At 41.2% G+C, this 144,179-nt stretch overlaps 1 protein-coding gene and 1 long non-coding RNA gene across 2 annotated transcripts; both read left to right on the forward strand.

Annotated features, from left to right (window-relative positions):
- The first annotated feature begins 12,363 nt into the window (after positions 1 to 12,363).
- LOC136848009 (uncharacterized) lies at positions 12,364 to 65,442 on the forward strand. The gene is made up of 3 exons (XR_010855900.1): positions 12,364 to 12,525; positions 36,275 to 36,401; positions 62,289 to 65,442. It is a non-coding gene; the product is annotated as an uncharacterized lncRNA (long non-coding RNA).
- Positions 65,443 to 130,357: 64,915 nt separating this feature from the next.
- LOC136848005 (putative nuclease HARBI1) lies at positions 130,358 to 132,825 on the forward strand. Its single transcript, XM_067120016.1, has 2 exons — positions 130,358 to 130,954; positions 131,902 to 132,825. The coding sequence occupies exons 1-2, from the start codon at positions 130,661 to 130,663 to the stop codon at positions 132,439 to 132,441; spliced, it is 834 nt and encodes a 277-aa protein (XP_066976117.1). The 5' UTR covers positions 130,358 to 130,660; the 3' UTR covers positions 132,442 to 132,825.
- The last annotated feature ends 11,354 nt before the right edge of the window (positions 132,826 to 144,179 follow it).

Below are 144,179 nucleotides of genomic sequence, written 5' to 3' on the forward strand. Positions count from 1 at the left end.
AAAGTTTGATAGAGTTAACACAATATTTTCAGTCGTTGTAGCTACATTATTTATCGTTTCAATGGAAAATCAGAACTGGCTTCAAAAGGTTTAGAGTTAGGGAAAAAATCGTTAACGAAGCTATACATGCTTCGACAGTTCATCGTCTCTACCTTAACAACTCTTACCTCTTCCTGCACCCCACCCTCCGTCCCTCCACCTCTATTTCCTTCGTCGGTCTCAAGAGCCAAACGCAAGTGTATGATGATATTACGTTATGTAATTTCCCTCTGATACAACGTCTTATACAGTCATAAAAAATCACGTATAAAACCATGGATCACTTTGTAGTTTGTTCGTAAACTTTTTTCTTTGTCAGGTCACTTTGTTTCTTTTGAAATAATCAAGTGAATGCATACTAACAGGTAAGGAAACGTCTCCACCAACAAGGCTTGCATTTGAGACAGAGAATTCATTTATATTTTTAACAGTTTCTGCTACGTAAACAAAAGTGGCGTTGCCATTTAGCGTGTCTAGTGAACGCAGGGGGTAAAAGGAATCATTTCCCTGACTGTACAATACTACTCCTTAACAATAGCATCATGTCATTCTTGTAGGTCATTCTTTAGAAACTGCAGAGAGTGGTGTCGCATGCAAGGCATACAGTCCACTTGTCCATACTATTATTTTTCACCACTAAGGGATTCACTGTCATGTGACTCGACATCAAATGTTTGAATTCAGTTGTCTGCTGAACATCTTATCTGTATCAGAATTCTTCTTATTTCCTGCCTATGACAGAATGGTCTTTTGATTTCCGTCCTTCACCACATATCCTAAAATTAGTGTCAAAATTGTCACTACAAAAACCTACAACTTTTTTAACATGATCATATTAATATTCAAGAATGAAGAGGTGATCAGTCAGCTAAAATTCGGAAGTGTTCACAGGAAATGACTTAAATAGTACATTATATAATAGTGAGGTTCAAGAGAAATAAAAAAAGAGAGACTGATTCTTTATTACTGTTGTTGTTGTTTTAGATTTAGCTGGCCTTGTGCCAGCACGGGCTCTTGCTCCTAGAGCAGCCCGTAACTCTATGTTGATGATGAGTCTGTGGGATGGGTAGGTTAATGAAAACTTTATTATGATACATGAAAGTGATTTTGGTGGGGGTTCTTTATTACTCTCGACAAGTGTTTATAAAACAAAAAGCGGACGGAAAGGTAGCGGGCAACCCAAGGCCCCCCGCTGCATCCATACAGAATTTGTGTTTTCTGACAAGCATAAAAATGCGTACGATATTCGTTACATGGCATATAAAAGGTAGATATACATATCGGCGGAAAGACCGTACAGTGATGCGTAAGATGAGGTACATAAAGAATCTGAAATAAAGACAGGTAATATACAGGACGTGATTAATGTACATCTGAAGGGAGAAACACAAGAAAGGAGAGGTACGATTTGTCGCCCTTACAATATATATATATATATATATATATATATATATATATATATATATATATATATATATATATATATATATATATATAATATATATATATGTAATATATATATACCAAGGACTACTAAAAGGGAGGACATGCAGCGTTCATTTTCTGACTTCGCTAGCGAAGGCCATTGATTTGTTATCAAATAATGTTTAATAATGGTTAAGTGGGTCATAAATGTTGTCACGAATTAAAATTAACACCACTACAGTAATGTTTTAATGTTAAAATAGTTAATAAACCATATCAATTTCAAATAATAAAGAAAAATCCACACTTACCGACAAGAAGTTAGTCTGACAGACGTGCCCTTTTGATTGATGTCTGAAGAAGCACTGCGTTTTTTTTGTTGGTCTTTTTCAAGGTTATGTAGCCCATGAAGTAGGACATTGGTCAAATGTTTGAACAGCTTAAATGATAGTCCAAGATTATAAAATGTTTCCATGATAGACAGAATGTTGATAAGTCTTTGACAACAATATGCTCTATGTTTGGCTTTCTTCACAAAGCACAGCCCTGTTCTAACTAGCTCATGAGTACACATATGAGGGATTCTTAAAGATCTCCTAGAAACCTCTTCAATGGAGTCCTTCATTTCACTAGTCAGCAGAGGTTCATCCTCAGAGAAAGTCAACTCCCCCTCACATTTTGTCTCCAGCCATCCCACCACATAGGCTACAGACCTCTTTTCATGGCTTGATAGAGAAACATCCGATATGCTCTCTTCGATGGACGATGCATCCTCAGCTGTGATTGGGCCTACACAGGTGTAGGCATTGTCAATGGAAGCATCAGATTCAATGGATTCCAAAAACGATGCAGCGAATCGCACTAATCTTTTTTTGAAAGCAGCTGAAACATCACCTGTTTTCATGAAGGCATTGGCCCCTGTTGATTGTCTATAGACTGAAAATTCCCCTTCAATTCTGTCACTTTGAATCTCACGGAGCAAAGCATAATTAAATCCAATTGTGAACAAATGTTTGCATACAGCTATCATTCCCTCTGTGGTTTGCGCAAGAGCTTTTTTGGTGTCATGAGTCAAGCATTGAACACGAGTTGCACCATGCCCTGACTCTGCTTCTTTGAATTGTTCCAAGAAAACCTGGAGATTGGTTGAGTTTTGATCTTGGACACGTCGGCTGGGATCATTTAGTCTAACATCTTGTCCCTTGGCACTAACATTGACAGTTTTCCACCAATCCAAAATGAACTGGATGAAACTGGCTGTTTCACAGGCTTCTTGTAGTCTAAGTGCGGCAAACTACCCTGTCATTGAAGACTTTTAAAACATGCTTTACATTCTGCAGTTGGAGTTTAGATGGACAAACTGCAGAGCATGTTAAGGGTGTTGTTTTCAAAATGTTGTCATTCTGCCTTGTACAGATTTTTCACAGATTTGTCAAGAGACAGCTTTTGAGATTTTTCTGTGATCCAGTTGTTGCGGATACACTTTAGCAGAGGGACAGTGTCAAACAAAAGATACCAGAAGTATGTATCATCCAAAGGATGAATGGCCTGAAAATCACAAGTTCTGTTTAGCAGCTTGCAAAACTGTTGATTTATCTTATGATTGTCAGTAATCAATCCTATAACAATCCCACCTGACTTTTCAACAAGGGCAGCAGCTTCTTTCACAACATCGAATTGGTACTTCGAAGTCAGCTTATGAACAGGCGTGACTGAAACCATAACACTAGGTCCACCATGCAAGCATCTCAGCATCACACATAACATTGACGTTGCCTTTGAATTAGATCTTACTTTGCCACACCATTCAAAACACCACCAGAAAAGCAACAGTTGGACGAATTTTCACTTCATCAACTATCAAAAAGCTTTTTTTTTTTTTTTTTTTGCTGGTCATTTTTAACTTTTGAAGTGTTTTCTTTAAGACTTGATCAGTGTTTACAGAAGACACAACAGACTGCAACTTTCGCTTGCTTGGAAGCACTAGGAAATCTCGCAGTTGTTCATAGTTACAGTCAAGAAATGACTCTATAGCAAAGAAGTAATCAGCTACAGGGAAGGTTTTGTGAGTCAAGAGTTGTAATTGTCGAGTAATAAATTTCAATTTTGTCGCCTTTTTGGTATCATCCAATTCTGAATTTTGAGCTTGGAGAATCAACACCACTTTATTAACATCATCCACCTGAAGATTATAATTGTAGGCTACATGTACAGCTTCAAAGAATTGCGAGTAGCAGCTCAGGCCATTGTTTGGATTTAATGTTTTTCCCAGTGGAACACGTATGCCATTCTTAAAAGCAGATAAAGTTAGTGGAGAGCACGGAGTAGATTCATTGTAAACAATCACTGACAGATGACTCACCTGGAAATCTTTTGACATGAAAATGCACACAAGTTTATTCTCTGATCGAGAAATGATAAGGTTATCATATTTTTTCTGTAACTCTTTGTCTGGTGAGAAATCACAAAAAGAATGGATCATATCTTTCTTCAGAAAATAATTCAGTTGCTCATCGTCTTGCGTGGGTTTGCGGGGTGCTGGCTTTGGTGTTGGTAAACAAGAAGTAGGAACACAGAATAGTCAGGACGCCAGCCTCACATATTTTGGAAAATGGGCCTCTGAAAGATAAACTTTTGTATCTTATATTTTTGTAATCTACAATATTCCAGGAGCATGGGAATGTAAGATACTATTAAAAATCTCATTGCGAAGTCTATGGAATAAAGCAGAGTTCAGATGTAACTCTTCGTGTCAAAGGCGTTCGAGAGAGAAACGCCATTTCTGCAAAACAATAACGTTATATTCTTATAATATAATTTCTGTAGCTTAAATACACAAAATACCCTTCTATTATGCCAACTAAATAAGGATGATTCTATAAAACTAACTTGTAATTCAGTTTTATTACAAAAATACATACAAAAACAAGATTTACTGAAAAAAATGCACGTTTCCGACTAGTATGCCTGAAATAGCTTCCAGGTACTGTACATTGTATCACCTCTTCTGTCGCAGGATATAAAACTGATGCTTTTTGGAATGATAACGACATTATTAGTTAAAAGCTATGCCAGCATTGGATCTTGTAATACCTCAAACTCAGAATTTTACTTTCCATACAAAATAGCGTAATATGAGGGAGAATTTTTTTTTTTTTGCGATTATTTTAATGGAAAACAACATAAACAAAATATGAAATATATACTACCTCTACTAAAAGGCACCCAATAAATGGAATTTCATACAGTATGGCTACTGGCACTGGCACAAAACTTAACTTTGTTATCTCCAGTTTCATTTCAAAAATAAATACAAGAACCAGATTTACAAAAAAAAAAACTATTTTTGACTAGTATGTCTGAATAGCTTCCAGGTACATTGTATCACCTCTTTTATCACAGGATATAAAACTGCTAAAGCTCTTTAGAATGATAACTACAGTATTCGTTAATATCTATGGTAACATAGGCTCTTGTAATACCTCAAACTCAGAATTTTACTTTTCATATAAAATAACGTAAAATGACTCTCCCAAAGAGGGAGAATTCTTCTGTTATTATTATAAGGAAGACAACATAAGCAAAATGTGAAATATATAGTATTACCTCAACTGAAAGCCACTCAGAATTGGAATTTCACACAGTATGACTACTGACATTGACACTGAATTTAACTTTGTTATCAAGGTAAATTAAAATGACTTTACCACACTTGCATCTTGAGTCTTTCTTCTATTAGATTTATTCATTGTTAAATAAAAAGGAAAAGCAATACCATCATCTCAGATCAATGAATCTTCATCTTCAGATGAATCTTAGGCTTCAGCACGTAAGCATTTATCGGCTTTACCTAGACATGAACACCCTATATAGCAGGGCACCTGTGCTTTTGCGTACAGACAGTTACGTAAGCACTGAGAATTTGCACTTGCATGAAGCTGATTTTGCAGATGTTGGCTTTGCTGGTTTGGTCATCATTATGGGTTGCAGTATGCCATTGACAACTCTTCTGCCATACTGGGTGACAGGAGGAAGGGACAGTTTGCACATGTGGGCTCGCTTGTAGATAATAAGCTGATACAATGCACGAAGTAAATGCTGGTGAAAAGCATCTTCAGTTGGAGGAAAATTTCGCAGATCGGTTCGACTTGATGCAAAAATATGTTCTCTCAGTACATTCAAGTCTTCAAATGTGTCTGTGACGTAAAGACTGACCATAAACGCTCTTGCTTCATTAACGATGCCATCTGTTACATCTAGTTCGTCACTGTCACCGTATCGTGATAGCTCAGTATACTGGTCCATTTTCTATAGAGTTATCTTGGCTGCCTTCCTTTTACCACGACGGTAAATATAACTCACACTATCACTTCCAGAGATCACATACGCAAATATCAGTATGCTTGTAAGGGTATGTGTTTCCGTCAGGTATTTATGTGACAATAGCTCTGCTAGTTCATGCACTGAAATATTTGTCCATCTTATGGATCCAAATCTCTGTTACTGACTGTAAGTGGCAATAATGATACATGGACAAGACAATGATGTCTGTGTCTGTAGCTTGGAGTATAACACGCGATTGTTGATAAAGTCTAGTTGCATACGCAAGATGAGCTATTAAACGAGTATCAGCCTCTTCATGTTCTTCACTTCTGAGATCTGCAATTTCACTAACACTTTCTTCGCTAACCCTTACAGTCTTATCATTACCGGAAAATGTCCCACCCAAAACAAGAAAAATGTTATTTGGTATTAGGATATCTTTTTTGGCACAAATTGTTCGTGATATGAGATCCAGAAGACTAGCCTTGTTGTCAGAACTTTTCATAAGTTTCCAGTTGGGAATGCAAACATTTTCTGCTGGTACAAACTGAGGTGTACTTGTGTTTTCCCGAACGATTCTTTCATGAGCCTTAATGCTTTTTTCACTTGAAAAGTCATAACGATCACCAACAAAATGTATTTCACTGACTCCTTTTGGCTTCATATCCTTGATCTTTGTAACATATCGTTCAACCAGATTACCAAAGGTCTTAGCACCAAGGGTTTGGAACCTCTGTATGAAGGCCATGGCGTCAATAACATAAACAGCCGGTAGCTCAGAAGAAGGTAACATATCTTTTTGGGGGACTCCATTACTCGCAGCTACAAGATATGCAATAAAATCACACTTTATGCCGTTGGTCATGGAAAAGCCGCTTGGAAACATGAGGTCAGGTTGAAACAGTGAACTAGGATAAGGTGTCCATTCATGCGCAAATGCGTCTTTTCGAGCTGTTTCATCACTCTTTTTTTCTATGAAGCATAAAGTCCTTGTTACTGCTGAATCTTCTCGGTAAACTTTCAGAATTGTTTGTTTTTTGCTCTGATCAGTTTTCTTCGGTTGCTTAAAACATTGGATCTTTGGAGAAATAATCTTTGTAGATCCCGTTTCTTGAGCCTTTTTCATTGCTGCTATGCCTTTTGCCTTTGCAAAGATGATATCACTTGAAGGATTTTTCTCTTCAGTAGCAATATTCACCAGATCGCTGTTGTTCACAGAAGTAAATGGATTAATCATCTCAGTTGAAACTGTACGCTTCACCTTTTCAATCAAATCAGCATCCTCCTGGACTTGTTTATTTGAACTTCTGTGATGGCTTCCAGATGTTCCCTCTACATGGGCCATGCTTTTCACTGCCTCCGAAACTTTGGTTAATATTGGCAAAGCCTTGCTGTATTTGTCACAAGCTGATTGGTTCTGTGAGATGCCTTTAAACAAAAAGGACTTTCCCTCTCTATTATAAGTCTGTTCCAGGGCTAGATCAGTCCATGTTCCGCAGAAAGCCCATTCTGATTGACAAACAGTAAATAGTCCCTCAGAACACTTCTGGAAGACTTCTGGATGAGTGACTTCTAGCATCTGCATGTCATATAGATATGCTGGCAAGCAGTTAGAATATTTACAATGTTTGGAAGAGATAACATATGGAAGCTTGGACTGCACCTCTGCCAAGTGAGCACTCCACGCACCTGACCTCTCAGCTGTAATATATCTATCTGCTATATACACCATCTCTATAAACATAAACCAGAATTTTGATGTTGGGCCAAGAGTTTCTTCCAATCCTAACCACAGGGGATGAAGAAGGCGGAGAGCCTGTTTAACCTGATTAATTTTAGTTAGTGTATGTTCTTTGACTGAGGATTCCAAAGCTTGTGTATGTTCTTTGACTGAGGATTCCAAAGCTTGAGACAGCTCATCAACGTATATTTCAAGCTCCAGTAGAGCATCTGATTGACTGACAGAGTCCAACCACTGCTGGAATGCATTCCATTTGAGTTGCATCATAGCCTCACATACAAGTGAGCAGTAACGGAGCATTTTGTAGTAGTCTTTTCCACTGACAATCTTATTTGCTGTGCCTGGCAAGCAAATTTCACACTAAACAAGGATGTCCTCCATACCACTTCCTCGCATGAAAAAGCCAATTGATGAGAGAAAATTTACAATGATGTGAAATCCTCCCATGCATACAATAAGATGCCTATGATTTTCTGGATATTTAGTCACAAATCCTTTAACAATGTCATATATAGCCTGATCGCCTTGGCCAAGTTTTTCAGTTACCTTAATAAAGTAATCTAATGATGCTTGCACAACATCCGGTTTCGTTGGAGATTCTGGAAAGGTTGGGACATAGACAATTACAGTTTTGGGTTTTGGGTCACAGATCATTTCAAAGAATTTATTCCAAGACTAGGATTTTATTCCCTCTTGTTCTGCAGGAATCCTAGTCAGTGACCAAACAAAATTGTCATAATCTAATAAGATGTCTTTGAGCTCTGCTTCAGACCCGTAACTGACTAGTGGTACGTTTGGTGATAAAACTCTAGCTGGTCTCCTGTCCTTTAATGACAAGTGACTTTCTGAGACTGAGAAGTGTAGGGCAGTTGGATCAACTGTTTTCTTTCTTCTTTTAACAGGGATTTCACATGCTGGGTTTTCATCTCTGTCTTGATACTAGTACAATATATATGTGTCGCAGCATGAAGTGTTCTTCTATCGCGTGTGTCCTCTGAAAAATCTAGGTTATCAAATGCACATTGTAAGAAATTACCTTGGTTTAGATTGGTTGGGATGAATATTTTGTCAATTTCAATTTTGTCATTCACGAGGTTAGCCATCGATGTTATGTATCGCTGTGCGTCATCATAGCTTATACTGTGCCCAAACCCATTAAGAGTACTTAGTAAATCTTTGCTTCTTATTTGCCTTAAAAATATGAAGGGCCAGTCCATTTGTTTGGGCATAGGTACTCTAGATACACAAAAATCAGAAGCTATATTCAAAACCTTTTCATGATCTTTTAATGGAAGAGGTACTCTTTCTGTTTCATCTGATAAAGTAAACTCAGTTTTTGTCACCATCCATGCAATAAAATTGTACAATATATTTGGGATGAAATTGTCTACATGTTTGTAAGATACTTGTATTGTTTCCCCATGAATATCAAAACATTTTGAGCTCTGCTCTTTAGTTTTGGTCTTTATTTCCATCTGGAGCCGTTTTGCTACCATATATGTTTGCTTTGGAGGTTCTTTACTCATCATTTCTTCATCGCTGCAATCTGACTCTGTTTGTAACTGTGATTCATCTAATTCGTTGTGTAACTTTGCTATCAAGCTGCACATTTCACTGTCTGTGATGTGGGATGAACATACGATGCTGGTGTGTTTTCTTTTGGGAATGATTTGTATTTCAGTACCATAAAACTTAGTTTGTCTTTAAGTCTACCAGATATGTAACAATGTGCATTTGGAGTTCCTTAGTCAGTTAAAATATTACAGTATTTTTTCTTTAGAATTTGTGTCACAGAAAATACTGACTGATGTTCCAGAAGGGGATCTGAAATCTCACCACAAAGCTGTTCAAAAGCCAAGTCATATGGACTAGTATGTGTTGAAGAGATTTCCTCTACTTTTCTACTATTTAGAAAGCGTGTCATACAGAATCTGTGATACCTAAAATCTTTTGCAATCATGTCAACTGTGGAATCTCCATGCCCTTCTTTCTTTACTAAAACAGATTCATCACCCAATTCTCTCGCTTTTTTGTGTATAGAATGCTGCATATCAAAGGAACTTACTAAGACAAGCGCATGCTTACCTTTAGGGTCACGCCTCTTTCCACAAATAAAGCAACAAGTTTTAGCATCTAAAGTTATTGGTAAAGTGGAGCGACTCGTTACTCAACCAGACTTATTCAGTGAAAAACTGCTGCTGGGTTCTCTGCTTCTTCGTTCCTGGCTGCCTGTAAGAGCTTTAATCTTATTTCTGTCAGTATATACATTTTTATATTCTTTGTGACATTTAGGACCATTCCAGAGAAATCCTCTTCATCATCAAGGTATTGAGATAATCTATGGTAAACATCATCTTGCCTGGTAAGCAGAGCAGACCTAAAACTTGATATCCTCTCGCTGTTAGTTTTCTGAGAGGTTTTGTAGAAGCTCTCTGGCATTTTCAGACATTTTTAAATGTGAAGGTAATACTACTAGTTTGACTTGTTTCAGCTTTCCAAAGAGGATCCATTCTAACTGCTGTCAGTTCCAATTTTGACGCTTAATCTGGAATAAACAGGCTTTTTATTATAATTTTCTCCCATGGAGATCTACTATTTATGATTTTATCTTCTTATTAATCTGAAGTATATGAACAAATAAGAATCTTCTGTTGAGGAAAAAAACTGAGTTTCAAGCTATTTGAAATTTTATAGTCTTACTCAAAATCGCCTTTTAGATAGAAAATTTTGAACTAAACTTATTTTGCAAATTATATATCAATTTGCAATGATGGGCGAAAATTGAGATGATCTGACCATTCAAAATGAGATTTTTAGTAAATCAATAATTTTTTTTAGAAAATTGTGGTTTTTGCATTAAACGCTTTCAATAAGCAGCTTGCAATGAAATTTTGAAAAGTATCTTACTTTCTGATATACCTTAGGCATCCCTCTTACCAACTAAGACACTACAAAAAGTTTATATGATGGGTCCAACAAACCATGTTTTGCATGATAGCCCCAAGTGGCTCCCTGACTAGAATATGCTTGGCAGGTAGCTTGACGTGTGGGAGTTTGAAGGCCAATGTCTTTCACAGATGAAAAACTTAGCTGAATCAATCACAGAATCCTGGCGAGGGGGGAGCACATTCAACCACTTTTGTTTATCCGACTCATCTTTAGGCAGTTTGAAAACACGGCATTAGTTATCCTCATCGTAGTTGCCATTACAATTCACAATACCACACTTATTATGCATAATGACTGACAAATCTCTATAATTACTGAAAATATGGGAAGCCAAAATAGTTCGTAAATGAGGCACTTGAAAAAAAAACTAACTACATTGTATTCAAAAAACACTACGGAGTTGGCAAAAAATAAAACATAAGGTAAACTCAGGCTAAGTTTCATTACAACAGTGAATAATGCAATGAATAAGATAAACTCAGGCTAAGTTTCATTACAACAGTGAATAACGCAATGAACAGAGAGCGCGAAACGACGACAACCTTTTTACCTCGTGTATCACAAACAAGAAAAGTATACCTTAGTTTTACCAGACCACTTAGCTGATTAACAGCTCTCCTAGGGCTGGCCCGAAGGATTAGACTTATTTTACGTGGCTAAGAACCAATTGGTTACTTAGCAACAGGACCTACAGCTACAAACAACTGACATACAAGGCTACATTTCCATTTGAAAGTACTGGTCACTGGCGTCGGCGAGTGGCCTTATATATATATGTGTGTATGTATGTATGTATGTATGTATGTATGTATGTATGTATGTATGTATATTGAACTAACATGCACAACTATTGTGTGTCAAAGTGACCGTGGTTTACGAGACAAGACATGCATCTCTGTATAAGTGGATTCGATCATTTTTAAGCGCTAAAAAAAAAAGGTATCATTATGTATACAACTTCACTTCAGCTTTACAGATACTTGTTTTAGGTTTCTCTCTCTCTCTCTCTCTCTCTCTCTCTCTCTCTCTCTCTCTCTCTCTCTCTCTCTCTCTCTCTCTGAACAAACTTACGAACCGGCCAGACACAAGGACTTAAAATTGCATTATCCCGGCTACTACAGGACTCGTGTTAAGCCAACATACGTAGACGAGATAATGATGAAAGGGAGGTGAAGATTGCTTGGACATGTCCTTCGCACAACTTCGAGTAGAACTGTATATGGTAGTGTCAGCCGGGTTCCTGGGAAAACTAGAAGATTTGGGAGACTGCGGGGTGGTTGCATTGGAGATTTGTTAAAGCATAGGCAAGACATTAGTGGCAGACATTCATAGCTTTTACGGCATGGTAAGACATCCTGATGATTATCATTCTTATTACCAGGTGTAGTAACTACGTATATTTATTTATATTTATATATTTTTTATATAAGGTATTCATATCTAAATGTTATTTGGCTTTATAAACCACATATCCGTTTTTTTTTTTTGGCCTTTCTACACATAGACATTCTACTCTGAAGTGCTTAGTTGTAAAAGATGCCTGATCTTCCCTTTTGTTATTTCCACGAGAATGTGTTCATTTCAGATAAGAATGATAACCGTGGTATTTTTGAAGGGTTAAAGTTAATGAGGATTCTTTTATCCATTAGTTCCGGTTTTTAAATTCCATATTGAAAGGTTCATTTTCAGTCAGAAACTGCTGTTTATGTTTATCCTACCATCCAACGAAATGTTTGTAAATGTCAACTACACCGCTGGTTATGTTCTTGTGCATCTTAATCTCAACAGTATTCCACGCAGGTACACAAAGTCTTCACTTTCTGCCTCTAAAGGCGAACGAAGAAGAAGAAGAAGAAGAAGAAGCGCCAAGGAAATCCCTGGAAAATGTTGTGTGGCATAGAATCTGACCAATAGCGTCTCGCCACACCAAAATAACGTTTCGGCAGCCCACCAGCCGCCAGCTTATGCACCGAAACTGCACGACACTGTTTCGATTAGCTGCAGTACGTTCTTGCACGGCTCTGTCGCTAAAGGTCAAGATTAATCAGGTACGTAATGTCACAAAGGACATGATGATGTGTGTATTCAAGGTATAGAGTACGGTACGTATATTACGGCACTGGAGGCCTACTGTAGTAGGTAGTGGCGAAATACGTTCGATTGGTGACGTTTATGAACGGGCTGAGCTATTCATTCATTCATCGTGACGAGTAATTTTAGCCGGTAAATAGTTACACGTGGAATTCATTTAAAAATACCAACCTAACGTACCCTGGGCACGTTTACTGGTTACAGTTTTGCCTTATTAACTATGGTGGGGGGGGGGCTCGCCGTGGAATGCTGGCTTAGAGCTCCCTCGTCGTGTAGTCTTCAAAGGTCCATTACAGTTGAGTTACAGCTGGCCGAAAAAATATTACTTTAAATTCTTGTAATGCAAGTAAAATAACATAGGAAAACATCAATTGCCACATTTTTAACAAGAAGGATGCACACTAACGTAACCTCTGCTCGGAGGTTGTCCCGCAGTTCTGCAAACTACCCCAGGGGCAAGTGTAGTGACCCTAAAGTGATGGTTTCTCCCTGTGGGGTTTCTCCTAGCACTTCAGACAGGGCCTACAATGCTTTAACCAAACATTTGTGATGTGTAGCTTATGGAATTGGTCAGAATCACCAAAAAAACGGCATCATTCAGATTAAGCTAAGTTCATGGAATGTGTTCAAACTAATATCACACACTAGGGTAAGGACCTGGGACCCTAGATTAAGTATAGCCTAGGTGGTGAGGTCATTTGTTAACAAAATGAACACCATAAACATTCAAAATACACATTGTAACAAAGGAAAGCATTTTTAGCCCACAAGGTGCTAGGCGGGCTGCCGTTAAGGATGACGGCAGCATTATGCATTTGCAACTCCAGTAATAGAACCAGTGGGCCTATTTTGTTGCTCATTTTGTTTAAGTTATCACCTGAAGTTATACATGGTTAAAATTGCCTTCTGTCACAGATTAATAGTAAAAATAAAATAGATGCTTTTAAAAATTTTAAAAATTTTGAAAAAAAAAAATATTTTCAAAAGCTTTTTATTTTTGGAATGCATAGTACAGTATTTTATGAGACAATTCCAAATTTTTTCATGCCAGAGTTGCTCTTTATCTGTTGAAGAAATACCTAAAAAATATAAAAAAAATATACCACAATTACTAATTAGTTGAATGGGTGTACTGTATAAGTGTGTGTATTTTAACCATCAAATACATGCTAACCTAAACACCAATATTACTCAATGAATAAAAATTGTTTTAAAATCAAGTGAACTATCATATATTCATCATCACGCTTCTTCTTAGGGCACCTTTTCACCCTAAAATAGTGGTCCAACTCAAGCCAAAACTTTTCATGAATACCTACGTTATATCCTGGGCACCAGTGTTTTGACTTTTAGGGCACACAGCACACAATCTTAGCTTTGTCCCTTCCAGTCTTGCAAATCATGTGTTCCGCATCCATGTGATGAGGAACCAGGTGAGGAATCCGACAGGTATGGTAGGCGACTACTGGAATGTGACAAAGGTGATGCTGGGGTTATTGGGTCGGGATGAATTTGCTCCTCTTGGCAAAGGACTCCTACTGTCATGTGTATAAATTTGTATCTTTCAATTGGTTTATTAGTGTTTTTTTTATATAGAATATTTGTATTTAGCACTTCAATATCAGAGGTTCATAATTATTTTTTCTAGTACCCCCTTGTAGGTCTTTGAGCAGCAAAATGATTATTTTCAGCATGTGAAAATGTTGAGTATATATACTGGCTTCTTACAAGGAGGTTTTCATTTGAAGCCACAAGTAAGAAGCTGTCCTTTTCTTATACCATGTCACCAGCCTTCAGTTTTTCATTTTTCAATATGTCAGGCAAGAACGTTGATGTTATCCTTATGGTTCTGGTAAGGGGAGAATTGTGAACTAATAAATCATTAGCAGGAGGTACTTTTGTATAAAAATCCTGTTACAAGATGGTGACCTTTATTCAGTAGATTACTCTTCTCCATAATACTCATTACCACTGCGTGTGCAAGACTTTTTTTTGGACCCGCTAACATAAAAATCCCTCCCTGAATATAGGTGATAAACATACCCAGTCCCAGCTTCACACAACTCAAATTTTTTTATACCATACCTGGAATGCCTTTTTATCTGGCATATAATAAATTGAATGTGCACACACCTGTAGTGCATACTTACCATACTCATCTAAAGGTATGGTTTGCTCTGGTTTACAATAATGCTTGAATGGTCTTATACAAGTCCAAGCATCAGACGGGCGATGGGGGGGGAAAAGGGAATTCTAGTTCCTCTAGAAGTGTTCCAAAAATGTTTCAAATCACATTTTGTAGAGGAATAAGCCCCATCAGCAAGGACAAACCCAAAAAACGTTTTCATCTTGTTTCGAGTGAAAGGTTTCCATCTAGAATATCGTGATTGTGGCTGTGATGCAATCCACTCTGCCCTCTCAGAAAGGACTTGGTCCGCATATCTACTGGTTTCAGTGACTAATTTGTCGATAATGTCATTATTCATAAGTAAGAAAACATATGCTAGGGGATGTGCATTTTTATTATGAATGTTTTTTGGTCGTATGTTTCTGTAAAAAGCTAAATTTCGTCCCTGAACAAGGGTATTCAGGTGCATACACCCAACCCCATAAACTTCCTGCATCAATCTGCACTCCGTTATCGCTGTTGCTTCTGCTGCCATCATCACTATGGTCACTCATCATAATTACCTATCTTGAAATTACTATTTGATGATAATGAATCCGCATCATCATCACAAGAAGCCATTATCTTAAAAATTAACACTGAAGGAAGGTTTACAATCTTGCTGTTATTATACCTACGTTCAAGAGAATCTGGCATCTTTTATATTCAACAGTGAGCCGAATGGTTGGCGAGACTGTTGATGTCACGCAAGCAGAACTAAGGCTTATGCAACATATAATGCGTTGATTCTAAGGATGCACAGCACCTCATGGTTTTAAGTCCAAAATGTAATAATGGTTTTAAGGAAAATTTCACCCAAAAATTAATAAAAAAAATCCATTTTTATATAAGTAACTTACTAAGTAATCACTTAGCTAATGATGATTATACTCACACTGCATCCTAAATTCAAAATTTGCGGTAACACGCCAGTTGCAAAGGGCGGGGGGGACAGGTCCTGCCCACAGCAACGGGGGTGTAGGAGCGACTAAATGCCAGTGGCATCGTTCTCTTTTATGCCGTGTTGCCGACAGCACGTCGCGCTCTGCAATCCTTCCTAATTCACCAGTTCATGCTTGCTTGCCAAATTCAGGAAGTAACCTCTTTTGTTCCTCAAACTGTTTTATTTTTTTATTTATCCTTTTGCATTAGATTATTTCTTCTGTACTGTAATTATGCCGGATTCTAGCACTTCCAGTTGTCGTTACCGTAGCGAGGGCTGTAAGACTAGACTTACTAACATTTGTTATAACATTTGTTATGATGCACATTCCATGTGCACTAAGTGTAGAAACAGGAGTGTTCGAGGGAGAACACATGTTCAGAGTGTAAGGACCGGAATGACTGTAAATGGAAGGTGCTCGAACCCCATCTGAATAGACTAGAGAAAAATAGGATTAGAAAGGCGGCTGCTCGAGCTGAAAGTAGGGCCTCTGCAGGTAAGGATTCTTCCCCTAAACCTATGACTTTTCTTCTACTCATGGACATACTCTCTCTTTTATTATCAGTCCTCCCTTTATTCCTCCACATACTCCCGTGCCTAGCTCCCGTGCTTCTGACCCCTATGTCTTAGCCAGTCTGGAGTCCAAATTCAACAAGAAGATTAATTTGGTAGTGAGTTCAGTGTTGGAGATAGGGACGTCCCTACGTGTGCTTATGAAAAAAGTGTTCTGTGACAAAGTTAGTGTTAGTGTTGAGTGAAGTGTCTGTGGAGGGGGTGGCTTCCCGTCCCATCGGTGCTCCTAGACAAAGGCCGTTATCCCATTCCCCTGTACCTGGGAGAAGACAAACCAGAGGTCCAAGGGAGGCTGGGGTGGTTTGCCCACGGGTTGCTGCCCCCTCACTTGAGCCTGTTGCTAGATCCCAGGCTTTGACCGACTGCCGCTGGAAAGGCATATCAGTGGATGTGCACTGCTTGTCTTCTAGCTCGGACTCAGATTCTGACCACGGGCATCGTAGACACTTCCTGGATTCATCCTGCCTGTTGAAAAGACACATGGACAACTTGGCTCATGCTTCCCCATTGCCGATCAAGCGTCACATGGACACCCCGCTTCCATCTTGCGGTTACGATGTAGGTAATTCAGTTTTCGCCTCAGTTCAATTTCCTGCATACCCATGGGATTCTCCTATTTCGATCTCTCCGAAAGATGCCAAACGTTTGAAACATCGGTCTAAGTGTCGCCGCCCAAGGCCCCATCTCGCCTCGAAGCACCTGTGCCTGAGAGCCCTATTCCAGCTTCTGTTCCCGTGCACCCAGCTCTTGCTCCTGTACACCCAGCTCTTGCTCCCGTGCGCCTAGCACCTGCTCCCATGCACCCAGCTGTTGACTCCAAGCTCCTGGCACCACCATCCAGACACCCGATTCCTTCTCATCAACCGTCTAATTGCGACTGCCAAGTTCCCACCTTGGAACCAACCGACCCCTCATCTGATCAAGAGGAAATATCTGTAGTATGTTACCTGGGAAGCTCCTCTCTGGGAGTTGCTGCCTCCTCCCAAGGGGATTTCTCCAGCCTCATCAACTCTTCCCGATGGTCGGCCTCGCTTCGGCTAAAATCTTCTCTTCTTCAGAATCAGATCATTTTGTTAAGAACCTCTTCAAGGTTTTTGAATTTATTAGTTTTTTGGATTGGATGATAGGAGCACCTCCAAAGAAGATAAAAAGATTTTAAGGGCTCGGATGAACTCTTCGCTGCAGATCTTTTCAGTGTTCTTTTGTGTGCTGACAAAGCTATCAGGGATGGCTCTTCAGAACTCACGACTCTTTACATCTTCGGAGTTCTTAAGAAGAGAGAACTGTGGTGCTCCTTCACCACCAGAGGAGTCACGTCACGTCTTCACAGAGGTCTGCCTTGTTGTTCTCGCCATTGGATTCTTCCCACCTCTTCCCCAGTCGATCCTGGAAGAGATAGTTTCTCACCTTCAGAGGAAATCCACCCAAGATCTTGCACAATCGTCTAAATGCCCCAAGAGCCAGTCTTCCTCGTCGTTCATCCCCAAGATGGTCTCTGTTACAACAGCATCCCTTTCATGGGAGCAAGCCCAAATCACAAGTGAGGCCTCGCTCCATTCTACGTTTCCACTCAAGACCTTTTAAGAAGAACTCCAAGCTGCCTTCCAAGAAGTGAACTCGAAGTCCTTCATGCCCCAGTAGGAGCCAAACTTCTCTTTTTTTTTTTTTTTTTTTTTTTTTTTGTGGGGAGAAGTGGGAGCACAGGGAAGCAGAACAAAGGATTGTCAAGGTGTTAAAGGAGAGGCTATTGCATCCCGTTCTCAAAGAACTCTCCTTTAGTGTCCTCTCCCATCATCTTCACGGCCTACTCAAGAGACTCAGAGAAACATTTGGCCCTTTCGAATTAGGTATCCTCTCCTTTTAAAGAGAGCTATCGAAGAAGTCGAGAACATTCACTCCCAGGGCTTTATAATTGTCTGTTTGTAGTTCCTAAGGCGCCAGGGGATTGCAGACCAATCCTGGACATAAGCGCCCTCAATCTCTGCGTCAGGAAGACGGAAGTTCAAGATGGAGACGAACCTGTCAGTCATGGCCTCCACTCACCCGGGCGATTGGATTATCACCCTAGATATGCAAGATGCTTACTTTCATATCCCCGTCCATCCAGTTTCCAGGAAGTATCTCAGGTTCATCTTTCAGTTTCGGTCCCTCAAGTTTTCCCCCGAGTTCTTGCCCCTCTCACCAAATGGCTTAATCTAGTCGGCGTAAACATCAGCCTTTCCCTGGACGACTGGCTTCTCCGTTCCCCTTCAAGGAGAAGTACACGAAGGACCTTCAGACAACTCTGCAACTTTCTCAAGAACTAGGAATTCTTTTAAATCTCATGAAATCCCAGTTAGCCCCTGCACAGGAGGTTCTTTATTTTGGGGATGATTCTCAACTCTTGGACTTTTCAGGTTCTTCCATCCCTCAAGAGAATCGTGAAACTGCCTCAAGACCATTCACTGTTTCCTCACCCCATCGTCATGTTCAGTCTGTCAGTGGATGACCCTTTTAGGGACTCTGTCATCTGTCAAGACTTTCGGCAAGGTGGGCAGATTGCACACGAGAGCTCTCCAATTCTACCACAAAGCCAACTGGGACAAGAAACTCAACCGGACTCTGTTGTTTTTCCAATCACTCAGGAGATAAAATTGGACCTTCAGTGGTGGTTGGCCAAAGGAAGACACTTAGGGGAAATCTCTCCATCCTCTAAGCCCCAACCCAGACTTCTGATCAAACGCTTCAGATCAAGGCTGGGGACCCCTTGTAGGGAGTCAAAAAGTTAGCGGGACGTGGTCCCCGGAGGAAATCAATCTTCACATCAACGTAAAAGAACTGAAGGCCCTTCATCTAGGTCTTCATCATTTTGCAACTTCAATTCGCAACAAGACAGTGGTCGCTCATGTGGACACCACAACCGCTCTGTCATATATCAAGAAACAAGGAGGCACTCGTTCTTTTTCCTCTGTCAGACTGCAAAGGACCTCCTTCTGTGGGCGCACCAGAATCAAGTGACGCTAGTCCCCTCATTTCATTCAGGGAAAATTAAACGTCTTGGCGGATGAGTCGAGCCGTCTGAAACAGATCCTCCCTACCGAGTGGACCCTGGATCACAGGATCTGTGTCGACCTTTGGAGATTGTTGGGCAAACCGTCCATAGACCTGTTTGCTACTTCAAGAAGCAATCACATCTCATGATCAATCATATCTTCACCCATGACGGGGGTTTGTGGAGGAGAGATAGGGTCGGAAGACTCACAAAGGCTGTTGATCGTTGCTGAAGATCTATTTTCCACCGGAGGCACTGGGGAGGCAGAGGAATTTGGGGGTTCATCGGTCCTCTCCGATAGGTCTACAGGTGATGTGGGTTTTTCATCTGAGGGAGAGAGGGCAGTTCCCTCATGGGAGGGTATGTCCATCTCGACTTCACGTCACACCCTCACTTCTCTCGTGTTGTTGGGAGGCGAGGAAATAATAGATGCCTCATTCAAAGGAGTCTGGTGGCTTGCTGTGTGATTGTCTAATGGTTCCTGCACTCCATTTATCGCATCCCAGATCCGTGGAAGATTGTTATTTGCTTCCACAGTTTTGAGACTGTCGAATGATTCCTTTAATCCTTTGATCACGTCCCAGATCTGTGAAAATTTGTCTTGTACTTCCTCTATTTTTTCTGAGGTTTTGTCAGTTTTTTCTGAGAGGGATTTTGCTTTTAGGAAGGCATTTTCTGCCATATGGTACACTGCAGATAGGCTTAGATCAGCAGGCCCCTTTGGAGGTAGATTGTAAGGGTCACCGGTGTAGATTTCCATCGAGCAGGTCCCCAGCCACTTTCTTGAGAGAGGACAAGCTTTTGTGGGTCGCTCCTGGAGCGTGGTATTTGGTATCAGGTCTTTGCATTTTGTATATGCAGTGCTGATTTCCTCTTCGGAGAAGGCTGCACTGACCGATTGTGTAGTAGACTCAACATTGGAATGGTTCGATTGGTGTCGTATAAAGACAATTGTTTGCGAGCACAGAACTTATTTGTGGGGCTCAGGTATTGTCAGGTGCCAGGGTCACTGGCATGGCAGTTGGAGGTTGGTCAGATGACATTTTTGTGGTAAAGGGAGGGCCAAGCACTAACACATGCACAGCACTCTATTATCCATTTCCCAGGGCCAGTAGGCTTCGAGAAGTTGAAACTTGAAACTTTCAAAGGCACTGATTGGGGCAGAATGTAGATTAATACATCTGCAATTACACAACACTAACCAGCTTACGCGCAGGGGATTACGAGAGTATTAACACATTGCCTTCAATGAGAAGTATAATCACCAAGAGTGAAAAACCCTTCTTTTTTGGTAAAAAATGCAAGAGAGACCTCCAACATGTCTGCCCCAGACACATCAAAACTTTATGTTAATCCCACCCTTAATCATCTTCACTTTGTCCCCGAGGTAAAAGGAAAAATTTAGTGCTTTCAGTCAAGTGATCAGGTTGTACCCTTGCCCCCTCAGTCTTACCTGAATTAACTATCAAGCTTCAGTGGCCAGATCAGCTTGTGCCAAACGTTAAATAGTACAGTTAAGGCTTTTATCTGTCAGAAAATGCAATTTTATTATAAGCTGTGATTTTGCTCATACATGAAATAAAAATTTTAATTTTTAAAATGAACCTTACCTCTCCCTTACAGTATACAGTGGACCCCCGCCTATTCGCAGCTCTGGATTTGAGGCTTCACTGATTTGCAAATTATTGTATAAGTAACTTACCTGATAATTACATAGCTATAAGATTTCCTACCACGGCAGCCTAAAAATTCAAAATTAGCGGTACTTGATTCAACTAGCTACAGTAGTGTGGGTGGTTAAACCTGCCCGCTTTCAGGATAAGAAAAGGATTGACGTGGCATAGGGCTTCAGTCATTTTTCTGCCGGCATTCGACCAACATCGTTCTTTACAGCAGCCTGCTGTCGTTGTTTGGTGATGTACTCAGAATTTGCTGTAACTCGTGGTTTATTGCTTTGCTACCGATTGATTCTGGCTTTAGTGTTTACTTCTTGTTGTTTCTTTAGTTACTTAGTTAACTTTTACTTAGCATTATATCAGACTCTAGTTCTTCCAGTGTTTGCTTTTGTAGCGAGGGATGTAAAACTAGGATAGTTAAGTCGTCAGTCGACTCTCATACTAAATGTATCAGGTGTATGGGATAGGATAATAACATTGAGAATACTTGTGATAAATGTCAAGAACGGGATGAGAAAAAGTGGAAAACTTCAAGTCTTATTTGGTTAGGCTTGAGAGGGAGAAAAAGAGTAAGGTGGCCGCTAGAGCTGAAATTAGGACCAATCTTGAATCTGCTAGGCTAGTAGAGGATAGTACTGTCCCTTCATCACCATTTCTTGCTGTTTCTTCAATTCTTAGTCCTCTGACTCCTTTACCACACGCTCCTATTCCGGGCTCACATGCTCCTGAACCTGATACATTGCCAGTCTCGAATCAAGGTTCGATCAGATGATTCATTTAGTGTTATGTGCAGTGTCTTGAGTTAGGTGCCTCAGTGAAAGTGCTGTCTGCAAAAGTGTCAGCTCATGTGAAAAGCGAGTGTTTTACCAGTGGAGGGGGTGGCTACTCGTCCCGTTGGCGCTCCTAGACGAAGGTCCTGTGTCCCACTCCCCTGAACCTGGGAGAAGACATACCGGAGGTCGAAGGGAGGCCAGCGGGGTTTGCCCACAGGTTGTCGCGCGCGTCCCCCTCAGGTGTTGACATTATCCCAGTGGAAAGGTGTTAAAGTGCGTGCTCGTCACCTTTCCTCCGACTCAGAAGACTCCAGCCCCATAAGAGGCGCAGGTGGTGCTATCTTGCCTCCTCTTGCCCTCTCAAGAGTCACTCCAATGGTGCTAACCGCTCTCCTCCTCCAGCTAAGAGGCACAGAGAGACCAGTCTCAGCCCCAACCCGCCTCCAGCCGTTGAGCCTCCTGCCTCCTCTTTGGCTTGGCCCCAAGTGTTGGTCTTGGACAGCCCAGAGTCATTTACCTCATATATGGAGCACCTGTCCTTGGCACCCCAAGCTCCCGAAAGACCCTCCTAAGCGACAGTCGTCTCCATCCAGACACCTCTCTGCCTCTGAGAACCTGTCACCTCGAAGTGCTTGGCTTCCACCCAAAAGTGTCAGTCAACCTGATCCTGTGGCGCCATCTCCAGTGCACCCATTGCCAACTAGTGCACACCTGCCTGCACCTCTGCCTCCTCAAGCTCACTCATTGGCTCAGGAGGATCCGTCGTTGGAACCAATTAAGCACCAGCTCGGTGCTATTATGAGTTTCATTCAGAAAGCCCCCACTGCTCTTTTACTTTTTTAAATAAAAGATGGGATAAAGAGTTGGAGGAAAAGAAGTTGGTCTATTGTAATTTGGTCTCTCTCGCTGCCTGATTGTATGCTGCTGCCTGCACCTCCGCGCCGAAATTTAAAAATATTTTCTACATTGTTGTATCGGGTATTAATTGCTTACCCCATCGGAAAATCAAATTATCGTAAGGCGAATTATAGTAACTCAAGCACTACCTGGGTACCTTAGTATTTTAATAGTTTTATCACAAAAAGTGCATTTAGTTGTGAAAATACAGTACAGGCAGTCCCCGGTTTACGACAGATCCGGCTCACAATGTTCCAAGGTTACGACGCTCTTCAAATATATTCATCAGAAATTATTTCCCGGTTTACAACGCATCGTATGCTGATCCTACGAACGAAATATGGCTCCAAAACAGCAGAATAATAAAAATTTGGAGTTTTTTTTTTTATGAAAAACTCAAAGATGCAATTTACATCGTTTTCAATACACCTAAAACATTAAAAGTAAGGTTTTCTTAGGATCTTTTACGATTTTTGACGATTTTTCAGTTTATGATGATTTTCAGTTTACGACTTAGCGTAAAAACGGAACCCCTGTCGTAAACCGGGGACTGCCTGTAATTAGTGAATATTTCTTAGTGAAAAATACCACGAATGGACGAATTTTCTGTGAATAATGCGTATATTTGTTCCATAGAGAAATCCCCAAATAGGTGAGTCCTTGAATCATGATAACGCAAATATGGGGGTTTACTGTAGTAAGGTGCCGAATTTTTGGGGGAGCTGGGGGGGCACAGTGTACCTGGAGCACCCACCACTCTCAGGGGATGGGTGGTTGTTTATTGTCAGTGTAGGTGACAAAGTTGTTTTGTTGTTTTTATTTTTTGTTACTGCGCCCAGGGCAAGGGCATTTAATGATGGTTTGCCAGCCAACAGAATACTTCTTAAAGCTCTCACCTAAGTAGAGGCAACCCTCGGCTATACTGTTGCGCCACTACAAGTTGAGATGGGCACCAACGAGAGGCAGTATTCTCCTGCAATGGCTCTCTTAGCTGATAAGGAAACAAGAAGCATTGTTTCCCAATGCTAGCAACTTTGTCCATTTCAAATTCATTACATAATTTAATGTTTTGGAATGGAACATGTCCATGTAGCCCACCTCCTGTCTGTGTGGGAATCGTCTGTGTAATTACTTGGTAAGGTACTTATATCAAAATGGCACTTTTATGGTAAAGTTTTACATATATTTACCAAGTAATTACAAAATCAGAGCCCGCCCTCCTCCCCTCTGATAGACATAAGGGCATAAGCAGAATGAGGATGTCTGCTGAGTCATTCCTAGTACAGTATTCCCATTATTGGGCAGGACTGGTCACCTACACTAAATAATTGGAGCGCTACCGCGAATTTCAAATTTAAGCTACCACACAAGTGGAAAGTATATGTAAGTAATTACTTGGTAAGTACATGTAAAACTTTATTTTATTATAAAAATGCCATTTTTCATATCATAACTAAATGCATTTTTATGATAAAACTATTAACCCCTTGTGGACAGGTAACATACATACAGTATATGTTTACATATAACTTTGTGGTGAAGTCCGGCTAACGATATATATATGTTCAAGATTCCGCGCCATTCATTTTGAATGAATTTAGCAGGAAAATTATTTTTATCACTTCTGTGGGCCATAATTGGCTGTTGGCAACTCACATGGCCAGTCTCTAGTAGCTTAGTAGAGGATAGAGAGATCAGTCTGACATGAGATGTCATAGGAGAATGTACTGCTGCTCCTGAACCCAGGACATCTCGTAAATATTTTACAATAAATAATCATGCTCAGAATTTGCTACTGATTTTAGTTCTTAGAAGATTAAAATATATATATGTGTGTGTGTGTGTGTGTGTGTGTGTGTGTGTGTGTGTGTGTGTGTGTGTGTGTGTGTGTGTGTGTGTGTGTGTGTTCACTTTCAACTTCCTAAGGAAGGTACAGAAATTTTTTAGAATTCTTACCTTACACCATGTGCAAATGCATATCTCCCTCTTGCCATTGATTTTTTTTTTTTTAATTGGCCATCCTTAAATTTAGCCTGGTCGAGGTGAGTGCTTAATATATACAGTATTTAGCCCAGACTGTGAGGGTTATAGTAGTCAGTTATAAGCATTTTTAGAGAGGGTCTTTGGTGTTTGAACTATTAAAATAGGGCAGTTATAAGTGTTTTTAGACAGGTGTCAAGTATTCGCCGATTTTAGCGATTCGCAGGGGCTTGTGGTACCTCTCCCCTGCGAATCCCTGGAGCCCACTGTATAGCTTTTATTTCCCGTGCCAGCGGTAGTTTGACAGATTAAAACAAAAAACAAGAACACTCAGTTTTGTATAAGTAACTTACCAAGTAATTAATTACATTGCTGTAGTTTCTGACTCGCGGTGCAGCTTAAATTCAAAATTCGCAGTAGCACTTCAATCGTTGAATGTAGATGACTATACTCGGTTTTTTCCATCTGTCCACCCGCCTTTTGTGCTCGCTCATGGTAACACTGCGTCCCGGGCTTTAAATAGTTACGCTATGTGTAATTTTTAGGTAATTAAAAGGATATCTGGGTGTACATTTGCAACTGAAAAGTGTTTTAATAATTTACTGTATGTGAATTACGCTGTTAATATTCGAAATAGGATATTGTCATTATTCTTGAATGTAAGCTGCCTTTTTGGGGTGGCAAATGAAACAGCCAGACGCAGTGGCGGGAAAATTGCTTCTCTCGCTGTTCACTACGGCAACAATAATGTATTGATTTTATGTAGGAAATTATTATTATTATTATTATTATTATTATTATTATTATTATTATTATTATTACATTCAACAATAATAACAATATCCTATTTCGAATATTAACGGTGTAATTCGCATACAGTAAATTAAAACACTTTTCAGTTGCAAAATGTACACCCAAGTATCCTTTTTTTACCTAAAACTTACACATAGCGTAACTGTTTAAAGCCCGAGATGCAGTGTTACCATGCGTGAGCACCACAGGCGGGTGGACAGATGGAAAAAAACCGAGTATAGTCCCACTCACTAACAAGAATACCAGGAACGACCAAGCAGAAAAAACCTCATTCTGTTTCTGCCGTGCCTGATGGAAGCATTGGGTGTTTGCAGCAGCTCTGTTCATTATTTGCCAGTTGTATAATTGGATTTCACAGAAGTATTATCTCGGATTTCGAGTAGCTTTGAGGATCAGTTTCTTATTGTTTTGTTATTGAGATCTGATTCAAGTTCGTCATTTTTTCACTACTGTAGCAATTATATAGTATATATTAACCCTTAAACGCCGAGCCTCTATTTACAAAAGTGTCTGTCGATGCCGGGGCGTTCGGGAGTTAGCAAGCGGAAAAAAGTTTTTTCAAAAATCACAGCACGCTTTAGTTTTTAGAATTAAGAGTTCATTTTGGCTCCTTTTTTGTCATAGCCTGAAGTTTAGTATGCAACCATCAGAAATGAAAAAAAAAATCATATATCAATATTGAAATATATGACCGCGAAAAAAAATTTCATATATAATTGCATACAAATCGCGCTCTGAGCAAAACGGTTAAAGCTAACGAGTTTTTTTTTCTTTGTATTGTACACTAATTGCAATGATTTTGGTATATAACAAACTGTAAAACAATCAAAGCAACACAGAGAAAATATTATCACAAAATGATGCATGAATTCATAACGCGCGGACGTAAAAAAAGTTTTTTCAAAAATTCATCATAAATCGAAATATTGTGCTAGAGACTTCCCGTTTGTTGCAAAATGAAGGTAATTGATTGAATAATACTAGACTGTAGGTGTTTTAGCTTACAGTTGCAGTTTTCGACCATTTCGGTAGAGTTAAAGTTGACAGAAGGTCGAATTTTTCTATTTATCGTGATTTATATGAAAATATTTCAAAACTGATAAAAGCTACAACCATGAGTTATTTTTTGTTGTATTCTACATGAAATTGCGCACATTTTCATATATAAAACTTTATGCAACGACTAATATAAAACGGTGCAAACATTACGACAGTGACGAAAGAATTTCTGAGATGTTCGGCCGAGTTACCGTGTGGACGTAAGGAAAAAGTTTTTTTCAAAAATTCATCATAAATCGAAATATTGTGCTAGAGACTTCCAATTTGTTGCAAAATGAAGGTAAATGATTGAATATTACTAAAATGTAAGAGTTTTAGCTTACAATTGAGTTTTTTTACCATTTCGGTCGAGTTAAAGTGGACTGAAGGTTGAAATTTTGGCACATCGTGATTTATATGAAAATATTTCAAAACTGATAAAAGCTACAATCATGCATTATTTTCTGTTGTATTTTACATGAAATTGCACACATTTTCATATATAAAACTTCTTTATGTAACGACTAATATAAAACGGTGCAAACATTACGACAAAGTGACGAAAGAATTTCCGAGATGTTCAGCTGAGTTACCGCGCATGGACGTAAGGGAAAAGTTTTTTCAAAAATTCACCAAAAATTGAAATATTGTGCTAGAGACTTACAATTTGTTGCAAAATGAAGGTACATGATTGAATATTACTAGAATGTAAGAGTTTTAGCTTACAATTGCGTTTTTCGACCAATTCGTTCGAGTCTAAGTTGACCGAAGGTTGAAATTTTGGCACTTATTGTATTCTGCAACAGAGTTTACCAGTTTCGAGCCTCATGCTTCGGCCTTTTGACAGCTCCGCAAGTGTTCACTTGAGTCCTTGCTCCGCTCACCAAATTGGAGAGTCGGTAGAGTTCTCGACTAGCACTCTGCTAAGCCCAAGTTCGAGTCTCCGGCCGGCCAATGAAGAATTAGAGGAATTTATTTCTGGTAATAGAAATTCATTTCTCGGTATAATGTGGTTCGTATTCCACAATAAGCAGTAGGTCCCATTGCCAAGTAACCAATTGGTGCTTACCCACGTAAAATAAGCCTAATCCTTCGGGCCAGCCCTAGGAGAGCTGTTAACCAGCTCAGTGGTCTAGTTAAACTAAGGTATACTTAACTTTTCACCAAATGGCTTCATCTTATGGGAGTCGACATCTCTCTCTTTCTAGACGGTTGGCTTCTTCAATCACCTTCAAAGAAGAGGTGCATGAAGGACCTTCAGAAAATCCTTCACTTAGCACAGGACTTAGACCTACCGATCAACACCCAGAGGTCCCAACTGATGCCAACGCACAGGATTCTGTATTTAAGGATGACGATAGACTCGAAATTTTCAGGTTTTTCCGTCCCCCAAAAGAATGGTCATGTTTGAAGAAGGTGAACAATTTCTTCTCCCGTCAAACCTGCTCGGCCAATCAATGGATGCCCCTTCTTGGCACTCTAGCCTTTATGGGACAGTTTGTTTCCCAGGGAAGACTCCATATGAGAGTTCTAAAGTTCTACCTAAGGGCCATCTGGAACAGGAGAGCTCATCCAGACACGTTTGTCTTCCTTATCTCTCAGGAAATCAAGGAAGATCTCCTATGGTGGAGTTCAGAAAACAGACTGTCAGAGGGGAAGTAAGCCCCAACCTAGACTTCTATTTAGACACGTCAGAGCTGGGCCATGGGCTGTTTTAGGCAACAAAGAAGTGTCAGAAATATGGTCTGAGGAACAGAAACTCTGGCATATCAGCCTCAAGGAGCTGACAGCAATTCATTTAGGTCTGCAGCACTTTGCATCAGAAGTCTACAACAAGACAGTGACCATGCGTTCAGACAATACCACGGCCCTGTCATTTATAAAGAAGCAAGGGGGGGACTCGCATGTTCTCCCTCAGCGAGGCAGACTGCAATCAGACCAGGTTAGTAACCCGGTTCATCCAAGGCAAGCTCAGCGTCCTTGCAGACGAGTTGAGGCATCGCAATCAGGCACTCCCCACAGAGTGGACTCTTCATCCACAGGTGTGCACGGTTGTGTGGAAACTGTGGGGGAGACCACTCTTGGATCTTTTCACAACCTCCAAGAATCATCGTCTTCCCTTATTTTGTTCCCGAGTCCCAGACCCTCTAGATTGGGCAACGGACGCCATGCTGCAGGGCTGGTCAAACAAGGCTCTATATGTTATCCCGCCATTCTGCATAGTAAGGAAAGTCCTCAACAAGTTTTGCGACCACAGACTTCCCAAGGCTGTTACCACATAGCATGTATGGCACTGTGAACAATAAATTATAAAAAAAACTTGTAAAAAATGTCGGTATAGCTAATTCTCAATTGGTGCAAGTGAGTTATCGATTCTTTGGGACTGTTTTATATGTAAATAAACATATTTAAGCATTATTGCCAAAGAGAATGTGTAAATTGGTTCATCGCTTGTACAGCACTGTCAATGACAAAGTGTAAGATAATTGTAAACAAAAAAAAATATCAAAAAACATGTACAAAAATACTTGTGTCACTCAGTAAGATATCCCATTCTCTGTAGCGCTGGCATTAGAGAATGTTAAAGGGATAACTTGCTCAACATGTCCTGATTGTCTCAAGATTCTTGAAGGTCCAAAATCTTTTTGTTTTGCTGTTTTCTAAAAACTTACTTTTTTCAAAACTAAATGCTTATTTCTCCAGGAAAACTGAACCAAATTCAATTAAAATTCTGCAGAATGTAGTATAACTACAGTATAATTATTTTTGTGTTAGTAAAATCATTTTTGAGAGTACAGTAAACCCCCCGTATTCGCATTCTCACGATTCGCTGACTCACGTTTTCGCGGATTTCTCTGTGGAACATAACTACCCATTATTCGCGGAAAATTCACCCATTCGCGGTATTTTTCACTGAGAAATATTCATTAATTACTGTATTTTCATATAATTTTCATGACTAAATGCACTTTTTGTGATAAAACTATTAAATTATCAGTGTATAAGCATTTTTAGAGGGTTTTCTTGTATTTAAACTATCAAAATAGACATATCTAAGTGTTTTTAGAGGGGTTTTAATTATTAGCCGATTTTAGCTATTTGCTGGGGGGGTGCGGTATGCATCCCCCGCAAATAGGGGGGGTTTACTGTAACCTTTTTTTCCCCTATTTTTGAAAAATGACGTCATGCTTTTTTCAGCTGCAAAAAAAAATTAACTTATAGGTCGAATTTCTAAATTTCCCCATGAGGGAATTTTAATTAAAGGTCGAATTTCTAAATTTCCCCATAAGGGAATTTTAATTAACTTAAAGGTTGAATTTCTAAATTTCCCCATAAGGAAATTTTCAGTATTAGTTGTAGAATAAGTGGTAAAGTTTTGAAGCAAATCCCTTCCATCATAAGGTAGAAAGTCATTTACTTTATAATGGTCCCTTACGGCATCATCGCTCCCCTTTGTGGAAGGTAAGCCACTGGACATGTGAGCAGTGGCTACAACTTTTAAATTTAAAAAACTGATCCTTGGATAAGATATTGAAGTCACTCAGTGGCATGGTAATCTTGTTTTTATATACTGTAAGTAACTTACCAAGTAATTACATAGCTATTAGTTTCATTTATTCGCAGTAGCTTAAATTCAAATTTCACAGTAGCGACACCGATGTTCTGTGTAGGTGACTAGTCTTGCCCCCTAATGAGATAGTTAGGAACGACTTAGCAGAGAATCCTCAGTCTTATTTTGTGACGTCTGGTGTTAACATCAGGTGTCGGCAGCAGCTTTTCTTTTTTCACCGGTTATTTAATCAGACTTTGGTGTTCAAGCCGAAAGTCGAGTAGCTTCAACTGAAAACTTCAGGATGAGTTTTTTCCTTGTTTTGTTGTCACTAAATGGAGTCTGGTATATCAGTTTTTTGCTTTGACAGTGAAAATTGCAGTTAATTGTTTAACCACTTTGCAGAGTGGCGTACTACAGTAAACCCCCCGTATTTGCAGGGGATGCGTACCGCACCCCCCGCGAATAGCTAAAATCCGCGAATACTTAAAAACCCTCTAAAAACACTTAGAACTGCCTATTTTGATAGTTTAAACACAAGATAAACCCTCTAAAAATGCTTATACCTGATTATTTTAATAGTTTTATCACAAAATGTGCATTTAGTCATGAAAATATGAAAATACATTAATTAGTGAATATTTCTCAGTGAAAAATACCGCGAAAGGGTGAATTTTCCGCAAATAAGGGGTAGATACGTTCCACAGAGAAATCCACGAATACGTGAGTCCGCAAATATGCAGGGTTTACTGTACTGTATAATGTAAATGTTGGTTCGTTGTCGAACTGATATTTACGTTTGCCAATGAACTGATTTTTTCGATGCTACAGTAGTGAAATTACATCTTTGGTTTTACTCACCTGTACGACAAGTAATGTAACAATGTAAAGTGTTACTGAGTACTGTAACGTGGTAAAGTAAACATTGCATTCGCTACGACGTGTAATGTAGTAATGTAGTGTTGCAGAGTAATATGATAAAGTAAACTTTGCATTCACTTCCATATTTATCAAGTAGCGTAATAATACGTAACTCATTGCTTTCGCTACAGGACCAATAATGATATACTATATCTTCATAAGTCTCAAATAATGTTTGTTAGGAGTTGAAATTTGTCTGTATGATAGTACTCTGAGTACTTCAAGAATGAATTAAAATTGTCTTATTACACTTTCCTTTGGAGAGAACTGAAAAAATGTAAGGGCAGAACGTAGTAGGAGAGAATTGTGCTAATTTTGGTTGCGCTGGGGTTTCGAAGGAATTGACGTTCTTGACAGCCGAGGATCAGCTCCAAACGCCCAGGGGCACTCACCAGCCCCCGATTTCTTAGCTTATGAGCTACCAGCTCGTTTGACGCCCAATTGCCTGGTGCCATTTACACCTGGGAGCACCCAGCGCCCTGCAACCGTCCAGTGGATCCAAGCGGCCAGTGGATTTGAGTGGCCCAGGGATCCAAGTGTAGTCTGGCACCTACCCCCCATCCATTTTTCTCTCCTACTACTAGCCCTCTAACTTTTTTTGTATCGCTTCCATGCCTGGCTCCTCGCGCTCCTTCCCATGCCATTGCCAGTCTTGTGTCTGGGGTAACAGAAGTTAACCTTGGAATAGTGAAATGTTGTGCAGTGGAGGAGGTGTCTACTCGTCCCCGATGCTCCTAGACGGAAAGTCCCTGTCAGAAACTCTCCTTAAACCTGGGAGGAGGCATACTAGAAGTCCCAGGGAGGTCTGGGGTTACACACGGGTAGTAGCCCCTCAGTTGAGCCTGTTGCGGTCCCAGGTATCGACAGACAGCCACTGGAAAGGCATTTTACTGGATGTGTAGTGGCGGATGTGGCTGTCCGGCCCTGTCAGATCTCCTAAACCTAGTCCCTGTCAGACTCCCCTAAACATGGGAGGAGGCACACTGTCAGTCCATGGGGGTCCGAAGGGTTTTTGCCCATGGTAGTTGCTCCTCAGTCGATCCTGCTGTCCGCAGGTCTCGACGGATAGCCATTGGAAATAGTCCATAGGGATGTGCATTCTTTGTCCTCTAGTGATATGGATCCCAGTGTGAACAGTTACGGATCCAAATATATGCAAGAGGCATCAACGTTGTTGTTCCAGGATCCTAGTGTGGACAGACATGGATCCCTGTGTAGACAGGGGTGGTGGTGATGTTTTTGGTCATATCTTGGGTTTCAAAGTGGCATATCTTCCAGTTGTGGAGCGCCAGTATTGGCGCCAAATGCTCTTTCAATCTGAGTGCCTAGCAGTGTCAGAGTGGACAGAGTCCATGCACCCATTGTCCAAAGGATCCACTGAGATCAAAGCATACAGAGGGATCTGATGACTCCAAGCATCCATTAGGATCTGTTTGGTCCAAGTGACCAGTGGGATTTGATGGATCCAAGTGTCCAGCAGGATCTGATGGATCCTATTGTACATTGGGATCAAGCACCCAGTGGGATCTGATGGATCCAAGTGCCAAGTGGGATCTAATGGATCCAAGTCAAGTGGGATCTGATGGATCCAAGTCAAGTGGATCTGATGGATCCAAGTGTCCAGTGGGATCTGATGGATCCAAGTATCCAGTGGGATCTGATGGATCCAAGTGTCCAGTGGAATCTGATGGATCCAAGCATACAGTGGTATCCAAGGGATCCAAGCATGTAGTGGGATCCAGGAATCCAGCGCCAACCTGCTCTGTCCGGCTGGTTCCTCTTTGGTTCAGCGCCTGAATTTTAAGAACACACTGTTGCCCTGTGTTGTGCACCATTTCCCATTGAGCAGGGACCAAGTCCGCCTCCGGACAAGACTTCTGGGTCAGAGCTGTTGAGTTGCTGAGGAGCTCCTGTTTGGGCTATTTCCCCGTCATCCAAGCATCTGTCAAGGTTGGAAAATTGTCTTTCATTTAGAAGGAGCAAGACAAGTGTCATTGTCTTCCCTCACTCTAGTGCCTTTTTGGATCTAGACTTCCCTGTCAAGATTGTTGGAAGTCCTAATTTTCTGGACTGACATCAGGAACACTGGCCAGAGTCCCCTGTTGACTTTCAGCATCTCAGGTTTTTGAGTTTTCCGTCTGCCAAAAGCTCGTCTGCCAAGAATCTGTTTTCAGACGGCCCGAGAGTTTTACCCTCTTTTTCCCCATCGTGCCCAGGACATTAGTAGTGAGTCTACTCTAGTTCTGGCGCCTATGGGATGCTGGTCAGATTGGACAGACCTAAATGCATCCTCGGATTTTACTTCAGTCCCAAGGTTTTGGGCAAAGACTGAACAACATAAGCTTCTTGGCTCTTCACTCCGCAGAAGATCTACATGTTGACAGTTGCTGTTATATGCTTCCTGTCAAGTTAAAACTATCTTCTTCTTCTCATAGTCGTCTTGCAGTTTTCGTTCATGGTTGAACAACCTTTCCTGTAAGGTGCCAATTCTTGTTTTCCTGGACCTTACCTGAGCTCCTGGCATCACTTCCTAGTGCCTGGCACATTCATTGAGTGCCCAAACCTGTACAGTTCTGCACTTCTTTGTTATTGTATGACGGTATCGTTGAGTCCACGCTAAGTTTGATCAAGTTCAGTTTTTGTTGAATCTGCAAGGATTTCAACATTTTCTCCTGACTGACATAAAGTCTGCAGAGTTGGCAGCTTGTTTGTACGATTGTCTGTGGTTCTACATGTCCTTCTACTAGTTTGCTTTTAGCTGCGAGTGCATGATCACCAATGCGTAACATGCCCACAGCGGATAGAGGATGAACCAGATAGCCTCTTCCTTTAATCTTCAAGGCTGTTGAGTGGACTGGAGATGCAGGAAGCACCCTTCCATATCCTTGCCAGATGTCAGCCTCCTGACAGCACTAGTTTTCTTTGGAGCCCTTGTTCTTATAGTCATCTGAACTTAGTCTTTTGGAAAGGTAGTTCCTTCATCCGTGAGCCTAGTCCTGGATTTCTTTTCAATGCTTCAGTTATGGGTTGGGAAGTCTTCTTAAGGAACCAGGGCTTTTTCCGGGTGTGATCCCCGGAAGGACGGATTCTTCAGGTCCTTCTCATAGAGCTGGAAGTTTCTTCAGATAACTCCAGTGCTTTTTAACCTTATTGCACTCCTAGGTGGTGGTAAACATTCAGGCTAAACCACAGTTCTAATGTTTTATGTAAGCAAGGCTCTACCCCTTGTCTCCCCACTTCTATAGGAAGAGACCTGTTTCTGTGGACAGATCAATCAGGTCTTCTAGTCTCTTGATCGGTTCATAGAACTAAGCCCTATCAGATGTACTGAGACGTCAGAAGGAGACCATCAATCCCCAGGTTGCTGGGATCTGTGGAATCTATGGGACAGACCTGTCTTGGACCTGTTTGCTCCTTCAAGGGATCTTCATTTTCCTATTTTTGTGGTCCATACCATCCCTATAGCATGTGCAACAGACCCCATGGTGTAGACAGATCCGCTGGACTACCTCTCTTCACGCCCTTCATCACAGTCAAGAAGGAGCGACACAATATTCGTGCTAACTCCAAGTTACGTTGTCCACTTAGCCCCATTCTAGCTCGTATCATGGTCCCTGAACGCTCTCAGTTGTGGGTGGACTCTACAGGATCCTCCCCCACTGTGTGTTCTCGGACAACCTCACTTCAAGAGATCATCCAAGGTAGTCAGATCTTTCCACAACAGACTCTAGGCTGTCTGGAGGATTATCATTGAAGATATTTTTTAGACGTATTGCAGAGACCATTGCAAGACATGGAAGTCAATCTTCTCTCGCCATCTTCTGGTAGCAACTTTCTATTTCTAATTCATTACATGACTTGATGTTTTAGAGTAGAATATGTCCATGTATCCCACCTCCTGTCAATGTGGGATTCAGCTGTGTAATTACTTGGTAAGTTACTTATATAAAAATGACATTTTTATAATAAAATAGTTTTATATATACAGGCAGTCCCCAGTTAACAGCGGCCTCGGTTAACGGTGATTCTGTTTTACAGCGCTTGTCTAGCGATGAAAATTGGCAATTTTTGGCGCCGGAAATCACCAATTTCTGCTTATCGGCGCCGATACATGCCTAACAGAGGTGTTGATAACCGAAAATCGCCGCCGATAGGTCCCGAAAATTGCTGGAAAGACCGAAAATTGCCGGTTTTCAGTTAGCAGCAATTTTCAGTTACCACACCCTCAGAACAGAACCCCCCGCCGATAACCGGGGACTGCCTGTACTTCCCAAGTAATTACATAATAATTGGAGCCCTTCCTCCTCCCCTCTGATGGACATAAGCGTAAACAGACTGAGGATTCTCTGCTGCTAAGTCGTTCCTAACTATCTCGTTAGGGGGCGTGACTAGTCACCTACACAGAACATCGGTGTCGCTACCACGAAATCAGAGCTCATGAATTTAAGCTACTGCGAATAAATGAAACCAATAGTACTTGGTAAGTATATATAAAACTTTTTATTATAAAATTGTCATATTTGCTTTGATTTATAACCCAGGAGGAAATTGAATACGATTGTTGCAGAGCATTAACTCTTTTTTCTGCAGGGGATATTGTCCTGAATTGATAGGTAGCCTTTTATGGTCTAGTACTTCCTTTCAAACCTAGTTGTGGTTTTTGAGAAGCTTGTTAGTTATCTATCATTGACACGGTAACCCTACCCCTCCTTCTGCCGAAGGGGGTGTCCTTTCATGATGAGGATCTCATACCTGAGTGACAATCCTGTTAAGGTGGCGTTCATAGCCTATGGATTGAATTCACTGGTTAAAATATTTATTTTGTACAAAATATTTTGTTACTAAGTACTGTAGTCTTTAAAGAGTTGGCTGATTTCAACTTTGCCCACCTCCTTTTTCAAATGTGGGAATCAGCTGCATAATGGAGAGGTGAGGTTCATTTAAAAAATATACTTGAATCTAAAGATTTATTTTCTAAATGCCTCATCATTGTATAAATTGCCCTCCCTACCTCAAAGTGAACAGAAGTAAGCTGACCGGCTACGAGTGTTTGTATCTATTGGTCCCCTGGTGGGGGTTGGGGGAAGATGGATAGAAGACGGATATTCAAAGAAAACCAAGTGTTCTCTTTTTTTGTTTTAATCTAAAAGGTACAGTATATAGTGGAGAGGTTAGTATTTAAAAAGTAAGTCTTAAATTAGGTATTTATATTTTTTATACTTTTGTCCTTCATGAGCACTTGTTAAATGTAAAAGCATATTTTCAGTATTTTTCGTGAATATGTACAGTATTGGTATTAATAAACATAGTTCGATAATTAATAAAGCTGCTTCATTACTTCCAGATTCGTGATGGGTGGGACTAGTTTAAGGTCCATTTTCCTGGTCCTAGCTGTAGTAGGAGGTAGCTTTGGAGTAACTATAATGAGCATAGATTTTGGATCAGAGTGGATGAAGATTGCTGTAGTTGCTGTAAGTAGTATAAATTTTTGCAGACTGTCATTTTCTGTCCATAGATGCTAAGGACTTTAAATTCCTCAAGATTGGATAATTTATTAGGTTTTGGTTTAATTTTTATCTTTGATTATTGATAGCATAGCCGCTGTTTGTCCTCAAAGGAGTTACTCGCATGGTCAACCCAGGGCTCCGTAAGACAGACCAAGCAATCTCAAAAAATTCTCTTGTAGTTGGTGTTAGCCAGGATAATGCATGTTGGCACAATGATAGAATATAAGGGCTCTATCTCTTTGTTTACAACTACTACCTAGGTTCATTTCTTATCCTTTACACACTGATGTGGCAACAATGCATCATACATCAGCTATTTTCCTAATTACTTTCTGGTCTTCGTGGGAAGAAAAAGTTCCGTGTTTCATTTGCCTAATTTTGTTCACAAGATCATATTTCAGTCAAGATGGATGAACTAAATTCAGAAGCAAGTGCATAGGTTTAATTCCCAGTGGAATGTTTTGGATTTCAAAATTTTTAACTTGCAGCTTTATTTTGTTAAAGTTGGGAGCTGGTGTGTCTCCACAAGGCAGAAGTTGGGTTTGGTTTGCTAGTCTTTGATACTCTGCCATTTGTTCATGACACTTACCTGCCAGATATATATATAGCTGTATTTCTCCGAAATCCGACAGAATTTCAAAACTCGCGGAACACGCAGTGTGGCCAGGTGATTAGTACTCATTCCCGCCGCTGGGAGGCGGGAATCGGGAACCATTCCCATTTTCTATTCAGATTTTCTCTGTCGCCGGTACTGTTAACATCTGTTACAGTACCTCCGCCTCTGGATTTCGTTGCTTATTCCCACTTAAGTATTCTCTTGACTTTTGGTTTTGATTCTTGGACTGTGGATTGGCACACGCTTTTTCTGGACTGTTGTGGATTTTGCTTATGACCTCTCTTTAAATATGTCTGGTTCTAGTTCTGCTAGTTTCCGTGCATGTTGCATGAGTGATTGTAAGGTGAGGCTACCGAAGCTTTGGTAGACCCTCACTGGTTTGTTTGAGGTGTAGGGGGCATGTTTGTCTTATAGATGATCGATGTAAGGAGTGTGAACCTTTATCGGATGCGAGCTGGAAGTCTTATGATTCGTATGTTCGCAAGTTGGAGCGTGACAGGGTTAGGAGGTCTTCCTCCAGGAGTGTGTGCAAGAGTCAGGTTATTTCCTCTCCTGATAATCCCTAATGTAGTTGATTTTGCACCTGTCCCTGTGGTTTTGCCTTCGGGCCCTGATGTTGTGTCTGTGGAGGGTTCTGCCTGGCGCAGATCATGAGTTCTATCCGTGCGCTCGAGAACAAAGTGACATCTCTCCAAAGTGCTGTGAAGTGTAGTGCTCCCCGGTGTTGTGGAGGGGGCGTCAGATCGGCCCCATAATGCTTCTAGGCCTGGACCGCTGTCAGACTCCCAGGACTCAGGAGAAGGCATGTCGAAAGCCGCAAGAAGGTTACGGGGCTTCCCACCGATCTGACGTCCCTTCGGCAGGTCCTGTTGTCGCTTCCCAGGCTGCCAGAGATCGTATAGCGCCGCATTCTCAGGACTGCTTCGCCGTCCTCTGAGGCGTCCTCCCTCGCAAAGGGTGGAATTCTGAAGAGGACTCTCGCCCCTCTCAAGAGCGCTGTGTTCAAGAGGACGCTTCTCGTCAGTCTTCTTCGTCGCTTAGTTATTTTGAAGCTTTTCCACCGCAGAAGAGGACTAGGATTTCGTCTGATGAGGATGTTTGAGCGCCCCAGTCGCTCTAAGGAGAGAACCTTTCTTGCTCCTGTGAGGAAGAAGAAGGCGATCCCCTCGCCCATCGTCTTCCCATAGGATTGTCTCTCCTCCCAGACATGATTCTTCTCCATCTAAGAAGGTTTTGTTGGAGATGCATTTTGGCAGTTGTCTTCTCTTATTGCAGAGAAGGACTCTGCTCCTCGTCGTCGCAAGGACTTGACTTTGCCTGTCAAAAGATCAAGCGAAGTCTCCTTCTCCTGCTCCGCTTTCGTCGTCTCCTTCGCCTGTGTCGTCGCCCTGTTAGCTCTCTTGTTCCTCGCCGTGACGCTCGTCAACATGACGCCGCGAGCTTCTTCCCGAGGGACGCCGGTAGCCGCTCTTCAGGGCGCTTCTGTGCAGGACGCCGACAGGACGCTCTTCCGGTTCTTGGGCGTGACGCCAGTGTCGACGCTCTTCAGGATGCTCTCCAGGACGCTCCTCAGGACGTCCCTTCGGTTGCTCTTCAGGACGTTACGGAGCATTCTCTTTCGTCTGAGAAAAGAAGATCTCTTCTTCGTATCGGACCTCAAGGCCTTCGTTCCCCTAAAGTGTTGGGTGACTCGGTTTGCTTCTCCGGCTGTGGCGGGAGAGGTTTCTGGCGGTCGGATCCTGCTGACGTCGAGCCCTCGTCTGCTTCCTCTTCTTCCGATTATCAAGTTTTGACCGGCTTGCTTAAAGACTTGTTCGGGGACAAGTTTAAACCAGCTCTCTCTCTCCTTCTTCTCAGTTAGCTTCTTCCAAAGCTAGGAGAGCTTCCTGGTTTTTTGAAGATGACTTCTTCTGTTTGGCGACCAAGAGGGCTTTCAAGAAAGTCAACGTGTGGATGGAGGAACGAAGTCCCATGGCAAGACCTCTTTCGCTGTGCCTCCGTCTCAAGCTTTCTGGCAAGGCTGGTATGTGGTATGAGACGGGAGAAGATCTCAGCCCTAGAGTTCCTTCCTCTTCTCAAGGGGATTTCACCAGTCTTGTGGATTCCAGAAGGTCACATCTGCCTACTGCTAAGGTTTCTTGGACCTTGTCAGAGACAGACCATCATCTCAAAGGTCTCTTCCGCACCATGGAGGTGTTTAATTTTTTTGGACTGGTGCTTGGGAGCCTTAGATCTTAAGCTTCAAGCTCGGATTCAATTACCCTGGGGAGCTCTCTAGCGTCCTTAACTGTATGGACAAGGCAGTTAGGGATGGATCTGAAGAACTGGCGTCTCACTTTTGGTGCGGGCCTCTTAAAGAAGAGGGCCTTGTTTTTTGACTTCACAGCTAAGTCTGTCTCTCCTTCGCAAAGGGCAGAGTTATTGTTCGCCCCTTTGTCTAACCATCTGTTCCCCCAGTCTTTGATTCGGGACATTTCCGCAAGTCTTAAGGAGAAGGCCACGCCAAGATCTGTTGGCTCATTCTTCTAGACGTCCTCCAGCTCCTTCTTCTTCTTCTGCTTCAGTTTTGTCCTCCAGGAAGAAGAAGCCCTTTCATGGAGGAACTTCTTCCTCTAGATCGTCTCCGCGAGGAAGAGGTTTCACCAGAGGAGCGGCCCCTCTAAACCTAGGGAAAAAAAAGTGACTCCTTTCACCTCCAGACACCTGTAGGAGCCAGGCTTCTTTATTTTGCGGGAGCCTGGAGAAAAGGGGCAGACGCATGGTCTCTAACTGTTATAGAGAAGGGTTACAAGATCCCCTTTCTCATGTTTCCACCCCTTTGCACATCGCCCAGGGATCTGTCGCCGTCTTACCACCGAGAGAAGCAACAGATTCTTTTGGACCTCCTGGAGCAGTTGTTAGAGAAGAGAGCCGTGGAACAAGTTCTGAAGTTGGATTCTCCGGGGTTCTACAACAGGCTTTTCTTAGTCCCAAACAGTCGGGAGAGTGGAGACCGGTCTTTGATGTAAGCGTCTTGAATCACTTTATTTCAAGGAAAGATTCAAGATGGAAACGCCCCAGTCGGTTCTAGGGGCTTTAAGACCAGGGGACTGGATGGTCTCTCTGGACTTACAGGATGCGTACTTCCATGTTCCCATTCATCCTCAATCAAGGAAGTACCTGAGATTTGTGCTGGGGGACGAGTCTTCCAGTTCAGAGCTCTCTGCTTTGGTTTGTGCACCGCTCCCATGATCTTCACGGTGATCATGAAAAACGTTGCGAGGTGGCTTCACCTGGCGGGTGTTAGGTGTGTCGTTCTACCTAGACGATTGGCTCATCCGAGCCTCTTCTCGGAAGAAGTGTCTGGAGGACCTGCCTTTGACGCTGAATTTGTGAAGTCCCTGGGACTTCTTGTGAACCAAGAAAAGTCCCATCTGATCCCGGCGCAGTCCATCGTCTATCTGGGGATTCAGATGGATTCAGTGGCTTTTCAGAGCCTTTCCATCCCGAGAACGGCAACTGCTTTGCTTAAGAAAAGTTTCGTCCTTTCTAGGGAAAGAAACATGCTCGGTGAGGGAATGGATGAGTTTGCTGGGGACCATTTCCTCGCTGGAGAAGTTTGTTTCCCTGGGGAGGCTCCATCTCAGACCACTCCAGTTTTTCTTGGCGGAGAACTGGAGGGAAAAGGAGAATCTGGAAGAGATTTTGACGATATCTCCTTTTATCAAGGATCATCTGAAGTGGTGGTTCGACCCCTTAAAGCTTGCAGAAGGGGTTTCTCTGAGTCTTCAGAGCCCCGACCTAGTGTTGTTTTTCTGACGCGTCCAGGGAAGGATGGGGAGCAACACTAGGGGGAGGAAGTGTCAGGCACCTGGAGAGGGGAACAGGTGTCCTGGCACATAAATCTCAAGGAATTGGGTGCTATCTTTCTGGCTCTTCAATTCTTGAAGCCCAAGTTGCAGGCAGAATTGTCCAAGTCAATTCGGACAATACCACAGCTCTAGCATACCTCAAAAAACAGGGGGTACTCGATCTCGTTCCTGTTCTTCCTAGCGAGGGAGATCCTGCTCTGGACTCATGCTCAAGGGTCACTATTCTCACGAGGTTCATTGCGGGAGTGGAGAATATCCGAGCAGACCTTCTCAGTCGGCAAAATCAGCTGCTACCGACCAGTGGACTCTTCACAAGGAGGTATGTTTAGAGTTGTGGAGAATATGGGGACGTCCTCTAGTGGACCTCTTTGCCACGTCCAGGAAACGGCAAGACTCCCCTTTATTGCTCTCCTGTCCTAGACCCAGGAGCGTTAGCCATAGACGCCCTCCTCTGGGACTGGAAAGGTCTCGACCTTTACGCTTTCCCTCCCTTCAAGATCCTGGGAGAAGTGACAAGGAAGTTTGCAACGTCAGAAGGAGCAAGGATGACTTTATAGCCCCCTTCTGGCCAGCAGCGGATTGGTTCCCAGAGACCCTGTCCTTCCTGGTGGACTTTCCAAGAACGCTTCCATTGAGGGTGGACCTTCTCAAGCAGCCGCATTTCAGAAAGGTTCCACAAAAACCTCTCCGCTCTGAGTCTGACTGCGTTCAGACTATCTCAAAGTTGGCCAGAGCAAGAGGCTTTTAGAGAGCTGTGGCAAAGGCCATCGCCAATGCCAGGAGACCTTCTTCGAATGCGGTCTACCAGTACAAGTGGTCTGTTTTTAGGAGATGGTGCAGGAGTAAAGGAGTTTCCTCGACCACGACCTCTGTACCACAAATAGCTGACTTCCTTTTTATCTTAGGCATAAGAATAAACTGGCAGTCTCGACTATTAAGGGTTATAGAAGTATGTTATCGGCAGTTTTTAGGCACAGAGGCCTGAACTTGTGCGACAACAAAGGATCTTCACGATCTACTGAGATCCTTGAGACTGTCAAAATTCCTCAACTCAGGACACCTTCTTGGAATCTGGATGTTGTCCTGAAGTTTCTTATGTCTAGTACTTTTGAACCTCTGTCTTGGCTTCCCTCAAGAACGTGGCGAGAAAGCTGTCTTCCTAACGGCTCTGGCGACAGCTAAGAGGATTAGTGAAGTGCAAGCAATTAGCAAAACATATTGGCTTTAGGGGTCCTAATGCTGTATGCTCCCTAAATCCTTTGTTCTTAGCTAAGAACGAAAATCCTTCAAACCCTTGGCCCAAATCTTTTTGAGATCAAAGGTTTGACGGAGATGCTTGGGCAAGAGTCAGAAAGAGTCCTGTGTCCAGTCAGGGCTCTCAAGTTCTACTAGCCAAGACCAAGAAACTAGAGGCTCATCGGACAATCTGTGGTGTTCGGTGAAGAGACCTGATCTTCCCATGTCCAAGAATGCCTTAGCATTCTTTTTAAGAATACTATTCGAGAGGCTCATTCCTCCTGCCTAGAAGGTGACATGAGACTTCTGAAAGTAAAAGCTCATGAAGTTAGAGCTATCGCGACTTCGGTGGCTTTCAAAAAGAATATGTCTCTGAATGATATTCTTGGTGCTACCTTCTGGAGAAGTAATTCAGTGTTCGCCCGCATTACTTGCGGGATGTGAAGATCGACATTTGAAGACTGCTCTTCGCTGGGACCGTACATTTTCGCAGACACAATGTTGGGAGAAGAAGGCAATACTCATCCTATCCTTTAGGGGTTAGGTTGTATTTTTAATCTTGTTGTTTATTTTTGGTTGTTGGGTGGCCATTGAGATGGACGTCCCAATTTTTAGCCTATGCTAGGTTTATTACCTTAGATAGGGCGGTCAGGTGGTTGGTCGTTGCTCCTTCTCCCTCTCTGTATGGTCGCATGATCTAGTCCTATTGTGGTCACGCCCCCGTGGACAGGTCATCTGGATCTCTCCAGCTTTATAGGTCCCTACCTTGCTGGAGACTCTGGATAAGCAGAAGCAGGCTTGGGTGACAGATAACCTCGAAGTCAGCTATGCTAACAGGTAAGGAACCAAGGCGTCAATCGCCTACATTTATTTGTTTCCTAAATCCTATTCTGTCTCTTCCCACCTCCTACGGTGGGATTCAGCTATATATATATCTGGCAGGTAAGTGTCATGAACAAAATGATATTTTAATAATAAAATAAGGTTTGTTCATACTTACCTGGCAGATATATATACTTTAGTGCCCTCCCGCCTCCCCTCTTGAGACAGTGGCACTAGAAAATCTGAATAGAAAATGGGAATGGTTCCCGATTCCCGCCTCCCAGCGGCAGGGAATGAGTACTAACCACCTGGCCACACTGCGTGTGACCGCATGAGTTTTGAAATTCTGTCGGATTTCGGAGAAATACAGCTATATATATATCTGCCAGGTAAGTATGAACAAACCTTATTTTATTATTAAAATATCATTTTTCTCTCTTTTCTTGGCTGACAACCTATATTTAATTATGTGGCAGTAATAATATTAGACATTTTTGTTCTTGAAAATCATTAGTTTTTGATTATTTTTTAACTTTAGTAGGTATGTTGGGCTACTTGCACTATTGAATGGTAGTAGCTTAACTTCTACGTTTCGTTAGTTAGGCAGGAGCCGTGATAAGGTTCCCAACCATTAGTTCGACTTCCAAACCTAGGCGTTTAGTAAAAGCCAGTTTGTCATTTGTAATATTTGATTATCGAACTAAGTGGTTATTGTGATAAAGTTCCCCATTTCTCCTTAATATCAGGGAACTTCAATAAAGTTATACAAATTTTCATTTTGCAGATATACTTTTGTCAGATGTTGCTCTCTCTGGACATGGCTGCTCGGCAATTTGGGACCCCTATGAGAAAAATCTCAGATGGGACAGCCTTGGCTGAATTTCATGCTAGGCTCCACCTATACTACTTTGCTGGAAGTTTCATGAGAAAGCTTCAGAATCTTCTAGAATAATGGGGAGCACTCTATGATTTTCTGGAGTGTCGCATGAAGGCTACCAAAGGAAACATTGGTGTAGACTCAGTCAGTTGTTTAATCAATCTCTCATCTTTTGCTTATTCTAAATCCTTGTCTGCAGCCTATTCCTCTTTCTCCATCAAAATGCACTTGTTTGTTCTTTGCATGCTTTTTCTTCAGCTATCGGCAAATCTCTGACTTCTGCCTTTATTGACGTTTTTCTTTTGAAATCTGCCATGGTTACAGTACCTTCTGTTGTTTCCAAGCTAGATATTATTCCAGCTACATAGCTTTCAAAGGATGTGTCATATGGGAATACTCTCAAGTTTGTTGGCTTGTTTTCAGACAAGGCAGGAGAGTTGTTGTAACTCTTCTCCCTGCCTCCCAAAATTTCTCATTTTCTTTTGGTGCCTCATTTTCTTTCACTTAGCTGACTCATGTGGACTCGGCTGAGTTGCTTCAGACTGTCTCCCTTTCATCGAGGTGTGGATGAGATGTATTACTCAGCAGCTGTCACCTCCTGTTGCCCTCTGGCAGAAGAAGAGTTTGAATCGGAGAATCTTGGTTTGATCGGCGTTTGCTGGAGTGTTGCACTCCACTATCCTCATTTAATTGAACAAAGAGGCCACATAGAGAATAGGTCTCGCTTGTCTTCAAGTATTTCAGCGCCCTTTAAGTATTTGGAGAAGAGAAAAGCTTTCTCCTTCAATTAGAGCGCATTTCACAACTTTTTCTCATTTAGGCGCACAAAGCTTGTCTTCTGGTATTTTATGAAGTTGCATGGAATCTGCCTCTTTAATACAGGGTAGAAGGTTCCGTTTCTTTTCTCTTTCCTGTGAAGAGACAAACTCGAGACTGACAAGTGCTTTGGACATGCTGAAATTTTGTCTCATTTTAAATTGTTGAAGTTTTTTAGCTTGTATTGAACTTGTATTCAGAGTATTGCCTCTGCTCTGCATCAGCTTGGAGAGGCTGAGGTCCCAGCTTAGTGTGTTTTTGGCTCCAGCCTAGGGAGTTTGTGAAGCCAGCTTTAAGGGTTTTTGGCACCAGCGGGGAGTTTAACGAGGAAGAGTTAGTTTTTAACTCGTTTCTGATGCTAACAGGCTAATGTTCTCATGCTTATACTAACTCGGTTTGGAAGAAGTGAGAACATTTGTGCTTCTATCTGCTTACGCTGCACAGATTAAGGCGATAAGGGAGACATATTAGTACAAGTCTTGTTATATATGTAACTTTCGGGGATAAGTTCAGCCCTCAGGTTCTGGTAGATGGCCAGTTGCAAGCTTCCTGGCATTCTTGGAGAGACTTATGAGCAGAACCTTACATGGTGGAGGCAGTGAAGGAGAGTTATGATTCCTTTTTGGTTACCCTCCACTGGTTTAACCTCTTATAGCTGCTCCTTTGCCATCTCCACCAGAAGTCTCTCACTCTTTAGCAGGAGGTTGTAAAATAGAGGGAATGAAATGGACCAGGTGGTAATTCACTGGGATTTTACCTCTGACTTTCCTAGCTCCATAAGCAACTGGAGATTGGTTGTTATTCTTGGACACATTGAGACTGAATAACTTGAAGTGTCCATCCCCATACTTCTTTGGTTTTTCCAGCATGGTTTTAGTTACTTTCCAAAGGAACGACCAGTCATGCAAGTTCCTTCGAGGTGTATTTACAGAGGAGGTATTGCTGTTCAAGGCACTTTTTTGGGTTCGTGTACAGCACCTCTAAATACTTACAGGGAATTTGTTCCCATAGGTGGATAGTGTCAGTTTTTAGGAGCAAGAAATCTTTTCTACTGAATCGTTGGTTAAGTTGGCCAACTCTGTCAGCAGTATTCCAGAGGTCAGGGACCTGTTGCTTCACCTGGCTCAGGCTCTGTGCATTATGATTTTCAGTCAGCTTCCCTAAATCCTCCTCATTCTTATCTAGTGGTGTGGGGATGATACTTGCAATTTGCAGGCCTGTGTCAGAAGACGCAGTAGGCACTTGCTTCTTGAAGAATTTTATCCCTGAAGGAAGTTTCTTAAGTGGTAAGGGCTTTCTTTGTTAGGAAACATGGCCTCACTGGGGGTTTTATCAGAATAATCAGGCTCAATTGCAGTATAGTCTCAGCGTAAGATTACGGCTTTTAGCTACAGTTCATTAAATTTATAAGTAATCAAGGACCATCATTGTCGCCAGGTTCTGTAAGAGGGACTTTGTAACCATGGGTTGACCATTTTATTCTTAAACCTACATCCAGGTGTTGTTTTTTCCTCTGTCATGCAACATGAAACAAAAATTTTAACTAGTGTTGTTACACTTTCATACAACATTAGAATGGTCAACACTACACCTGGTAAAACTTGGTAGATGTCAAGGGAGTGGAAAGACCGTTGAAGATGCCTAGCAGGTTTATCCCTGGTCAGAAACAAAGTCATTGTGGAAAGTTTGCTGCTTTGAATGAAATAAACAACATGGTGTTGGTTTGTTAATTCATTCTGCGGAAGGACGGTGTTTTTGGTGATTGGGGATTAAGGAAAAAAAAAGTTACCTACAGAGTGGCTGGGGATTCAGGAAAAAAAAAGTTACCTACAGAGTGGCCATTACATACACAAGTCCCCCTCGTTTTGGGACCACCTTGACGTGGTGAGGGGGCTCTTGAACCCGAGGAATCTGTTCCCAGGTTTAAGGCCAAGAGTCCCATATGCCATTGTATATTTGTTTGGATTAATCTTTGTGGAAATTTCCACTTTTCCTAAATTTATTGGACCTGATAAACAGGAAAAGATATCATAGTTGGGAATGGGTTTATATCCGAAGCTAAATAGTGAGAACTGTGGTGGGATCATCAATTGCCCGATAATGTTCGGACCTGATAGTTATCAGATTGATAGCTCAAAGGCAGAACTATTCTTTAGGGCTACACCACGGATTCCAGGGGCGTCTGGTTCTGGAGATAGAACTCTCGGCATTCTATCCGGTTTGCCCATAATACGATTAGGGTGGGGATGATTGTATTCTTGTAATACTCTCGGTCCTAGCAAGCAGGTTTGGCTTACACTCAGGCCACTCTAATCGTATTGTGCCATCCCCTGTGGGGTAGGGTAGGGGGCAGACATTTGGGAGTCGGCTCTCACTTGTGCCATTAGTGAAAGAAAAAACCCCATGAAAGGCTAATGATATCTTTTCAAAGTTTTCAGGATTATTATTTTTTTTCTTTCAGTTCGATCTTTATGAATAGTAACGATAAAGAATCGAGTACCCTTGGGCCCTCTGATGATACTGTTTTGGCACAGATGACGACTGCACCCAACTTGGAGATTGAAAATTCCCCAATTGTTGATGACCCCTGTGAGAAAAAGGATGTCCCTGTAGAAGGAGGACCTGGCATTGTTACAATGGAACCATTCTCCTTTGAGCCAGATGTTTCTGTGCCTGTGTCCGTATCAAAAAAAGAACCAAAAATAGTTCAAACTTTTCAACTGTGGGCCCTTTGGAGCCTAAAAGAATAAATAAAAGAAAATATAGACCAGACTCAACCTTGGTTCACTTTGATTCCCTTTTTGGAGAATCAAACTGGTCAAGGTTTTTGAATTTACAAGCCGACTAAGACGTATCCTTACTAAAATTATAAAATCACTTGTTGAACCGATGCCCGTCAAAATAGATGAGCATAAGACAAATTAAAAAAGGGAATGGCTGGTTGAAACAACAACCAGAATCCAATCAGAAAATTATCAAAATATTAAAACAGAGAACTTAAATATAAGCGTCACAAGGCGTGATACCATGAACAGTGTACAAAGCACAGTGATATTACCAAATCTAGAAGAAGAAATACAAAACAAATCAATGTTTCTAGATTCATTGCAGAAAGGTACAGCAATGTTGAAAACTGTGAACTGTATGAGGTCCCAAGCAGGAAAGACAAAAATAAATCTATCAAAGGGATTAAACAGGGGACTAAGACCTTATGTTCCCAAACTGTTGCAAATATGGCCATACAGCCATCAAATGCAGAAATTTTCCCAGATGTGCCTATTGCAGTTTACAAGAACATAAAACACTCTGGGACTGTGGCCAACCAAAATGCATAAATTGTGGCCTAGAACATCATGCCCGATCTAAAACATGCATTCTATATTTACAATACCGAACTTAAATTACTACAAGAACGAACTGGAATGTGGATTAGGGAAGCAAAGTCAGAACTAAAAGTGAGAGGATTGAATGACCCAGCTAAGAAATTTAGGTATGCAGATACTTCAAAATCAAACAATACCCAAACTGAAGTGAATGGCAATAAAAATCAAGAAATATCACAAAAAAAAATACATGATCAAAAGAGCTCTTCAATGGAGATTTCATACAACAATGACAATATCACAGTTGACAATAGATTTACCTCCTTACCAGAAATAGATACGAATATTGACATAAAGATGAAGAAGAATTAAAATCACAAGAATGTAGCAAAATGTATAACACAACTCGGAAGAGGCAACTAGATAAGACCCCACCTAATTCCACCAAACAAAGCTGTAAAAAGATAAATAACCCACCAATCTCACCAAAAGCTAAAGTTCAGAAACAGAACACTAAACCAAACATTCCACTGTCTCCCATTGTAACAATAATACCTCTGGGAGCAGAATCACAAAATTCAGGTGAAATGGAAAACCAGTACACAGATAAGTACGATGAAAGCAAAGAAATTCACCCATCACCAATTATAGGCACCACAAGAAAAACCAAGGAGGAACAACAAACTAATGAACATGAAGACACATGTAGTTGTAGTAAATGCTTTGTAGCAATGTGCCACAAAAATAAAATTATAACTAAAGAAAGCCTAACCAACACCATAAGAAATTTCGTGAGGTATAGGAATAAGGAAAAAACAAATATCAAATTTCATGAAGAAGGTTGCATGTGTATTGAACATTTAGAATATTACAAAGAAAAACATATCAGTGTTGTAGATAATGTTCTAAAAAAAATCAAAATGGGAAAAATTAAATCAAGATAGTAAAAATGTAACAGTCAACGAAAGTCAAACCAAAATAACAACGAAAAATGAATCAAGACCTACAAAAATACAAATTAACTTATAACCAATAAAAAAATCAACTTAAATAATTTATAACCAGTAAAAAAATCAACTTAAATAATTTAGAAGTAATTTGACCACTCTCATATTACACCATTCAATCGTTATATAATTCAGTGGAACATAAATGGATTATTAATGAGAGTGCACTTAGGAGAAGTCCAATGACTTATCAGTGAATACAAACTAATGATTATATGTATACAACACATTGGGAAATTGGTTATAAATGTAGGTAAATATCTACTAGCCACATCATCAGAGGAAAATGAAAATAATTTAGGAATAGCAGTATATGTCCATAATAAAATGATGTACGACAAAGTAGATATAGATTACACTGAATTACAAATTTCAGCAATAACAGTGAAAATAGAAAATAATTTGTTTGATATTAACTTATACAACCAGCCTAATAAAAAGTACGATTTAAACATATTGCAGAAAATAATAAGAGATTGTAAGAATCCCATATTAATTGTAGGAGGTTTCAATGCACCTAACCCAATATGGGACTATAACAGCATTACACCGGATAAAGATAGAGAAAAAATAGAAAACTTGATGAACACTAATAATCTCTGTTGTCTGAATGACAACGAAGTAAGTATGTACTGCTCAAAAACCCATGGAACATTTTCCTCAATAGATGTCACCCTTTGTTCAACAAATAAAGTTGACAAACTAGACTGGAATACTAGTGATGACTCCTATTCAAGTAATCATTTTCCCATAATAATATCCTTATTAAATAATAAACCAAAACCCTACTCTCCACATTATAACATGCAAAAAGAAGATTGGGACATTTTTAAATTGCACACCAGAAATATACCACCATATGATTATTTGAGAAATCCCAATGAGACAAATGAATTCTTTGTATCTTTCATTAAAAAGGCAGCAGACAAAGCTATTCCTCATTCAAAACCTTATAATAAAAAACATAAAGTTCCCTGGTGGTCAGATGATCTATGTGAATTAGTACGAGAAAAACACTATTTTAGCAAGAAGGTTAGACTCTCTAAACAGAAGATTCAATAAAATAAATAAACCATTCTTGGAAGAAAATATATTAAAAATGAAATTTGTACCATTAGAAATAGATGCATTAAAACTTTTATATAATAAAATATCAGCTAAATTCAGAAAGTAAGTCATAAAAGGTAAAATAATATCTTGGAGGTCCTATGTATCAGAAATAACAAGTGAAACATCCTTTCAAAAAGTATGGGGAAAATTCCGAAAAATAAACAGAATATTAAGGATTATGATTGGAGGATTTAACTTCAGATTAAGCAGTTTGTTAAGGGATGTATGGAGTATTACTAGAGGAAAACAATTATTCTTAAAATAACTTCAAATAACTGGCAAGAAATATAATTTTTGTTGTGTAAGGCAGACCAGCTGGAGGTCAGTGTAAAGGCCCCATGGAGAAAAGTAAACATGGAATTAATTTTAAAATAGAAAAACAAGAGCTGTAAAATTTGGTACATAGATCAGTGAAAGTGCTCTTTCCAAAGATGACAGTATGGAAAACCTTTCTCATCCCTAGTGACTCTGAGATCCAGGAAGGGGAGCGAGTTTTGGGTCTCCTTTTCAACTATTGGGTGTTTAAATATTCTAAAAGTGTCAGCTTGGTAGTCATGTCTTAAGAGAGTGAAAGTATCATTGATATAGCAGTCCTTAACGTTCGCAAATTGAGTCTACATGCAAGATTCCCTTACTTCAGTAATACAGTCCACCCTCGTTAAGCTGGACCTCATTAATCCTTTTCCTTTTTATTTACCAAAGGTGAATTAAAAAACTTTTATTTATATTTTTATTTTATATATACTGTTCTGTATTTATACTGTACTGAACTGAAATGCTTTTAGCTTGCAACCAGTTTCTTGCGCACGATACGTACCATCGTTAAGAAATGCTATTTTCTGGAATGGTAGGAAGTATCGTGAGCCAATCACAGAGCATTAACAGTTTTACCTATCTGCTGCCCGACTGGTAGCTACAGTACGATGCTTTGTATGTTTTTTAGGGAAGAAAAGACATGACAAAGGTAAACTTTACAAAGACAAAAGCTGAGTCACTGAACAATACTTGTGTATACGTGGCAGATGGCATCGAGAGAGTGAGAGAATTGCCAGTTCCCTCTATGCAGCGTAATTCTATCCTCGAGAGATTAAAGAGAAGAATTTTGTTTTAAAGGTGTATATATTATATATATATTATATATATATATATATATATATATATATATATATATATATATATATATATATATATATATATATATATATATATATATATATATATATATATATATATATATATATATATATATATATATATATATATATATATATATATATACATATAATGTTGCTGAAGAATCTGTGAACCAACAATTTTGCACTCAAAGTAATAAGAAGGAATTCATTCTATTCTTCGTGTAACCAGTAAAATACATACACTATTAAAAACAACGTTTTTTGTATTCAAAACACGCCGCACTTGTGTCATTGTCAGCTTCCCTGAGCAAAAGTTCTTTCTCAGACAGAATACAGCTAAAACCTGAGTAGCTGACTGTTTGACATGGAGATCTGCTAACCATTGACAGCCCTCTACTTCTGTTCTATTTATAGACATATGTCGTGAAGGCACTAAGTTTGAACGTTGCCATGATCATGATCATTTGACTGCTTATGGCAAAAATTACTCAACAGTTCAACAATAATTTTAACTTTAATATAGTGGTATGAAAAATCCCACAACAGTCTGTTGTGGTGATGCGTCATCACTTGCGAATCCTATTCCCGGACCATCCTCAGATTTATGACTGCAAACTGATGACGACATTAGTAACAAAAAACAACCCTCTCAAAGATCGATATGATGAGATGTATTTTGTAGTCTTGCTTATCGTTAAAATAAAGAAGTTGAATTACAATCATTTTGATCATGTATATTTTTGCGTTTTATGGGATATTTTTGTTGAAAACAAAATGTTTTAGTGAAGTTATGGTCTTAATTGCCCCCACTATTTTATTACTGATGATCTTAATCATCTCGCATTTGTTTAACAGTATATTAATATAGAAAATAATAAACTATAATAAAAAAATGACTAAAATAAAATATGAAAAAGTGGAAAAAAATCTTACTCTTCATTTTAGACTCCATTTAACTTAACAATTATGCATTTATATCTCAGCCTAGGCATGTACATATGTGGCTGAATTCTATAATTTTCATGTTTTATTCTTCATTTTTCATCTTTTACCATGAGCTTTAATTCAAATGTTTCTACATTGGTTTATTATCCATACTCTGTAAAAATAATGAAATACAGTATATTTATAGTATACATATACGTAAATATCGCCAGTTAAACCAGATCATCGGCTAAGAAAGACACCCCAGCCGCCTATAAGTCTGTTTTAACGAGGGTTCACTGTAGATTCAGGAAAAAATGTATTAGTCTATTTAAAGAGAATTATCTGCCCTTAATCTAAAACTAATTCCGATAAAACCCCAAACTATTGGATCCCTATTCCATTCTAAGGACAAGATTAACCTCCTCTTCACATCTAATGTAATCTATATACTTGTCCCAGATGTAATCTGGCCACATGCATCGGATGTAACCAAGAGGCTGCTGAAGATCTGACTATCAAATCCTGATCAGTCAAACATAAGGAATCACAGCAACACATGTAAAACACATATAGACGCTAAAGACTTTAGTATCCTGGGGGGAGCATGAAGTACAGCCCCTCGAGTAGGATGCCTTGACGAGGTGAGGGGCTAAGGGACCCTGGCCTTTGGGCCCAGGTCCTGAAGAATCATCCCACGCAGTTTTGGTGTAAATGGTGTGGACATTTCCAATTACTCAAATTTTACTGCTTAGGTGTGTGTGAGAAGGGATCACAATTTGGAAGGGGTTCTTTTCAAAGCTAATTGTGGGAGTTGTGGTGGTTGAGTCCCCACCTGATGTGGTTTTGGACCTGAGAGACATTGATGGGATTTTCCCATTGCTGTCTTGAGGGCGGAACCATCTCCAGGATCAGCCCAATGGAATCAGGGGCTGGTTTTGGGGATGGGGCTCCTGGCTTTTGTCCGAAGCCCCCAATGTGTTTGGATTGGGGTACTTGGGGACAGAACACCCAGCAGGTGGATTGGCTTATACCTGGGCCACTGTAAGCATATGGGTGCTATCGTGAAAGGGTAGGGTATGGGGTGGACTACTGGGAGTCAACTCTCACTTGTGCCATTAGTGGAGAATGGAAATACCTGACTGATCCACGATATAACAAATTAGGTTTGGGTGGGTGGGTGAGCTGGTTAGTGTGTGGTGGTCTGGTGTGTGCATGCCTGGCACCTTGGGGTTCTCTCACGGGCTTTGACGGTGTGTTGGGGTGGGAAGGCTACCTGGTTTTCCCTTTCTGATGCGCTGTTGGGGTCTGTGTGGGGGGGCTCTTGGGTGCCGGATGTTCACTTTTTAGGCTTCTGCATGTGAACTGGCTATAATTTATGGATTTGGCAACTAGTTTCCCTTCCCCTGGATCTGACAACTCACCGGCACTAGCAACGACTGGCATGGAAAAGGATATTGGTATTGACTTACAGATTCCACCTCAGAAAGAGGAAACCAAGGTTGATGCAGCCTCTCCACAGGGAATTCCACAAAAGAAAGAATCAAAGAGTGAAGAAAGTTACCGTAGAAAATTGACAATTCTGCATGCTTATGAAATACCCCTTGAGTGCCATTATGAGTCTATTTTTGTATCATTTTAAACAGTGTGAAAACTTTAGAGATACGTATGAACTACAATGAAGCTGATGAAAAATGGGAAGCCTGGATCTCTTTTGAGAAACACGAAGATGTCTTTAGTGCCACATGTAACATTGAAAGTATTCTTCTTCGTAATTGTAATATAAAGGGAGCACTTGGTAACAGATTCCCTAGAAATTTAGATTTCTATATAGGTAACTTACCATATAATTACATAGCTGTTAGTTTATGCTTTACGTGGCAGCTCAAAATTTAAAAACTGCGGTAGTGCTCTTTTGTTCTGGGTGTAGGTACCTTGCTCCATTGGGGAAGAATAGGTGCAACAGAGCTAAAGAGCTCAATTCATTTCTGCTGGTCAATGACTAAACATTGGTTGTTGAGCAGCTCTTTGATTTATTTTTCACCAGATGGTTTTGATCATCTCTTCATTTGGTGAAGTAATCTTTGTTTGTGGTAGCACACTAATCTTAATTAGCTTAATTAATATTCCGGTCTTTTTCAACTGACTCTCCCTATTTTGACTTTGTTTTTTATTTATGTCAGATTCTAGGACTTTGTTTTTTATTTATGTCAGATTCTAGCTTGTCTAGTGTTAGGTACTGCAGTAAAGGCTGCAGGATCAGACTCATGTCGGCTAAATATGACAGCACACCGTTTTTGTTCTTGTAGAGAGCAAGTTTGATCACCAGACCCTTAATTGTGACAAATGTAAAGACTGGGATAAAGAACAAAGTGGAAGATTTCGAATTCTCATTTGGAAAAACTTTGTGACAGACTGAGGAAGGCAACTGCTATGGCTGAAGCTAGGGCTTCCACAAGTCAGGATAATTCTCCTAAAGTAGATGTTGCTGATTTATCTGTCCCTTTAACACCTGTGACTGCCTTTTCTCCTATCTCCAGTCCTCCGACTTTTCCAGTTACTCCGTTCCCTGGCTCCCATTCTTCAGACCCCAGTGCCATTGCCAGCCTAGAAGCATGTGTAGATCAGAAGTTTGATCTGTTGGTTAATACTGTTTCCCAGATTGGGAATCTGGGTAGAGTCCTGATGGACAGATTTAACAGTGTTGTTGTTGCTGCAAGTGCAGTGTCAAGTATAGTGTTAGTAGAGTGGGTGGCTGCGCATCCCACCAACACTCCTAGACCAAGGTCCCTGCTAAACTCCCCTTGCTCAGCTGGGAGGAAGCAAACTGGCATTCCAAGGGAGGTGAGTGGGGTTTGCCCACGGGTAGTCGCTTCCCCAGCCAAGCCTGTTGTTTGTAAGTCCCTGGACTTGGTGGACCGCCATTGGAAAGGCATCCGCTTGGATGCGCATACTTTGTCGTCAGGTGACCCAGACTCTCGGCTGGGGCCAAAAAGCGAGCTGGCGTATTCTAGTATATCGAGACTGTTGAAAAGGCCTGGCTCCCCATTGGAAGTTGACTCGCCTCCTGTCTGTAAGCGAGCTATGGAGAGGGCTCACAGTCCGCTCCCTTCTTGCAGTTTTTGGGAGTCTCCTAGTCAAGCTCCTCATGTTCCTTCAGTGTCCACTGAAGCGCCTAAAGTCCAAGAGCCCAGGTTCTAACCCACAGTGTATGACAGTCCTGCCTATGAGCGTCCAGTGTATGAGCTTTCAGTTTCCGAGCGTCCAATGTCCGAGTGCCCATCGTAAGAATGCCCAATGTCCGAGCATCCAGTGCGTGATCGCCCATTGTCTGAGCGCCCAGTGTATGGGCTCCCAGTGTCTGAGCACCCATTACATGAGCATCCAGTGTCCAAACTCCAAGTGTCCAGTGTCCATGAAACACTTCGCATCTGTTAAGTGTCCAATCGCTCAATATGTGAGCATTCAGTCTCCGAGCGTCCCATTTCTGTGAGTGCTTCCATTGAAGTGTGTCCACATGCTGAAAAAGCGTTCAGTGCCCCAGGTAGGGCAGGTAGGGCAGCCAGTGCCCAGTATGACAGGTGCGATTTCTCGTGTTGTTGAGGACCCGTCTTTGGCACCTATTCAATGTTGATTGGACAACATTTTGAGCCTCCTTCAGAAGCCAGCTTCGATGTCACAGGACCTTCCGGACCCTCCTTTGTTGTCTATTTCCTCGGAGGAGGAGCCCTCGGATGAGGAACAACCGACAACGCATTATTCTGATCTTTAGAGATTCTTTTGTAGTATGTTACCCATCTTTCTTCTCCAGTGAAACCGTCTTCTCCGGGATCTGCTTTCATGATGTGTCAGTAGCTGGGACTCCCAGGCTGCCTCAGATGATGCTTTCCTCTTGCTCTAGGAAATCTTTGGCCCACATCAACAACTGGTTGTCAGAGAAGAGAGATGTGGGCACTGCTTTGCCCACATCTCTCTTCTCTGACAACCAGTTGTACACCCCCTTCTCGGCTAATACGACAGAAGTATTTGTCATACTCCGCTGGGGAAGTTCCTTCCTTTGAAGTTTCTGCCTCTTCTCAAGTGATCATCCCTCCTGTTCATGCCGTTAGATAAGACGTAGTCTGTTTCCTCAAGCAACCCTGGAACAATTGATGGCCAAACTTCGAAAGAAGTCAACTCAAGACCTCGTGCAGTCCACCAAGAGGACTAAAGTTCCAGCACAAGCACCTTCGACTTCTACTGCTGTTAGGACAGCCTCCCCTCTGTCTCAGCAGCCCTTTTGAGGAAGCAGGGCTGCTTTCCAGTCCCGATGACTGACCAGTCTCCGGTCAGTACAATCTTCCAAGAAAACTTTATTAAACCTGCCCTTGGGAGGTGAGAACCCTGTCCTCCATGTTGAAGGCCAGGAGCTTAGAACCATGGATTCTAGAAGTGTTGGAAGAGGGCTATGCGATCCCTTTCAGGAGAAACCTCCCTTCAGCGACCTCACCTATCAACTTGACAGCCTACTTGATAGGCTCAGAGAGATTTTCGGCCCTGTTTCGAGAAGTGTCAACCCTCCTCGAGAAGCAAGCTGTGGAGGTGGTCGAAGATCTAAGCACAGAGGGGTTCTACAACCGCCACTGCATCGTTCCCAAGTCATTGGGTGGATGGAGACCTGTCCTGGACATCAGTGCTCTGAACTACTTTCGAACTACAAAGTTCAGAATGGAAACACACCAATCAGTTCTGTCAGCAGTCCATTAGGAGACTGAATGGTGACGATTGATCACGCAGAATGCAAACTTCCATGTTCCAGTACACCCAGACTCCAGGGAGTATCTGAGGTTTGTATTCCAGGACGGTCTTCCAGTTTCAGGCACCGTGCTTTGGCCTCTCCACAGCTCCTCAAGTTTTTACCGATGTTTCGCCCCTCTAGCAAAGTGGCTCCATCTAATTGGAATAAATGTGTCTGTATTTAGATGACCCATTTCTATGCTCCCTCTCGAGATCCCAGTGCACGGAGGACCTTCAGAAGACTCTTCAACTTGCCCAGGATTTGGGGCTTATAATCCTTTTCAAAAAATTCCAACTAGCTTCAACTCTATCTGTTCTTTATTTGCAGATGAAGATCGATTCTCTGAACTTTCAGGCTTTTCCGTCCCAGCAAAGAATCCAGAAGTGCCTCAGGAAAGTCCGAGACTTCATCTCTCACCTGTCTTGCTCGGCCAAAGAGTGGATGAACCTCCTGGGGATGCTGTCTTCCATCAAGAAGTTTGTACCATTGGGGAGATTACACACCAGAGTGTTGCAGTTCTTCCTCAGGCCCAGCTGGCACAGGAAGAACTTCCTGGACTTGTGTGTCTTCCCATCACTCCGGAAATCAAGGACCTTTGGTGGTGGCTGGTAGAGGGCAGATTCTCAACAGGAAAGTCACTGTTTCCACTGGGCCCCAACCTAACGTTGTATTCAAAAATGCCTTAACCTTTTCAAGGACTGTAATTTCCAAATCACACTTGGGAGTTCAGGGAAATATCATTCCTTTGTGTAAAGTTAAAGCCCATGAATTAAGGGGCGTTGCCATCGTGCTGGCCTTCAAACGTAATCTCTCGCTCTCCATGATCTTGCAGTCCACGTATTGGAGATGCAAGTCAGTTTTCGCTTTGTTTTACCTTCGCGATATTGAAACAGTGTACGAAAAATGCAGTACATTAGGCCCATTCTTCGCAGCTGGCATGGTATTGGGGGACGAAGGATAGGAGGAATGCCTTTGATTTCCTCTGTCCCCTCTCCTTGAGTAGGGAATGTTATGTTTTCTTGGGAAGTCTGAGGGCATTGTGTGTTGTGAGTACCCACTAGTCATTGGTTTTTATGGTTTGGGTAGATCAATTTTTATTGTGGTGTAGGTTAAAATTTATCTGGTCATATTTTGTTGTACTGCACCCAGGGCAAGGGTACAAATATATATGTATATATGTTTTTATTGGATTGTAAGCTTTGGCAACCTGCAGTGTACTCCTATGTTGCAAAGCCCCACTAATTAACTGACCCCTTGGCTCTACCACCACGCCACTACAGGTTGAGAGGAGTTCCGACCAGAGGCAGTATCTCCCTGCTGTCAGCTTCCTCACCAGTTCAGGTTACAACAAGCATTACATGATGCTAGCTAATTTTCTATTTAATTTCATCTCCATCTCTCAGTGTTTTTGAGTAGTATATGTCCATGCATCCCACCTCCCTTCAGTGTGGGATTGAGCCATGTAATTGTTTGGTAAGTTGCTAATATAAAAGAAAAATTTTTATAATATAAAGTTTTATATATACTCACCAAATAATTACATGATCAGAGCCCTCCCTCATGGACACAGAGCATAAACGAATTGAGCTCTTTAGCTCTGTTTTGCTTATTCTTCCCCGAAAGTGGGCGGGGCAAGCTACCTACTGTACACCCAAAACAAGAGCACGCTATCGTGATTTTTAAATTTTGAGCTTCCACGTAAAGTAGAAACTGACAGCTATGTAATTATTTGGAAAGTATATACAGGCAGTCCCCGGTTATCAGCGATCCGGTTTTATGGCACTTGTCTAGCAATGAAAATCTGTAATTTTCTGCACCGAAAATTGCAGATTTCCGCTTATCAGTGCGGATAATTGGGTATTGGCACCGATACATAACTAACAGTGGCACCGATAACTGAAAATCACAGACTTTCAGTGCTTTTTGACCATTAGCCTTCGAAAATCACTGATTTTCGATTATCAGCAATTTTCAGCTATGATCATACCGTCAGAACGGAACCCCCGCCGATAACGGGGGACTGCCTGTATAAAACATTTTTTTATAAAAATGTCGTGTTTATCGCCCAGCTGACTGGAATGAAAATAAGTCTCCGACTCTTGAAAATAATCAGCAGGGAGTACCTAAACTCCCCTAATGGCTTATAGCAACTGCAAAAGAGGAGAGTTGTAATTATTTGAAATTCAGTAATAAATATTTGCAAAAGACAGTAGGCACTATAGGAAATTGTAACATTTGTAGATTTGGTAAAGAAATCTGTTCTTATTCATGCAAAATCCAAGATACAATCATTTAAGCTTTGCAATTTAAAAGTACAGTAGATGACAGTGAAATGTTGGTAGATATCAAACCCCATATTAATTTTAGTTATGGAAGAGGGGTGATCTTCAGCATGAATTTACAGGCAGTCCTTCCTTATCCTCAGCATGGTTAACGATGATCCGGTTTTCGCGACTTGTCTAGCAAAGCCATTAACTGGATTTTCGGAGCTGATCTCCAGTTAGCGGGACCAATCTCTGGTTAGCGCCGCCGATCTCAGCTTAATGGTTGCACTGATCTCTGGTTAGCAGCTTGAAATCTGGTTAACGGCGCCCGTTAAGCTGGTTATTAGTGCTATTATCGCCAATTTTCAGTTAGTGGCGCTTGCCCATGAATGGAACCCCTCCGTTAACCAGGGACTGCCTGTATATGACTTCAAAAAGAGGAGATATTAGATGTGTTTCCAAAACAGGATTGGCAGGTATGTAAAATTCCAAAACTACTATGATAATTATCACTTTATAGGATGATAATTTTCCTCTCATTTGTGTATAGAAAAGGAAAGGGTGCTGGTATGCCTATACAAACAAAAACCATTGCAGTGCTTCAACTGTTTCAGATACAGTCATCCTTCTCGAGTCTGTAAAAATGACAAGTTGTATGACAACTGTTCTGCACCAGCACATGGCAAGTGCACATTAGGCACTCAGTGCATTACTTGTAAGTCCAGTGATAGAAAATGCCCATGTTTTCAAATGGAAACAGCTACTCTTCTAAAATCAGATGCAGAGCATATAAGTGTTGGTTAAAAGAATTACACTAAGGCCTTGAAATCAAATATCAGCAAGCAAGATAAACAAAAAATGCCAGGTAGGCCAGTGAATGCAAACATAAGTTTAGATGTACATGCTCATCCTCCAATTCAGGAATCAGTGCCTCCAATTTTGGATATTATATTCCCCTTCCTTCTGCACCTTCTTCTAAGATGAGCAGCCCTCAGCTGTCATCTCGGGTGCTGTCTCTGCCCAATTTAGGAGAGGAACTGCATGGAGCATGTTAATGCTGTCATAACGGGAAGGGAAAATACTAATACACCTTCCCACTTTCCAATAGGACAAGAGGAAGACCACCTTCCTTTTTCCCTCCAGTTACAAGACCTGCTGAAATACCTAGCATTAGGTATGAAATATTGCCTATAAACAAAGTTGATGGATAAAAATTGCCTAATGAGATAATTCACTAAAAAACCACTGTGATATACACCACAATCCTCACCAATCAGATAAGCTACATAATGTTATAAAGAGTGTAAAACCAAAAATATCTCGACTATCATTAAAAAAATCATCAGGAAGTAAAATGAAAAATTCAGAATTGAGGGCTTCTTTCAGAGTCCTCTAGAAAATAACCAGCATTGTCTCCTCCATCTTGCACAGAACTGTCAAGGTCTGAGGGCTAAGTATGAAGAGCTTAAGATACACATTCATGAATTCTCTCCAGTTTATATTTGTTTACAGGAAGCTATGTTGGATATTAATACTCCTTGTCCAAGAGAATACACTGCATACCGAACTGCTTATAATCCTCAAGTAGGAAGTCATGGTGGTAGTTTGGCTTATATTCGCCATGACATTCCTCAGATATCTTTAAGTCTGCAAACTCCCCTTCAACAGTGCAGTGGAAGTAGAATTAATTAGAAAATATACTGTTTGTTCTCTCTACTTACCTCCCAATGATGATGTCTGCTATAATGATGTAGTAGGGGTGATTAATCAACTTCCTCAACCATTTCTTCTTGTAGGAGACATGTAGACATCCATTGTGGGGTGATGTTTTAGCTAATAGAAAAAGAAATCCCCAGCATCACTTCTTGAAAACGAAGATATAGGGATTCTTAATACAGGTGAGCCTACTCACTTTCATATACAAACAGGCACTTTGTCACGTATTGACCTGTCCATAGCTAGGTCTAACTGCCTTATTGACTTTCACTGGAGAACATTGATGACTGGCATACTAGTGACTGTGCAATAGTAGTCCACCAAAGCATAGATCTCCTCACTGGTGCTTGGATACCCTCCTTCCCACATCAATTTTGAACTTGAATAAAGGAATTAACAAAGATAGGAGTGTTGGCACGCACCTGTGTCAGCATTGCCAACCGTTTGTTATGGTAGCTCAAGTGACAAGATTTTACTTGCAGCATTGGTAATGCTGGCTGTTAAAATTTCCCACTAGTGGGATTGGTAATTGAGAGCTGTTCGGGCTAGTGGGCTTAAGGGCGAATTCAGGTGTTTAGGTAAGTATTACAATATTAGTTTTATTATGAAAACTTCATTTTCATATATACTTAGCAAGCAATTACAGAATCAGAGCCCTCCCTCATCCCCTGTAATGGACATAAGGTCACAAACAGAATGACGCTACCACCTTCGTCATTCTAACGTTACCTGTTAAGTGGGCAGGGTCTATCACCTACTGTACACTATCAAAGTGCTACCACAATTTTTAAATAAAAGGCTGCTGCACGAGGTTAAAACTATGGCTATGTAATTACTTGGTAAGTATATAAGGAACTTAATTTTATTATGAAAATATGTTATTAAACATTTGCACTTCAACTTATCCTCAAACTCATATTATGACATTTTTGGCAAGATTATCCAGGCAAGCTTGCCTTCCATCTGAATAGTGATTCAGGCAGCAGTATGGTTACTGATGTGAAACAAACCATGTTTTTACGATGAAAAAGTTTTTCTTGCAAACGCGTATATCATCTTTTCCCATGAGAGACTGAGTTGAGTGCACGGATGTCTCAGACAGAGCTAATGTGTGAGGAGGATGGCTTTTCTCTTTGGAATCCATGCTTGTGAACCTGAAGATATTGGCTTAAAAAAATGAAGCATTGATATGGTTGACAGGTTTATGTGCCAAATCTGTATTATGTTATAAATCATGACATGTCTATTTTGTTTTCTATGAACTTCGTTATAAAGTAAGTGAAGCTATTGATTGATATGGTAGCATTTGGTGCCTATTTTATGTGATCATTTTTACAGGGGTTTGCTATTAAATGTGCTTGTGATTTTCTCTTCAGCCAGGAGTACCAATGGAAATTGCACTAAATAAGGAATCCAAAAGAAAGACTCCAATTGCTGTTTCATTTCGTGATGGTGAACGTACCTTTGGTGAAGATGCTTTGACAAGTGGTATACTATGTATCCTCCTGGTAGTTTCATATACCTTTTAGATCTTTTTAGGCAAAAAGATTGATAATCCCATTGTTGAACTTTATAAGAAGAGGTTTCCATATTTTAACATTGAAGCTGATCCGGACAGAAGAACTGTAGTCTTCAGATATGATGAGTAAGTGGTTCCGTCTGTTTATGAGAATGGTTTGTTAACAATATATGAGATATTGTTGCGTTTAATAAATAATTGTAAATATTAAGTATCCAATTTGTAGCTGTACCAAATTTTCCAAGTCCTTGATTATGTAAAATAAGGTTTAATGTAAAATGCTTAAATTAATTGCTTTGAGGTTTACAGTAGCAAGGTGGGACTTTGAGTCCTTGTTTTTATGAGAACCAGGTAACCTTATGAAAGTCATGTTATCTGACAGAAAGCTACCATAGGTCTTAAAAAATTCTCAGGTCATACTTTTATGCAATCTAGCATTTATTATTTGAGATGAATCTTAGCATCTGTTAAGGTTAGCTTACATCATTGCACCATTAGATGCTGTTGGCATTCAAAATAAAATAATGTTTGGGAGACCCAGATGGGTTTTCAGTACTCACCTGTTTTCTACCAGATGGCAGTGGAATTTTAAAAATCTTTTCAGAATTCTTCCTGCCATGTCCTTAAGTGTACAGTGTGAATTGGATGTACAAGTATCATCCGACTTACAACCTGCTCGACATAACGACCATTTGTACTTACAACCGTACTTCTGGCAGTGGGGCTGGGCGGGCTGATGCATAAGAGAACACGCCGTATGACAATTGACCACTGAGTTACTTGGCAACGTGCCATTGTGGCGGAATTCGAAACCACAAAAACAACACACAACACTCACCTGATCCTCGGTTGCTGGGAGATGGATTAAGGGTCCACGGTCGCCAACACAGCGCACAAAACCACACAACAAAACTGAAAGCAGACTCTCAACAGAAAAGGAAGAGACACATGCACCAACAACTACGGCATGTGACAGAAAAACACACGACTCACGAAACATACAATAACGGTATCCAAAAACTCAGATGAAGTGAACTGACCACTTTCACGGTTGAACCTCAACTCAGTACTGAACCACCGACAGACAGACAGACAGCGCCGTAAACAAACTCCAACTAACGACCCTTATCCCTCCTCCAACAACCGAAACACTCACTAACGACAATTACACTCTCTCTCTCTCTCTCTCTCTCTCTCTCTCTCTCTCTCTCTCTCTCTCTCTCTCTCACACAAAACGTTGGGAAATGCTAAATAAAAATTCATTCATCCCTCTATAATTCGCCCCTTTTAGCATTTCCCAACCAACACTTTTCACACTGCATTCAAATTGCTTCTTACGCAACACCCACGGATGCTCACTAGCAGGTCCTTTAGAACGCGTTGGCGGGCACGCAGTCATTCTCTCAGACTCGCTCTCTCTTCCAGCAACATTCAGATTTACATTTTTCTCCTCCATTCTCTCTCAGATTCACACTATCTTCTTCACTATTACCACTCTCAATTTCATCCACAATCTCATCTATACCCTCTAACTCGTTCCCAAATACCTCCCCAATTCTTCAACTAACCCATCCCATTCGCTCATTGACCTTGCCAATTCTTTGCAACGATTCATTCATGCTTTCAATCACTCGTATATTACTGTTCGCTCTCTTACTCTTATATTTTCGCTCACCTCCAACCGTTCACTCACCCCCACACATTCAGTCAACTCAGTTATATCAAACCCGCATATGCTATACGTTCTATTCATACCATCCCATTCATCCGTATTACACGCTTTATGACTCATTTTCACTTTGGCACTCACACTCCTATCACACAACTTACGATCATTCCGTTCACTCACGTTCTTCCCTTTCTTACGTTTCCTACCATACTCTATCAAAACAAATTGCTGATCCTCCATACACAAGCTCTCATGCATACTTGGTTCACCCACATTCGATTTCAATCATTTATACACCCCATTCTCTCTCACATATTTCGGTACATCCTTCCATCTACGCAATTGGTTATGGTGCGCTCATAAATATCTCACGCTACCATCTACACATACTTCCCCTACAACATAACTAAGCCCACTGGGACCAACTTCCAACACTTCATACGGACCCTCGAATTTTCACGCACTTTATTTACATTCAACCGCCCTTTCTCGATTACTTCTTTCAACACTTTCTCGCCCACCTTGTAACTTTCAAACCTCTCATGTGCCTTCTTCCATACCTCCCTATCATTCTCAGATAGACCCAATCTCAGTCTCACTATCTTTTCAAAACTTAACACATATTTACACGGAGACATACCAATACCCTTATGCACTGTGGCGTTGTATACCCACAACGCTCGCCCAACATTTACATCCCAATCATTATCACATTCACTCATCATACGTAATATCTCCGTCAACGTTCTCACCGTTCGTTCCGCCAATCCATTCGCACTGGGCATATACGGCGAGAGTACACATGCTCTATGCCCCAATCACGCAACATTTGCTCAAACTCCCATCCAACAAATTCAGGCCCATTGTCACTCAACATTCGTGTTGGCTTGCACACACACATTGGCAATATCACTTGACCCACCATTCTCGCTACAGTCTCACTCTTTTTGTTCCGAATCGCTATTGCATATGCAAACTTACTCAAATGATCTACCATTACAACCATTCCCACATGTCCTCTAGCAGTCACAGGCAACGACACACAATCAATCACAACCATCTCAAATAACTCTTTCATCTGCAGTCATAACACAGGTGGATTCGCATGCACACTTTGATACTTACCCTTCTGACAGTCCGCACACGTAATCGCTACATCCGCACAAATTTTATTCAATCCAGGCACATACAATCTCTTTCTCTCATACATTCCCATAATTTATTTTTCCCCAGATGCCCAAACCTATCATGCACTAATAAACACATACCCACGGCTGCATCTTCCGAAAACACTGGTACATACACTTCCCCATCCCACATTCCTTCCTGATGCAAAAATAAACTATACCTTTACATACAACAAATCTCTTAGCACTTTGGCTTATAGACTTCTAACTCAGACGGCCAACTTCCTCCTCTTACACCCTCTAACACACACTCTCTTAACATACTTATTCTCATGCACTGATTTTGCATCTGCTTAATTTCCTCTTCACTCAACAAATCATTTACACTCCTTGCAATGTCTACCATACCTACAAAACTAGTTTTAGACACATCCTCCTTTAACCTTCGTTATTTCCTGCCACCCTTTCGTAAAATTCCCCTCCCGACATCCACACTTATATCATGCATTCTCATAAAATCAATCCCTAATAAAAAACATGTTGGCATATCATTCTCATCCATGACTACAAAATTATGTATTATTTCAAATCCCCCTAACTGAATTTTTAATTGTACCTCCTCCCATACTAACACACTCCCTTGTCCCAAACCATGTATCCTTACACTCGTTGATTTTCTTTTTACATCCCAGTCGCACCTTTCCAATTCACTCACTACTGTACTACTCACTAACGACACTTGTGCTCCCGTATCTACCAAACTACAATATTCACTCTGATTCACCACTACACTCGTTACTAATTTACCTTTCGCTTCATGCATACATGCTCTCACGGCTATATTCACCTGCTTAGCTTCCTCACAACCATCCTCATCGCATTCATCTTCAACGATATCCTCAACCCTACCCCTTATTCCCTCATTTTCCTCACAATCACCTTTCTTAACCAGCCAGCTACAATTATCCTTTCCACATTGAACATTTAAAATTACATTCGTACCATTTTCATTCACCCTTCCTTTATACTCCACCGGCCTATTCCATCCAAAGAACAATCGTACTGTAATTTTAAATATTTCAGCCACTACCAACAACACTTTCACTAACTTTTCCTCCTCATCTAATTCCCTTCCTTCCTCGCGCACTCCTCCTACCGGCATTTCATTCATCACCTTTTCACGTAACTCATTCATGCTTGCAGGTACTCCGTCAATCAACCCATTTGTTTCCAAATTACTCAACCCCCCAAACAGACATTCCCACACTTGATTCTCCCCTACATACTGTTGTTTTACCACAAATCCTACAGGTACTTGGTCCGGGTCCCAGTCGCTCCTAACCCTATCATCTCGTTCAGTCCACATACGCGACATAGCATCTGCAACAACATTCTGTCTACCTTGTACATACTCTACCTTAAAACTAAACTCATTCAAATCCTCTATTGTTCTCTTAATTCTAGCATTCACACTCTCCTTTTTTAACCATATGTACTAGCGGTCGATGGTCTGTCCGTATTACAAAATCTACCCCATACAAAAATACTTTCAAAGCTTTCACACAAAACCTTATAGCAGCCAATTCCTTTTCAATCACCGAATATTTCAACTCTGCCCTTCCAAACGCCTTGCTCACATACGCATAATTACTCTCAATTGTTCTTCCCATTCGCCTTCTGCATTTGTACCAGGCATCCTCCCATACTATATTTACTTGCATCTGTATACAGTTCTAGTTTACTCGCATTCTCACTATAGTCCGGGAAAGCCAGCGTCACGTCTCTTGCAGCCTCCTCTTTCAATCTCTCCCGAACATTCGATCATTCGCTCATCCCATTTCAATCTTGCACAATTTCTCTTCCCGTCCATTCAGTCAGTGGTTTCCCGATCCCCGAACAATCTCTTATAAACTTCCTTCCAAACTCAATTAAACCTAGAAATCCTTTCAACTCATGCACGGTCCGGGATGTGGAAATTCCCTTACCTTGTTCACGAACTTATCACTCTTCCTTACACCTCTTCCACTCACCATATGCCCTAGAATTCCACCTCCCCAGCCAACCAAGCACACTTTCCAAGTTTTACTTTTATTCCTACTTCTTCCAACCTTTCTAACACTCGTTCAAGCAGTTCCATATTCTCTTCTACAGTCTCACTGGCAATCAAAATGTCATCTATAAAAACAGTTACCTTCTTGCGATCAAACCCAGCCAGAACCACATTCATTGCCCTTTGGAAGGCAGCAATATTGCATTAGCCAGTCGAAACTTAATCTTGAACTGGTAGTGGCAGGAACCACTAGAAAAGGCCGTAATATGCCTGCTCCCCTCCTCCAGAGGCATCTGGTAATAGCCCCTTACCAGATCTAATTTTGTAAACACTTTCATTCCATTCATCTTGTACACACAATCAGACACCACATTCATCGGAATCGCTCTTTCACAGTTACTTCATTCACCTTCCGATAATCCACGACATTCGCAAACTTCCATCTGGCTTACGTATCGGTACAATGGGGCTATTCCAGGCGCTCGATACTCCTTTCAATCACTCCCACCCTCTCAAGCTCCTCACACTGCTCCTCTATCTCACGATTGATAGACGGAGAAAAATGTCGGGATGCTGATATATGGGGTGTCGTCTTCCAGAACTATTTTAAATTCTGGAAGCTTGATCCCCAAAATCCTCGTCTCCACGACTCAACGTGCCCTGCCTATCCCACAACATTCTCTTCAATCGTTCTCTTTTGTTATCACTTACATTTTCATCTACCTTTACTCTTTCTTTCAACTCCTCATACATCCAATCATTAACTCCTTTCAAATCACCTGTCATCACCTGCCGTACCTTCACGTCACTCTCATCATCCACATTCACCAATGCACGTAATATTCCCATAATCTCCCTCACATAGAGAGGATTTCGCTTCTTCCTGACACTCGGCAATGACGTGATATATGCCCCTCGGATCTCCCATGTTCAAAATCCCATCATATACACACACATTTGCCCTGACTAATTTATTTACGTCTATTCCCTCAACTACATACTCACAACTATCATTGTTGGCTATCCCGAGGCTATCCGGCCATGCCACTTTCACACTCACAACTTCTCCAATCTCATGTGGCACTTTTACCCTCTCTGTCGCAATTACAGGCACACACTTCCACAAATTTTGCTCAACCCTACCATCCTTCCCCAAATACAAATCCCCAAGCACATCCCCTTTCATACGTAATTCAATTACATTCATACTAAGACGGACCACCATCCCGCATTTTTTCAAAAACTCACATCCCAATAAAATATCATATTTATCATTCGTACTCTCAATCACACAAAAATCACTTTCTTCCATCATTACACCCCCAATTTCTAACCGTTCACACACTCTTCCAACCACTGCTATCCCTAAATTTCCAATCCGTCTTACTTCCCCCTGACAATTCCTAATTTCACACGTATTCCTCAATTTCTCACATCCATTCTTAAATATGACATTCATACTACACCCGGTATCTACTAACGCAATCAATCTTACTCCCTTACAACACACTTGCACGCTCATGCACTCATCAGTCTTTCCAGCAAAGCCTCTCTCATGCAACAACCCCTTACGTACATGCATCACACGCACCGCTTGCATCCTAGAGGATTCACCCATTTGAACCCCTTCACACTCAGTTTCCGAATTCGCTGTCACAGTCACCCTATTTCGTCTACATACACTTGATACATGCCCTTCCATTCCACATTCGACACACTCGCTCTCAGTTCTGAACACATTCTCGCATAATGCCCATTCTTACCACAGTTGCCACATATTACATTCACTGGGTACCCTACAACCATTAGCAACATGACCCACCTGTCCGCACCTGTAGCATTTAACCCCCCTATCTTTCGTACACTCATTTACCAAATGTCCCGATTGCCCACACCCTTCCTTTCCACATCTAAAACACTTCGCTCGACTTCCACTCACCAGCCTTCCCCTTTGTACACTACTATCCATAACCCGTCCAACCCGTTGTTCCCTTACAAACCCACCATTCATCCTCACTGGCACCTCCACATTACTTGCTCTTACACTCCTATCTATTACACTATCTGCCATTCTCATTGGGCCCCTCAACACTGCATCCCTAAAGCTTCCAAACTCTGGCACTCTCTCATCTACCCCAGCCCTTACACTCACACTTCTGCTCTCTTTTATAACCCTGTCAAGCTCATAATCTTCTACAATTTCCAAAATTTCTCCCCAAGTCAACCTTTCACTCGTCCATCTTTTTCTTCTCCTTCGCTTCAAGTTCACAAATTCTCTCACTCCATCTGGCACTGTCTCTAACAACTTTCAGTACTAACTCCTTACATTCATCTATCCCATCATCCCCAAACTTCTTCCTCGCCAATGTCTCAGCCTACAAGCATACAGTGACAAGGTTTCCCCAGCTCTCATTCTTGCCTCATCAAATCCATTCTTCCTCTTATACTTAACACTAAACTTTCATACGCCTCGCTTGCTCAACTAGTCTAGCTTTCACCTTGTCATACTCAACATCTCCCCACACTCATAATAACCCTATACATATCAAGCAAAAACCCAGTCAAATATTCTCCTAATTCTCGTGCCCACACTCTCTTACTCTCCAGTACTTATCCTGACAAAACCTTTCTTACTCCCTTTAGAAATCATGCACATCCCTACTTCCATACTCATTATACCTTTCACACCGGTACCTCCCTCACATACATAGCCTTTCTCACTTCTTTCTCACTTTCACTCACTGTTCGCTACTTTCACTCTGTCCTTTCATACCCTCTTCTGAATACAAAGAGTCCACTTCAGGACACATTCATCTTACTCATTACACTCTTCTTCCCCTTCTTTTTATCCACTTTTATCCAGTTACCTCCCATCCACCTCACTATCACTACTATCTTTACCTCTCCCTTCTTTCCTGCCTTTCCCAGTTCCTTACCCTTCTTACCAGTTTCCTTTCCTTTTCCCTTCTTCCTTTTTTCTTCCCCTGACTTATCCTTACTTTCCTCTGTTCCTTCCCTTGCTTTTCATTCCCCTTTTCCTTACCTGCCTTTCATTCTCTCGTTTCTTACTTCCTATTCCCACATCACTTTCATCACTCACGCTTCCACTCACTTCTTCCTCCTTTTCTTTCTCTCTTGCCCCTTCACACGTTCCAGAGAACCTGCCTCCAACAGCCCCTTCTCCAAAAACACCCTTGAACATACCTTTCACCATTTCTTCCACACCTTTCATCATTCCCTCCAACTTTTTATCCACCCTCTCTTCCATTTCTCTCTTCTGACTCTTTCATCCCCTTTCATTTTCCTCTTTTCGCTCCTTTTACCAATGATCCCATCTCTTCCAACTGAAGCCTCAATTTCTCATTCTCACTCTTTAACCATGCATTCTCCTCTCTCAACCTCACCAGTTCCTCTTCCATCCTTTCCTCCAGTCACACTACCCGCCACCAATCTTAATTGCAACTGCAACACCAGTTGCCCCACGTTGGGCGCCAAATATAATGTGATTTGGAATTAAACCACAAAAACAACACATAACACAGATACATAGAACACACACATTACTCACCTGATCTCGGTTACTGGGAGATGGATTAAGGGTCCACGGTCTCAACACAGCACACAAAACCACACAACAAACTGAAAGCAGACTCTCAACAGAAAAGGAAGAGACGCATGCACCGACAACAACGGCATGTGACAGAAAAAACACACGACTCTAAACATACAATAACGGTATCCAAAAACTCAGATGAAGTGAACTGACCACTTTCACGGTTGAACCTCAACTCAATACTGAACCACCGACAGACAGCGCCGTAAACAAACCCAACTAACGACCCATATCCCTCCTCCAACAACGAAACACTCACTAACGACAATTACTCTCTCTCTCTCTCTCTCTCTCTCTCTCTCTCTCTCTCTCTCTCTCTCTCTCTCTCTCTCTCTCTCTCTCTCTCTCTCTCTCTCTCTCTCAAATGGGAAATGCTAAATAAAAATTCATTCATCCCTCTATACCATCTCAGGAGAGCTCTCTTATCACTCAGGCAGCATCAGTTTGAGTTACCCTGCCCTATCAGCAACATCATACAGTATTAACTGTACTGACTGAATCGCAAACCAATTTACATTAAAATTGACTTCCGACAAGCATGCAAGAACCTAACCCTGTTGTAACTCTGTGCCTACCTGTACATAATATACGTTATATAAATTATTAAAATATAAAATATATCAGTAGAAGTACATTATGGTAAAAATACAGAAATAATGATTGTACATTACATTACGGTACTGAGTAGGTACATTATATAGCAAAGGTTCGATATTATGCCCTACCCAGTATGTCAGCCACTTTCTGATGTTGGACTTACATCCATTTTGACTTACAACTGGTTGGTTGGAACCAAGCTGCGTCGTAAGTAGGATGGTGCTTGTAATATTTTTTTCTGGCTGACTTTCCCCTGTGCAATATTGTGCTGGTTTATTGTTTTTGCTTGATGTCATCTACAGCAAGCATAGATAGAAGTTAGACTTTGTAGGATTGAATTTTGTGTAAACAATGTATTTGGTTCTACTTGATGGTTGCGCAGCGTGTTAGCTGTAGGGTAATAAGTTTAATTTTTCTTCTCATTGTGAAGAATGTAAGGAGTAGTCTGATGAGAGGTTAAATGATTTAGTGAAGTATCAGAAGGTGCAAGAGGCCGATAGATTATGAGGACAATTTGTTAGGTCCAGCCATAAGACTACTCAGTCTTTTCCTGCTCCTAATGTTGCTTCTCCTCCTACTTCTCCATTGCTTGATAGGTTTGATCCCTCTCTCACTCCCTCTGCTCTGCCTTTGTATGCTTCCTATGTAGATTAGCAGAAAAGGATGGGTAAAATTTAGGAGATATTAGTTTACTTCTTTCACCAGTTAGACATATGACTGAGTATATATTACAGTAAACCCCCACGTATTCGGGGGTTTTTCTGTGGAACATATCTAGCCATTATTCATGGAAAATTCACCCATTCTTGGTATTTTTCACTGAGAAATATTCACTAATTATTATATTTTCATATAATTTTCATGAATAAATGCACTTTTCGTGATAAAACTATTAAAATACTCGGGTATAAGCATTTTTACAGGGTTTTTCTTGTGTTTAAACTATCAAAATGGGCAGTTCTAAGTGTTTTTAGAGGGGTTTTAAGTACTTGCGGATTTTAGCTATTCGCGGAGTGTTTGGTACGCCTCCCCCATGAATACGGGGGGTTCACTGTATATTCAAATATTGCAGTTCTCCACATTGTAATCAGCTGTTTACAATTCCCCCCAGAAGAGAGGTGTGAGAGCCTTTATCTGTCTGTAGCCTGCCCTTTGGATTGCCCTGTGTCAATAGATCATCTCCATTGCCAGGAACCAAGGCGTCTTGGGGTGGTCTGTGCTCTTTGCCGCCTCTCTCTCAACTGTCTTCTGTTTCAAATTCGACATCTACTGCAAAGTATTTATTAGGTAGAGTTAAGTGCCTGTGTCAACCGTCTCACGTGTTATCCTCTTCTGGCAAGAGTGACAGTGGTGTGTGTGGCCCAGTAGAGTTATCTTGGGACTATTGACATAGTATTTCAGTTACAATACTTCAGTAGCCTATGACCTGTGCCTTATTGTTTAATCAATTTCTTGCCCTGTATCCTGCTAGAACGAAAGTAAGAAGTTAAACCTGTTTGATTTCATCAAGGCATATTTTAAGGTGATCTCAAAGTATCACCTAAAGCTGTTTTTTGAATGCCCTGCTTGGGTTTCCAGTTTTATGGAGCTGCTTAGAGCTACATATTATGACACAAATACGATGTCAAAGTTCCAACCTTCATCCATTCTGGATGAAAAATTTTCAAGTTATTTGCCCCAAGGAAACAAAGAGCTTTCCAATCAATAAGGTTCTTTAGCCTAACAGTGAGACAGGAGTACTTCTGAAGTTTGTGTATCGTACATCAGAAAAAAAAACAATTGTATATTTGTCCTGAAGGAGTAGCTGGTCCAGCCTAGCTAGCCAGGCTATCTAAACCTGTACTACTGGTATGGGATCCTTGGCTTCCAGGGGCAGTGAAGTTACAGAGCCTGTGGGTTCTGTCATCCAGACTTAGAAAGAAGTCTGTCTTTTAGGAAAGTTTTGGCACAAACATGGGTAACCCTTGCCACATTTTTCCTGGGTGAGTACTCTCACCACGACCAGTGGGTGTATTGTCAGCTTAGTTTGACAGCCGTTCACCACCTTGTTCATCTATCAGAAGCCTTGCCTCTGCTAGACGGGGCAAGGGTGCCAGGCACCATTTCCCCCTTTTCCTCTTTTTCTTCAGAGGTGTCTGAGAGATAGAGCTGGATAAAGCATCTGGCTAGGAAAAGAAACTTCCACTCTTTCTCTTGAGCTTTTTCATAGGGAAGTATGTACTTATATCAGTCTTAAAACAATCCCATGGGGTTTTTCAATGGGCCTCCTCCTACAGGAGGGATGTCTTAGATTTGTCAGCACCTGGAATGGTCCTGAGGGTTCGGCACACCATGATTCAGATACCAAGGTGCAGGGGCTGATGTTTCTAGAGGCCATCAACCTTGGTTGCTAGCTGGATGGCCTTTGGGAAGCACCTGGGTACTATCTGCGGTTTTTTCTATGCCATTGAGAGAGCTTAGGCTCTAGCTTAGTTGTCTTGGTCATGACTTCCTAGTGGTGCTTTGAGCCAAATAATTTCACCTGAATCTGTACAGGGAGTTTGCTTAGAACCAATCCAGCATAGTGACTTTCTACCTGTGCCTCTGACTTCGGAGGAGACCTCTGTATGTATCTTGGTCAGTACCAAACCAATATCACGAGTAAGCTTGAGTCTAGGGAAACTTCCCCGTAGCGAGGCAGTGCCGTCAGTTCACCTCATGTGGTGCAATGTAGGCATTACTTAAGGTTCTTTGCAGTGTCCCTTTGGCCCCTAGCTGCAACTGCTTTCATTCCTTTTACTCTACTTCCGTTCATATTCTCTTTCTTCCACCCTCTCCTAACAATTGATTCATAGTGCAACTGCGAGGTTTTCCTTCTGTTACACCTTTCAGACCTTTTCACTGTCAATTTCTGTTTCAGTGCAGATTGGCCTTAGTTGCCCCAGTGCTTGGCATGTATGCCTAAAATCTATAAATCAATCAGTCTAACAGACTGAATAAGATTTATCTGGTTCTAAAGAAAACCCAGATTTAGATTCGAGCATCACATTGTCAAGTGACTGGACAGTAACCGATAAGCAGAGTCCCTTTACTTTTTGTACACCCAGCGGTGTGAAATTTATTGTTCAGGATAAGGGAAACCAAGTGGAGTTATTGTTTAAAGTTCTTTTTAGAAGTTTTTAATGACGAAGTCTTGGAGCACATTGTCACAGAAACGAACATGCTTGTATAGAAAGTTTGCCCAAAATTTACAAATGTAAATTAAATGAAATCATTCATTGCCCCAACTAGCTCTGTGTTTCAGGGAATGACATAAAAGAATAATTTTTTCCTTTTATGTTTCACGCTTGTAATCTTTAGGATATAAAAATGCAAAATAAATTCTTTCATCCTTTCTTATTGTACATTATATTTAATATCCTAATATGTCAATGTAAAAAAAAAAAACAAAAAGCATGTAAATTAGCATGGACCAAATGATATCTGTGAGAGTGAGGAAATGTGATGATATGGGAGCGGCGACGTCTCCCATAAGTGACACGTGAAAGGTTAAAATAAAACAAATTTTTTTTTAAAAAATGCTACAGTGCGTCACCAACTTCCAGCGGACTCGATCTTAAGGCACTTTTTTAGTGCCGTTAACAGCGTTTTACAGCCTTGGTGTTGCCTCAAGTTACAGCTCCATAAGGACCGTTGATGGTGTTTCGGCATTTACAACGCTGTAACTTGATGCAACATCAAGTTACAGTGCCATAAGCACCGTTGATGGCGTATCGGTGCTTACAGCGCTGTAACTTGATGCAGCATCAAGTTTCAGCGCTGAACATCAAGTTACGGCACCATAAGCACCGATAACGTTTATTCTGTCTGGGACAGAACAGTACAGTGGATCCCCACTAGATCGCGGATCAGCAATCGGGCCTTCGGTTAATTGTGGGTTTTGCTGTGGAACTTATCTCCAAATATATTGGGGAAAATTCACTACTTTGTGGATTTTCTCATAGAGCAATATTCACTAATGTGTATTTTCATTAAATTTTTGTGACTACATTTTCCATGATAAAAAAAAATTACTAATTTTCAAATATTAATATTAATAATGTAAACACAACAAAATATCAGTAAAATGCTAAATTAAAATCCTGCAAAATCACTAAACAGCTTACCAATGTCTCTCTCTCTCTCTCTCTCTCTCTCTCTCTCTCTCTCTCTCTCTCTCTCTCTCTCTCTCTCTCTCTCTCTCTCTCTCTCTCCATATCCTTCAATGAAAAAAAGCAAAATATCAATAAAATGTTACTTCACTTTCAGAATCCAATCCATTTATGCTGTATTATTGTATTGATATACTGTCATCTAATAAACATATTAGACATTTTGTAGGCAGTCCCTGGTTTACGATGGGGTTCCGTTCTTACACGCGTGTAAGCTGAAAATCGACATAGACCGAAAAATCGTCAAAAATCCTAAGGAAACCTTAATTTTAATGCTCTGGGTGTATTGAAACGATGTAAACTGCATTTTTATTGAGTTTTTATTATGCTGTTTTGGAGCCATATTTCTTCCGTCGGGTGCCGTCATACGTAACCCTGGAACGTATTGGCGCCGCGTCGTAACCCTGGAAGGTGTTGTAAACCGGGAAATAATTTCTGATATGAAAATATGTGAAAAGCGTCGTAACCTTGGAACGTCGTAAGCCAGACTTGTCGTAAAACGGGGACTGCCCTTATACATATCAGTCTCTCTCTCTCTCTCTCTCTCTCTCTCTCTCTCTCTCTCTCTCTCTCTCTCTCTCTCTCTCTTGCCTAGAAGGAACTGCTGTAAACATATCAGTCTCTCTCTCTCTCTCTCTCTCTCTCTCTCTCTCTCTCTCTCTCTCTCTCTCTCTCTCTCTTGCCTAGAAGGAACTGCCTGTAAACATCAGTCTCTCTCTCTCTCTCTCTCTCTCTCTCTCTCTCTCTCTCTCTCTCTCTCTCTCTCTCTCTCTCTCTCTCTCTCTTTTGCCTAGAAGGGTTTGAAGTAGCCATTCACACAGCAGGGTATCAACTTTTTTGATGCTGATTAGCTGGAAGGGTTGTAAGTAGCCAGTCACATAGCTTGTAGCTCGAATGCTTTGTGTATGTACTGTCTAGTATATGAGTTGTATTTTTGTTCTCTCTCTCTCTCTCTCAGTGAAATATGAATTAATATACAGGCAGTCCCTGGTTATCGACGGGGTTCCATTTCTGAGGGTGTGATGATAACCAAAAATCGGCGAATTTGGCAAAAAGCGCTGATTTTCGGTTATCGGCGCCAATACCCAATGCTGAAAGTTGCTGATTTTCGTCGCTAGACAAGCCCCATAAAACCGGATCGCTGTTAACCAAGCCCCGCCGTTAACCAGGGACTGCCTGTATCATAAACTTTTATGTGGAAAATCAAAAATAATTCCATTAATACATTCATTTCTTTTAACAAGAAGAAAATTATTTTCCTAATTGCTTTCTGTAGCAGGCTCAGTCGTGAGAACGAAAACATTAAAAATTTTTGGACGATCAGTTTTTATACATATTACAATGATAACAGATCAATATAATAATACAGGACAGGTGTGTATTGTTATGGTTAACTGTGCTAAATAATAAAGGGACTCGACTGTTTTATCACTTGCAACAGAACTTCAACCGCGCCCAAACAACAAGAGAAAAAGCAAATATGTCACTGGGAAACAGGATTAAAATCCAGGACCTTAATACATATATTTACAGTTGCAGTTAAATTAATAATTGTAGGATTCTTCATGTAGAGCAGGGCTCCTGATTGGACACAGCGGAAATATGCAGCATAAAGACTGAACCCCTCTCTGCAAGTGAGAGAAAACGATACACAGTCACTCGAGCGTCAGATATGTACAACCTAATGAATTAATTTTCTATAGGGCTGAAGGCTTAAGGAAGAATTTTAATTCATGAATAACTGCTTAAGGAATTCAACACAAAGGCATAAGTCACTAAAATTGCCAGATGCAGGAAATAACAAGACAAGGGAACTTCAGCAAGAGAATCGAGAGAATTACAGAAAAATAGGCTGGTGGAACCCCGCTGTCAAACACGTACCTGCTTGGCTTATAATAGGCCTCGTAGCATGAAGCAAGGTTGACTTCCAGTTGTAGCGGAATCCTCCTACTGCAGCAGGAATGGAGTAACGTGCCTGGGTACACAAGTGGTTCGCTGCACCAAATTGGGAAGAGCACCTTGTGGCTCTTGACATGCGAGTGCACTCAGGTCTCTGGGAACGTCTCTGACCCATCTCTCATCACAAGGCCAGCATTGGCCTCATCTGGTTACTGTAAACTGGTTTTGGACCAGCTTTTTCCAGTCTGTGCCAGTACTATCTGAAACAGTGAACCAGCCAGAAAAACAGATTGAAGACACAGGAAGAAATCACAAAGGCAGGAATTTTATGGGAGTGCCTGGGGAGGTGACAGACAGTAGGTACATCGAGGGGAATTTCCTGTGTAGCCGAGTGGAGAACAACTACTCTCGCACTCCATAGTAAAGGGGGGCCAGTTAAGGGGCTGTTTCAAATTATTAAGATGAGGCGGCACAAATAAGCATTATGGTATACTGTAAATGGATTCTGTATGTGAAATAACATTTTATTGATATTTTGCTGTGTTTACATTATTATTAATATTTGAAATTAGTAAATAATTCTGTAACGTATATACACAAGAGAATATTTTACCACTGTTCATTGTATTTATAATTTGGTATTTTTTTCAGTGCATATTAAAATATATTTAAGTACAGTATTTAACTTTACTTGTGAATTCCCAATGTTTCTCCTATCTGTCTAATTGTGAATTCCCAGTTTCCCTATCCGTCTACTTGTGTATTCCCAGTGTTTCCCGTCTGTAAAAAGAAAATGGGACAACTTCAATACTGTATGAGGGAAAGTGGCATTGTGCCTGAATATAGGGGAACTTGATTAGGTTTTCACGTAGCTGTAAACTATATATTTTAAGGGTAATAACCGTAATAATGTAAGATGACTTTGAAATATGAAAGTGTTGTAGGTGATAGTTTGAGGTATTTTGGGGTTTGAACTATTAAAATAGGTAGTTCTAAGTATTTTTAGAGGGGTCTTTGGTGTTTGAACTATTAAAATAGTCAGTTATATGCATTTTTTGGGGGTGGATACCAGCTTAATGCAGGTTTTCACTTTATGGTCCCTAACCACTGTGATTACAGGGGACATACTGTTTGCTCTTTATGCAGGGAAAGATCCTCTTGTGTTGAGTCCTTTAAACTCTATCGCTGTGTCTACCAACTATGAGAGAATTCTTTGAGACTTGTTGGTCAGTCTTATGGGGCCTGGTTGAACCATAAGAGTAACTCCTTTGAGCTCTCACAGCCGCTACCAGAAACATGTTTTCCCCGTCCTCAAAATTTTTTTTTTTTTTTTTATATCCAGTACAGTGCCCCTACATTTTCATCCTTTCTTGCAGTCATTGTTTGCAATCCATTTTTCACTACTAAGTCTTTGTCTTAAACCTAGTACCTGTATTTACATAATAGTTACATAGTATTGTCCAGGTTAGCCTGCTCTCTGCTGGTTGGTTAATCATGTTTTCCTCAATCTTATTACTTCCCAAACTATCATTCTTAGTTGTTATTGTACCACGTGCTGAATCAATTATATCACTAGTATCAGTTTCAGCCTTATGTCTAGCTAGCAGTAGGAAGAATGAGTAAAAGTATTTATTGCATGTAAGTGTTCCAGTATGAGAGCATGTGCCTCACCGTGCAGTTTTTAATTTCATTTTTTCTTTTCTTTCATCATCGTACTGAACGACCATTGGGTCCTAGCGCTTGCCTTCAGGCCTAGACCTGCTATTTAATCTAATCCTTCAGGCGAGCCCTATGAGAGCTGCAGAAAGTCAGCTCAGTGGTCTGGTTGGGCTGCTTTAATGCAATAATAATAAAAACAGTTACAAAATTTATCAACTAACTATTGGAGTAATCTTTGTAAATCTGTGAAACTCATCAATTTCTACACTCGAGTTCTGACAGTGCCTCATCCAACTCTTTCCTTACATTAATCCCATGTATGTCATAAATTACTTCATCTGATCTAGTTCTCTGTCCATTTCATCCATTCCTTCCAATTGCACTCCTTTGCTCAAACAATTTCCCATTTCCTACCTTTTCCTTTCTTAGTCTCAACTGTCTCTACTAAAACTGTTCCCCCTTCTAGCAGAATTTTTTCTTGTTCTCTCATCATCTTTTATCCTCTTTGTAAGCATTCAATCACCAGGTGCATCCTCAAATGCTCAAGAGGTTCACGCCTTCTTTGTAACTAGCTACAATCTCCACGTTCAGCTTCTAACAAATAACTTTATCTATTCAACCACACTTATCACATAAGGACCTTCATACTTCCCCTGAACTTATTTGAAATCTCCTTTATCTATAACCTCCTTTAATACCTCTTTAACTTCAGAACTCATACTGTTCATGTGCCCTTCAAACACCCCTGTTATCTTCAGTCACCTGCATTGAGTGGTTTAACACATCACTCAAAATTCATAACACTCACTGGGGACATTCCTATACTTTGTGAACACTTGCATTATATACCCACAGTGTTTTTTTACAACATACATAACTCATTGTCCAAATTTCTCCTTTAGCCAAACCATTTGTGCTTACTATATAGGTGTTTAATACACTTGTTCAGCATCCCAATTATTCAACATACCTCAAATGTTTATCAAGTAAACTCTGGGCCATTATCACTCAAAACAGCTTTCTCAGCTTGCTTACACACACAGGGAATGTGCTATCTTACCATATTCACAACAATTCTCCCTTTATCCATAATAGGTGCTGCATACGCCAAACTTGCACAAATGATCCATTGTCTTCTACTCACCAGCAACAGTCAGCAGTCTATTACAACCTTTTCAAAATCTTCATTCATTTTCAGTCACAAAATAGGCAGACTGTTGTATGTAGTTTCCACATCAGTACAGTTTTGCACCAATTAAGGAATAAATATACACACTTTCGTATATTTTATCAACTTGGACTTCTCCAAATGAGCATACCTATTATGTACATAATCTTGCGAATACCTGTCATTCCAATAACTGAAAAATTTGGTACATGTATGTTCTCATCCATTCCTTTTTAACATATTAAACTCTCTCATGAAAGTTGAGTAGCATTATACTCCACTACTCACAGGAATCCTAAATTGAACACTCATATGTAGTTTTCCTATTACCAGGCAAACCATTTGCATATCCTCAGAGTCCCCAAGTGTCAACCATTGTGTCCCAATCATCTGTACACCCATTTTCCTACAAACTGCACCAAATTCACGCATTCATTTTGCTTATGTGAAATTTGCTGTTATCTCTCTGAACAACATGCTTTTACTTCAACCAAAATGTTATTTAGTCCAACAAAAATCTACTCCAATACGGAAACAATAAGAACAAAACACCAGATGGTTAATTGTCAAAGTGTAAAAAAGAAAGAGAACATCCAGGATAATCTGGGATAACCTGTCACAGACTGAAACGACATGTTTAATGTGAAGAATTATGGAAAGAGTGACCATACAATTTTCCAAACACGTATAAACCTGAATTTTAATCTCTTTGCTTATACTTTTTTTTTAATAAGCAGCATCGAGCTTAAACAGACCAAGACTAAGGTTCAAAACACTACTATTGTTTGACTTGATTAAACAAGATTCAGTGACATTCCTTTTAACTTGAGTCGATGCACAAAACTATGGACTTGCTCTCATGTGTGTACAAATAATGCATTCGATATCTGGCCAGTTCTCACGGGATATTGCTTCTGTTTGATTAGTTGTTCAGGTGATTTTCCAGTTTGTCTGGTATTCTATATAACAACTTTTGCAGGAATTTTGTATATGCAACCAGAAACATCATGAGGTGAAAATCTTATTACAAAACCCTAGCATTAAAATTACGGACAACACTTTTATGAATATCCAAAACCAAAAACTGTCATCTTATGGTAACTTTAGAATGTTTTTCTATTAGGTTTGGGTGTACTACCAGTTAAATGTTTTCCTGTCACTTTTTCATGCTGCATCCACAAAAGTCCTGGGGTATCATAAGTTTTGAGGCAGTATCATAAACAGTATTTGTTTCAGCATCAGTAAACTCTGACTGCAAATGTAGGGGAGCCCTTAAAACATAATAGAAAAACAGATAATGTAACATGTCAATGATGGTTTGAATAAAAACGAGCCAATGTTAGTAGATTTTCAGAAGATGGAATAGGTGACATTTCTATCAGATGGAAGGACAGTGTCAACAGAAAATTCAAAGTGTCTTCTTCTTCTACAGTAAATATGATAGATGGGATGAAGTTATTCAGCTTAAACAGAAATTCCTGAAGATTTTTGCAAACTGGCAAATAATGAAATACCCACACAATTAAACCACATCACTTCTTGTGGCATAATTTTTGGTAACAATTTTTTCTCAAAAGATTCCTTGAAATATTTCTAAGGAGAAGAGATTAGGGATTATCAATAGTCATTCCAAAATGTGGGACACAGAACTCACCTTTAAAACAAAATTTACAGTGTTTGAAATGGTCAAGGGAATATAAAAATATTTTGATTGAAAACAAATCATCTAAAGGTACATTTGTGAATAAATACACTACATCAAAACTAACCATATTAAAATTAAAATTCACATGCAAATTTTTCAACTTTTTTATGAAGTCTATATTTTTTTATTGTGTTTGAAATTTTTACATGTAAAGGTTTAAGCATTTTCACAAGCCATTTATATAAAGTATACAAAACTGGTATTCCTTGACCATTTCAAAACATTGACCATATAAGATTTAAGTATAAAATATTGTAAATTATGTTTTAATAGAGAGTTTTATAGTTAAACATTTGGTATGGCTTGGGTAATCCTTCATCGTCTTGCAGGAAACTCCTTCCCTATTTTGACTCCTAATAACCCTTTCTCAGCATGCATACTCCTGTGAACAGCATTACTAAAACTTCACACTCCCCACACAGCATTGCCAACCACCCTCCCATCTTGTTTTAGCCTTCACCACCACCGCTGAGAACTCATTCCCCAGCCCCACAAAAAAACCCTTTTCAGCCCTGTTTATGCCTGTAAACAGTGTTACTAATACAGGCAGTCCCTGGTTATCGGGCAGGGTTCCATTCTGAGGATGTGATGGTAACCAAAAATCTGTGATTTTGGCTAGTAAAATGTCGCTGATTTTCGGTTTCGGTGCCTCTGTTAGGTATGTATCGAGCCAATACCCATTATCGACACCACTAAGCGGAAGTCTGCAATTTTTGGCGCCAAAAAGTGAAAGTTAATTTTTGGCGCCAAAATTGCTGATTTTCATCGCAAGACAAGCCCCAGAAACCTGATGATCGTCGTTAACCGGTACTGCCTGTACTTTAGGACCACAGTACTGTATTACCAACCATTGAGCGCAATTTTAAAACTTTTATGAATTGTGTATATACAGTATACTGTATCTCTTGGGGTCTGAGTGGCAATTACATGCAGGTATGTTGAGTTGTGGATATTCAAGGGATTCTCTACAGTGCAAATCTAATAGTCTGCCATCAAAAGGACCGACTGGTGCTGTACTAGCAAAAGAAAAAGCCAGACCAGCAAGTAGTCTGTAAAATATCTGGTTAAAACTAGAGTCAGCCTTCATTATCACAGACTATAGCAGTAACTTTTTATATGTACTCACTGAATAATATGTAAGCCATATTGTTTTATAAAAATTTATTGAAAGATTTTTAACAAAAGTATTAACCATTAACTAGTCTGGTTAGGTAATTGCTTTCCCAGCATCAGATTACCTATTTTACATTCTCTGTATCACTATACTGTACCATATGAGAAATCTCATAATCTTTTACCATTATTCAGTGCTCAGTAGCAATGCAGTCAACCTAGCTTTGTCTATATAGAATCCTGTGTCTATTTTAATACTTTTTAGATTTAGTCAATCAGTATAGTTTTACTGTTTCTCCTTATTTTTACAGTCATTCTCTAGATAAGGGCCCTGATGATGAGAAAATTCATGTATTCCCAAAGCTCGTCTGTGCTCTTATATTCTAAGAAATGATGATGTCTGCAATTTTACCATCTTCTGGCTATCCTGTTCTGCCTTATATATATATATATATATATATATATATATATATATATATATATATATATATATATATATATATATATATATATATATATACACACACACACACACATACTGTGTATATGTATTATATATATATATATATATATATATATATATATATATATATATATATATATATATATGCCTTATATTAAAATATGTAACTTTTGTGTGACATTTGCTGACACTTTGTCAGATGTTTCTCAAAAGTAAGATGAGTCAAAAGTTACTTAAGTTAGTTAAAGCTTCAAATTCATTCTGCAGAGTGCATCCACTTGAAGGGGAGTGATGGGGTGGAAAATTGGTACAAGATCTACTATCAATATTGTTTTCATTTTTAGTGGAGGTCAACCCCATACCCCACCAACTAAACCATTGATTAATCCATTCCATGTTACATTTGAGACTAAGAACAACTCCATTTCTTGTAAGTGGAGACTTTAATACACCCACAAGTGTTGCATCTCCGCATACTGGTTGGTTTTCAGAGCCAACATCCATATCATTTGTATACACTAAAAATAACAGTAGACCAAGAACACTAACATGTGGAACCCAAACACAAGAGGTGCTTGGGTACTAAAAATTTCATCAAGAAACAATTGATGTTTGGATGTTGATATCATCTTATTTATTTAACAATGCTGTATACAGTCCTTTTTTCATTTGGAAGTTGATTTATCGCTATTTTTTTCAATTTATTCAGTTAGTGAACGTTTATGGCCATAAACATTAGGCTGTAAGTAGGGGAAAGTCTGTAATTGTGTCATTTTGTCTATTCATACTTTAAGTTTTGATGTTCTGATACAACCAATAAGGCTAATTTTGTTTGTTACTGTATTTTTAGGAAAACTACATATTCAGTTGAGGAGTTGGTAGCAGGCTTGTCATATAAGAGAAACAGAGAAGAACACACACTGATCAGCATTTAAAGATTGTGTCCTGAACTGTTCCTCCATTTTCAATCACTGAAAAGAAGGTCATATTAACTGCGACTGAAATTAGCTGGTCAAGGTTTGTAGTAGATTATTACATCAGAATTGTTATAAACCTCACTACTACTACTTCTTTCGACCTTATTAGTCCCACTGTATAGCAGGGTCGGCCGCTCAAGTCAGCTTTATCTATTTCTATTCCTTGCATCTTCTTTCCCCAGTCCCACCTCACCACATCCATCCATCTGATCCATTGATGCCCTGCCCTCCTCCTCCCCATCATTGACATGTTCTTAGTTATCTTGATTGGTCTCCACCTTCTCTCTTCTTGTCCACATGCATTCTTCTTATGTCTTGACTTCTCCTCTCCCTTTCAGTGCAAAGTGGGAGGAGTTCCAGCAATCCATCTCACCATCCTTCTCTTGGCTCTTTCCAACAGTCCTCCACTTTCCTCATAAGTACCTGGTTTCTACCCCTTATAATAGTACACAGGCCTGATAACTGTCTTATAAATCTTAATTTTGAGCCCCTTAATGCATTTTTCGTAAAAACAACTCCAGTTACTTCTCTCCATTTTCCACTATTTTTCACTCTCTTAAAGTCACTGCTTTCTCAGCCCTTCCTCTCTGTTATTATTGATCCTAAATTAGTTAAGCCTCATTGTTCTTATTCTTCATGTCCTTCTTACTACTATATTTCTCCCAAAGGTAATAGGTAATGATAAATTTTCAATCACTTTTCTGATATTGATAGTAGTTTTGCTTAGAACACTAAAAGCATAGATATTCATGAATGTTTCAAGGGTTCTTAGAAGGAGCAGGTGCGTCACATCCACTTCTTCCAGATTTCTAGTGACAGAGTTTTTATTTTACCAAAAATCATCCTTGATATATATCTGTCACACATTTGCAGTGGTTTGCCAGTATTGTTGTACTTCATTGGCTTGGTGGTGGAGGTATTTCTTTGGAAGGAGAATTTGTATGTTATTTTGTTGTATATATATTTGATTATTAATACAATTGGGAGGGGAAATATATTCAGGATTTTCTTTGTTCAGTTGCACTCTTCCCTGATCAGTTATTTCAATCAGATTTTAATTTAGAGTTTTACTGATATTATTGGATACATTAAAAAGTCTCAGTATCATAGACTTATAGTATTATATTTAATGGTTGTTGTGATTGTGTATACTATTTTATTATTATTATGAACTGGTAAATATACTCTTCTTCACTGAATTTAGATTATAGATTGTAAAAATGGCAAAAGTGTAAGTCACAAATGTCAGTAAATTTTCAGTCTTAGTTATATGAATTTGAAATAATACAAGACAAAAATTGTGAAAAATGTACAGTGTAGCAATATTCATCAGCATTTTGCAACAAAAATGGTTACTATTGCTGAACCTAATTTGATTCTAATCGTTACTGACCTCAAAACCCATCGTTACAGCCTCATAACCAACCATACAGGGAAATGTATTTAAAGAAACACATATTACCATGTAGCCTGACATAATAGTAGGCCATCAGGGTGCAGGTCGGTCTGCCACAAGTGGCACTTAACATTCATAAAGCAACGACTGCTGTTGCATATAAAGAGACATGCATTTTATATAATTTTATAGTTTTATACCCTGCAAAACTAGCTCTATTTTTAGGTCGGCTATTACTGAAGAAGAGACTTTTAGTAATACTACAAAGATGATGGTATTTCTAGTGACTGCAGCCAGGTACTTGGTGAAATGGATGTTGCCTGACTTGAGGAGTTGAAAATACAGTTGCTCATGTTCTAAAAATGAAACAGGATGTCTGAATAGTCTCATTTCAATACCAAAAAGAAAGTTATGAAAAAAAAATTTCAGACCAAAGGAAGTTATAAAATGTTTTTATTGGAATAGAGTTAGAAAATAAAATGTACATGTGATGATCTTTATAGGGTTATGGAGATGTTATTAAACAATAATTTCATTAAGTATATGAATGTGGAAAGGTAGAATGTTTCTTTGTGCAGAATTTTTATCTATTAAAGGTGATAAGAAATATGGAAAGTGCAGGCTGGTATTTTAATGTGGTGAAATTTGTTGCATAAAAGTCCCAGCCTGTGGTTAAGTCCTACATTACCTGTGTAGGAACACTGTTTTGTAATACCTTATTGTCCTAGTCAGAGATGTTTAACCATGCCCTCGAATTACAAAACGGTAGGGTTGTAGGTTGGTCAAGGCACCAGCCGCTCCATTGAGATACTACCAGTAGAGAGATCAAAGTCCCATGTAAGGCTGGCCTGTATAGTATGTTGTTAGGGCCTCTGATCATGGAATTTTCTTATGCCTGCACCTGTTAGAATAGTCTGGCATATTCATTACACATCATTTACTGTTGACACACACTTGACATTACTTAACATTGTGCACTGCTAACCCTTTCTATATGTAACTTACTAAGTAATTACATTGTTTACAGTTTCACGACCGGCAGCTTAAAAATTTTGAAATTTCTGCGGTAGCCCTAGTATTGGTGTAGGTGACTAGTCCCGCTTACTTTCAGGGAACAGTGAGGAACAACTTCATGAAGGCCCAGTTGTTTCTGCTGGTTCTTGGCTGATGTTCAGTTGAGCGGTCAACAGATTTTGGTTTCAATGTTTTCCATCTGAGATTCTTCTTTTGGTGATACTGGTAGCCTACGGCTTTGTATTTACATTAGATTCTCTTAACGAGACCATTTTTCTCAGTTTAGGACTTTTTCCTCGACTTGCGTTATTGAAGACTCCTGTTGTTGACTTTTTAGATTTAGTATGTCTGACTCTGTGAAACTGGCCTATGCTATTGCACAAAGGCTGCAATACAAGCGGAAATATGACTCTCACTGTCTATAAGATGTAGGGGACAAGAGTGTTCAATTGATCAAACCTGTAATGAATGTTCAAAATGGAATGCTAAAAATGGAAGTTTTTGGGTCTCATTTAGCAAAACTGGACAGGGATAGAAAACGCGTAAGGCGAGCTGCTAGGCAAGAATAAGATGGTAGATAGTTCTGCAAAGTTCTGGTGATGATAATATTTTTATCTATGCCTGCTCCCACTTTGTCACCTGTTCCCAGTCCTTCGATTATTCAACCTGCTCCTTAACCCAGCTCCCTCGCTCCCGAGCCCAACCCCCTTGCCAGCCTCGAGTTGAAGATTGTATGTAATTTTGATGCCAATTTTGGGTTAATAGTGGATACAGTGACCCAATTAGGGACTTCAGTGCGAGTCCTTATGGACAAAGTGGAGAGGAAAAGTGTTAATGAAGTGTCAGTGGAGAGGCAGCTGCTGGAGTCCATGCCGATGCTCCTAGGCAAAGGTCACTGGTGTACTCCCACACATGGGAGCGCCATACCGAGGCTGAAGGAGGTCAGTGGGGTCTGCCCACGGGCAGTCACCCCCTCAGTTGACCTGTTGCAACTTCCCAGGTCGCGACAAAGGATCGCCGTTGGAAAGGCATCCAGATGGAAGAGAGTAGGCTGTCCTCGAGTTCCGAGGCTTCAAGCCCCAAGAAAAGGCGCCAGTGGCGCTTTAGTGATGAATCGCAGCCTCTGAAAAGGCCCATGGCAGATACGGTTGGCTCCCCTCCAGTGCCTTACAAGAGATTTAGAGAGCCCCTGCAGCAGCCTTTGTGTAGTTTCTGGGATTCCCCAGAATGCTTTTCTCCAGAACTCCCTGTGCAGGAACCCAGGCGTTCATCTGCACCAAGACACTCCTCATCTTCTCGCAAGCGCCCAGTAGCACCTAAGCTCCTAAGAGCAGCCAACCTTCCAGTAATACCTGGACGATCGGTAGCATCCACCAGTGCCCAATCCTCTAGTTATGCCCAAGCACCCTTCAGTATCCGAGTGCCCTACAACGCCCAAGACTTCAGTGCACAGACAAACTCTGCCTTCCATGGAACGCTCTGCACATTCTCCAACGCATCTGGGCACCAGATGCCAAGTGCCTTACAACTCATCTACACCCGCTGCTGATATGACGGACGCTTTGCTAGCACCAATTCAGTGTCAACTGGCTGATATCTTAAGTTTGCTTAAGAGAGAGCCTCCTTCTCCGGCCCAGGCCTCTCAGGGGTTGGATTTATCCCCTGTTTCGTAGGAAGAAGAAGGTGATATGGATCAGGGCTCCCCTGTGACAGCCTATGCAGCTTTATTGACATACTTGCTTCAGAACTTTCTGAGATTCTTCTCACCTGCTGCCCCAGTGTCCCCAGCTTTGACTTTTTCATCAATGATAAGCCTGCTGACTCCTCCAGGCTGCTGAAGATGGTGCCATCTTCCGCTAGGAAGGCTCTCAATGAGCTAGACAGACAGTTGGGCTCTTGAGAAGAGAGAGCAGAGGAAGTCCACTCACTTATCTTCCTCATCTCATGCATTGAGAGGTATTCTTCAGATGACACTGGAGAAGCTCCTCACTGGGAGTGGCTGCCTCCTCCCAGGGGACTCTCAGACTTATAGACTGGGTGTCTTGAGATCAGCCATCGCTGTCACTAAGGTGATGATCTCCCACAGAACCTGACCACTTTCTGAAGAACCTTAGAATTTTTGAAGTGATAAGCTTCTGGATTGGTCAGTGGGTGCATTAGCCCATAAGGTTAAGAATTGCTTTTCGCTTCCTGAGGACATCACGCAAATTGGCTGAATGTCCTGTTGTGCAAGGATAGGGGCATCAGGGATGCTCTCATGCGATGGAGTACTGAAGAAGAAGAGCTCTGGTGTCTGCTCACCATGAAGCGCCTCACGGCTCTCAGAAGTCTTCCCTTTTATACTCTCCTCTCGATCGCCAGCATCTCTTCCCCTCAAGCTACAGTCAGCTACATTTCTTCAGAGCTTCAGAAGAAAAGCACACAGGACCTTTTAGCTTGTTCATCTAGGACGCCCAGGGATTCTTCATCTACTTGTACCAGAACCATTCCTCCACTTAAGGCACTGCCTCCTTTGGGGTAGCAGAACCAGAACTCAGTCAAGGTCTAGGACGAACCTGCATTTTTAAACATCTGACTTACCTGGTAGTTATATATATAGCTTAAGTCCTGACGCGCGTAGGCAGAATTTCAAAACTGTGGCAATCGATGGGTAGTCAGGTGTACCACCAGTGCACCCTCTACCCAGGTACCTTGAACCATTCCAGCTGTTCCTCAGATCTTCCCTGGAGAAAGAAATGGCGTCAGTGACAATAAGGCAAATACAACATTGGGTTTGTCTCAAAGTCATTACTCTTTCCTCCTTGCAAGAGAAAAGGAGTGGGGTTGCTTCTATAACCTGAAAGGGAATAAGAGCGGAAGCTCACCATGGATCAGCATGTAACTACCTGCCTCGTCGCCGGTCAGCTTGTAGCGGCGTCCGGCTCCCTGCCGTGGGAAGAAGGCTTAGGATAGGGAGAAGGAAAAGAGGCCAGTCACTCAGCAAACATCTCCCAATCCTTACTAGTACAGCATAGGCGAGATGCAGCCTGTCCGTTAGGGGAGCTGGATAAACTTCACACAACTTGTTGAGCAACCACCACAGGACCCAAGAAAAAGTGTCAGGACTTGTGTGCAACATCCCGGAGGTAGAAAGGAAGTGAAAGGTAGTCTGCTTCGGGACCACACACCTGTACCTTCGAGTACCTGTGGTACCAACATATTCTTCGAATGCGCGGATGACCAATGCTGGACCTCGTGAGCTCTCGGACAGAAAGCGTGCAGTGTCGTCTTCTCCTGCAGCAAATGCGCTCTCCTTATTGTCTCATGGCTTAAAAAGAGATGGTGTTCTTGGACACTTCTTTCTTGCGAGTGAAGCGGTCTTTAACGAAGAAGTCGTCTGTACCTCAGGCGGAGGTGCGAGTCTTCTTCAGATAAGCCATAGCGCCTAACAGGACACAGTAGCATCTCGTCTGGATCGTATCTCACAGTCCTCTAGGGAGGATAGTGAAGGACTTCGAACACGTGCGTCAGGGACGAAGGATTCTGAGTCTTAAGCTCTGAAATCCGGATGAAATCGGCGTAACTGATCCCCATCGCAGGTGTTTTACATCAAAGGAAGTCCATGAAGTTAGTACGCTCTCTTCGCGGCGCTAGGGCAAGCAAGAAGCGGTCTTGAGGGTCAGATCCCTGTCAATGACTCTCTTAAAGGCTCGTAGGGTGCACGAGTCAGGCTCACTTAGAGCGAGGAGTCACATCACGCGGGGGCCTGAGATCCTGGGTGGGCAAGACGTTCAGCTTCTCATGAGTAGAAATCTCGAAGAGGAAGAGTGTCTACTCGCTGGCCATAAGACTAGGCAGTCTTGTGGTAACCTTTACTGCTGAAATGGAGAGAAGCTTCTCTCGGCGAGAAGGCGAAGTCCGCGACCTGCTGAACAGTAGCTCTGACAGATGCCCGCCGGCGACACCAACCACAGAAGGCGGACCACTTTCCCTGGTATACACTGGGAGGATCTTCTGAGGTATCCTCTGCATCTCTGTTGCTCTTGTAGCACGTGAAACCTCGCTCTGCGAGATGGTGGATAACCTCAACCGTGAAGACACGGGAATGCTGCCGGAGTGGAACGCTGTGCGCGTGAGGTTGACGCGAAGGTTGGGCGGGAATCTCTGCCGGTGCCTCAGAGAGAGAGCTAGCAGGTCGTACCGAATTGGCCTGTGGCCATTTGGGTGCCACCAGGGTCATTCTGAGATTGGGGTGATCATCACTCGGCTGATTACCCGGCGAATCAGGCTGGGATGGAGAAGGCGTGCGTGTCGAGTTGTCCCACGGATGTTGAAGAGCGTCCTCCACTTGGCGGCCCATGGGTCGGCCGCGACCGAACAGAAGACCTGAAGTTTTCTGTTGTGCGGGTGGCGACAGATCTATCACTGGGCGCCCCCACAGGTCGTTTCAGCCTTTCATGCTTCCTGATGGAGGGACCATTCGGTCCCTACCACCTGGCACCTCTGGCGGCTGAGCTTGTCGCCACTACATTCACCGCACCCAGAATGTATCTGGCTGACGGCTCTACCCGATGGCTTCTGCCCACTCGTGCACCTGCATTGCCAACTGATGAAGCTGATGGGACACCAGTCCCCCTGCTGTTGACATATGCCACTAGTGGTATTAATCGGCTCATCAACTTTGCAGTGTCCCATCACTAAATCCTGGAACTCTGGAGAGCCAGGAAGGCCGCCTTGAGCTCAGGATATTGATGTGAAGGTGCATGAATCTCGGTGCCACACTGAAGTCACGCCAACTCCTCAGGTGTGCGCCCCATCGATCGTGCGTCCAAAAACGAAGCATGTCGGGTATGCAGGGATACTCTATTAAGAGGTTCCATATTAGATCCAACCACCAGTGAGGTCCTTTCTCACTTCCTCGGAAGAGGAATGAGGAAGGACTGAAGTCGGACAGGACCAGACTCCTTTAGTCTCCACTGGAGAGACGCAGAGTGAAAACTGTACGTGGTCTAACACTCTAATGACGACAGGTGACCGATGACGACTTGCCATTGCGAAGCTTTGTTGCTCCTGTCGAGACAGGAACAACTGTGCTGCCTCCTTGGTTGCTGATACCGAGAGAGTCGAGGAAAGATTTTTGCTGCCACCCGTGTCTATCAGCATGCACAGGTATTTAGATCCTCTGGCAGGGGTGAGATCTGACTTCTCCAGATTTACCCGCGATCCTGAATCCGGCAAACCGAGAGGCGATCCCTGTCCTGTAACGCTTCTGCGGCGAGCTCGCCAGGATGCTCCCGGTCGTCGAGATACCTCAGAAAGGCGTATCCCGTGCGAGTGGGCCCAAGCGCTGACCACGAGAGAACCTCTCAGTGAACACCTGAGGCCGATCCGAGAGCCGAAGCAAAAGTGCCCTGAGATGAAACCGACTCCCGGGCGGCGGTACTATGGCGAGGGCGGATGGATGGAGTATGACTGAAAATGCGCATCCTTCAAGTCCACCGTCGCAGATGCTGTCTCCTAATGGGATATGCGCCACGTCGAATGCCATTTCCGCCGTGGATCAGATCGGGTTCGTGATTGCGACGACCGCCATCCACAATTGCCACCTTCTGAAGATCAATGTAAATGCAAGATTACTAGTCGTTGTTTTTACGAAAACATTCTTGTTCGGCGTTGCCATACTCTTATGCAGTCGTCGCTAAGCAGCTGAAATAATTTTAATGGGGGTGGGTAGCAGAGGCAGGGACCTCAGAAGAAGTGGGATATCCCTCCGGGACATCACCTGCCAGTTCCTCGGCTCCGTAAGCTGCCACGTTGCCCAATGGCTCGACAGGCACCCCCACCTTTGGCTTCTGGGGAAACGCCACTTCGCGCGTTCCTTCTTCTTCTTACCCTTGCCCCCTCTACCCAGTTGGAAGGGGGGCTGAAATGGCGACAGGGAGTAACCCACTCGAGAAGAAGAAGGCTGGTGTTTTCCTCAAGGACCCCTTCGAAGACTGGGACTTCTTGGGGGCCGAGGAAGGGGCCAACCTGGCCGAGCCTGGCTGCAGTGGAGCGAGAAGACCCAGAGGTCTTAACACCACTGCCTGGTGGACGGCGGTCGTTCTCATCGGCACGGCGTTTGTCTCTGTGGCATCCCATAACTCTCTAGGGAAAGAGAGAGGAGGAACCCAACAGCGGTCCATTCATGAAGCGTTACCCGACTCGGGACCTACAGACTTGGCAAAGCGAGAAAACGATCTCTTTGCTTTAACACCAAGTTTGCCAGGTTTGCAGTCTGGTGGGCAAGGTGAAAACTCAGCCTACCTCCAGACTGGCACAGTCTCCCAAAAGCAGAGTCCTCCCCAGGTACGATAGCGCCTGAGGAAGCGGCTACCTTCGATACTGTGAAGGACCACAGATCGAGCCAGGAGACTGCCTGAAAGGCCGCCATGGCGGTGGCTTCCAGGGTTGCAGCTTCTTGCTGGGAGAGAGAAACATTCTCTGCCGACAATTGCTGCAACGAAAGACCCGGATCAGGCCGAGAGTCAGGTCGGGTCAATAGCCTGTTTAGTCAACAACGCTCCTTCTATTGGAGAGTAAAGCGCTGGCGAGGTAGAGGAGGAAGAAGCTTCTCCGGCTCGTCGAAGGGAACTGTCTTGCCCAGACACAAGACGTTCACCTGATCGGTACCCTCGGCTGGCGTGGACCGACAATACCAGCCTTAGGTTCCTTCTTAGGAACAGAAGGATTCGGCGCGGCGGACAATCCACAGACAAGCGTGTGGTCAGCCTTCCCGAGGTCATTGTGCCCGGCGAATCAGCGCGATAACCTCGAAAAAGTCCTCTGTATTTCGGGGTGTCGCATCCTGGGGCAGAAGGACCTTCAAAGTCCTTCCAGGGTCGCGGTCCTCCCGAGCTACTCTCCCCACGCAGGAGGAGAACCTCGGCAAGACCCCTGAGGATCTTCCTGAACTACGGACATAGGACCTGGTCGAGCCAAGGACCGAGCCAGGAACGCTACCCCCATGCAGTTGAACTCTGAGAGGGCTCCCAGAGTTCCTCTCTCGACGCTCACGCCCTTTGGAGGGCCGAGGAGGCGGAGGACAGGGGGAAGATGGGCGCTCCCACTGCCCTTACTGGCAGAACCAGTGGGCAGCAGGCGGCGATCCTGTAGCGGTGATGGCGGGCCCTCGGAGTGGGAAAACGTTCATCAGGTGGCTTGATGCTCCCGAGGAAAGCGGAAGCGGCTGTGGCGTCGAGCAGCGCGTGCGCCTCCCCTGAGCCAGTCTGGCGGCGTGGGGCGCGACGCCTGGGACTGAGGAGTCGGCGTCGCGGCTGGCTGGTAGCGGCTTTGCGCTTCTTTGGCTCCTCTAGGCAGCGCCTGGGCTTCTTGAGGCCTCTCCGGAAAAGGCTTGAGCAGGACTTCTTCCTGTTTCTCCATGCACTCGGCCTCGGGGCTGAAGCATTATCCCGGGAACCTGACCTGGCACTGGAAGGAGTGCCAGCAGGAAAGAAAAGGCGGAGCACCTGCATGCCCCAGCTCTTTCTCTCGTCCCACGCCCTGGTCCGTACGGCGAGAAGTGTCCACCGTAACGGAGCTGGGGTATCCTGAATATCGCCGGAGCCGGTGCTGAACAGCTGCGACGAGAGTCGGCCGCGCATTGATCTGCTGGCCTTAGAAGCAGGAGGTTTCTTGGCGCAGCGGGAGGAAGTGCCACGACCTTGGTCTGCACACCGCGGTTCCCGCTGCAGCTACGGGGCCGGAGCAGCGGTTCCCTGATCCGAAGATCGGGAAAAATTGCTTGAGAGAACCCACTGCCTTCTGTGTGTGGAAGAGGGTCGAACCCTTGAAAATCTCGTCTTGAGGGTTTCTTAGGGGAGAACGAACTCCTCTTCTTCGGCCCTTGAAGCCTTGGAAGAGGAAGAGGAAGAAGCGGCGAGCGGCGGCGGCGGCGATGAAACGGCGAAAGTGTTGAACACCTTTCTAAACCTCTTCTTCTTCTTTCTTCTTCTTCACCATCTGCTTCAGGAAAGCAGTCAGATCACCAATCAGCGAAGGCAGCGGACTCAGGAACAGCAAGGGAACAGGAACAGCCGGGAAGGGGCCCAAGCAAGCAGAAGGTGCAACTTGGTGAAGGCAGCGGCGGAGCTCGGACCAGCAATTGCCTGGGCAGCGAGAGCCGCGTGTCGGCCAGGAACCGAAGTGGGCGGGGCCAGGGATGCAAGCGCCGCCCCTCCCGCATGCAGATCTGGTACGGGCCGCGCCAAGGTCGCTGGAAAGGGAACTGAGGCGAGCGAAGGGCCGGGCTGGAGAGACAGGCGAGGAACCGTATCAAGGCCGAGCCATGTTCGGCAAAGGGGGCAGCAACAATTTTATCACGAGATGCGATGGCGTCACCATGTAGGAGGGAGCCAGTCTTGTGAGAATGGTGCCAGAAAGCCAGGTGGCGGGGAACAGCGTGCTGGCCATGGATCGGCGATACCTGGGTGTCCAGATCTTGAAGCAACTCGTCGACATCTGGACAAACCGCGGTGACCAGTCGTGGTAGTGAAAGCTTATTGCTGTGCCGTGTGGTCGTGACTGGAGAGGGCCATGGGAGCCAAGCCTTCAGAGCCCGAGCCAGGTAGGCCAGTGCAGCCAAGGGTGACGGTATCATCGTCTGGCTATAGGAGCCGGTACCTGAAGCAAAAGTCGGGTTAATAGAAGAAAGCCTCCACCCAAAGCTCCGAAGGAAAACTCCCCTCGGAGCGAGAAGAGACTTCGAGATGAAGCAGCGGTCCAACTCTCCCCGTGCCCTTCCACAAGCGAAGCGTGAAGAGGAAGGGGAGAATCCTCACCGGGAGAGGGGAGCAAGAAAGGAAGTTAAGCTGGGAGGTAAGCGAACCAAAACATACCGACCTGCGAGTGCGTCGAGCGTATTTCCACACCGGACGACTCCTTGCCAGTAGGCTTCTGACGGTAAGATCTCCTCCCTTGAACTTGCCCCTTGCTCGGGAGGACCACAAGCAACACTCATTACAAGTAAGTCGCGTGAACACACACTTTACCAAGATGTGCAGAGCGTGTGGGTCCACATCGACTCTAGATCTAAAGAATTACACTTTCCTCCACCCAGGACATACACGCGTAGGATGGGAGAGACTAGGCCTCGTTATCCATAATACAAAAAAGAAAAAAGAGAAAATTCCACCAAGAATGATGAAGTGAAAAAAAATGCAGTCGAGCAGAGAAGCGAAGAACGAAATCCCGTCTTCTGACGGCGAACAAATTGGGAGATATTTACATCCGGGCAGGCGGTGCTCCGCCTCCCGGACAGTAACACTACCTAGCTTTCACCTTGTTGAAGTTCAACGGCGTTTCCAGCCTAAGCTGAAAGTATCTCCTAATGTAAGGACCGAGGTTTGTATATTATTATTCGAACAAAGTACAGATTGATAAAATATTATACTCTGACTTTCTGTTTTTAAATCATTAAACTATTACTAATATTGCACGTGTGAAACCCGCGCAAAAGTATCTAATTGTGTGTGTGTGTTCAGTATAAATGAATATATTTTTATGTTTCAAAATCATGTTCATTCATCAAAGCACTGAATGACCTCACTGGTCCCAGTGCTTGGCCTTTGGCCTAAACCTCATACTCCATTTCATTCCACAGGATAGGTTAGAATGCAGCAGATCTGAAAAGGACTGCGAGATGGGAATGGTTAGCCTATGAACCTCTCTGTTTAGAGATTGCCTTTGCAAGCATCACTGGAATCACTGAGTGCTTTGTCCTGTGCTTTTCAATTCAGTGCCATTATTGGGCTACACAAAGCATAAATTTCAATGACTATTCTTGCGATTCTGACAAGGATATATTTTATCTTAATGCAACACCCACTCTCAAGAGTGGCCGGGTTAGCGCCTGTCCCTGAATAAATGGTGCAGTAAGCAGATACAGGAATCATGGCTTTTACTTAAGGGGGTCAAAGCCCCTCCTGGCCAGGTAAGGGCATGGTATCTGAGCTTAGGTTGGGTCAAGGTAGGTCAGATTAGGTTGCATTCATTCTGAAATTCCAACTATGACTATAGGGTAGCCTTTCCAGCTATATATTGGATCTGAATTTCAAAACATAAAAGACAGATAGCCTAAATTATAGTCTGATTTTTATATTAAGGATATAAATGTGACTTAGGTTACGAGCATAAAGCATAAGGTATATTAATAGTAAAATTATGATCCTAGTCAGTGCGATCTGGCCTAGGCTACCTTCAACTGTGGTAAGCTTTGCACAAAACCCCTAAAAACCCTGGACCTCCCCAGGTAACACCTGACGTCCAAAACAGATTGACTAAACTAACATGCTGTTCCAACACATCGTTTTGGGCACAGGCAGACCTGACCAAAATAACCTTAACCTAACCTTTCCAAGACTGTCGTACTCTGAACTAGCCAGAAATTACCTTCCAAACCTGACTTAGGGCACTGTGCCCTGACCTGAGGAGAGAGAGAGAGAGAGAGAGAGAGAGAGAGAGAGAGCGGACTAGGCTACCCATCTGTAGCACTGGATTCAAATTACCAATGCCCACCCCTACTTTTGCCTAACCTAACCTAGGGCACCAGTCTCCTCCCACCTTTAGGGTCCTCCCTACCCATTATTATGCATTCAATATCCCCATAGGAGGGTACCGGGAATTAGTGGCCTACCTTAACCATATTTAATGAAGTTTGATGAATAATTATGGTGTAAAATTGTAAAAAATAAGAAAAACATATAAAATCGTTTCTATAAGATATAATTAAATATTTAGCTGTAAAATAATATATAGAAAATATGCAGGGTCATATCTACACCGTCAAGAGCCACTCACCGTTGCCTATTTAACCTCCTCCCACGCCGTTATATCACTTATTAATCCTCTTTTCGAAGTACAAATAAGTATATTTCAAGTATAATCAAGTACATTATAAGCTTAAATAAGCTTTTATCAGCTTATTTACGGAGAAATAAGTCGAAATAAGACACCGTCTTCTCCTTATTTCGCAGAGGAATGTAAACTAACCGACGTCTGAGTCTTCGGGTTTCGCGCCTTAAAGAAGACATGGCGGCGTTTGGTTTTTTTCGAGTATTGTTTCTCGAGTATTTCACGTAAAATTCAACATTATTTCGGCATATTTAAATACTAAAATATCATTTTAACATTTTAAAAAATTATTCTAATATTTTAAAATAATATTTTGATATATAATGTACTATTTTGATCGATTCTGTCTCAAAATAAAGCGGAATTAAAGACATTTTTTGAGATACAATACACGATTACTCCTGCCAAAGTTTTCAACATTTTACGGAACATTCGAGCTCAATTTTACATTTTTCGGAATATTTTATATAGAAAAACATTATATTATGTTATTTTAACATTTTATTAATATATAAAATATTATGTTAATCGATTTCATACGGAAACGAAGCAAAATCATCCGGTCTCTTTTGAGCCAAAATACGACACATTCAAATGCGCTCGTTCAGCATCTTGTCTTCAGAACATTTGACATAAATATGACCTTATTTTTGACATTGCGACATTACATTTTACAAAATCAGCATTATTTTATATATATATATAATAATATATTATATATATACTCATTATATATATATATATATATATATATATATATAATAATATATATAAAAATAATTACTGTATACTCATGATTTGCACTCTGGTCTTTCGAAGAGTGGTCGATTGTGGTTCCCTATAAAGTGGACATTTACTAACACTTGTGTGGTCGACACGAGGGGAACACAGGGTGTTCTTGGTCGGGGTTGAGGCTCCCTTTCCATATAATAATAATTATAATTACGAGTATGATGTGATAATGTAAGGTTTAAAGAGGTGTTTAGGATGGGTGACATCAAGGTATAATTAATTAATATTAATGAAAAGTTTGGTTACCGGAGTTGGTTAAATGACTCAGGTTGTATATATATACATATATATAATATATATACATATATATATATATATATATATATGGCTTTATATATATATAGAAGGATATATAACAGACACAGCTTTACAGAGACAGAAAGGAATAAGAGACACAAAGAAAGGAGGAATAAGGAGGAGGAGGAGGAGGAGGAGCCGTTGCAAAGGAAGATCCAGCCTCTTAATATTACTACTACAACTTCACCCTCGCTTTGTTTACGTTTCTTCTTCTCCCTCAATTGAGGACGTTGACGTTTCTTCTCCTTATTTGAGGCCAAACGTCTTATTTCCGCCTCGTTTTCGTCGCAACGACGCCGGAAATGCGTCGCAGTGACGCATTTTGACCATCTATAATTATCCCTTGACCTCTTTGAAACAAAAGACGTCGGTTTTGCGTCGCGGGACGGAAATAAATAAGGGGTTTTCAGACGTAAGTGACGGCGCTCGTGGTCTCGACCTCGTGATGTACGAGGAAGCCTCCCTGAGGGGATCGATGTAGAGGGGTTATTTAACCCCAATTTAGGTTTTTAGGGGAACTAGACAGATATCATCAAGGGGGCAGATACCCTCTTATATAACTGAAATTGCCTAATTCCATCATACGTGGTCTTGACCTGTTGATGTACAAGCCTCCCTCATGGGATCTGGTTGTAGGTGCCTGATTTAACTTCAATTTAGGTGTTTTGGGGAACTAGATAGATATCATGGCATTAGAAGGGCGAATGAATTGACATGAAATGTTCAATTAAAACCTAATCCATTGCTGGTCCAATGTTATTACACAAGAGGCATCCCAGATTAATGAATACCATAATAAAGAATTAGAGTTGCTGGTCGCCTTGAAGGAGAAAACGCATACAGTTTGGGATGATTCAGCGGCCACTATAGTAGGGGAGACGTCCCAGGGTTGTACATAAATCAAGACAACAATGGTTAGGGAGGCAACCCCTAGTAATTGTATGGTAGGTAGGACCCTATAAGGCGGAATGCTCTTGCTTTTGGCTTGTTTCCTAGAGGATGAGGCTAGGCTACCCATATAGAAAAAGGCGCTAGGTTTCCTATGGATAACGTACACAGTTAGGCATAACCTTATATTGATTGTTACTGGAAAGGTTTTAATGTCCCAGCCTAGGCTAAGCTTGATAAAGACGTTCCTCATTTATAATGATGGCATTTTTGTTATCTAGGGAGTATTATCACGAATTTTCTGCAGACTGGAGAGGTCCTCAGAAAGTGGAAGTACTCAGGATCGCAAGATTAGGAATTGTGCCTCTTTGGTCTACCTTCATTGGGAACGTCTAGGCAATTTTATTTTTCTGTAAGTATTTAAAAGATTATTTGCATAGGCTAGGCTTATGAGTAGGCTAGTTCATGTGTGGTATAAAGTTTAGGCTAGCCTAAGGTTGTGGAAGAGTTAATTGTCATTTTATCTGCTTGGTAGTTTTGGATTGAAAAAGGAAATCATTTGTTTTGAGGATACACTTCAGTCCATGTTTCTGATGTGGGTGTTACTCAGAAAAAGAATTTTCGGCCACTCAATAGGAATATCGGTCTCTTTATGCTAGGCAGGTGTATGGTTTGTTTCTGCCCTCATATTTTTGAACAAGGTGCGTTTTTGTAGTACCTCTCTCTCTCTCTCTCTGCAGGTTGATAGCACCTCCCGGGTTGTTAACATTCCTGCAGCCTCTGTTTAATGGGGTTTTCAGTTTTTGAATGGAAGGGAAGAGGAAAATGGTATTATTTGAGCAGCCCTGGTAAAATGCCTTCTTTCATTTTTTTACCAAACTTGACAAATGTTTCTCTTTCAGCATACACTTACTGCCCATAGTTCAGACCTCTTTGTTGACCACAATGCTCTATGCAGCATCCCATTATAGGAAGCATACAGTTAGGTATGGTTGGACTGTTCATTTGTCCTTAAGATGGCCTGAAATAGAAGGACAGTTAACAGGTTTAAAGGAGACCTTAGTTATGTTTATTTTACTTCAACATCTGCAACGTTTGAAGGACTTATGGATATACAGTGTATTTGCTTTAGTCTGTAGGATCATTTAATTGATTTTTGAGGAAAACATTAATTGTATACTAATGTAAGCTTGATACACTTCCTGTATATTTATAATGATCAGTTTCTTTATCTTGCAGATAATTTGTGACGCACCAAATGCAGACTTGGTCAGAGGTCCTCAGAAAGTGAAGTTGAAGTACTTGATAATCAAGAAGGAATTGTGTCTCTTGGTCTTGTTGGGAACGTGTTAGGACTGCTGTCTGTTTTATTTTTTCTGTAAGTATTTAAAAGATTATTTGTTTTATGAGTACTGTCGTTCAAATGGTTTAAAGTTTAACTCTTGAGGTTAGGAACAGAAAAACAATGCTTCTTGCATCAGAAATTAAAAAAATCATTAAAGGATATAAGTATGTTATGTCAAAAGAGTCAGGCAGATTCAGAATACCATAGTTGTTTTTCCACAAATAAACCAAACCTGGTCTTTATGTCAAAGATATTTTTCATTCGAAAGCTGGGAACGCATCAGACTTTTTTAAACAAGGAGCTGTTGCTCTGATTGTCCATGTGTCATTATTTCACTTTGCTTTTGCCTGTCCCAAGTGTAGACGTGCCCAACTGACCGTTTGACTTAAACCATAGTTTTGTTTTTGTTTTTACTTGTGCCAAAAGGACCAGTTTGTTTTATACTGATTGCAGTGTGTTTGAGTGGGGATTTGGTATTATACAAACCCACGATTTGTGATAACCTTGTAAAAACACGTCGTTCCCTGCCTGTGTCTGGGGTTTGACACAAAGGGCATAGCTGGAGCTTATACAGAGTTATAGCCAAGTGGTAATGCTTCTCTCCAGCGGCCCTTTTCGTAATACTGGAGGCGCCCCTGTACTTCGGGATTAGTTTGGGACGCTTTTTTCACTTCCCCTACATCCATCGGGACGTAAGATTAGTCCCTTCTTGGGCTTCCGCCCTCCGTGTATAAGGGCATCACTAATTTCTTCCTTCTTTTGTTGAGTGTTTGTCTCCGCCTGCGCTTAGAGATTTGCAAGGCTGAGTGGGAGGTTACATAGGCGGCGTCGTCGATAAGTTCCGCTTCCACGGCGCCCTTGGTGGCCTCCCCTCTGTCCTTTTTCTCTTCCCGTAAGGTTCTTCCTTCTCTCTCCTTCGCCCTCTTTGCTCGCTCGTCGGGTGAAGACACGGGGAGGGGGGGGAGCGAGCAACCTCGTCTAGAGTAACTCCTAACGCTGCGTAGGGCTGTTCCCCTTGTAGCGGGAGGAGCCTCCCTCTACTAATCATATTTGTTTTTTCTTTCAGGTTGACAGTGAGCATTGCAGAGACAGCAGTAGTTGGCTGGATATCATATATCAAGAATATGTCTTGCATGAAGCAGTCCCGACTTTCATTCAGTGTTGCTTCGGGATCGACCACAATACCTGATTAGATGACATATTACCACGTCGGGATCGCTCTGACTCTGTTCCCGCTGATGTAGTTCGATCGCTGTCATTGCTGGTTTTCATGTATGCTGTTGCAATGCTTCCTGCGTATCTGTGGTCTATCTGCTCCTGCTGTTCCCTGTGTTTTGCTCGTGTCAACTCTACGACAGTCTGTGGGCTGCTCTCCTGGTCTCCTGCCGCAGCCGCCCTGATCGCTCCTGTCGATGCTGGTGACTTTCAATGACACTCTGTCTGTTGCATTAGCTCCTGCCTTCCGAACAGCTAACGTAGCTCCTGCATCGAATGTCCTGATCGTGCCCGCTTCTTCTCCTAGTGGTCGTGCCCGGGGCCACTTCCGTTGTGTTCCTGCCTGCTGCCATCCTGTAGAAGCGTGGGCGTGAAGGGAAGGAAGTCGCCTTGTGGAAGTGACGTTCCTGGCCGTGCTGCATAGCTCCTGCTCTCCGAACCTTTGCCGTAGCTCCTGCATCGGCTGTCCTGATCATTCCTGCTGCTCCTGGCGGTCGTGCCCGGTCCGCTTCCGTGCGTTCCTGCCAGCTGCCCCAGAGGTTACGATGTCCGCCATCCTGTAGAAGATGTCGGCGTGAAGATTTAGGAAGTGGTCCTGTTGAGGTGATTTTCCTGGCCGTTGCAGTAGCTCCTGCCCTCCGATCTGCTGCTGTAGCTCCTGCATCGGCTGTCCTGATCATGCTTCTCCTGCAAGTCCGTTGTGTTCCTGCCGGACTACCCTGGAGGTTACGATGTTTCGTGTCGACCATCCTGTAGAAGATGTGGGAGTGGAGATGAAGGAAGCTGTCCTGTGGAAGTAGCCGCCGTCTTCTTCATCTTATCTTCGATTTCGTCTTCTGCTGCGTCTTCCCTTCCTCTCCCGAGGTCCTGGAGGTCCCGAGAATCGGCAGACCTTCATCGGCCGAAGGAAGGATGCTGCTTCTTCCCTTGATGCCCTTGGACATTTAGGGACTGCCTCCTTCCGAGGAGGCAGTGGGTCTCGTTGGCTCTTCCCGACCTTCGGGTTAGGGAACCGATTCGCATAGCCGTGGGTTTTGTGTTTTTGAAAATGCGGGCGCGCAGACCTCAGTTTGCATTCCCGTTCCCGAGTCTTAGAGGTTCCGCCTCTAAGATGGGGCTGCTTTGGCGCTCGTTCGCGAGCAATGCCGAGTGCTCGAGATTCTATGGAATATCGAGTATCCCGATCTGGTCTGGAGAGATTTTCCTGGGCCCAGTTCGGGAGCAGTGCGAGAGAAAGGGCCGAGGCACCCAGGTGTCTCGGTTCCTCTTCCTGCCAGCACCGCAAGCGCGCTCCCAGTGTTTGCCAGTGCTCGGTCGGGTTCCCAGCCTGGTGTCTCGAACCTCTCGGTTCGAACACCAGAAGAAGCAAGGAAGAGATTCACTTTGGGAGTCCTGCGGGACTTCCAAGGACTGACACTCTTCCGAAGACAAGTTGGCCGATTCGCATTTTCCTGTGGGATCTTGCGTTTTGGGGTCATGGCAGAGAGCACGGCCTCTCGAGGCCATTCCCTCGTTGCCAGTCTTGAAGTCTGCATCTAAGACTGGTTCTGTGCTTGGCTCTTTTAATCTATTTGGTAACAAAGCAGCCGCTCCCGATTTTCGGAAGTCTCGTGGGTAGCTCGAATTCTATGAATCATGAGCGCTCTCCTTACGAGAGGCATAGGACGAGAGAAAGTGTCGAGACACCCAGGTGTCTGGTTGCCGAGACACCCAGGTGTCTGGTTGCCGGGACGCCCAGGTAGACACCCAGGTGTCTGGTTGCCGAGACACCCAGGTGTCTGGTTGCCGGGACGCCCAGGTAGACACCCAGGTGTCTGGTTGCCGGGACGCCCTTGTGTCTGGTTGCCGGGACACCCAGGTGTCTGGTTGCCGAGACACCCAGGTGTCTGGTCGCCGGGACACCCAGGTGTCGGTGTACCGCGACGCCAGGTGTCTCGATTCTGCCCGCCAGCTGCTTGGTTGCTCGGGGTCCGTTCTTGTGTCTCGAACTTTAGGGTTCGAGCATGCAAGATAGCAGACACAGAATTCCCCTATGAGCCTTCTTCTCGAGGGCCTTGGCCTCGGTTTCGGCCTCGAAGGAGTTTAGAGTTCGGGAAACTAGCAATTGTTCACAGCAGACGAGTCTGGCCTGCCCAGTTATGAGTCTGGCTCTGGCTCGGCTCGACTTGGCTTGCCAGACTGGCTCGGCTCGACTCGACATGGCTTGCCAGACTGGCTCGGCTCGACTTGACTCGGCTTGCCAGACTGGCTTGGCTGCTCGCTTTCAGCTCGCCCCATCTCGCCTGCCTCCCAGTCTGCCCGATACCGACCAGCTGGATCGCGTTCTCGTGATCGGCTCGGCTCGGCTCGGCCCTACTCGGTTTTTTCCGATTCGGGTTCTCGTGTATGCTTGAGTGAATTTTTTGCTCTTCCCAGGAAAGCACTTTGCCACGGCATAGGTGCTCTTCTTTCCCCGTGTGGCAGTAATCTCCTTCGGTTGATTATTGCTCACGGTCCGCCTCTCCTGCTTATCATTCTGGCAGGACAGGTAGGGCTACTCTTTTCTCCTCACCTGTTCTCCTCTCCTTTCGGTTGTTCCGAGAGGAGCGAGACGGACAGAGAGAGCTCCGACGAAATTTTCTTTCGGAGTTCGGCTGCCTGGCGTGCTTTGGGTATCGGTCCCCCGATTCTCTCGTATTATAACCAGGTAGCTGAGAAGGGTTTCATGGGATCTGTCAAGGTCTCCTCTCAAGGGGAGAAGTACAGGGGTTTCACGATCGGAACAGCGAGGGTCTTCCTCTTCAAGTGCACGATCGCCCCGTGTTCTCGGGAACTTCGCGCTGATTCGTCGTGCGCGAGGATCCCTGGGACAGGACCGCGGCTCCCCCAATGAATAACCTTCATCACTTGCAACCCTTGCAGTTTCTGAGGGGCCGAGAATGTCAGGGACCGCCGCAGTCCTGTCTTCCGAGAAACGTTCTCGACCTGATGGATTCTTTTCTTCGATGGAGTTAATTCAGGTCGAAACACCAAACTTCCACCCCTGCCTCGGCAGAATATGAATTCTTCTTGCCTCGGAGGGTCTTGCTGACCACAGTTTTTTGGGCAATTCTGGTGCTAAGAAGAAGGACTTTGTCCCAATTCGGATCTCCAGTTTCGTAAGTCCCGAGTTGGCTCGACCCTTGGGAACGAACCTTTACTTGGTTCTGCCTTTCTCTTTCAGAGATTTGCCAGATACCCTGGTAATCAAGGTTCCCACCAGGGCACTGCCTTGTCCTTTGGACAATGGCCAAGAATTTTGAGGTCTTATCATTTCAACTCGACCTTGGGTTCAAGCCAGCCCACCTCAACTCCTTAGCTAAGAAGTCCTAGGCTTCAGAAGAAGATTGCAACTGCTGATGCCTGGACAAAATGATGCTTATCGAGTCTCTGGAGCTGGCAGCAACATTGCCGAGACCTGGGAATGGATTCCTTCAGAGAGAAGTATCTATTTCCTTAGGTCTCGGCAATTCTTTCCATCGCCTCTCCCGTGCTCCCGATTCGGGAAATGCCATTGGCTAGAGCTAATTGTCTCGGTTCCCTGTCATCTTGCAGAAGCTTCCCCATGGTCGAAAATGGAAGTCTGCTTCCTTTTCCCCAGTTCTTTCCTCTTCGAGGTATGAGGAAAGAGTTAGGCTAATGCTTGATTATTAGGAACCTTCGAATATGCCTTCATATTTCCCTCAAATCTTGTGTCTACTCACAGATTCACAGGTTGAGGAATAGGCGCACACTGGTAAAGACCTTGTCTTGAATTTGTGCGACCGAGATGATTAGTACCTTCCGTCACCATCCTGGGCTCAGGGCAGCCTTTTGGCCGTCCGAGAATCCAGGATGGGTTTTTGGGGCACTCACTGGTTTCATTGAACAATAAAACCACAGTAGTGACTTTTGTCGACAAACAAGAGGCAATCGTTTTTTCCCCTGTTTTATCTCGACATTTGAAGGTACTCGAGTGTTGTTCTATTGCACACTCGACAGCTCAATTAACCAGATGCATCCCTGGTGGGGATGTATTGGTAGGCAAGCCTGGCCTCGGGTTTGAGTGATCGGGACAGAACATGCTGCTCACTCTTTTTTTCACGAAGACTCATACAGAGACTGCTGGACTGAGAAACCCCTAGTCATCCTTCTGTTGCCTCCTGCACACAAGTCAATAGTGTTTTCTCGCTCCCTCATACCAGACCAGGGGCCGCTCTGTTGAGGCATGCTGTCTTTTTGGTGAAAACTCGATATCAACGTTTTTTCCCTCCGTATTTGTCCGTTTCGCTAGGGGTTCACAAACATTGCTCACCCCGAGTTACAGACAAATACTTAAAGACTTCCCTTCTTCCGACCTGATTGCCGAGGCATCGAGAAGAATTCGCTTGACCCATCCTCCTGTGCAGCTACACAAGAAGCGGTTCTTGAGGCAGTACATCCCTGTGGGTTCAGGACTGGGAGACTTTCCAGCTTCCCTTGCAAGCACAGGCTTTCTCTGAGCTGAGCGGCAACGGATATAGCTGGATATCCCTTGAAGTCCTCTGCAACACTGTCCCAGGGACTGGATCCGTCTTGGCTGGTGGTGTCGTTGTCGGAACTTCTTCCCGGTCAGAGTCGCTTGTCAAGTCTGGACTTCCTCGTCTTCTCCGCCGAGGGCTGCTTCTCTCCCTTTCAGTTTTGAAGAATGTAGGCCCTGTGACCTAGTCTTTATCTGAAGTAGCCTTCGTCTCCTTAGTCGAGAGGATCATACGGAAGTGAGAAGCTTCTTCAGTCATGCTGTCCCAGGAATGTTTCCTGGGTGGCATGCGACTCTCGTTTAGGGTTCCTGTCCGTGCTCTGCACTCGCCCCAACACACGAGAGTCGTCGGATAGAGATATGCCCTCTTAAGTCCATCTCTCATCTTACCCTTCGACAATACCACAGCTTGGCGTAGAAGATGGAAGAACAGGGTGGGGATCATCCTTCTTGGATGTCGTAGGTGGACTCCAAATCCATTGGCATCGACTGTTGGGTTCGAGTCCTTCTTGTTCCCCCTCCTCCTTGGACTTTGTATCGATGATCCAGATCATTCGTTACTTTGTCCTATTGGGAGCTGTGGTACTTTCGAAAGGTTTGACATTCCTAACCTGGATGTCGTCAACGTTTTCGCCAGTACTGTCTCTCCCAAGGAAGAAGTGTCCAGGACACATCTTCCTCCTGACTTCGTGAAGCGATCAAGGAGGTACTTGGCAGCTGATGACAACGATACCGGTACCTTTCACCCGAGAGCTCACAAAGTCGATGGCTTGGTCCATCCCTCGCATTCCGGAAGAATTGTCGGTACCACAGGAGCTGAAGGCGGGTGTGTGGTCCCAACAGACTACCTTCACCTCCTTCTACCTCAGGGATGTTGCACACAAGTCCTTGGACACTTTTTCCTTGGGTCCTGTGGTGGCTGCTCAACAAGTTGTGTAGCTTATCCAGCTCCCTTAACGGGACAGGATTGCATCTCGCCTATGTTGTACGGCTGTGATGGGGAGAATGGAGGTTGAGTGACTGGCCTCTCTTCTTTCTCCCCATCCTGGCTCTCTTCCCACGGGCAGGGAGCGGACATGCCGTTACAAGCTGGACCGGGCGATCGAGGCAGATAAGCGCATAACAGGAGCTCCCGTTCTATTTCCGTTCAGGTTAATAGAAGCAACCCCACTCCTTCCTCTTGCAAGGGGAGGAAGGAGACCATGACTATGAGACAACCCAATGCTTGTATTTGCCTTATTGTCATCCGACGTCAATTCTTCCCTGCCTACTTTGCATGAACTGACGTTTCATCTTTCATGCAAAGGGACCCAGAAGTCTGACAACTGATCCTGCGTTTCTTACAACCCGATCTTTTGTCAGAGGCAGTTTTTCCCTTCCTCGCTCTCACGACCAGGAAGGGAAGACAAGGTGGTGAACTCCAGTCAGTTCAGAGAGACTTTCTCAGATTCCTCCCTCCAATAAGTGAGTCTCCTAATGTAAAGGACCGAGGGTTTGTATATTGTGTCGGAACAAATAACAATTTTTAAAGTAAATTGTATTTTTCCTAACTATACAAACCCGAGGTCCTTTACAATTATGCCCACCTCATGCCACCCCTCAATCTGTACCTGGGCCGAAAGGCAAACTGGAATGTTTACATCCGGGCAGGCGGGTATCCCCGCCTACCTGGAGGTAGTTACTGCCTAACCACCTTGTTCAAGAGTTTAACGGCCGTTTCCAGCCTACGCCTGAAAGTATCTCCTAATGTAAAGGACCTCGGGTTTGTATAGTTAGGAAAAATACAATTTACTTTAAAAATTGTTATGTTTGTTGGAAAAAATGTATCTCGAATATAGCCTATTCAGTACCATGTATACCTATATAGTAGCCTAGCCTACACTATAAAGCATACTCTATACATACATGGTACAGTATAGTAATTATTAATATCAGCTAATTCTGGAGGTTCATGCAGAGTGCCTTATGATAATTCAATACAAAGAGAAATTGAATAACAAACAAGAATTAGCTTAGCCTACACTATGGTATACCATATACATACACGATAGTGTAGCCTACATTATAGCATACTCTGTATTCACATATTGTATTACACAAACATCAACATAACGATTATGCATCTTTTCCATGGATCTTTTAAAATGTTATGCCTTAATTCACTGTATCCAGTAATATTGTATTTACGGTATTTATATATTTTTTTGTATTATAAACTGCGATCATAGCAATCAATGTTTTGGTTTGGAAATCGTTTACGCTGTTCAGAGTGCTTTTCCTGCTTCAAGTTAGTGTAAATGAATCTCTAGATACTTTATTTATATGGGGCAAGGTTATTTTTCGTTATACAAAGTGTTTTTAAGTTAAAATATACCTTAAATACGTCTCGTTGTGAAATTAATTTAGCTATTTTTTCGTTAATAGATGACGTTGGCTGTTTGGGGTCATTTGTTTTGTGTAAAAAAATCAAGATTCCATTCGCAATTTTCACTTGATTTCATCATAATACGAGCTTTACTTATGTATCGTTTATTGGCGTAAAAATAGCAGTAATATGTTCTTTGATGCCCAGTAGTTTTGATTAAAAAAATTTCTCTCCATGTTGCTGATGCACAATAATTTATAGTCATTAGCAGCTTGAACATTGTTTTCTCAGCTTCAGCTACAACTTACAGCTTAAATTTAGCAGTATATTTCCTTGCCAACCTTTTATCCATACCGAATAAGGGTATAATGTAAAAATATATCAGTCCTATTCTACTAAACGTCATTTGTACTATAACCTACGGTAATTGTGCATTACTGTAAGCTGGTTGAAATACAAGCAAAGCGGCTGTTGTTATCTGATTTGGTGAAGCAAAACAACAGTTTCTTGATCGGTTGTTTATGGCTGTATGCATTTACGCAAGAGTATAACGTTACTGACAATACTTTTATCATTCTCTTTTACTTTTTGAACTAGAAGATAGGATAAAGAGATGGAGGAAAAGAAGTTGGTCTATTGTAAGTTGGTCTCTCTCGCTGCCTGATTGTACGCTGCTGCCTGTGCCTGCTCGAAATTTAAAAATATTGTATAAATATTGCCGTATCGATATTATTTCCTTACCCCATTGCAGAATTGAATTATTGTATGGTGAAATATGGTAACTCAAGCGCTACCCGAGTATTTTAATAGTTTTATCACAAAAAGTGCATTTAGTCATGAAAGTGAGATGAAAATACAGTAATTAGTGAATATTTCTCAGTGAAAAATACTGTGAATGGGCAAAATTTTCAGCGAATAATGTTATATATATGTTCCATAGAGAAATCTGCGAATAGGTGAGTCTGTGAATCATGAGACCGCGAATACAGGGGGTTTACTGCAACACAAACCCACGACTTATCTGAGCCTAGGGAGAGGAAGCCGTGTGTCTTGAGGCATTGCTCTGGTACTGACAAACCCTGCATCACTTCCTCTCCTCTCTTGAGATAGATCCCCATACCCTCTGCACTGTATGCAGAAAATGTGTAACCAATTAGAACAATGGGTGCAATTTGCCTGGGAAGGGAGAGAGAGAGAAGAGGGCTTCCCCAGCATCTTTGGATTGCAATACGCTCCTGTGATGCTGAGGGTTCTCTCTGATTCCTTCCTTCCTGCCCCCCAGCCAAACTGCCTCCTATTGTCTCCCCTTCACCCTCTCCTACTGCTTCCTTCGTCAGTAGAGAGTCGGCATGGGGGCGATGATCCAGTACTGTACAACTCTTCGCTGGCAGTCTCCATTTTGCTCGGGTGGGTGGGGGTGGAATTCCCCCACCGGGGCAAAGGGAGAGTGCCCTCTTAGCCCAACTTGTCTTGCAGGTGAGGTGGAGCCCAAGGGGCTTAGAGAGTTATGGGCCCTCCTAAGCCTCCTGGGGTAGCCTTCCGTGGAGGGCTTGATCTCACACTTGAGGGCCTCTAGTGCCCCTCCAGTGACTGCTGCTTCCATGACCAGCCAGCTCTGCTTTCCAAAGTACCAAGAGAGATTCCTTTTGCCACAACCTGTTAAGCCTGCTGCACGTAGGAAGGTATCACCAGGCGATGGAGGGTCTGTCACTTCACGTCTGGAGACTATCCAGCATCTCCTTGCGAGGAGAGTTTTTCTTGTCACACATGACACAGATGTCTGGATACCTCTATATCCTCTGTGCCTGGGTACCAGGGGAAATGGACCGTCTCTTGTGGTTGGTGTCATTGACAGGGTCTCTCTCCTGTAGGTGTTATACTCTTCAGCAGGCAACGGGCTTTCTCACCTGACATTGGCGAGGACAGTTGGCGGGCTTTATGACCTTATCGGGAGTAATTAAGGCAAGAGATCTTAGAGTTCTAACTTTATTAACAAATGACAGTGGCATTTATATGGATTGCTGACCAATCAGTGGCCAGGACATTTACATAGTAACTAACAGACCAATAGTGCGCTTGCATTTGATTTTAGACTTCATGTCTTCTGAATATATGAAAACCAGGTGTGTTGCAGAAGTGTTGTTGCCCTGACCCTAATTAGCGAGATGTGGGAAGTCGTGGTCCGCAAACAGGTGCGTTGCAGGTGGTGACATTCTATCGGCAAAGCGTGGGAAACTTCCGCAAGATGAATATCTGTTACGCTCGAGTTTGTCACGGAAATCGTAGCAAAGACTCAAAATCCGTCAGTCTCTTTTTGAAATAATGACACAAACTCATTAATTTGAAAGGCCCAGAAGTCTTGACAGTTGAACATCCCATATGTTCAACAGATCAGAGGCATGGGACTCCTTCCTCACCTCTCCGAGGCCAGGAAGAGAGGCCCAGGTGAGCAGAACTACCAGTCGGTTCAGAGATTTACCCAGAATTCACCCACCAAAGGGTAAGTCTCCTATGTAAACATCAAAGGTTTGTATTTGTGTTGGAACAAGCTATAAATTTTTTAAGTAATTTGTATATTGCAATACACTCCCTGAACACCTGAATTAGCCCTGGTCACTGACCAGCCCGAACTACATCCCCATAGCTTTTACCCACTAAGTGGGTAATAAACTGTCAGCGTTACCAACGCTTACAGGAAAATCTTGTCAAATGAGTTACCTGAAGTACCGTTGGCAACACTGCTGCAAGTCCTGACCGAGTGAGGCCGAGATCCCCAATTGCTTTTTGTTCGCCATGCTGTGTGGGTGTGTCCCACATCAGGCGAACTTTTTGGTCATTAGCCCGACCCCCATTCAAGAATTTGGACATCAGATCACGATTTGGACGTTTTCAATGCATTTCCTCCTGGATGGACACTTTATTGATAGGATTTGGAACTTCTCTCCCGATTTTGACTTTGGACTCGTTTGGTTAAGTCAAACAAGAAGACGCCATCGCCATCTGCGACGCCGATACTTCAACTCTTCATTTACATCTTCGACGACAGAGCCTTCTACTGTCTGGAGATGCTGACGCAACCATCGCCCCTACACTGTTCCCGTCCTGCAAGTGTAGGATGAGTACCCCTTATTTTCAAACACGATCGACATTCTGTTTGTATTTTATGTAGGAAGATGCAGTGCAGTATCAGTCTGATAGGTGACTTTCAGTCTTGGTGAAGTAGATCAGATGGAAGAATTATTCAAAAAGTTAGAGGACAAGTTACTAGCTGAGCACAGTGTCTAGTCTATTTTTCTAGCTTTATGACTAAATTAACGGAAAATAGAGATAAGGATAGTAGTAATAGTGTTGTAGATACTAATCTTTCTTTTTCAGCCCCCTGCCTGTTCCAGAACCAGCCCTAATGGGTGCCGGGGTCATGGAGAACCAGTGTGTTGCAAAACCTCAACGGTAGGATCTGCAGGCATTGAAGGGAGGCGGAGCAGGCAGTGTTGGCAGCAGATTTTCCCCCTTCCTCTAAAAGTGTAAGTTCTAAGGTGGATTTAGAATTAGGAATCACTCAGAAGGGTAGGAATTCTAATTAGGAAGTATCCAGGAAAGTAGTTGAGCGTGGTCTTCTTTGGGTCTAGGTCTCTCATTTAGATCAATCGTTGGTTTTATTTCCTGTGTTCGTGCTCTGTGCAACAAAGGTTTCCAGATCCGTGGAGGGTCGTTCAGATTTGGTTTCTGATGTATCTGGTTCTGAATTTTTGTTTTTCCTTGAATATTCCTCTTCTTGAAGGTTCCTTTTCCTTTGGGGTTTAAAATTTAAGGGTCTTGCGTTGGTGGTAATTCTGGCGATCGAGTTTTTCCAATATTCATGATCATGTCTTAAAGAATTTTTGTTTTGATAATGTCTATCAAGATTATCCTTTGGGGGAACAGAACCAGTCTATTTTCTTTGAAATCTATGGCCTCTTCACCTGCAGTCTATTGGAAATTTTCCCTTTTCCCCCTTTTCTTCTAAGCCTTCTTCCATTGCCCTTCTCAATATTCTTTTCGGTCCGCTCTTTGGGGGCTCTCGGTCTTTGTTGCGCATCCTGTTTTCTTGGTTTTTAACTCAGCAGAGCAAGGCTTTCTTGCTTCAACCCTGTATTTTAGAGTTTCAGCGGCCCCCTCTCTCTGTTGGGGTTAAGGGAAAGGGTATTTTTTTACGGATCCGTTGTCTTATCACCTTTTGCAATCCGGTGGTTTCTCAGGCATCTGGTCTAGTTGCTTCTCCGTTGTTTTCGAAGGCGTCAGCAACTCCTTATTTCTTTATGGGTTCCTAACTGTAATGGGATTCTTGATGGAGATCTGACCGTTACGGCAGTAGGAGTATCATTGGCCTAGCGCCACCAGTGCGAAATCTCAGTGTATCAGCACCAATAATTTCCTCATTGTAATGTATCCTCCGCGATTCTTGTGGATGCTACGGCAGTCTGCGTTTCGCCTGCGCCAGCATTCAGTGTATCAGCACCAATAGTTTCCTCATTGTAATGTATCCTCCGCGATTCTTGCAGATGCTACGGCAGTCGGCGATTCGCCCACGCCAGCGTTCAGTGTATCAGCTCCGATAGTTTCCGCAGCCTTTCCATTCTCCAGGATAGTTGGTAACTACCTTCTTCTGTTACCTTCAGGTTCGAGTGTCTTGTAACTTCCCCTTCAATACTCCTTTGAGTTTTGGTCCAGTTGGGACCTTCTCCATCTGTCCAACGTCCGTTGGGCACTCCTTGGTTACTCCGAGTGTGGGTTCTTCCTTCTTCCCTCCCGGCTTCTTCTTTCTCAAACTTGCTGGCAGTTTTCTCTTCCCTCCGTCTAGGTATCCATGTTGGTTCTGGGTCTTCAGTTCCGGATTCCCACTCTCATGCGGTTTTGATACATCCAGATTTGAGTGGTTTCAGGTGCGGCCTCTTCTCTCTCTCAGTGGGCGTGGTCTGCCCAGGTGTTGCGTCATCCCTGTTGGGTGGTGGGTTGTCGGGTTTGGGGCAAACGCTCAACCTAGGCTTTGGTGCCTCCAGTATGTTCCTGATTGATACATCAGGTGTCCTTCTCACGCACCCAGGTGTAGCAGTTCCGGGTTTTCGAGTTCGGCGTTTGCTAGGGATTGGCCTGCCTCTTTCCTGTTCTGGCTCAGTGGAACCAGTCTGACAAAGATTGTTCATTTGAAGTAGAGGATCCGGTACAAAGATTGTTCATTTGAAGTAGAGGATCCGGTACCGGATATTAGTTCGCCTTCAGCCAATGAGAATGAGTATAAGCGGATGGTAGACTTCATCCTCATGTATCCTCAATCCAAGGTTCTGCTTTGCGACATCGTAACTGCCGTGTCGTATCTGAGAACTCGGGGGGAACAAGATCATTAGAACTTAGAGGTGTATACTTTTGCCATTCGGTCTCATTCATCAGATGTTCAGGAATTGCGGTAGTGTCAAGACGTCTGTGACTCTAGCTCCTTGCTGGCTCTAACACCCTCGGTTCCGGAATTCCTAATGCTCCTTACGGAAGTTCCGATATTCCTCCTCATGCGGAAGATCTTTTAGACAACCGCATTTTCACCATTATCATCCAAACTCTTGCGTGATGAACCTTGTTGCGGGCGACTGCCGAGCGAACAGCTGACAGTCCAGACACTCTAAAGTTATGTCTAGACAGTGTTTCCTTCAGCTTCAGAAGTCAACCCGTAGCTTTACCAGGTCAACTTGACATGGGGAAGTCTGTGTCGTAAGGAAGGTCATTCCATCTTTAGGCCTGCCATAACTGAAATAGCTGGTTTTCTCTTATTCCTTCGGAAAGTCAAGATTCTTTCGTTTTCGGTTATTGCTGGCTACCGCTCAGCACTTTGCAGTACATTTTCTATTTTCCTGAAATTTCTAGCAGTAAGATCTTCTTTGACTTGTTACGTTCCCTCGGGCTCCCTCGTGAGATTTGTCGGAAGTTCTAATGTTAAGATGATTGGTTAGATGTTTTATTTCTTTCTTTCGGCTTTAGCTGCAGATAAAACATTGGGCGAGCAGGGAAGTTTTCCTAGGCCAGTTTCTAGGCGGGAAATAAGTATTTCTCTTCTTCCGAAGTCGTGGCGACGCTTAAACTCTTCTTCGTTCGTTTAAGGTTTTTTATCTGCAAGTGTTCGGTTCCGGCATCAGCGGGGATATCTTTATGTCCGATGCGATTAATTATCAATGGTTGATAAACTCCGTCCGCTTCCGTATACACTTCTTGTCTCTCCACGGAATCCTTCCCGTCCGCGGTCGAAGGAAGCGATTAGTTACTTTCGGAGAAATGGTTCCTGGTTCCTGGTTCATAAGCGCTCACTACACAAACACAGTTGCGGGCACACTTCACGAACACAGTTGCGGGCACACTTCATGATTCTCGTGTGGTGCGAGGTTTATGCCTTACTGCACAGTATTCGGAGTATGTCCACTTCATCTTCTTTTCTAAGGAATGGTTCAGAGTCTTCTATTCTGGAGGTAGTTGCTTGTGAGTCCGTCTTTGTTTTCTTCCTTCACTTAGGAGATGTTCAATTCGCCCCACTGCGTATAGTGGCGAATTCTCCTGTCTAGGGTGCGTTCAGTTAGCTGAGGTGGTATTCTCTTCGTGCGAAGACTCAGAAGGTTATTCTCTTAGTCCACGTTTAACAGCGGAGTCTATTATCTAGGGTGCGCTCATTTAGCTAAGGTAGTATTCACGTAGTGCTGTGATTATTAGGTTAACCAGATAGGAAATTCCTTTTTAGGCTTTAGAATCTTAAGCAACAGTGATAGTATAATCACATGAACTTAAGTTCAGAGTATCTTAAGTATCCTAGTCTTTGATAGTTTACCTATGAGAGTCCAAAGAGGTGCTCTCATAGGCTAGCCTAGGTTGTTTAGTCGGCGCTGGGATACTTCTGCGCTCGTCGGCCTTTGCCGCAACCTGCAGGGCGGAGGGTCATCGGCTCGGCTCACTGCCTCATTCCCTCCGTAATGGGTAGGCTCTGAATAGTCACTTGGGAGATGCATCGTTCTCCTTTTTACATGAAAGTTATTCTCTTAGTCCGTGTGTAGCCGCTAACCCTTCTATCGTGGGTGCGTTCATTTAGCTAAGGGGGTACTCTCTTAGTGTGGAGGTTCTTAGAGGCGGCCACTTGGAAGTCGGTGTCGTTTTTCACTTCTACCTAAAAACGTTGTTTTCATCGAAGAAGAATTTCTCGCTTGTTCCCTTTGCGATAACCAACTCGATCTTATAATTACATAGTAATGTTAAGGGTGGGGGGAACTATTGGTAATGAATGTAGTCAGGAAATTTGGAATTTTGGATTCTCTGTTAGTCGGGGTTCATAGTGAGAATATGAAGTTGACTTTAGTACTGTGAAGATAGGCAGATCCAGTGGACAGGTTTGGTTTCTTCAACCTCTTCTGCGCAGACATTGGCGGCAACGGACGACGAAGAACTCGAAGATCCTGCACACTCAACTTCTCCTCCATACATGAGATCAATAGCCACATGGGAGGTTCTACACCCTCCATACATGAGAGTGCTTTGATTAGCCACATGGGAGGTTCATCGTACCCCCTCCATACATGAGAGTGCTTTGATTAGCCACATGGGAGGTTCATCGTACCCCTCCATACATGAGTGCTTTTGATTAGCCACATGGGAGGTTCAGGTTCTCCACATGAGAGTGCTTTGATTAGCCACATGGGAGGCTTCTCCACTTCATGGGAGGCAAGATTGATTAGCCACATGGTAGGTTGGTTTTTTTTTTTTTTTGCTACATCCAGGAGGAGGTTTGAATAGCCACATGAGAGGTAGTCGACTCAGACCCTCCATAATGAGAGTGCTTTGATTAGCCACATGGGAGGTTCATCGTTCTCCACTAATCATGGGAGGCTGTGATTAGCCTCATGGTAGGTTGGTTTTTATTTTGCTACTCTCTATCCATGAGGAGGTTTGAATACCAAATGAGAGGTAGCTCGACTCAGAAAGTACCTAAACATGAGACTGATGTCGGGGGTACTCTCTTTACAGACATTCTCACCTGCCAGTGGGATAACCAGGTGAGGATACATTCATTTATACAGAGTAGGCGAATAATGAGTTACCTGCTTTCCCTGATGGCAGGTCGGGCTGAATTAGATTGATCCCACCTCCACTAAATTTTGTTAATCGGGCTAATTCAGGTGTTCAGGGAGTGTATTGCAATATGAAGTTTTCATAATAAAACTAATATTGTAATACTTACCTGAACACCTGAATGATTCCCACCCTCCTCCCCACTTCAATTTGAATAGTGGATAACGCAATTGGGGATCTTGGCCTCACTCAGCCGGGACTTGCAGCAGTGTTGCCAACGGTACTTCAGGTAACTCATCTGACAAGATTTTCCTGTAAGCGTTGGTAACGCTGACAGTTTATTACCCACTTAGTGGGTAAAAGCTATGGGGATGTAGTTCGGGCTGGTCAGTGACCAGGGCTAATTCAGGTGTTCAGGTAAGTATTGCAATATTAGTTTTATTATGAAAACTTCATTTTTCCTAGCATACAAACTCTTGAAGGTTTTTACATTTATGACCCACCTCAGCCACCCCTCATTTTGATACCTGGGTCGAAAGGCAAAGTGGAGTGCAGACCGACGAGTGGGCAAGGCATCCACCCTACCGTTGGTAGCTAACTACCGTGTGTGAAAGTTCACACGCTAAATCCTATGTAAAGACCTTCACAGTGTAGACTGGAGTTCCCATTGTTTTGAAGCCCAAATGTCTGGCTGTTGAGTAATCTTTCACTTAACAGATCAGAGGCATATGACTCCTTCCTATGCTCTAACAATTGACCAAGAAGTGAGCAGCCCAGGTGAGCCAAACCACCAGTCAGTTCTAAAGCTTACTTTATCCTCCCACCAAAAGTAAGTCTCCCCTACGTAAAGACCAACAGGTTTGTTCATTGTGTGAACAAATGACAAATTTTGAATCAGTTTGTATTTTCCATAACTTGCAAACCTGAACCTGAGGTCTTTACGTAAAAGGCCCACCTCAAGCCACCCCTCATACTGTTACCTGGGCTGGAAGATAACTGGTGCGTCATGGCATATGCAAGCTTCACCTACTCTCTTCCCATGCCACCAAGCCTTGCTTCTGTTTTTAAACCGGATCCAGCAAGCGCTTTGAGATTTCCCCCTATGTAGAGACCTCAGTTTTGTAAGTTATGAAAAATACTAATTGATTAAAAATTTGTCATTTTAGAAATAATTTTCCATGCTAAGAATTGCAGTTGGTCTCATAAAATATTTAGGTTTTTAACTGATATAATTATGTTTGGTCTGTGCCAGACTGATTCCTTTGTGGCGTGAGGAGTCTTGCTTTGTATAAGAATATTTGATATGCAGTATCATTGAAAGCAGGCTGAAATGAGAAGGATTATTTTGAACTTGCAAAAGACTGAAAATATACCTCTTCCTACTCAATTGCTGGTGATTCTCACATATTACTTAAATCTTGCAGAAAAGTATTTCAATAGAAACCAGATTGTAATATTGATGAAAGTAATGACAAAAATGTGGATTTTTTTTACGGATAACCAAATGGTGGGAAATCCAATAACTTGTGCAGAATGTCAAAGTACTTTTTCTCACATTAAGTTATCACAGAATCCACATCAGAATCCATACTGGAGAACGACCATATCCTTGCAATGAATGCCAGAGTACTTTTAATCACCTGAATCATCAAAACACAGGCGTGAGAATTGAACTGGAGAAACCGTTCACTTGCTTTGTATTTGTATGTCAGAGTAGTTTTTCTCTTTCTGAAAGTCTCAAAATACGCATCAGAAATCATAATGGAGACAAGCCATTCACTTGTTCTGAATGTCCAAAAAGTTAAACACGTTTGATTAGCCTGAAATTACAGATGAAAATTCATACTGGAGAGACTCTGGCCTTTCACAAGCACTGAATGCCAAAAAGGGTTTTATCATTCCTCTCCTCTCAAAGTACAAATGAGAACCCATACTGGAGAGAAACAGCCATTCACCTGGCCGAAGGACTTTTTCTCTATCCCATGTTCTTAAAAGGCACATGGAAACGCATACTAGATAGAATTGATTTATATTCACTGGGTGTCCAAGTAGCCTTTTCATTAGAACCACCTCAAAATGCACATGCAGTTCATATAAGCAAAAGGTCATTCTTCTGTAGATTGATTTGTAACACTCCCAACTCATGAAGGAAAGATGCTGTTCATTTGTTTGTCAAAATTAGAGTAAGTCAGGAATATGTGGTAAAGGCAGAAGCTGTTGGTTGATTGTCAACCAACTTTGGCCTAAATAAAATTGATTCCAAACAGAATTCAAGGATGCTGTTTTATTTCCTTTGAGACGAATTGTGTCCAGATGGTCATTGCATTGTGATATTTGTTTTTCCAGAGGATGCTTATTTTAGAGTTGAAATGAGCACATACTGTAAAACATGAAATTATTTTGAATTTCAAAGTCTGTTTTTTTATGAATGATGCTATTCAGAACACGTTTTCCTCAGATTTTTATTTTATTTTTCCAAAAGAGGAAAATTTCAAGAGATCCTAACTATTTGAGTATTGTAAATGGCAAATCCTGTGGAAATGTCATTAATCAAAGAAGAGATGCAGAATTTGGAGGAGGATCTTCCTGAGAACACAGATGAAGACCCTTTATTTGCAGATCCCTTCTTAGAAGTCAAGGCAGAACCAGAATTATTTGACCATAGTATATTTGATGTGAACTGTTCATCCCAAGTGATTAAGTATGAGGACAGCACACAGCTGTGATGGTGAAAGTGGAAGGATCTGTATTTGCAGAGGAAAATAGACATTTCTCATTAGAATGCAAAAGACATTTTCAAAATAAAAAGAGAATCAACACAGCAGGAAGAGAAAACTTACTTGCTGATATGTCAAAGCACATTTTCAACCATGTACAACCTCAAAAACCACATGAGAACTCATACAGGAGAGAAACCTTATACTTGCTCTGTATGTCAAAAAGTTTTTCTCATCAAAGTCAACTCAGAACACACATGAGAACTCATACAGGAGAGAAACCATTACTTGCTCTGTATGTCAAAGAAGATTTTCTCATCAAAGTCATCTCAAAAAACACATGAGAACTCATACAGGAGAGAAACTTTATACTTGCTCTGTATGTCAAAGATGATTTTTTCATCAAAGTGTTCTCAAACACACACAGCAACTCATACAGGAGAGAAACCATTCACTTGTTCTATATGAATGTCAAAGTGCTCAAAACACACATGAGAACTCATACAGGAGAGAAACCATATACTTGCTCTGTATGTCAAAGAAGATTTTCTAGTCAAAGTCATCTCAAAAGACACATGAGAACTCATACAGGAGAGAAACCTTATACTTGCTCTGTATGTCAAAGAAGTTTTTCTCATCAAAGTCACTTCAGAACACACATGAGAACTCATACAGGATAGAAACCTTATACTTGCTGTATATGTCAAAGAAGTTTTTCTCAATCAGGTCATCTCAGAACACACGAGAATTCACACTAGACAGAAACTGTATACTTGATCTTTGTCCAGGTAGTTTTTCTAATTCTGAAATTCTCAAAGTACACACTGGAAATCATTATAGAGAGGACATTCTCCAGTCCTAATGTCAAAAATGGACAATTTCAAGTGCTTTGAGATTACTCATGAAAATTCATAACATTTAGAGGGCAATTTAATGTACTGAATGCCAAAAAAGTTTTTAGTATTCCTCTGCTCTCAGAAACCTTATGTGAACCCATATTGGAGAGAAGCCATTCACGTCTCATGAGAGCTAAAGGAGATATTGTGAATCAAGGTGTCTCAAAAGGTGTGTGAAAACTCATACTAGAAAGAAGTCATATACACTACTGTATATGCACTTAGTTCCCAAGAGTTTTTTTTTTTCATTAGGTCCATCTTAGAATGAATGTGTTAACTCTGAAGAAAGATGTCATTCTTCCACACGATGTTCAAGCAGCTTTTCTCTTGTTGATTCATAACATACGTGAGAAGTCTCGGAGGATAGACATTGTTCTTTTACACTGCGTGTTATATCTTTGTCATGTTAATCTCCAAATCACAGCCATTGGTTCTGAATGCCAAAATTAGTGTTTTCAAGTGTCAAAATGCACAAGCAAAGCCATTCATCAGAGGTGATGTTCAGTTGTATTGACAGATTTATTAAGGTTTGCAGCATCCCAAAGTAAGTTGCACTGGGTATGGAAATAATTTTTGTAAACTTATCTGCAAAATCTATTAAAAAAAAAGCAACAGCAACCCAAGGGACTATAAAAAGCAAAATCCTTATTTATATTTTTAGGATCCAGTTAATTTTTACAGGGAAGTTTTTCTGATTCTGTGTTGTAGATGGTGCTATTGTGAGGCGCATTTGTTTACTCCTTTTTTAGATATTCTGTTTCTGATTATTCCAAACAGAGGAAAATTTAATCAGATCCTAACTAGGATTGAGTATTTCTGTAGAACCTCCTGTGAAAGTGGAAGCTGAAAAATCGTTATCATTACTCTTTAATGATTTCTAGATTAAAGAATTAGTTTTGTCATTGGCTGGCATAAATTTTTCTTCCTTATGTTAAAACATTATGTGTATGCACTTGTATTTGTTGTATAAGACCCTGAAATTTCAGTCAGGAGTTGAAGAAAAAACCAGGTTTCTTTTTCATATGAATTTTGATGCACTTAGTATTTGTTACTCATTGAATGTTGTTTGTACCAACAGTGCAAAGGTGAAGAAAGCTTTAATAAAGGTCCTTTACCATTTTCTTTTTCTTGCGTATGATTTTACAATGATTTTAAATTAATGGAATTAGTTTTGTCATTACCAAAGCATGAAGTTTTTCTTCCATTGTTTGTTATTAGGCAAAAACATTAATAAAAGATGTTGAGGTAATATTTTGTATTTCCATTATTTATTATAAATATTTCAAGCTCTGAAATGTCAGTCTTAGTGAATATGCCTAAAGCTTGATATGATTGATTTGGCAGCACCATCGTTTAAAGCATCAGACGATGTTGGTGATTACAGTAAAATAAATATGGAAAATATTTGGGAAGCCTTGTTATTATTTAAATGATATGTTATTGGTTTTAATATTCTGCAAACCATGTTTTTATTAAATTATGTTAGAATTTGCCAACTAAAGAAACAAAAGAATTAGACTAACAGAGCAGATTTATATTTTTGTATTTCATTTTTTTAAGCTAAAACAGTTTAGATTTGTAAAGCACTTGGAGCATCAGGTCAGGAAGGTTACAAATTATCACTTTTGTTCTCTGGATTCCATTCCATTGGCATTTGATTAGATTAAACTGATGCAGACAAGAGAGGTCATATTCAGTGCTTTTCTATTTCTGAAAGGCCAAAACCAAAAAGAACTCTATGGTTTTGACAAGGCAGTACAACATACAATGGACATTAAAAGTGCAAGAAAATCACATTTGTCATAAGTGAGATTATGGCTCCGTTCTTAACGTAAGCCAATCTTAAATGACCACCTTCTGCAACCAACATCTGAATGAGTTTTAGATGGACAAATTCCAACGCTGGATAGCAGCATTTCCTTGAAATAAATCATTTTTAGGAGGCAATTTTTTTCTTGTAATTGGATTCAAATACGGAAGAGTTAAAGAGCAAATTTTTATTATGTGTATTGCAAGATTCAGGACCTTTAGACAAGGCCTTTTTGAATGAAGGATTCTTATCCTCTGAAAATAAGTCTGTTATACATCAAACTTTTTTTAGAATTATAGTCACCAAAATTGGATGGATTAAGCAAAACTGGAATAGATGTCTTGCAATCCCAGTTGGAAAGATTCAGATTATGGGATTATAAAAGAAAAGGCTTAGGGAATGTAGATTTTCTGTATTTCTTGAGCCAGATTAAATGTCTTAGGCTTTTATTCATAAAACTCGATTTTCATGACATTCTATGACTTATACCAACATAGAAGCCTCAATATGTAAATTCTGGAGATAATTACCAATAGGCCTACACGTATATGTAAGTTTGTAAATGTGGATGATTACCATATTCTTTAAGATAATGATATTAAACATTTAAAATGAAATATCGATAATTTTAAATTGTTTGATTATAATAACTTGAGAGTAATTGATTTTAAGTGTGATGATGATAATTTTATAATAAACTTTTTTGTAATATGTTTTATTGGATAACTCTGAATGTAAAAGGCTATCAATATACACGTTTATGTAAATATACAATATTCTTGTATTTTCATTATAAATTTTACATTCATTTTTAATTTTTGATTTACGTCTTTAGATATACAATTAGTTGTACTTAATGTATTTTCATGAAATAAAGTATTACTAAATTTTAATCTTATTTTTATACAATGATACAAAAGATCCTGTGCATTTCTTTGATTATTTTTGATATGTTGTTGGTTTTAAATTGTGACAAAGAAGAGATTAGCTTTAAAAGATCCTGGAACATATCACTGACTGTAGGCCATTACTGTTTTTTCTTTTTTGAAGCCCACCAGTCAGAATGGAGCCATGACCTGCTTTGTAAATGACTAAAACTGTATCATTCTGATTAGATTAAACCTCTTTTTTTTTGCTTATTTTGGCTGTCTGGTAACGTTACCAAAGAACTCTAGTCTTCGATGTATCTGAGACATCTTATCAGTCATAATGTGAGATTAGGGTCAATGAAACGCTTTTGCCAAAGATGGTCCTCGACCTCTGAATGAGTTAGATAGAAAGTCGTCAGTTCCTTGGCCATCATTTCACGAGACAATTTTGCTTTCTTGTTAGTGAACTTTGAGAGAGAAAAAGAGTTTAGTTATGAGTGAGATTCAAAGAACTTTCTCTCAAGGCCTTTTTGTCAGATTCAATCCTCTGGATATACATCAAGCTTTTTAGAGATTATTTGGACAAACGTTAAGCAAACAGACTACGATGCCTTAAAAGCGTCCAGTAAGCAGACGGTTGTCGAATACTACATAGGCTTACTATGTAGACCTTCTATATATATGAATACCACATAGGCTTAGACCTTCTATTTATATGAATACCACATAGGCTTACTATAAAAAATAAAATAAAATAAAATAAAGTGTAAATTGCTTTTATACATAATGATTTGATTGTATTGATTTGTTCATTGGGAAAAAAAAAGCATTTTTGTAATAATATGGTTTTATTGGTTGTAGTCTTCTTAAACGTACAAGGCATCAATATACAGTATAAATATACAATATATTGTATTTTCATTATAAATATTATTCACTTAATGTTATATACATTATAAATTACAATTACTGTATGTATTGTATTTTCATTATAAATATTACTCAATTTTAATGTATTTTTTGTACAATGATACAAAAGATCCTGTAATATAACTATAGCAATTTGTTGTATAATTGGAATCATTATTATATTACAATATATAACTAAAATCATTATACTGCATAATATACACCATTAAGACTCCAATATACAACTATTATCATTTCTCTCGCACACTCCATAATCTTATATTAGCCGAGTTTTATCTTTTCTTCATAAGAAGAAGAAGAATAACGAGTAGAGACAGAGAGAGAGAGAGAGATATCAGAAAAGAGCAAAAGTGAGAGAGAGAGAGAGAAAGAGAGATCAAGGAATATTTATTCAAAGACTTCACAGACTTCTTATTACATAAAACCGATACAGAAAATGGAAAGGCTTACAAATCAGTCTGTTTAACAGACAGCTTAATGATTAACACATATATAAAATATGATACGATCTGTTGAGCACAGACACAAGAAGCTGTAAAGACTAAGTAGCCTAATCTCTGTGGCTGTGAAATCCTTGAATGTGTTCTATATTTTTGATAAGTCACAGAGTCTGTTAAATAAAAGAAACATTATATTACAGACAACACTTGAACATTTTCAAGATTTATAAGTAACTGAGTAAAAATAATAATAATAATAAAGCTGCTTGATAAAGTGGAAAAAGTTACAAAATATTAATATTCATAAAATCCTGAGGCTAATTTACCCCAGCTTTTGGGCACTGGGTATTCATGGGCATTACTGCCAGCACTGACTGGCAAAGTAACCATTACTGGCCGTTACCTGCTCGGCTCCTTACGACCATACCAGGATTCAAGCCTAGGGTAACAGTTTGGGAGTAGCACCCTGACTTGGACAGACACTCAGCAATGAAAGATCGCTCAAGACCGTTTCCCCGAGGACATTTCTCTCTCTCTCTCTCTCTCTCTCTCTCTCTCTCTCTCTCTCTCTCTCTCTCTCTCTCTCTCTCTCTCTGATGTGACATTCTCTCAGTGAGACGTATTCGTTCTCAGTCTGAATAATCAACCCGATTTCACGCGTATAACATACAATTAGCGAATGACCTATAGCTAGAAGTGTTCGTGAACTGTCGACGAGTAGATTAATGTCAGAATAGCATGATAAAGTGTCGACTAAGTTGTTTTTTCGAGTGAATTATTAAAAACTGATAATCGTGGAAGTGTCTAACAACAGTGGCAACTGCTGAAGAAATCTTGCGTGCCTAAGTGATATACAATAAGATGACTTGGCAGGCAAGGAACTAGGCTTGCTTATTGTTGAGATTAACAACAACTCCAGCCAAAAAGATGCAAAAACATTTACAGACATATTGAAAGGATATGATCCTTCAAACTGGAGCAAGTCTGCAGAAATATAATGAAAATAATTGAAGGAATACCAAAGAAAGTTCAAGTTATCAAAACACTTATAAAGAAAATCTACATCAATCAACGCATTCCAACAAAGAAAATGAATAAGGTGAATATAGTGAATATATTGACTGATGCAATAGGAAAACGAATGCCTAAAGCATGTAAACTATGTAGTGTGTGGTATAGCATTGTAAATCCACAAAACCTGATTAGGAAATGCTATGCTTGCCACACATACCTACTCATCCTCATGTGCAGAAGTACAGCAAAATAAAAATAAGGACACAAAAATATTTTGCTCAACATGTCTAGTATGGATAGACAAGGTTATTAAATCAAGACTTAATGTACAGATTGTGGAGGAAGAAGATGAAGAAGAGGAAAATGGAAAAAAGAAGAAAATAAGACTGAAGAGAGATAGAAAAATTAATGAAAACAAAGAACAGGATAAGAGTATGGATGCAGAGAAACTCATAGATTCTACATATGAGGCAATACAGCAACATACATATGAAGAAATAAATTATGACATGATAAATCAAAATAAAATCCCAAAGAGGTTGTACCCGGATCTTCATACTGATAAGAAAGACACAGTATGCACCCTTTTGAAAAGAGGGAATTGCAGGTTCGGTGAAAGAAAAAAATGGGCCAAATTCCCGGCCGGCTGATGAAAGTTAGAGGAATTTATTTCTGGTTATAGAAATTCATTTCTCGCTATAATGTGGTTCGATTCCAGTATGAGGTCCCACAGTTGCTAAGTAACCAATTGGTTCTTAGCCAAAAAATAAGTCTAATTGCAGGTTTCAGCTCAGTGGTCTGTAAAAAGATACTTTTTTTTTACAAACATCCCAAGATATGTCACAATTACGAGATCTATGGCAAATGTGCATATCTAGACGGCTATGAGGAGGAATGCAGCGATCTACATCCAAAAATATGTAAAAACTGGAGAGAAGGAAATGGACGTAGGCTTAATAAAAAAATGTAGGTATATGCATCCTTCAGCCATGAAGAATAAAAATCAAAATCAAATACATATAAAAAAATCAAGGTAAAAACGAAACAAATAAAGAAAGGAACAAAGAACATGTGATGAAGGCAAAAAGCAAGCCAACAACACGTTACGAAATGTCAGCACCATGATATGAGGCATCAGCACCTACTGTAGATATAGTGCAAGGAACAAGCAATGTATCTATGATGTAGGGGATGGTGCAGTTATGGAAATAAATGCAGGTATATGCACAAAATGAATAAATATGAAGATGGAAGATCAAATATAATGGAAAAGTTGGATTTTTTAATGTACGAATTTCTGGAAACGAAGAAAAGAACAACATATCAGAACAGGAAAGAGACACTGGAAAATCCTTATTATTGGCCATATTAGCTAATGGAGATAACACGCAAACCATCACAGTGATGAATGCGCAGGGTTTAGTTTTGAGTAACTCAAAAGAAAGATAGAGTTCTTAGAAGAACTAACCCAAAATGAAAAAATAGAAATAATGAATATAAGTGAAACCTGGTATTCCCAAGAGACTGGTAATGATGATCAGATAAAGGGTTTCCAAACTTATAGATCAGATAGAAAAAAATAGGAATCAAGGGGGAACCGCGATATATGGGAGAGACGCCAATCAAGGAAAAATCTGTGAGAAATATAGTAACACAGAATGTGAATTAATAGCGGTAGAATTTGAATCTGAAAAATTAGTGAACATTGTAATATACAGACCCCCTAATACTAAAGAGTTTGACATAATAATGGACAAATTGGATGATATATGTAGAAATCACAAAGACTGGACTATACTCCTATCCGGAGACTTTAACTTTCCTTTGTAGAATGGAAAGAAAGAATAGGAGACTGTGGTTGTATTTATACATATAAAAAGAGAGTAATAGTAGCGCAGAAAATAAGAGACAATTTGAAAAGCTATTAGATATGCTACTAGAACATAACATTCAGCAAATAAATCACCTGCCAACAAGAAAGGATAATATTTTAGACCTAGTATTTGTGAACGAGGTGAACTATGTTAAAGAAATAATAGTGTATAATACGAGTATTTCAGACCATACTGTCATAGAATTAGCAGTCCGTTCCAAAGCACATGAAAACAGAGATAAAGCATGAGACGAAAAAATGGGAAGGATATGGAAAATACAATTTCTATAGTAAGAATATAAAATGGTCAGAAATAAATGAAGAACTAAACAAAGACTGGGAAAACATATTCGTAAATGATAGTATACAGGAAAATACAGATGTATTATATAAAATATTAGAGGAAATAGTGGAAAAATATATACCAAAGAAGAAAAGTAAACATCAGTCATGCTTACCAGGAGACAGAAGGATCTTGTTCCAGAAAATCAGAAAGTGGAAAAAGGTCTTGCAAAAGAAAAGAATGCATGGAAAGTGATGAAACTAAAAAGTAAGATAGAAAATGGAGGACAAAAGATTATACAATCAAAAGAAAATGAAAAACGGGACTTAGAAGAAAAGACCTAAAAATATCAAGCAAAACCCCAAAATTTTTTACTCATATGAATAAAATAAGAATAGAAATAGGTCCTCTAAGAATTAAAGGGCAATTAACGAATGAAAAAAAGGAAATATGTAACATATTAGCAGAAAGATATAGGAGTGAATTTACACCTAGAATTGATAATGAAGATAATGATACAGAAATAAGAGATGAAAATAGTGAATATTTATCGGACATAGATATTACTGAAGCCGATATTGTGCAGGCTATTAATGAGATTAAAAATGGATCAGCAGCAGGACCAGACGGCATACCTGCCATTTTGTTAAAGAAAGTGGTTCATTCAATCGCAAAGCCGCTACCAATATTATTAAGACAAATTATAGATACAGGCAAGATTTCAAAGGTGGATCAAGACTAGAGGCAAGTAATTATAGGCCTGTGAGTCTGACATCTCATATTATGAAAGTTTATGAAAGGGTAATGAAAAAATATATAATGAAACATTTAATGAAAAACTGTTTGTTTAATATAGGACAACATGGTTTTGTACCCGGAAAAAGTACACAAACCCAACTGTTAGTCCACCATGAAAGCATATATAAAAATATGATAAACGAAAAAGATACAGATGTTGTTTACCTAGACTTTGCAAAAGCTTTTGACAAGGTAGATCATAATATATTAGCGAAAAAAATTAGAAAACATAACATTGTGGACAAAGTAGGAAGATGGATAAAAGAATTTTTGCAAAACAGAAAACAGATAGTGATTGCAAATGACAAGAAATCGGATGAAGCTATGGTAATATCCATTATGATTGCAGACATACACAGTAATGTAAGGACTCGGTAGTGAGAGTTTCGCCGATGACACAAGAATAAGTAGAGAAATTGCTTGTGATGAAGATAAGAACTCGCTACAAAGAGACCTAAACAAAATATATAAATGGGCAGAGGTAAATAGGATGGTATTTAACTCTGATAAATTTGAATCAATAAACTATGGTGATAAAGAAGGAATGCTATATGCATATAAAGGACCTAATAATGAGACAATCACAAATAAGGAAGCAGTTAAAGACCTTGGTGTGATGTTGAATAGGAATATGTTATGCAATGATCAAATAGCAATACTATTGGCAAAATGCAAAGCAAAAATGGGAATGTTGTTCCGGCACTTCAAAACAAGAAAAGCTGAACACATGATTATGCTTTATAAAATGTACGTACGTAGTCCACTTGAATATTGCAATATAATATGGTACCCACACTACCAAAAGGATATTGCACAAATAGAGAGTGTACAAAGGTCCTTTACAGCTAGAATAGAAAAAGTTAAGGACCTTGACTACTGGGAAAGACTACAATTCTTAAATTTATATAGTCTTGAAAGGAGAAGAGAACGCTACATGATAATCCAGGCATGGAAACAGATAGAAGGAATTACCGAAAACATCATGGAGCTAAAAATATCAGAAAGAGCAAGCAGAGGTAGATTAATGTTGCCCAATACTATACCAGGAAAAATAAGGAAAGCACACATTACATTAATCCACCACGCACCAGCATCGATAATGCAGCGTCTCTTCAATGCGCTACCAGCTCATCTGAGAAACATATCAGGAGTGAGCATAGATGTTTTTAAGAATAAGCTCGACAAATATCTAAGATGCATCCCAGACCATCCAAGATTGGAAGATGCAAAATATACCGGAAGATGCATTAGCAATTCTCTGGTAGACATCAGAGGTGCCTCACACTGAGGGACCTGGGGCATACTGAACGAACTGTTATGCCTATATTACACGTATCCGGTTTCCTACGGCCAACCTGGCCTACGGCGCCGTATGAAAAGTTCTGGCCTACGGCGAGTTATTACACGTATTTGAACAGCCACCTGGCAAGTGGGTCAGTGTGGCACTGTTTGTGGTGGAGGAGTGACATGTCTTCTCTCGATGACAATCTCGTTGCTATTGCTTTAGCGTGCTGTTTGAAGGTGAAAACAAGAAAAAGGAAGATTTAGTCCAAACAATGGCTGCTTAAACGACAAAAATACTCTCATGTTAACTTAATGAAGGAACTAGCAATAGAAAAAGATGACTGGTTTAACTACATGCGAATGGATCATGACACATATTTGGAACTCTTAAGTCAGGTATCACCTTTAATAGAAAAAAAGGACACTTGCATGAGAGAAGCAATTAGTCCACATGAGCGTCTTTCAGCCACTTTGAGATTTCTTGCTACAGGAAGAACATATAGCGATCTAAAGTTTACAACAATTATATCGCAGCCTTCTCTCAGTGCAATAATCCCAGAAACATGTGCAGCAATCTACAAATGTTTAGGCCCAAAATATCTGAAGGTAAGTTTTTTTTGCACAAATAACTATAATTTCTCGTTTTAGTATGAAACATTCATACCAGGTTAATTGAAAAAAATAAAGAAGTTTCAAACTTTATTCCAGCATATCCAAGGTTCATAAATGTACATGTGTACCTACATTACATTTGGAGAATATCATATGTCTCATGATTGTAATCCGCACTTGGAGTGCTAGATAGAGATGGAGCTTGGTAATGACTTGGGCTTGGAGTAGTTACAGGAGTGCTAGATAGAGATGGAGCTTGGTAATGACTTGGGCTTGGAGTAGGTACAGGAGTGCTAGATAGAGATGGAGCTTGGTAATGACTTGGGCTTGGAGTAGGTACAGGAGTGCTAGATAGAGATGGAGCTTGGTAATAACTTTGGCTTGGAGTAGGTACAGGAGTGCTAGATAGAGATGGAGCTTGGTTTTGGGCAATTCGTGAATAGGGCGTCAATGTGCCCATTTCACCCTCGAAGATAGCGTCATTTATTAGCTTTTTAACAACCGGATACATCCCCGGGTTTGCTAAATGCAAGCTTTGTAACCTTTTAGCCACATACATACCAAACACATCATATTCCGAATTTGGAGGTGCTTCCAACCTTTTTGCTACAAGGTCCAAAACGTGATCAGCTTTGCCTTGTACCGATCTGCGCCTTTTTGGTGGTGCCGGTAGGACTGATGTAGTATGCCCTGAAGGCAGTAGCGATGAATCATCCTCATGTTGGGTTTCCCTCTCTTCAGTAAGATCGTCTTCTTGAGATTGCTGAAAAAAAACAAAATAATTAGTAAATTAAACATGGAAAATCTGTTTTGAAAGAAAGAAATAGTAGTTCTAAAATTCTATAAGTAAAATAGGTATTTATTTAAATAACTTCCAGTTCATTCTACCATAATCTGTAAACCTTATATGTTAAATAATTCTCTATTACTATTTTTTTCAGTTTCCATCAAGACAGCATGAGTGGGAAGAAATCGCAAAGGAGTTTGAGAGAGTCTGGAATTTTCCACACTGTGTCGGAGCTGTGGATGGCAAACATGTCAAGATTGTGCCACCTCCAGAATCAGGATCATTCTACTACAATTACAAGGGTTTCCATAGTATGGTACTAATGGGCATTGCCAATGCAAAGTATGAATTTATTCTTTGTGATTTCGGCATCAATGGACGAATTTCAGACGGAGGGGTAATAAACAGGACCACTTTTTATGACAAATTGTGCAAAGGACATTTAAATCTTCCGCAAGAAAATAAAATTGAAGGTTCTGAAAAAGTATTACCTTATGTGTTTATAGGCGATGAAGCTTTTGCTATGAGAACTGACTTTTTAAGACCCTTTAGTCAAAAGGACTTATCATATGAGAGAAGGATCTTTAATTATCGCCTGAGCAGGGCTCGCAGAATTATCGAAAACGTGTTTGGAATTTTGGTTTCGCGCTTTCGTATCTTTCAAACTGCTATAAATTTATTAAAGAAATACTAAAAATGTAGTATTGGCTTGTTGTGCACTTCATAATTTTTTACGTGCAAAATGTATCAGGTATTCTATCCCAGATGAGTCTGATGAACAAGCTGAAGATAATATGAGTCAAGTAGAGCAATCACTAGCAGGCTTGCAAAGAGGGACTATGAGAAATACCTCCAATGCTGCTAAGAAAGTACGATATACATTCATGAATTACTTCAGTAACGAAGGAAAAGTTGCATGGCAGGACAATGTATAATATTCTTAGTTTGCTTTTCTACTGAATGGTAATGAGTTATCCAAATATTTAAATAAAGAAATAGTGTGAATTATTCAACCGAATATTTGTACGCTATCTTTTGTTTGTAAATAAAATATGACAATTATATATACATACCTCTTCATTGATTTCCTGTGTATTAAGGCTCATGTTTGAAACGGTTCACATTCCACATTTTGGTCTTTGATGAAATGCATCAGATGAAAATATGAGAGTTTTGCCGTATAAATGGAGTCTGAACCGCTCCCCGAACTTTTAGATGCTTGCACTTTTTTAAGCTCTTTATTGTATGAGCTCCTCAAGTTGTTTATTTTCTTAACGACAGTATCTTTATTAGCACTAGGATCAATTTCTTGAAGTTTATTTACTAATTTACCATATCCTGCATTTCTCACTTCTCTGTTTGAATAATCCTTAGATTTAATGAACCACAAACATGGCTCATTTCGACAAATTTCTATGAAGTCACTCAAGAAATCACTGGCGCAAGAGCTTGCCATGGTGGCGACCTTCCACTGTCAGGTGCAGCCACAGACTGATGTCATACCATACGGTGAGCAATTACACGCCACGTCCTCAGTCCTGACGCACGACGGCCGTCTGACGCCAGCTTTAGTACTGGCGAAAGTTCATCCGCCGGCCGTGGGTGAGCGTTCATACGGCCGATTTGCTATCAGACGCTCCGGTTTGAACATATGCTAGCGTCGCGACCGACGGCGCCGTAGGAAACCGGATACGTGTAATAGGGGCTTAAGGTCTGTAAGGTAAGGTAAGGTCTCTCTCTCTATGTTCCATCAATTAACCAATCAATAAACTAACCAATCACCCAACCAACCAATCACCCAGCCAACTAGTCAATCACCCAACCAATAAACTAACAAATCACCCATCCAACTAGTCAATCACCCAGCCAATAAACTAACCAGTCACCCAACCAATAAACTAACCAATCACCCAACTAACCAACCAATCACCCAACCAATAAACTAACCAATCACCCAACCAATAAACTAACCAATCACCCAACCAACCAATCACCCAGCCAACTAGTCAATCACCCAACTAACTAGTCAGTCACCCAACCAATAAGCTAACCAATTACCCAACCAACTAGTCAATCACCCAACCAACCAATAAAATAAACTAATCAATCACCCAACCAACTAGTCAATCACCCAACCAATAAACTAACCAGTCACCCAACCAACCAATCACCCAACCAATAAACTAACCAATCACCTAACCAACCAACCAATCACCTAACCAATCACTCAACCAATAAACTAACCAATCAACCAACCAACCAATCACTCAACCAATAAACTAACCAATCACCCAACCAACCAACCAATCACCTAACCAATAAACTAACCAATCACCCAACCAATAAACTAACCAACCAACCAATCACCCAACGACCTAGTCAATCACCCAACCAACCAACCAATCACCCAACCAACCACCCAATCACCCAACCAACCAATCCACTTTTTGAGTGGTCTGTCCTGCACAGTATACCAGAGGTCTTCTTCTTCTCCAGCTCTCTTCACTCACCCAGTCAGTCACCTGTTGTCGCCATTCATCTTCTCTATATACAAATGGATGTGTGTGTGTGTTCTAGAATAACTCTGAAACACATTGAGCAATTTCAACCAAACTTGGTATACAGATGACTTACTATCTGGGGAAGAATACTAGCACCAAAGGGGATGGGGGTGGGAGGGGGTGACATGTAAAAACAACCAAAAACGACAGATATTAGTGTCCAATCCATAGTTTTCGAGGTCGCTGAGATGAATAGTGACACCTCTGATGCCCTTAAAGCCCAAGTTCAGCCCTGATGGGAATGGGCTGTGAGAAGGGGTGAAAAATAAAATGTAAAAAATGTGGGGTGATGTAACTAAAGCAACTACCTTAACAGGAGAGAGAGAGAGAGAGAGAGAGAGAGAGAGAGAGAGAGAGAGAGAGAGAGAGAGAGAGAGAGAGAGAGAGAGCAGAGGATGTGTTAAGGAGGAGAGAGAGAGAGAGAAAGTGAGAGAGGGTGTAGAGGAGGTTTTAGGGAGGAGAGAGAGAGAGAAAGAGAAATATAATGATTATTAATAAAACTGACAATCGCATTGTAATGATTTTTGTTCCGGGCTGCCAATTTATCAATATTGACCAGTGTTGCCAACATGACACTTATGGTCAGGGCTACCAACGCCACCATCTCATGCAGGGTTGCCAACATAACCTTTCTGATCAGGGTCACCAACTGCACAGGCTCAGTCAGGGCTGCTCACATGATCCTTTGCATCAGGGCTGCCAACATGGCCAATTGACCATGATGACAAGTTATGCTATATATTTCATCAGTGTTGAATATATATATATATATATATATATATATATATATATATATATATATATATATATATATATATATATATATATATATATATATATATATATCCCCCCCGAATATTTGAAAAGAAAAGTAAGCCTCGGTCCCACGGCGTAATGCGCATGCGCCCTTCAGCGTTCATGTTACTGTCGGTTTCCTCCTCCGTCCCCAGTCGAGGGCAGAGCTTTGGGTTTTATTCAGCCGAGAGGTGCTTATAATACCTAAATTGATAATGGATCGGATTCACTTGTTTCTTTAATAATGGATACGGATGTGAGAGCAATAGGCTACATACTTTTTATAATTTTGTCCTTTTTCCACAGGAAGGATAATTGTGTCTAATGGAGGCTGAAAATGAAAGCAGCATCATTCCTGGATGTCTTGCGGTAGATTCCATTGGAATCTATGATGTTATGAATGAGACTTTGCTTGGGCAAGCACAATCCAAAGGCTATCGCCACAGATGAAGCCTATGCGTGTTTATTCGTGGTTATTATAATAAACCATATATGCAAGTCAGTTTTTAAACGAGAGTAAATATAATGGCGAAATAATGTAAAACAAGAATAGGCCCATAATGAGTTTATTCATGAATATGCATCATATATGCAATTCAGATTTAAAATGAGAACAAAATAATAATTAACATTCCGAAGAAAAAAAAAGAAATATGAGGCTATGAATGAGCCTTGGAACTCCTCCTTCATTCATAAACCATTCAGTAAACACTATGAAAGTCTTCGGGGCCAAATTCAAACTCTTTCAACAAGCGTTCACAGGGGAGCAATGAATTCGGTTTATTTTTAACCACTCTTTCACTGGGCGTCTTTCTTGATGTTTATGGGCAATATTTTTTTTTTATTATTGGTTACAGAAAACATTGAACATATTAATTCACAAGATCCGCGTGTTCGATTAATGACCGGAAAACGCTAATAGATGAATCACTGGAGTGACTGACTACACAAAGAATATTATATTTATTTATTTATTCATAACAGACGAACTCGATATGAATTCCACAAACGACTGATTGATCAGTGGAATTTCATATGAGCGGTGCTTCATTAATAAAACCAATTCCCAGCTGAGCCAAGAATAATTCTGTGTATATTCCAGCAGGAAATAGACAGAAAGGGCACTATAATATCTTGACACGCAATCTTTCATGAATGTGGATGAATCCATGGAGGATTTATTTACTAAATGTACAAAAGGAAAGCTACAGTACTTCCTTGTAGTGCACAGGCCTGTGTCCCCAGCTGTTGCCAACTGGTTCTGAACCCAAATCATCAACCAAATAACTGTAGAACTTGCGCCTACACCCTTCTCCACGAAAACCTTAAAGGAAGACTGGCTATTTAATGAAGCCAGTTTAGAGGTTCTATTTTTTCCCATGTAAATTAAGTACTGAGAAAACTGAAAATACTTACAACTTCAACCAATACCTTGCATTACCAAACAAATACAAATTGTATAAATAAAAGAGGAAGACTTCATTAGAATCAAAACTCGGGTGGTTTTGAGACCTCCATTCATTCCTCTACCCTTCTAATGACTAACATCTTATCACTATAAACCCTATTACTGTAATTTCATTACTATAGCTGTACTACTAAAAGTTTTATTACTATAATAATTCCAGCATTTTGTCTACTTCGCATTCAGCAGCCACAACTGACTCGGCATGTTGGAGGAGGGGGGTTGTGTCGAATTTCGACTCAGAAACTAGTCTGATGGTCTGTGATGTCGATGACGTCACGTGAAAGTGCTCTAGTGTTTAGTTTGTTTCTTTAGTTACTAATGTGTTTGTAGGTTCAAGTATTATGTGTGTTTTGGATTTGAGGTTATTTGCCTTGGTGTCATATCCAAAGTGAGGCTAATTCCTATGTTTAAGTTTATTCATTTGTTGTGAGAGAGTTTTTCATTTGGTTATGTGTTCGGAGTTCGAATACGACTTAGGTTTAAGAGTTTGTGATTGTTGTTTATCAAGATTGATTGTTAACCGTCATTTTATCATTTATGGTATTGGATTAAATCCCTTTTTTTTTTCATTTAGAAGTGTCCTCCCTGCTTACCATCTCACAACCGATTATTTATGTCTTGTATATTATTTGTTGCACTAAACGAACATTGTGCTTTCCTACGGGATTTTCGCGGCCAAGCCGGCGAGGATTCAATCATTCTCACTTTCCAGAGTCGGACATTTTTAAGACACGTGCCGAGATACGTCGAGGCACAAAGTTGCCGGGTTTAGCGTGTTGAGTAGTGATATTTAGCAATAATATATATATTGAAATACTGATTATATGGTCACAACCATTTGATAATCATGGTGTCCAATTGTATGTAGCACGATACTTTGTGGTCAGTTTCATCATTTCAGGAATGGTTGCTGATCTAGCCTAGCCTATAGCCACACCCTGAAGGTTATATAGATGTAAATTCTTGTGATATTTACTGATGCCATTATGCTGTCCAGCACGGTGAGGTATGTGAGAGTAACAATTTGTTGATCTGCTCCAGGTCCTTCACTAGTTACCTTTGGAAGCGTTACTGACACTGTTATCCAGGAAATAGTTTATTACTTTATTTTACTGGGGAGTTTTCGAATTTGCCAACTTTCCTCCACGGGGGCAGAAGGGACGCTGGACTGACTCTCCGTTGAAGTCCCAGACGAAAGACATTACGAAGTTTTGCGGATGACGAGAAGAGTAGAATACGAAGGACATTCTCTCTCTCTCTCTCTCTCTCTCTCGTCATCAAGCATCTTTATTCTATACATCGCTATTCTGCCCATTACTACTTTATCTTGTTCACCCCTTCACTTCTAATGGTTGAGATTTGCTGAGGAAAATCGAAATGCCGAGAGGTGGCAGAGAATAGTGAAAAGGCTTATCAAAGAAAAATCGGGTGCACAGGAGGAGGGGGAATTAAGCGGCGGCAGGTTTCCCTCTTTAACATTTGACATGACCGAATATATTATACTAGACTGCTTTGGTTTTCAGATTTCCTACTGTTGTCTTTAACACAGATCTATCTGTCCTTTTTTTATCTTAGAAACCTTACTAAATACACAGTTGACATGTACTTTCTACTATGAAAACCGAATAAATTCAATTAGTTCGGTTCTTCGCTTTTATCGCCGGGTAAGGAGAAGAAGAAAACGCAGCTTCCTTGTCTATGGGCTGACTATTATTATTATTATTATTATTATTATTATTATTATTATTATTATTATTAACATAAAATGACATGGAAGTAGAAAAAAATACGGTTCAAGGTTTTCTAGATACTTGAAAAGAACTATTTATTCTACAGAATAAATTTACATAAATGCATACTGACACTCTCCCAAAACACGCAGAGAAAGGAGGGGGGCCAGTCCCACAGACTCCGTTCTCCTCAAAACTCGAGATTGGAAAGTCAGCACCGGAGCGGTACAAACTATTTTAACAATTACTACGTGGTCTGCATAGAAATAAAGTGATAAACCTTTTTACTTCTGAACGAACCAGTTCAGAATGATTCAACATCATGGAAGTTCCGTCCATGGCGACGTGAATACTTCACATTAGGTAAAACTCTCTTCTCAGAAAAAAAAAAACCAGTTGCGCAAATGCTGAAATGGCACTGGCTGTTATGCAGAGACGGCCGCTTCAGACGGCAATGAGTGAATGAATAGAATCTTTTGCTCTCCTCGAGGTTTATATCTGAATGAATGGCAGTGTTGGTTCCTGTGGCCCGCGCCAATATATTTTGTACGAGGAGCGAACAGGCGCTATCTACTACTGCTAGTCGCTTGTGGTGGATTGTAACAAAAATAGTGGCTAATGAGTAACTGCATGTGATTGTGGCTTTCCAGATTGTACATCCCGCATTGTGATTCTGCTCCTTTATGAATCGACGCTACATAAGAGTGACTACATTCTGTTAACCCTGTTATTCCTGAGAGGGAAGTGAGTGTTTCAAGGGTTTCCTTTTATATTCCCACCTAAACCTTCGGATCCCTGGTGTGGCCCCATCCCGGTCCAGAGGGCACTGGTTTGAACAAATGTGAGCCTGCAATATACTGTGTGAAAGCTCTCACGTAGGGTGTGGCGTCATCCTTTGCCCAGTAGTCCCAGAGTAAAATAACCTGTTGAACTGACCCCACCCTACTATCTCCGCCATCTGGCAGCGTCGAAAGCCTTAAAGTCTGTTTTCTTCGCTGGGATAAACAGCCAAGATGCAAACTGCTGAAGGTCAAAACTCGAGCCACCGGGAATAACAAAGGACACCGTCGATGCAGGAGGCGATGTCACTTCTGGAGCTGCTGCTGCTGCAATCCGCTTTTCCTCTGAGGAGGAGCAGATGCGAAACAAACTTCCCCATTCGCCCTGCTGCCTCTTCTTGACTTGATGATATCGTTAGAATTACGAACTGGAGAATTGAATGCACTATTTGGTTATACTTATAAATCATATATATATATATATATATATATATATATATATATATATATATATATATATATATATATATATATATATATATATATATATATATATATACTGTATGTATATATATAATACATTTTTAATTTTCTTTTTCCCTGTTATTCTGTTTTCTCTTTCTACAATTATCAGTTTATTAACTGACCTTTTGTTTTTCATGAACGTGCATATATATATATATATATATATATATATATATATATATATATATATATATATATATATATATATATATATGTGTGTGTGTGTGTGTTCATAAACTATTCTTATATGTGCTTCATATCGAGGGGAATGAATATTTCCCCTTAGAAATACCTTCTGAAAATTGGTTCTCATCCATCAGCCAATGGGAGATCGTGTACAAAAACCTTTGCCCAAAAACCGAAGCTATCAGCCAAAGAAAGAGGGCGATAGAAACTTTGTGTATGGTGGAGGTCTCTGATTGGCCAGAGCATTTCCTCCCCTGACAGTGAAAGCCCAAGAAGTGAAGAAAAAGACTTGGTAAAGGACGAGGAGTTTCAAGGTGATGTTTCCTACATTCTCGAAAGTTTGGATCACCATTGCAAATCTCGAAAATGTTATGGAAAGCTTTGAGTATTGTGGTGACAGGACTGAGGATGTTGCAGATTTTCGAGAAAATGACTCGTATCCTGTGAAGTTTCTAGACCGAATACCTATGGTACACTGTTCACAACTGACTCTCCAGTTTAATTTTTCTAAAATTCTGAGGCTGTTGGTGGAAGGTATGGTTCAGGGTCCATGACAGACCTTTTATTGAAAGGGTGGTTGGGTGTTGAAGGAATGAGGGGCTTGGTGCGGACCTCTAGGCAGTGAGCAACCGAATGCCCCCTGAGGAATCAGGAGTGAAACTAGAAGGAAAATATTCTCTACAAATGTGCCCTTAACTCCCCATGTTCAAAAGTGCAATAAGTTCTAGTTAAAATTAAAGAATAAAATCAATGTTAAAGGGCGCAAATCTCACGGTCATAGTTAATTTTGACGTTGGTGTCAAGAAACCTGTCAAAACTGAGTCATTTTGACGCATCGATGTTTTCCTCATCATGGGAAGTGATGTTAACACTTGCTGATTTAATATCACAAATACCCAATTTAGATTAGGTTCTTTTATGTCGGGTAATGTTCAAGTGTCTACTGAATAATCACCACGGATTGACAACAGATCTGACTGTTAGTCAACTGTTGTGGGTCGCATAAACTATCCGTACTACATAAAAATGTGTGGCATTTGGTTAAACACGAGAGGACCTCGATGAGGTAATCGGAACCACACTGTGGCGGAATTCAAACCCACAAACAAAACAACAAACAACACTCACCCTGATCTTCGGTTGCTGGAGATGGATAAAGGCCGCCGTAACAACCACAACCGCCAAACACAACAAGGAAATACAAAAAAAGAAACGGAACACACACACAAATAAACAGCACACCAACAAGAAGACCAACAACTCCCAGAGAAGCATACGACAAAAACTGTCCCACACAAGAACCACTGACCGGCACTAGCTCTGACTAAAGACTCCCAAAAAAACTGAAAAATCCTTCACATATTCCACAGACAGACAGCGCCGAAAACAAACTAACGACCTCATCCCTCTTCCAACAACTGGAAGCACTCACTTACGACAATTACACTCTCTCTCTCTCTCTCTCTCTCTCTCTCTCTCTCTCTCTCTCTCTCTCTCTCTCTCTCTCTCTCTCTCTCTCACAAAACGTTGGGAAATGCTAAATAAAAACAAATTTATTCATCCCTCTATATCGCTGTGCGTCATCATAGCTTATACTATGCCCAAACCCATTAAGAGTACTTACTAAATCTTTGCTTCTTGTTTGCCTTAAAATATGAAGGGCCAGTCCTATTTGTTTGGGCATAGGTACTCTAGATACACAAAAAATCAGAAGCTATATTCAAAACCTTTTCATGATCTTTTAATGGAAGAGGTACTCTTTCTGTTTCATCTGATAAAGTAAACTCAGTTTTTGTCACCATCCATGCAATAAAATTGTACAATATATTTGGGATGAAATATCAAAACATTTTGAGCTCTGCTCTTTAGTTTTGGTCTTTATTTCCATCTGGAGCCGTTTTGCTACCATATATGTTTGCTTTGGAGGTTCGTTACTCATCATTTCTTCATCGCTGCAATCTGACTCTGTTTGTGACTGTGACTCATCTAATTCGTTGTGTAACTTTGCTATCAAGCTGCACATTTCACTGTCTGTGATGTGGGATGAACATACGATGCTGGTGTGTTTTCTTTGGGGAATGATTTGTATTTCAGTACCATAAAACTTAGTTTGTCTTTAAGTCTACCAGATATGTAACAATGTGCATTTGGAGTTCCTTAGTCAGTTAAAATATTACAGTATTTTTCTTTAGAATTTGTGTCACAGAAAATACTGACTGATGTTCCAGAAGGGGATCTGAAATCTCACCACAAAGCTGTTTAAAAGCCAAGTCATATGGACTAGTATGTGTTGAAGAGATTTCCTCTACTTTTCTACTATTTAGAAAGCGTGTCATACAGAATCTGTGATACCTAAAATCTTTTGCAATCATGTCAACTGTGGAATCTCCATGCCCTTCTTTCTTTACTAAAACAGATTCATCACCCAATTCTTTCGCTTTTTTGTGTATAGAATGCTGCATATCAAAGGAACTTACTAAGACAAGCGCATGCTTACCTTTAGGGTCACGCCTCTTTCCACAAATAAAGCAACAAGTTTTAGCATCTAAAGTTATTGGTAAAGTGGAGCGACTCGTTACTCAACCAGACTTATTCAATGAAAAACTGCTGCTGGGTTCTCCTGCTTCTCGTTCCTGGCTGCCTGTAAGAGCTTTAATCTTATTTCTGTCAGTATATACACTTTTATATTCTTTGTGACATTTAGGACCATTCCAGAGGAAATCCTCTTCATCATCAAGGTATTGAGATAATCTATGGTAAACATCATCTTGCCTGGTAAGCAGAGCAGACCTAAAACTTGGATATCCTCTCGCTGTTAGTTTTCTGAGAGGTTTTTTAGAAGCTCTCTGGCATATCTGACATTTTTTAAATGTGAAGGTAATACTACTTGTTTCAGCTTTCCAAAGAGGATCCATTCTAACTGCTGTCAGTTCCAATTTTGACGCTTAATCTGGAATAAACAGGCTTTTTATTATGATTTTCTCCCATGGAGATCTACTATTTATGATTTTATTATCTTCTTATTAATCTGAAGTATATGAAAAAATAAGAATCTTTCTATTGAGGAAAAAAAACTGAGTTTCAAGCTATTTGAAATGTTATATTCTTACTCAAAATCTCCTTTTAGATAGAAAATTTTGAACTAAACTTATTTTGCAAATTATATATCAATTTGCAATTTTATATACGCTATGTACAACACATTCGGCAATGGTGGGCGAAAATTGGAGATGATCTGACCATTCAAAATGAGATTTTTAGTAAATCAATAATTTTTTTAGAAAATTGTGGTTTTTGCATTAAACGCTTTAAATAAGCAATGAAATTTTGAAAAGTATCTTACTTTCTGATATACCTTAGGCATCCCTCTTACCAACTAAGACACTACAAAAAGTTTATATGATGGGTCCAACAAACCATTTTTGCATGATAGCCCCAAGTGGCTCCCTGACTAGAATATGCTTTGGCAGGGATTTTGAAGGCCAATGTCTTTCACAGATGAAAAACTTAGCCGAATCAATCACAGAATCCTGGCGAGGGGGGAGCACATTCAACCACTTTTGTTTATCCGACTCATCTTTAGGCAGTTTGAAAACACGGCACTTGTTATCCTCATCGTAGTTGCCATTACAATTCACAATACCACACTTATTATGCATAATGACTGATAAATCTCTATAATTACTGAAAATATGGGAAGCCAAAATAGTTCGTAAATGAGGCACTTGAAAAAAAAAACTAACTACATTGTATTCAAAAAACACTACGGAGTTGGCAAAAAATAAAACATAAGGTAAACTCAGGCTAAGTTTCATTACAACAGTGAATAATGCAATGAATAAGGTAAACTCAGGCTAAGTTTCATTACAACAGTGAATAACGCAATGAACAGAGAGCGCAAACGACGACAACCTTTTTCACCTCGTGTATCACCAACAAGAAAAGTATACCTTAGTTTTACCAGACCACTGAGCTGATTAACAGCTCTCCTAGGGCTGGCCCGAAGGATTAGACTTATTTTACGTGGCTAAGAACCAATTGGTTACTTAGCAACAGGACCTACAGCTACAAACAACTGACATACAAGGCTACATTTCCATCTCTGTATAAGTGGATTCGATCATTTTTAAGCGCTAAGAAAAAAGGTATCATTATGTATACAACTTCACTTCAGCTTTACAAATACTTGTTTTAGGTTACTCTCTCTCTCTCTCTCTCTCTCTCTCTCTCTCTCTCTCTCTCTCTCTCTCTCTCTCTCTCTCTCTCTCTGAACAAACTTACGAACCGGCCAGAAACCAGGACTTAAAATTGCATTATCCCGGCTACTACAGGACTCGTGTTAAGCCAACATGCGTAGACGAGATAATGATGAAAGGGAGGTGAAGATT

Source organism: Macrobrachium rosenbergii, chromosome 18 (genome assembly GCF_040412425.1).
Source record: "Macrobrachium rosenbergii isolate ZJJX-2024 chromosome 18, ASM4041242v1, whole genome shotgun sequence".
Classification (NCBI taxonomy): domain Eukaryota; kingdom Metazoa; phylum Arthropoda; class Malacostraca; order Decapoda; family Palaemonidae; genus Macrobrachium; species Macrobrachium rosenbergii.

Excerpts from the sequence above, each read along its gene's own strand:
- LOC136848005 (XM_067120016.1), top strand. The coding sequence starts at position 130,661 with ATGAAGGAACTAGCAATAGAAAAAGATGACTGGTTTAACTACATGCGA. Across the intron at positions 130,955-131,901 it reads TAGGCCCAAAATATCTGAAG|TTTCCATCAAGACAGCATGA; the intron begins GTAAGTTTTTTT and ends TATTTTTTTCAG.